Source organism: Cololabis saira, chromosome 21 (assembly GCF_033807715.1).
Source record: "Cololabis saira isolate AMF1-May2022 chromosome 21, fColSai1.1, whole genome shotgun sequence".
Lineage (NCBI taxonomy): Eukaryota > Metazoa > Chordata > Actinopteri > Beloniformes > Belonidae > Cololabis > Cololabis saira.
In genome coordinates, this window is record NC_084607.1 from 27382800 (window position 1) to 27522935 (window position 140136).

A 140136-nucleotide genomic window follows, 5' to 3' on the forward strand; every position below is an offset into this window, starting at 1 on the left:
CGGAACCATAATTCAGCCTTAACGCAACAACACCATGACAGCGGGCACGTTTTCGGGACAGAAACTATTATTGAGAACCTTGAAAGGCAGTTTTGCATGTTACCATGGTAACAGACTTTATATGATTTATAAATGATGATCAGTTCTCCTACACAAATGACAACATGACAGCTCAGTGACATAAGAAATACTGGATATGCTGCTTGAAGTTAAAGTTTTTAAATTAACTTTTTTTAAATTGTTCTGAATCATAATTTTACAGTAAGCCTGCAAATACACCCTCTTTGTGCAGTTGAACTTTTGTGTGTGTGCAATCAGTAAAACACACTTTGAACTGTCCTTTTTGTCAATTTTCAAGTTTTATTGTCTTATAACAATACATACTGAAATTATTGGACTGAATGCTCCGAACCTAGAAACAAATTCAAAATGGAACATATTACTATTGTAATAGGATAAACTATTTTGACATAATTGTAATTTCGATGGAGGCAGTAAGGACGCATTTATTTTACATTCTTTTACTACATTTGAGCTTTTTAGAGATTTTTATTGAATAAAAAAAATGTCTTCTTGGTCATCAGAGCTGGCTTTTACCAGATTTTTTGTAGAAATAGTAAGGGTCAGATTATTTTATTTCTAATGTGTCATCGTACATAAAATCATGGGACTGTAAGAAAACGCACGTTTTTTTAACAGGAGTCTTTTTCATTTTGGACTTTTATTTTAATCAACTATTTTTTTCACATTAATGTCCTGATAGTTCTAAAGAATGTAATACCTGCAAGTTATATCTATGCTCATGTAGGACTTAACAGTAGGCCTACCGTGATATTTCAAACTGAGAGGATATATTTATCTCTAGGTGCTAAAAAAAAAATAAAGTAGTACATTAATGAATGAGGACTAAAATGATGCAAGACCAGATTATTTTAACAGCAACTTTTAAAACAAGCTTGTACACAAAAGCATATAGAGCTGATCCATTCGCTTTCTTTGGTTCTTTGTTATTTCTCACTCTGCTCTCCACTAAGAATAATATTGTGTGTTTAAAGGCAACATTTCAGAAGTTCATTTTATATCTTCATATTAAAATGAACTTTGTGTGTTTGTCAGAGCTTCATTTTGTAGCTCTTCAAACACAGGTCAATGGAAAATTAAACATTATCCAACAATAACAGTGGGCAGCAGAAGCCGGTCGTGGCACCGCACAGCAGCTGGGACACAGAGCAGATACAATATGCAAACACAGTGACATCCAAACACGTTTCCACACTGCATGCAAAACATGTGACACATTTACTCCTGCTGGGGTAACAGATAAGCGTCAGTATCAATGACAACGGGCAAACAGCCAAAGTTGTATTTGTTCCCAAGAATCCGTCATCCTCCTCATTATCACCATATTTAAAACTCTACAGCTGCAAAAGCAGCTTTGCTTCATGTTGACAAACCCCATCTGTCTGCTTCTGACTGTCGTGTTTGTTTGGAAACTCCGGTTTGGACCGGTGCCTGTGCTGACAGACCTCAGGAGGAGCAGGGACCACTCCGTCCCTGGAAAGAGTGAACTGGACCAAAGGACACAGCTGAGTCAGAAATGCAAAGAAGCCAGAGCAATCAAAGCTCGATCCAAAGATAAATGCATGCTGAATTCTCCACGGTAGGCCTTTAAGATGAGCAATAATTATCATTATTACAATCAGATACAGAAGAGCAGAAGCTGTAATCATCTAATTAATATGCCAAGTTGAATAAAACACTCAGTAATGCTTATTAATCCTCACTGTACACGCTTATATTCATCACAACTGACTGATTTTGACTAAATTTAGCTTTTTTCCCTCCAGGGTTTGTTGCCATTTCATTGCCTCTTTCCTCTCTAAATAATTGTGCCAGCTAGCTGCCTGTCTCAGCTGCGTCTCAGCTCCACATCCTCCCTTTGTTCTGTCACATCCTGGCTCACTATCGCTTCAGAGAGGCTTTCTCTGTCTGCCAATTCACTTTTCAGGTTCCACTGAAAGACAAACACACTCAGACCCTCAGTAACCTTTCAGTTGGGGCTTCGCCGCTCTGTGCCCGCTTCTCATCTCACTCCTCCGACCTCGTCAGATGGCAGCAGACACTGGTGCTTAATGCAGAAGTTGTGATGCTCGGAGCAGAACGCTCAAACCAAGGCAGGTGTGATGAGGAGAGGCAGTAAACATGGTGTTGTAACATCCAGAGCAGTGACACACAGCTGACAGCCAGGTAACATCTGCTAAACACACGTTAGGACAGAGAGTTAATGAAGTTTTGCGTATTGACTGAACATCTGTCTCCCAGTTTGTGGTGAACGCCTCTTATCTCTAGTACTCAATTAAAAACTAACAACTATATGAAGATCAAAGGGTCATGATTGAAATTTCAGTGGCTCGATCAAAATTATTACAGATTCATCTTGCTGGAGTTTTTGAACATTAACAAAAAGAGAAATAACTGGTGTCAAAACACGATTAGATCATGGACTTATGCACTAACTAGCATCTTAAATGAGGGCAGCCACATTATTTTTTTAAAACACGTAAAGCACTGTGTGCTACATATATGTATGAAAAGTGCTTTATAAATAAAGTTTGATTGATTGATTGATTGATTGATTGATCTGCAACACTTATATACGGTGCAGGGCCTGCTTGTTGTCCCTTCCTCCCACAGTCCAAAAATATGCATGTTAGGTTTATTGACAATTCTAAATTGCCCGTAGGCGTGAGTGTGAGCGTGCACGGTTGTTGTATATATGTGGCCTTGTGATAAACTAGCAACCTGTCCAGGTGTCCCCCTGTCCTTTGCCTGTGATGAGTTGGTAAAGGCTCCAGCAGACCCCCGTGACCTGTACAGGATTAAGCGGGTGTAGAAAATGGATGGATGGATGGATGGATGGATGTAGCAATACCCCTTCTGGCCACGTGGGGGCTTATAGATCTAAATTGTTGACAAAAAACACTGACAGTTCAGTGTTAAGTGATTGATTGTGGAGGTCATGTGTTTCTGGTCTAGACTGGAGCTCTCATTTCTCTACAGTCTGTTTCGGGATCCTGTCTGGACAGCCAAACACGACGTGTAAAACCACCGAGAAGTACATTTTACAGTCAGTGTCCCACACAGGCTGGAACATGAACTGTTTCACAACGGCCAGAGTTTGGACTTGTGGACTTCATACTTGGCAGGAACACAAGAACTTGACGTGAATGACGTGAATTCTGTTCCTCGCAAGTGGGGCAGCAGTTAGTTTTTGAAAATGAGAGAGATATGAATATAAAACAGACACTCTGAACATTAATTGGACTCCAAATAAAATATGTTGACATTTATTCATTTATGTATTTAATGGGTTTATTAAGAGGGTTTTATGCTTCTGTATTCCTGCTGTGTTATAAATATAGTTTGTCGGAGATAGGATGAAAAAAGCTCTGTTTTCAAAACTAATGTTAACATTACACTAACTGCATTCTCACATGAAAACGTTTTAAATTAAAATATTGCTACACAAAAATGAAGCTAGAATTTTCTCTTGTACTAATTTGTCTTCCATCATTACTTCTGCTTGTTGATGCAAAATGTGGGAGATTTACTTGATCCCACTGTGCCACCAGTACATTACAATACAAGTACAGATACGTATGCATGTTGAGTAACTGCTTTTAACTTACTTGTATGTTGCCCCCATGTGGTCAAAGGGCAAGGCACGTTTATTTGTGTAGCACATTTCACATGCAAGAAGATTCAAAGTGCTTTACATAAATCATTAAACTAGTATTAATACATACTGTATAGTGCCTTTAAAGCTGTTTTTATGAAAATGATTTAACCCACTATGTTTTTGCTTTAATAAGTTATCTCGCATGTTAATGATTTTATGCTACCTTTTGGTCTACAGCATGCCTTGACTAAACATATTGGTATGTCATGTTTTTATGTTCATACCTTAAAGTGTTTTGATATTCCTTTAAATCAGTCTATGTCGACTTACACAACACAAATTGTACCAGTTGCCCAGAGCAATACTGAGCCAACTTATGCAATTTCTGTTTGGCAAAACTTCTAAGAGTAAGTGGCATTATTATATTTATGATTATATAATACCTTATGTAATACATGTCTTGTAAACAATTCATTATATAGACAAAAACAGCCCTTGGCATTTGATGATATTTGGCACATACGAAATATTTTAAAAGGTATATTTGTTTATTCAATAAAATATACATCTGATAAAGTGAAGGCTTTTAAAAGCATGGACAGAGTAAATTACCCAAAACAATACACAGGAATAATCACAAAATCAAACTATTAAAGAAAGCATCTTTTAAAATTACATATGAAGTCCGGTCAGGCCTTTTGTTTATACAGTATTTGGTTTGGATGATAGGTGGCAGAAAAGGAAAATAAAAAAAATATATATGGAAGGCTACATTTGTACAAAAACAAGTCCTATATCAGAAAATCAACAGAGAAATTCTACCAGCTCATTGGATATTAGTTGTGCTGTAAATTTTTGATAAATATTAGTATTCTTTCTATGTTGACATTGTCTAATCAAATATGCTTAATTAATGCAATCAAAACTATCAAAACAGCAGCATATTCATTTGAGATGTTGTTTCCCCATGCTGACGGTGGAGGGCGGTGGCACAACAAATGAAATACTATGCTTCTGTATGTCATTTTTTTCCCCTTTTTTGTCATTTATCTAAATAAAATTGTAATACAAATAAAACAAAATTCACCGTTGGCGATCGTTGTCGTGGTTGGCTTTACTGACAACATTCGTGTTTATCGTTGTCATTGCGGGTGAATGTTGCTGGCCCTTTAAGGGCGATGCACGCCGTCTGCTCTGAGCATGCGCAGTGGCGGCGAGCGACCTCGCTGTGACAACAACAACAACCACGACACCGGAGCTGCAGCAGGACGCGCACCTGAGATCCACACCTGGCCCAGAACCCGCTCCATTAGCTGCTGCCATTCCGACCGGAGCTGTATATGTCGATGCCGAGCCCATGAACCTGGCCAGTCAGAGCGGGGATGCCGGCGGAAGCCAGCTCCTCTTCGCCAACTTTAACCAGGACAACACGTAAGACAGGGCCGGGGAGAGGCCGGGGAGGGGCCCGGCGGAGGGCGAGGGGAGGCCGGGGAGACGCCCAGGAAAGGCCGCGGATCCGTGGGCCTGGAAGCTGCTGCCCGGGCTAAAGGACGTGAATCGGCCCGGGCAGCAGGTGTCAGGCCCGGGTAACGGGGTGACAGGTCTCCGTGTCAAACACCAGGGGGATGTTTGGTGTCGGGGACGAGACTATAGTCTGAAACTCTGTTAAACAGGGAACATTTTACACCATCACACCAGCCTAGCTCCGCAGTTAGCACGATCATGTGTGTCCAGAGGAACTTTATCCGCATTTACATCCGAGTTGGTCTCCGTGTAGTGGGAGGTTTGGGATTGAGATGTTTAACTTGTAGCCAGAAGTGGCTGAAATGAAAGTAATTAAGCATAACTGTAACCACAGAGTTGAATGGCTGACGTTTTCAGAGCTGGACGTTGCCATCACTCTCAAACCCGATCACTTTGCTTATTTATTTATTTATTTAACTTTATTTATTGAACTATTTTAAATAAGCCCACTAATACATTTTAACTAATAAAGAAGTGATCTGAACAAAAGGCCTGGTGTTATTGCAAAATCTCCATAGTTGTGTGACCACCGTCTCAGTCAGGGACCGAGCATTTATGGATCATATTTATAATATATTTGTATATATATATATATATATATATATATATATATATATATATATCATGTCATAGTTCAATGGCAAAAATATTGTGATGTCACTGCAGCTGTGTGTTGTGTTTCTGGTGTTTATCTAGGTCCTTGGCTGTTGGCACCAAATCAGGATACAAGTTTTTCTCCCTGTCCTCTGTGGACAAATTGGAGCAGATATATGAATGTAGTAAGTATTGTTTAAGCTCTGTTCTTGCTTTTTCATCCTACCTAGTGTTTGCCAGTTTGGAGACAGCTTGAAATAGTAGTGTTAATGACTACAAACCCACTTCAAAAAACACTCATTGTTGTGTAGTATTGTTGCTCAGCCATGTATTTGTTTGAGACAGGGTGCAATCACTTTACTATAAACATAGATAACACCCGTCCGCATATTTAGCCTCTTTTCTTTCTATAAAATGGATTTAAGCTTAGCTGATATTGCTAACAAGGTGTCACAGATGTTGGTTTCCAACAGAAAGCTGAAAAAAAAAATCTCATAGTTTCGGTTTCACTTTTATTTTACATCACATTGATCAAATAAGAAAATGTGAATGTGTAAACACTGTGAGGTGGTGTATAGATATGTATCTATGTGTATTTTGTGTGTGTGTGTGTGTCCCTGCAGCTGACACGGAGGATGTGTGTATAGTGGAGCGTCTGTTCTCCAGCAGCCTTGTGGCCATCGTGAGCCTGAAGGCCCCTAGGAAGCTCAAAGTCTGTCACTTCAAGAAGGGAACTGAAATCTGCAACTACTCATATTCAAACACCATATTGGCTGTCAAACTCAACAGACAGGTAGGAAGAGGAGGGTGAAGAGTTTCTGTCTGTCAGACCTCACCGAAATATATGAACCAACCAAAACAACAGGAATTGCTTCACAGATGAAGCAATTACTGTTGTTTTCTTTTTTGTACTAATGAAGGAGCCCGGCATAATGTTTGATCAGTTGTTTGGCAGGAGTGCTGATGTGGTGACATTTCTCTGCAGAGGCTGATAGTATGTCTGGAGGAATCGCTTTACATTCACAACATCAGAGACATGAAAGTGCTACACACTATCAGAGAGACTCCTCCCAACCCTTCAGGTGAGCTGGAAGAAGCACGTCTCTCTCTGCCACCTAGACAAAACAACAATGAAACGGAGAAGATCTATAAATAACTATTCAGAATAATGAGATGCCAGACTGCTGTTTGAGGTCTGTGACAAACAAGCAAAGAAGAAGTGTTGGAGGAAATATCAGAATCACATAGGTTACTGTTTTTTCCCCAAGTGTGTTTATCCTTATTTGGCTTTCAGTTTCACTTTTTTAACAAGCTCAGCAAAAACAGCCCCCAGTCTGCTCAGGTCTCTTTGTCTTTCTTCTTTAACAAGTCTGTCTTTCCACTCGTTTCTCTGTAGGATTGTGTGCCCTCTCCATCAGCAATGATAATTGTTACCTGGCATATCCAGGCAGTGCAACGATAGGAGAAGTCCAGGTGTTTGACACAGTCAACCTGGTAGGTGAACACAAACACAGTAACGCCTGCTTTCCTAACTTTATGTTAGACTTGTGATTGAATATTTTCACCAACTCCTGTTTGGTTTTTGTATTTCAGTGCTAATTCTTTATATAAAGACAAACATGTAGATACATTTGTATAGTTGTGACACGGTTTCTGTCAGTTTTTTGGTTCATTAACTGTTATTCTGAAGTGCTAAATCTCACAGGGGGGGTTTCTTTGTTTTCCAGCGGGCAGCAAATATGATTCCAGCCCATGACAGCCCATTAGCGGCTCTGGCTTTCGACGCAAGTGGCACCAAACTGGCCACAGCCTCAGAGAAGGTATCCCCCAAAGCAGTGGTCTGCGATTCGTGTAGTAGGTGAAGATTATCATGTTTGCTTCCTTGTTCAAGTGTTGTAACTTTGCGTCTGTATTGTGTCTTTCACTTCCCCCCCAGGGCACAGTGATCCGTGTCTTCTCCATCCCAGAGGGACAGAAGCTCTTTGAGTTTCGGCGAGGAGTCAAGAGGTAGAGGATTTGATGATCGACATGCTTGAGTTTTGCTTAAAGGGGACCTATTATGGCATCTAATACCTATTTTAAACAGGCCTTGAATGTCTTAAAAACAGGCTTTTGATTGTTTTTGCTAAATACATTAGAAATTCAGCCTCTAAACCATGTCTTTATCATCCCAGTGTCTAACCTCATTATCTATGAGGGATTCTGAGTGGGCAGGGAGGCTATGATAATGAGGCTCTGTGCTGATTGGCTGCCTGAATGACGCGATACACCGCTACCAAAAAATGGCAGAAGCTCCGGCCGGCGGAGTTAGTTGTGGGCGTGGTTTCACGCATCGGATATGTAAATCGCGCCCGTCGTTACGTAATGACGGGCGCAGAATCTGAACGGCTCGTAGATCCACATCACACTGCGGCTGTACAGACACTGCAGAATTTGGTTGCTTTCCTCCTTCTCTGAGTTGGCAGGCTGAGGGGAGACCACTTTATATATGTTAAAGCAATAGAAAACGTGTTTTTTCATAACAGGTCCCCTTTAAGCATGGTTGCATTCACCAGCCCATCTGTTAACGTGTGCTCCTCGTCTCAGGTGTGTGAACATTTGCTCGTTGGCGTTCAGTATGGAAGGCTTGTACCTTTCTGCCTCCAGCAACACAGAGACGGTCCACATTTTCAAACTAGAGACACAGAAGGATAAGTATGTGTAAGTACCACTGTACTGAAAACTGTTCCTCAACGTACACCGTTCGTCCCTCGCTCAGAACAAAAAGGCAAACCTCTCCTTGGTGTTTGCGTGTGTTCAGGCCAGCCGAAGAGCCCACCACATGGGGCGGCTACCTGGGGAAGGTCCTGATGGCGTCCACCACCTACCTGCCTTCCCAGGTCACAGAAATGTTCACCCAGGGCAGAGCCTTCGCCACTGTACGTCTGCCTTTCTGCGGACATAAGAACATCTGCGCCTTAGCTGTGTAAGCGCACACACACTACAAACACCGCTCACAAATGCTGAAATAAATGTTTAAGATCACATGCAGTAGTTTGGGCAACGGTTTGGTGGAAATTCCCACTACTGTTTCCAGTAAAGTGAACATGAGATGAACTGATCAAAAGGAAGGTATGAAGTTGGTGATGAACATTTTTAGCAGAATGAATGTCTTATCATGCATAACCAGTTTAATAGCAAGCTCTGATGAATTTAACTTTATATACAACTAGAATTTCCGTTTTGAACCTCCAGTAACTCATAATCACAGTAAGACCAGGAACCGCTCTTCTCTTCTAACTTGGAAAGACATCTTTTCCAGAGAACCACTCTGAAGCATTGCTGGAAAGTTAACTTCACGCTTTGAAGAGCTTATCTGAGACTCTGTTACGGTGCAATAACACATGCACAAATTTAACATTGATTGAAAAGGGAATGTGAGCTATTATCTAAAAAAGATGCACAAATTGACGGGCTGGCGATCGGAATTTGCTGTCTGTTCGTCTGATTGGCTGACCGATGGCGGCCAGTCGGAGTTTCTGACATCAGCTGATTCAGACTCGTATTTTTTAGCTCAGTACATGCATCAAATGCACAACCTTAAAAAGTAGTATTGGCAAACCAAACCTTAAGAAAATCAACATCAAAATCGGCTAAGAAATTTGAAATTGGTGAATATCTTTTGGAAAGGACCGGAGTGGCCTCGTGGTTGGGGCTTCGGGCTCATGATCCGAAGGTGGTGGCTTCAAACCCTGGCACTGGCGTCACTTTGTGCATCCTTGGGAAAGATGCTTTACTCTCGGCTTTCCTCACTTCACCCAGGTGTATGAATGGGTACCTAGCTTTGCTAGGGGAAGTATCCAGCGATAGACTAGCGTCCTATCCTGGGGGTGGTTACCACCTGTTCGTTTGTGCTACAGAAAACCGGCGCTAAACACCGGCTCTATGAGCCACAAGGCTCGAAAAAGATATACTCTTTTGGAGAGTTACTAAATGAAAACTTTTCCTGTGTCCTGACCACCAAACTCAACAGCACACGCTTGTGAAAGAACATCTGAACAAGTCTGATACACTTTGGAAACAAATAACTGAGACTACGAAAATAGACGCAGACTTTCACAAAGTCTCCAACTGATTGAACGTTGTGGCTCAAAGAGAACATTTAAAATGGGTACAGTTAAATAACATTTCATACTAGAAGCAAACATCAAACTGCTTGTTTAAAAGAGGACTCCCGAGCCGCTCGGTGGTGCAGTGGGTTAAGCAAGCGGCTCATATTCTGAGGCTACAGTCCTCCTGCAGCAGTCGCAGGTTTGAATCCCAGCCTGCACACCTTTTGCTGTATGTCATCCCCATTCTCTCTCTCTACCCACTTCCTGTCTGCTACTTCAATAAAGGGCCACTAGAGCCCAAAAAAATCTTTAAAAAAAGAGGACTCCTACAACATGATTAACAGTAAAAAAAAAAAAAAAACAAACATAGGATGGACTACTCAAGGAGCTGAACACAGGGTTCATACGTTTTGAAAAAACCTGGAAAAGTCATGGAATTTGAAAATGTAATTTTCAAGGCCGGGAAAAGTTTTGGAAACATAAGTTCACCACAAAAGTTTTGGAAAAGTCAGGACATTTTTTTTTCTCACTTTATGATAACATTTAGTTATAACAGCCTATAAGGTAGATTTAAAATTGATCAATAAATATTTCGTATCAAAGTCTTGCGCGTTCTCACGCGTGACGTGCCTAGCATCTTGCGCATCATGCAGATCGATTATTATTACAGTTATATTAGATTACTATAAAACATATACTACATATACTACAACATATTTGTGGTATATCAGTGTTAGTTTAAACAAATGTTTATTTTGTATAAAACCATTATTGTCATTAGATCTTCACTGTAGTGACTTTTTACATCGTTTTATTCCTATATTTCATTCATACATTGATGTTTTAGAGGTCATGGAAACTTGCTGCCAAGTCATGGGAAAGTCACGGAAATTTGTTGGTTAAAATGTGTATGAACCCTGTGAACGTTTTTTGCCTCGCAGTCCTTCTGACCGAAACAATGAAAGTGTGCAAAAGCTCATACTTGTTAAACAGTATTCTGTTGCAAAGTTGATAACCTTTCTGCTTTTGAAGGAAATTGTAATAAAAACAAAATCATGTCAAAATAGTAAAGGAAAAAAGTGACTTTTCGTAATTAAACAGAACTTTTGTTTGGGTGCGTTTGAACATGTAGAGCTGTGGTGTCTGCATTTGAAACGGAAAAGACCTGAGATTAAGTAAAATCAGGGAAACATGAAAGCCTCCGTCTGCTCTCAGAGCTGCATTTGCTGCTTATATCTAAAGCTGAGAGGTCATGAAAATTTGTCCTGAACTCAATCTTGATTTGCACATGACTTAAAAGATTCATGGATGTTCTTTTATTCATCTTAACCTCTGTAACCTCTTTGCACTTCCTTATATCAGACATGGCTAACAATACATGTGCAGTTGAAGCACTGACGGTGTCTGCTGGTGTCTGTGTGCGTAGCAGCTGCCAAGTTTTGCAATTAATAACCAAAAATAGATTATGAATAATGGTCTGCTGCCAGGGATTTTGTCTGATGTGTAATCCACAAAAAAAAAAAATGGGAAGTCTTCATATCTGCTGTCTTATATGGAGTTGTGACCAGTGTAAAAGCTTTGTCAGCTATAACTGAATTTCATCATTAAACTTACATAAGAATTTGCTCATCTTTATTTTTCCGTGTTTTAAATCAGGATTCAGAAGATTCCCAGGTTGTTGGTTGCAGCAGCCGATGGTTACTTGTATCTTTACAACTTGGATCCACAAGAGGGAGGAGAATGTACACTCATGAAGCAGCACAGGTGAAGCACAAACACCTTCCATGAAAGATACTGAAGCACTGATTTTTATCAGTATTTATTTATTTTTTAAGCTACTAATTTTGAAGTTTAACTGAGCACTTTTGTCACTAATCTCAGGTTAGACAGCAGCACTGAACCTCCCAATGAAATCCTTGAGCAGGGGACACATGATCGCCCCCTTGTGGCCCAAACATATAGTGCTGCTGTCAGTAAAGGTAGGTGCACATTTCCTAACATTTTAAAGGTTCTTAATTTCTTCACAGTTGGTAATTATCACATTATTCTACCTTCCAAACTGTCTTGGAACTGATATGGACAGTCGTGTCCTGTTGAGATAATAACATAAGAGCAAGAGATGGGATAGAGACTTCAGTCTGTTGAGAGGTTTTTATTTTATTTTTTTCTTTTGAAAATTCAGCTTCATTTAAATCTCGTTAAATATTAATTAATTGTTCATTTGTGATGGGAAATGTCACATACATGTTATGATGGACTGCATTTTTATCTTCAGCTGATGAGCTGTGAACTGTTAGACTGAAGTTTCACACTGGTGTCTGTGTGAAACTTTAAATTTAAACCACAAAAATGGAAAACAGTTAAACACTGCTTAGTTTACTCTTTGAGGTTTGCTCACACAGCAAGAAACAAATTGCTTACTTTTTTGGTATTTTTGAGAGCAAGGAAACACTCCTTAATCAGTGGCACTGTTTTGGAGCACCGTGATGACTGAACAGAGAGAAATGCAAATGTAACGGACGCTCACAGAGAGAGCCGCCAGTTAGTCAGGTTTATGAAGAGCAAAACCTTTGTTATTCTTTTCAGTTAAAGAGAATAGTATAAATATGTTTCTCAAATAGAAAAGCCAAGAGGTAAAAAACACTCCGTAAAGATTGTTTTCACATGATGATCTTAGCGGTATATGTTTGCGAGCAACATGAACGAGGACGCACAAATCAGAAATGAAAGTTTAGAGCTTTTAATGACAACAAAGCTTTATGTTTTGGATGATTGTATGTTTTAGACAGTTGGACGATAAGGTTTTCCGTCTGGGCACAACTCTCCTCCAAAAATCAATCAATACATGCTGACAATCAGATCAGGTCTTTTACCAAATCCGAGCCGGATGGTATAGATCAGGGCTCGGCAACCCGCGGCTCTAGAGCCCTAGTGGCTCCCTGGAGCTTTTTCAAAAATGAAATGTTTGACTTTTTTTCTTTTTTGCCTTTTTTTTCTTCTTTTTTGCTTTTTTCCTTTTTTTTTCTCTTTTTTTTCTTTTCTTTCTTTCTCGACATTTCGACTTTTTTTTCTCAACATTTCGACTTTTTTCTCAACATTTCGACTTTTTTCTCAACATTTCGACTTTTTTCTCGACATTTCCACTTTTTTCTCGAGATTGTACTTCAACATTAATCTCGACATTTCCACTTTTTTCACTACATTTCTACTTTTTTCTCAACATTTCGACTTTTTTCTCAACATTTCTACTTTTTTCTCGAGATTGTACTTGAACATTAATCTCGACATTTCGACTTTTTTTCTCGACATTTCGACTTTTTTTTTCTTCAACATTTCGACTTTTTTCCCAACATTTCGCCTTTTGCCATTTGCCTTCATTCTAAGGCTTATACAAGACTTTTTATTTTTTTGCGGCTCCAGACATCTTTGTTTTTGTTTTCTGTTTTTGGTCCAGTATGGCTCTTTCAACATTTTGGGTTGCCGACCCCTGGTATAGATGGTGGGATGTTGTGTTAATGTTGTGCAGAAGTCTTACAGTGCCGTTTATCACAGCATTTCACTTGTTTCCTAGGTTACTGCGAAGAACAGGGAGCCGTGGGCGGGGCGGGGCTTGACGAGGACCTCAGCGACCTGCGCCTGGACGAGGAGAACGAGCAGCCGCCGCTCATCCTTGAAACTGACTGACTCCATGGACGGCTGTACCCACCAATCAGAGGGCTCCTCCGCTGCTAGAAATATATGACACACGGGAGGTGTGTGTGGGGGGGGCAGGGACAGGATCAAAGATGGGGGAGGGGGTGGGTCTGCAAGAACCTGCCTGTCGGTCTATTTGTGCGTTTTCCTGTCCGCATACGCGTCTGTCTTTCCCCGCCCTCCTCCCTCTTCCCCTCCGTTTTGCCTGTGCTGGCCAAAACTGAAGCTTTGCATGTACATGTGCCAATCGCTTAAAACCATGTTCCAGTGTGAAAATGAGTCCCTTCGAGTGTGAGTGTGTTTCAAAACGACAAAAAAAACAACCATGTAGCCATGTGTCTTTTTAGGACACGGACACTGATGCAAGCACTGTGTAAACTGCAAGTGATTGTGCAAGTGCCTCTCTGCCCCAGTGGCGTGGTTTCTCCTCGCGAAGAGGTCGGAAAAAGTCTTTGGGAAGTAAAATCTGTTGTCAGCTGTTGGGTCTCCATCAGGCACGTGCACATACTCAGCCCTTTCCTGCGTCGCACACAGACTCACACTGACCGGGAAAGAGAGCGGCATCAGTCAAGTTTGTGCAGAAAAGACTTTTGAGGCAGAGGCGTCAGAATAAGTGTGTGTTTGTGTGCTTGTGCTCATACTTAAATTGTGTGCGTGTGTGTGTGTGCTGGGCATGTACATTAGCAAAACATCTAGTATTTAGGCTCCACCTGCCCCCCACTCACTTTTACCTCATCTAATCAGAGGCTCAGTGGACCTTCCCACCCGCTCCACCCTCCCCCTCCTCAGGCCTGCAGTCATTGGTTGATTTTTAACCTCTGATATTAATGATCATTTTTAAAATCTTCATGACTAAATATAACCAATGATGTGTCATGCGTTTGAAAACATGCATGGTGTTGTTGACGTGGTACTGTGCCCATACATCTAAAACATCTAAAACGCGCGGCTGGATGTTGCCGAGCTGAGGACGGCCGTTACAAACGTCTCCTCGCTCCCCCTCCTACTGTATTTCTACTCTGTACAATACTAGATGTGGCGAGACGTAGCCGGGCCCAGTTCTTAGGTTGTGGGATTTGGACCACGGAGCGAACAGCGGCTTGTAATTTGATGGATGTGGAGGTCAGGCTGAGCCCCGTCAACCGGTCCAGGACGCTGCATGATCTGCTATTAATCCTTCGGCGTCTGAGGCCCATGAAAAGGATTAGCCGTGGGATTTTGAAGCGTCAGGAATTTTCTAATGATTTTGTACAAAATGTGAAACAGTCATCTGAAACTAAAATGAAAATAAATTCTGTATGGATGTATGACGTTTGTGCTTTTTGCCCTGTTCCACTCATATAATTGATAGTATATTTAATAACAGTTAAATTCACATTTCAGCTGTTCAAGATCAGGAGTAGCGTGTGACGTATCGACACATTTCTTCACTTTGGCTTAATTATTCTTAAATAAAAAGACAATATGTGTCGATGCATAAAACATTAGAATGTAAATCAGCTATACTTTATTTTTCTTATCTAATCTAAGCCTGTACAGCTCTGACCTATTCCACAACAACGGTTATGAAGGAGGAGGTCATGAAGAGCATCAGACCTGGTATTCCTGTTCCGGGTTGGTGGACCATGTAGGCGTGGAGGATGTTCTCCCTGGAGTGACTGCATTTTAACAAAAGTATCTACATTTTCAGGAGCTTCAAAGTGTTTAGACTCGTTACTTCAAGACAAATGAACCAGATCAAAAGTCTGGAGTCATTGAGTTGATATTTAGCAGCTGTTTGACTGGAACTGTTAACATGAGGTCCAAGGAGGCTGTCATTAGGCTAAAAATACAACATAAATGTAAGATAAAGAAAGATAAATAATAAAAATTTTAGTTGTGGCCTAATATACAGTTTTGGTATGACCTGACGCCTCAACGAACGTAAATAAAGAGTTTACCATAACGTACAAAAACAGGAAACCAGAGCAGACTTCTCCAGAAAATGCCTAAAAAAAGTCCTTGAACAGATGAAACTATATTGAACTTTCATCAAAATGGAGGGAAGAGAAAAAGTACACATACAGACATGAAGGAAAACATGGGACATGTGCGCGGGCGTGCACGGCTGCCAGGGTCAACAGGCTCACGGGTGTTTATTGATTATGTGACGGTGGACAGACGTGTCCAGATGAATTCTGAGGTGTGGACGACCCTGGGCTCACATTCATCTAGTAAAAATGACAAGTATTTCGTTGTTGTTCAAATATTTCTGGACTTAACCGTCGAATGTTGGCAAAACTCCTGGCGATGTTGCATAATTCCTCCCACCTACAAGATAAAAGTCTGGGAATCTGGACGCCACGAGGAGCAGGTTTGGCAGCAGAGGAACTCCCTGCTCAGACGAGCTCTGGAGCAGGTCCTTTTCAGAGAAGAGGACGATATCCAGATTCATGTCAACATTAATTTAGGGAACAGAATCTCACTTTAAACCCTAAAAACTGGGGGTGGCCCGACTTTCTCAATCTTAATAACAAGAAAACAAAAGTCACGTATCTGCTGAGCAAGTCTGTTTTCACTCGGCTCAAACCACAGGGTGTCTATAGTTAACCAAAACTAAGACTAAAACTGAAACTGAATAAACACGTCAACTGATATAGAAATAAAAACTAAAAGATTTATATAAAACTAAATAGAAAAATTAAATTAACAATGCAAAACTAACTGAAACATAATAGAATTGTGGGTAGAATTAACGTTGTTTTTATTCTCTTCAGACAAACTGAAAAATAAGATTAAAAGTATAAACTGATAAAATAAAAATTCAGAACTGTTACAACTCTGCACACAGGTCCAACATCCCTCTGCTGACCCTCCATCCCATCCACAACTGATACAGTATAAATATAATAATAAATATATATATATATATATATATATATATATATATATATATATATATATATATATATATTTTATAATAGTATAAAAAGTAAATACAGACATATAATTTATGTTTAGTTGTGGAAAGGGGGTGGGATTAAATAAGTTTATACTTCCCCCTTCCACCTTTTCGAACATGTAACTGAAATATGTGTTTCGATGTTGTTTTTTTTTCTTTATGTGGTGGAATGCCCACCTGTATTTGTTTTCTTATCTTTTTTCTTGTTTTTTATACATGTTTGAAGTAAACAAAATGAACGAACGAACTGATACAGTATGATTTTAAATGTTCAAAATCAATTTTGCAGTTGGAATAAATACATTTCCATATGAAGCGTGACGGGGGGGTCTGGGACCAGCAGGAGCTGACGGTGTCGTCTTCAAGGTCCCAGCCTTTCACAGGTGAGGAAGGTCAGTCGCTGCTGTCGTCGCAGTTTCATCACAGCGTGACAGAGACCTGCACTCTGTACTTGATTTTGATGTTTGGTGATTCAGCAGACTAAAGAAATAACACAAGAAATAAAACCTTCTCAAAAAGTCAACACAGACGTTCTCTCCATCAAGAGATATTTTAGATCTCTATCTTTTCCTTCCCTGATGGCTGGGACGTATTCCCAGACGACAGTGTCAGGATTCATCAGGCTCAAACCGTTCAGCATCATTTTCACAGCAGCCACTGAAAAACACCACTAGAAATGCTCGGGATGTGTTGAAGAGGACTTTCACACAGTGCTCTGACTATCCCGTCATCAATAAAAAATGAATGCATCTCTGGGTGAAGGTGAATGTTACACTCAAATGAACAAAATGATGCCACAGCGGAAGTGTTGAGATTACCAACGGAGCATGTGGCTTCTTTTCTGGACCAAATGTCTTTATAATCTACAGCTTCATTCATTTAACAGTGTGATTAACTATTACTGGTCACATGACCTCGGGATTCAAGACCGGTCCACATTCAGCCTCAAAGACTTGGAGCTTTGAAACCAGTATTTTTATTTCTAGACATTTTTTGAAGAAGAAATACAAAAGATTGACCACCTAGACTAGTGAAACAGAGTTTCCAATTATTCTCCTCAGAATGACTGTCTTTTGTTTTCTAAATGTAATCCCTGCTTCATCTTTGATTATTGATGTTGTTTCTTACAACACTCGGTGCACTACACTCTCCCCTCCTACGGCCCAGCTTGGAGACGGGCGAGTCAACCTCCTCTCATAGTTTTAGTTTATTTCACATTTCCACATGAGCATCCACTGCCTGAGGAGATCAGTCTTTTGACAGTTTGTCCAATGGCCCCTGATGAGATGCTGATACACGGAGGGATTCATGGGATAAATCTGGGCCCCCGGCCAGGACTTATTAGGATGGGACCCAACCCAAACCCTGGTTTATCCAAAAATGGGCAAATGGATGGCTCAAGCAGAGAATCTGACATGAGCAGAGGTTGTACTCACACCCCCATCAGGTTGGCTTGGAAAGGTCCAGATGATGGAAGGGTCTGACTAAAGATAGAGCAGCTGCCTCCAGCTACGGTCCAGCTGGTCATCCAGCTGGTCATCCTCCATCACCTCTTCACCCAACGCTTGGCCAGTTATGATGGTCTCTTGCCTAAGTGTCAACTTCCTATTAACATTATAGACTTCAACCTGTCACGGAGTGGTTGGATGAGGACCCAAATGCAGGAGAGCAGGAGCCAGGAGTTGCAAAAAAAAACTGGGTTTATTAAGAAAAACAAGAACCAAAAACGCAGCAGAGCAGGATTAGCAAAAGACACGAGCGCAAAAACCAAGAACCTGACAGGACACATGGACGGAGAAAACAGTACGGAACCACAAGGAGCAAGGGAAAGACAAGACCAGATATACACAAGGGGGTAACGAGACACAGGTGTGAACAATCAGGGCAGATGGAAGACAGGCGGGGCAGAACAGAAAACACAAACTGGGAGAAATGTCACACACTGACACAACCTCGCAATGACTTTAAAGGTATTGTGACATGAAAAACACATTTTTCTTGATTTTTTGTGTTTTGTTGGGTGTCTTGACATCAATTACACCCAAAAAACAACAAACTTTTAACATTCAGTGTATTGTGTGCTTTCTGGGATTTTCCGCATAACTGTGCAAAAACGGCGCATCTGGTTTGGTGGCGGATCGTTACGTATAGGTCCGCTAAATCACCGCCCCCTCCACCCAGCTCCCTGCCTCCTCTCCTCTCCAGCGCACCATAAAGGCTGATTTATGTTTCCGCGTTACACCGACGCAGAGCCTACAGCGTAGGGTTACGCGGCGACGCGCACCGTATGCTGAACCCTATGGCGTAGGCTCTGCGTCGATTTAACGCGGAACCATAAATCAGGCTTAACACAGAGCTGTTTAGAGCCTCTTTTGTTCTCATCACCGGAGGACAACTGCTAAAAAGACCCGCGGCCAATGACTGGACTTAAGATAAGGGGACACTGCTGCTTGCATGCCTTTATTTTTATGATTGTTTGCGGTGGACTACTTCGCCGTGCTGCTTTTCCGTGCATGCTTTGCCTGTCGCTCCCGGCTTAACTCTCCGACGCGGGTTGGAGGAGGTTTGGAGGAGGAGCGGGGCAATGATTGACAGGAAAGGGGGAAAAGGAAGCGTTTTTCACGCGCAAAAAAACACCGTCATAAAAAGCCAGGAATGGAGTACTGGAGTGAAGTTTTTCTTGTTACACTCTTTTAGACACATTTGAGGGATGTTGGCCAAGACTTTTAATAGTGTTAAAAGCATGTTAAAAATGATGTCACAATACCTTTAAATAAAACAACCATTATTAATGCTTAAATGGGACCTATTATGAAAAACACGTTTTCTCTTGCTTTAACATATATAAAGTGGTCTCCCCTCCGCCTGCCAACTTAGAGAAGGAGGAGAGCAACCAAATTCTGCAGTGTCTGTACAGCCGCCCGGATGAGCCGTCCGGTTTGATGTGGATCTACGAGCCGTTCAGATTCTGCTCCCGTCGTGACGTCACGACAGGAGCAGAGGTTTGGCCTCCGATGCGTGAAACCGCGCCCACAACTAACTCCGCCGGCCGGAGCCGGCCATTTTTCCGTAGCGGTGTATCCCATCATTCAGGCAGCCAATCAGCACAGTGCCTCATTATCATAGCCCCGCCCACTCAGAATCCCGCATAGATAATGAGGTTAGAGAATGGGATGATAAAGACATGGCTCAGAGGCGGAATTTCTAATTTATTTAGCAAAAACAATCAAAAGCTTGTTTTTAAGACATTCAAGGCCTGTTTAAAATAAGTATTAAATGCCATAATAGGTCCCCTTTAAGCATGTTGTTTTATATAATTGTATGTGATTAGGTGCATAATGAGCATCTTCTCTCTCAACCTGGCGAGCATGAACCCCTCTCTATCTTCCAGCTTCAGGTATGTGCTCTCAGCATCTGTCCACACATTAACAGGAGCGTCTGCCACACCGTGTTCATCACACATGGTTCTGTTGCACCTCTGATTTCTCCACGGCTTCAAAAGGCCCCTCAGCCTCTTTGTCCTTCTCCAGCTCAACTTTTCACCTGGTCAAGTTCTCTAGCTGGAACTTTCTTTTCTGACTGCCGTTGCCGTGGAGACGTATTGGATTTCTGCCTCCTCCTCCTCTCCAACTTCTCCTCAGTTTCAGCAGGTCAACATCTCGGTCTGAACACGAACTGTTAAAGATCCAAATCGTGCGTGTGCCTTGGCTCCTGCGGCGTGCTCAGTTTCCAGCTCGTCCTCCTCCAGCTCCTCGATGCATCCCCGGGAGAGGAAAATAATAATCTAACGTTTGTATGAGCTCAAGCAACAGAAGTCTTATTCAGAACTGTGACATTAACTCAAACCGCTTTCCTCACGATTCCCCATTAACAACCTTTAATTCACATTTCTGTTCTTTTGTTCGGCGTCTGTAATCTTCATTTTGGCCACAGGCACTCAGGTCTCATTGACAAGCCTGTAATCCTCCTCCCTCTGATGATCTTACGCAACGTTCATCACATTTACAGCGTAGCAGTGAAAACTGAAGTTTCGATCTGCTTAAAGGTCAGGGGATTATCAAACTATCCTCAGTTCATCATGGACCAGCCCATGGCTGTTTTACAGCTGGAAATGTTGCTTTCCTGATGAGAGGAAAACCAGATTCAGGAGAAGTCGGTCCTGCCTGTGTGAAATTTTACATTTCATCCATGTTTAATAGGACGATTCACGCTGCTGTCCCAAGCCGTGCTGCAACCATGGCGACAAAAATGTCGACATTTGTCACCGTGGTTGGTGAATATTTCAAAATGCTGTCTAATAAGAGTCACTGAATTAGCTGTTTCAGAGTTGACTGTAATAAAAGTGTCTGAAGTTCCTCTCCTGCAGCCACAGTCCATGTTTGAGCTTGTGATGCGAGTCTGGAGATGAGGGTTTGTCCATCTTTGGGCGCGAGGTTCAAGCTGTTTCTTTTAAAATTTGTCCTTGACGAACACACACACATCAGGGGTGATGGTTCAGTTGGACTGTGGGAAATAACAGGAACACACACACATCTGTACATGTCTTTAGGTGCGTTATAAGAGGAATTCAGACAGTAAGATGTAACCTTACATATCTGCCGAGGTGGAGACTTGCAGCATTTGTTCAAAGCGTTGTGGTAGTAGTGAAAATTGTTGACTAAGTATGGACAAAAGCAACATTTCCCAAGACCCTGGTATATAAAAAGTGACAATTATGTTTATCAAAGATTTTTTTTCAATGGATTTTCTTTAATTTTTTTGTAAAATGTTACACAGAGATTCAGTAGCCATCACGTTCACTCTACCTAAAGCCGCCTTTACAAATACAGGACTGTCTCAGAAAATTTGAATATTGTGATAAAGTACTTTATTTTCTGTAATGCAAAAATGTCATACATTCTGGATTCATTACAAATCAACTGAAATATTGCAAGCCTTTTATTATTTTAATATTGCTGATCATGGCTTACAGCTTAAGAAAACTCAAATATCCCATCTAAAAAAATTGAAATATTCTGGGAATCTTAATCTTAAACTGTAAGCCATAATCAGCAATATTAAAATAATAAAAGGCTTGCAATATTTCAGTTGATTTGTAATGAATCCAGAATGTATGACATTTTTGTTTTTTTAATTGCATTACAGAAAATAAAGAACTTTATCACAATATTCTAATTTTCTGAGACAGTCCTGTATGTAGTCTTGGCATTTCCCGGCACTTTGTCTCCGTCTTTTATGTAAACGTATATCATGACAGATTGGACTCTGATTAATAACATGAAGTAAGTTTATTACTTTACCGACCACATCAACAAAAGCTGCAAAATGTAGAATCTTAGAAAAGTAGCAGAGCTTCTGCAATAGATGGTAATCATGCTTTGCTGACGTAAAGCCTGTAAATGTGCAGTTGAAAGAAACGCTTTAGTGTTTGAAGCGCGTTTGTTGGGGAAGCTGACGTGCGGCTGTTCAAAGCTGCTCGACTGGAGCAGCAGAGAAAGTAGGACAGTAGATGGTGGAATCTGGAAACAAAGATATCAACAGCCAGTAACGTCCAGCGCTCCAGTGAAGTAAAACAGGGTAGTATTGACTAACATACAGCAGTAGAGCACTGGTAGAGTAAACACACGGCTGCTGGTTCTGACCTGAACTCTCAGGTTCACAGAGCTGATCAAACAGAGGACAACTGTAATATCATCTTTGTAAAATGATCAGCATTTACAAAGGGAATTGGTTGAATTTAAAGGGCCCATATTATGCCTTTCCTGACATTCAAAGATCCTAAACTAGGAAGGGTTTATTTATACGGCTCTTTTCACAAGTTAAAAGCCACAAAGTGCTTCGCAGGCAGCACAAGCATAAAACAGAGGAAGCATAAAAACAAAGATAAATCACTGAGGCCAGGTTTACCGGTAATTGAAAGCCTGTCTACATAAGAGGGTCTTTAATACAGCCAAGGCAACGTAAAGAAGCAAACAACGCATTGTTCCACAGGCTAGAGCCGCTGCTCTAAAAGCACAGTCACTTCCAGCCTTAAAATGATGGCTTGGCACCTCCAGCAGCAGCAGCGTGGTGGATCAGATGACCTCCCTCTGCCAGAAGTGCTGCAGAGCTCTACAAGGTCAGGGATGCAGGCAGGAGCTCGACTGCGTAAAGCTCTGAAAGCGAGAAAAAAACATTTTTAAGTGGATTCTTAAATGTACAGGCAACCAGTGCAGAGATTAAATCAGGGGTTACGTGCCGTCGTGTGTGTGTTAGGACCCGTGCAGCAGCAGCCTGGACTGCTGGCAGACAGTTATGGTCCTTTTAGTTTAAACAGGTAAAAAGATGATTACAATAGGCTAAACAAGATGAAATAGAAGCATGAACAGTCAACTCCTGCTCAGATTTTGACAGTAATTTATGACGTTTGGTGATATTTCTAAGCTGAAAGAAGTAATACCTAATTAATTATATATAGGACTGTCTCAGAAAATTAGAATATTGTGATTTTCTGTAATGCTATTACAAAAACAAAAATGTCATACATTCTGGACTCATTACAAATAAACTGAAATATTGCAAGCCTTTTATTATTTTAATATTGCTGATCATGGCTGATCTAAAAAAAAATTGAATATTCTGGGAATCTTAATCTTAAACTGTAAACCGTAATCAGCAATATTAAAATAATAAAAGGCTTGCAATATTTCAGTTGATTTGTAATGAATCCAGAATGTATGACATTATACTTTTTTTAATTGCATTACAGAAAATAAAGAACTTTATCACAATATTCAAATTTTCTGAGACGTCCAGATACGTAACAGAGTCAACAATAAAGCCGGCGTTTCTGAGGTTTGGGTGGACAGACAAGCCTCATGCAGCAAGGTGCTGCTTTATGTCGGAGATGCAGCTTTCAGGGTCATCAGGTTTCGGTCTTCTCTTCATTTAGTTTCAAGTAGTGATCACACAGCCACTCTTTGATGCTGGTCAAACGCTTCATCTAAGATGACAACTCGTCAAATTCTATAGGTTTGAAAGAACAGTAAAGCTGAACATCATCAGCATAGAAGTGGTCAGAAATATCAGGATGCTGGCTAATTGTCAGACCCAGAGGGCAAATCTACAAAAGGAAAAGGACAGGATCCAGAAATGACCCCTGAGGTACTCCACATGGCAGGCTCCGGGTTCTGTAGATTCGGGCCCAGCACAGCTCAGCCGAGCCCGTGGTGCTTAACTCCCTTGGTGGGGTCAGGAATACGCCCCTGAGATTCAATTCACTCCTAACAGAGACATCCCCCTGATCGTCTCTGTTGCCGTGGCGCTGGGCTGGCAGTAACACGTCTGAATGGTTTAGGAACATAACTAGGAACAGCAGAGTGAGCGGGGAGCAGTGGAAACCACACAGGCTGCTAAACAGAGCACACACAGAGTTTCTGAGATGTTATCGAATCAGACTGGCTCTACTCTGTTGATTGATTAATAAGAGTAGGGATTTAAGTTGCATAATATTGGACGTTAAAGGAAAATCTTGTGCAATTAAAAAAACAAAAATGTCATACATTCTGGATTAATTACAAATCAACTGAAATATTGCAAGCCTTTTATTATTTTAATATTGCTGATTATGGATTACAGTTTAAGATTAAGATTCCCAGAATATTCAAATTTTTTGAGATAGGATATTTGAGTTTTCTTAAGCTGTAAGCCATGATCAGCAATATTAAAATAATAAAAGGCTTGCAATATTTCAGTTTATTTGTAATGAATCCAGAATGTATGACATTTTTGCATTACAGAAAATAAAAGGACTTTATCACAATATTTTAATTTTCTGAGACGGTCCTGTATACATTTTTCCAATTAAGGAAGGACATTCAGGGAATTAATGAGATTTTTCTCACAATTTCTTGTAGGAATAACAAAACAAAATCGGGCTCCGTTATTATTAGAAGCAAGGAAAATAATGAGAACGGTTGTAAAATGCAAGCGGAGACACAAGAATGAAACGGCTTCCTTTGTGATTAATGTCCAAAGATAAAAAGGGAAAAAGAAGAAAATCAGACCAGATGGACGTGTTAACGCCGGAGACTATGGTGGGCTTTTCTCAGCTTGAATCCACATCCCCCTGATCCTCTCTGGGTTTGCGTTTGAACTTTATGTTTCCAGTGAGCTGGAGCTCGCTCATATTCTCCTCAGAAGTGAAGGCCAAGACATCAAAGACGCACAGGCGGAGAGAGAGAGACGACTGTAACCAGGACGGTGCTGCAAAGTTACACTAGAGGAAGCAACAGCATCATCAACTGACTCACATCAGCCAGATGTTGCCTCAAGCAAACAAGGACATCAGTTTGTTTTCTGTGTGTCATGCTGCAGGTGTAGGGAGCAGCCAAACACAGGAGACCTGGACGTAGGAGTAATTAAACATCTTTAAACTTGTCATGCTTAGTTATAGAGCCTGAGGAGTTCTGTAATGTCATGATGTTGCACTGCGGTTAGCCTGAATCTCCAGGGAACTATGGGAGAAGAACGAAGAAAAAAACAGGATTTATAAAGATTGAAATGAAATCATACATAAAAAAGAGGCAAGAGAATACACCAATGGACTCTTTATCAATGCAGGATTGATTAAACTTAAAGATATTGAGTTACAGACTTTATTAGTTATGTTCAAGGCAAAAGGCAGAATATTGCCGGAAAATATACAACTTTTTTTTGTGTTTAGTTCAGAAAATAAGGACCATAGGAGGAAATTTGATTTTAAACATCCGTGTGCACGAACTACTTTAAATGTGTATTTCAGTATGTGGTGTAAAATTATGGAACTCCTTAACAATTGATTTAAAGGATTGTAAAAATATTCACCAGTTCAAGAAATTGTATAAAGACGACACAATCAGACAATATGAATTTAACGGGTAAAATATCTTTTGTTGTTTTTTTGTTTTTGGTGTTGTTGGTGAGTTATTGTGTATGTTTTCTTATTTTTTGTTTTTTTCATTATTTTTTTGGTATTATATAAGCAGTGACTGTTGAACAGACGGACAGACCATCTTCATATTTATTGTTTTATTTTTTTGAGAAAGGGGCTTGTAATATAAGGCTTTCTTCTTCTTGCCCCTTTTCGATCATGGAATGGAACATGTATGTGAACTATTTCCATGTTATGGAATAAATAAAAAAAATTGAAATGAAATGAAATGAAAATGAAATGAAATACCTGTTCTTCGAAACACACACTTGACCAGGAATATGATCCTGCAAGGGGTTGGTTTGTTTTTATCGTTTGTTTGATTCTTAAATCTTGCCAGCCCCCCGTTCATTCACGGTTGGAAGAAATGAAGAAAGAAATGAAAGTTTCTACAAGACAGAAATGAATCGTACATGATGACGATCCATCGTCGGTCAGGAGCGAACAGATGTGCTGCTCACGTGATCACCTTCAGTTGTGATCAGTGGCATGACGGGTGATGGAGAGGACAGAGGAGGAGGGGGAGGCTGAGAGTGTGAGAGAGAGGAGAGTAATTGCAGCTGATTTCCCTGTGAGCAGATCAGACGACTGCTGATGAGCTCTGTCAGCACTCTGAACAGCACAGGCAGCTGTTGGTTCTCCAGGATGACTTCAAAGTGTTTTGCTGTTCCCCGAGCAAACCATCACTACACCGCGGCGGCTACACGGCATGGCCGCTTCTCCACACGTAACCACTTCCAAGCAGCTCGTCTCAAAGGAGGGACGGCTCAGATCAGCAAATCCCACGTCCATGCTTACGTCTCCTCTCCCCCAAACCGCCCTCTCTCCTCCCCTCCTCTCACGACTGATGATTTATAATATTCTTTTTCATCCTTCCGCTCTCCAAAGCCCCCATCTCTATCCTTCTTGTCATTATTTAAAAGCTCTATTTTTTGCGTCCCTGCTGCTGCTGCTCTCGTCTCTCATCCCTGTGCCGTCGTAGGCTTTGTCAGAGATGGAGAGCAGTTTGAGGAGGAACTCCGGAGACACGTGTGAGGGATGATCATCATGCAGAGGAAGCCTGAGCACGTTTGTGAGCAGGAGGGAACACAAAGGTGTTGGATGGCAACGAGATGAAAGACTGTGAATACCGGTGGAACGAGAAGGCCGGTGATGTGGGAGGAGGGTGTACACTGAAGATTGTGGGCTAGTGTGGTTAGGCCTTTGCTTTCCTGATAAGCCCACTTCTCTTTTAGTCCGGGAAAGTTGCCACTCTATCTCTGTACATGTCTGGCAACACCTTTCTACGCCTCTATTTTCACTCCACCGTGCCTCTGCTGCAAGCAACTCATGCAATAACCCGTCTGAATAGAAACAGAAATCTTCATACACCTTAAAAATGTAAAACTTTGTGAATATATACTGGATATTTGAGGAATTAATCAATTTTTACTGTTACTATCATCTGATATACTCTTCAGGGTTCCTGTAATTTTGCTCACCTGTAAGGAAATGAGCCAAAGCAGAAGTAAAAGGGTGTAGCGTAGAGGTTGAGGTTAGTGTTGACGAGTTCCCAGCTGGAAGTTTGAACTTGAACGCCCTGAAGAAGTAAGAAGTAAGAAAAAAGTAAGAAAAAGAGTAAGAAAAAGTCTGGCGACAGGCTGCAGGGAAGTGTACTGTCTTTGCAATTGAATACTATATTTTGCCAAAACATCCAACACAGCATGCAAACACCTGCACAGTCTACAAGTATGTGCATCCCTGGATGTTTGATTTGATTTTGTTGTTTAATCTTTGTTTATCCACATAAATCAATCGAGACCCAGTTTTCGTTCACAGGGACGACCTGGCCAAGAGCACAAAACGGGTCAGCAGCAAATCGGTTAACGTTTACAACAAGCTGAATCATACTTTAATGTTCATAACTTGTCACTGTTTGGCTTAAGGTTTTTCTCCCACTAGGGGAGTCTTTTACCTGCCACTGTTTATGTTGTGTTTATGTAATAATTGCTCGGGGGTCATGTTCGGGGTCTATGGAATAGAGACAACCTTCTGTTGTAATATATAAATAAAATTGAATTGAATTGAATAACAGTTTGTGCAGCGACATACAGTGACAAATGTAAGTATTTAAAAGCTGGTGGAACAATCGCCAACCAACGTTTGCACCATGCTCTTAAAAGATGACAGTGGTAAAAGGAAACAGTTTTCATGTATGTTGCAAGTGATTCCAGTCACTTGGAGCAGAAAACTGAAGACTGAAGATTGACTAATCTACTTTCCATAATATATCCTATAATGTTCATTTCTGCAGTAGCATAGCTGTTTTTAAAAACTACCAACAAAAGCAAACTATATACATACTACATCCACACAGCCATCACTGGACAGATTTGCAGTACATACTGTGTACCTTTCCAAACATCGGCCGGGTCAGTGAGTGACATTGCTTTACGCAATGTTTAGCACATCCCTACAAGGAAGCAACACGTCCACTCATGAAAAGCAGACAGTACTAGGTGCGTGTCTAACTGTTGGGGTGTGTAGCAACTCATTGGAGGTTGGAAGTTGAGGGATTCCCAGTTGGATTTCCAAATCCAACTCTGAAATCAGAATTTCTGACTTCTGAAAACAAATGAAATGCTAATAGCTCAAGCTGGAGATGGAGGTCACCTTTAGGAAGTCGTCGATTCCAGTTATGAGTGGCGTCCTACTTTCCTCACAACCAAACCCAACTCGGAAAGTCAGAAAACCTCACTTGAGCTCGTAATTTGTTTTGGACCAGCAGATGTGTTGCTACTCTGTTTGGTATCTTTAAGATGTGGCACTGGTTAGCCTGAAAAGTGGAAAAGTTCCTGTGTACTAGGGTCATTTCCAGTTCAGCTTTATTACCGGAACTCCTTCATCCAGGTGTGACATCATTCCCACATCCAACTTCCGAGGTAAATGGAAAGTACCTTGAGCCGGGTTGATGCTCCCACGTGTAACGAGGATATTTTTGTTCTCTCAGACATTTGTTCAGGTACTTTCCCGTGAATATCACTGCTGCAGACGTCACTGTCACCACCTTCAGTATGTAGCCTTGATCTCAAATCAGTTCCTCACAAATGAAACAGATGTTGCTCTCATTTCCCAAAGTTTTTTTTTCCTTTGTTATTTTTATTTTATTTTGTTGAATTAGCGCAGACTCTGGAGCCCAAACATCCTCCAGTTCACTGTCTTTACTGAGAGGGAAATACCAGCTCAGTTTCTTCTCTTTCTTGTTTCTTACATCTTTACCTGTCTTTTTTGAGACTGGTTTGTCCAGCAGGAGCATTTTCACAACTCTCTCTCTCTCTCTCTCTCTCTCTCTCTCTCTCTCTATATATATATATATATATATATATATATATATATATATATATATATATATATATATATATATATATATATGTTACAGTTAATGTAGAAAAACGGCTATTTTGCAAAATAGCCGTTTTTCTACATTAACCATAACATATATATTAATTATATATAGTTATATATTATTAATATATAACTTTTTTAGGGGGGGGGGTAATACACATCTCTCAGAAATGAATATTTCAATTCCTTTTAGGGTTACCTCTGTGTGTACACATGTACACACACACACTCACACAGAATTGCATAGCAAAAAAAAAAGCACATGACTTTTTTGGAGGGTTAAGTACATTTGCTTGAGAGGGTCTTAAAAAAGTAGAGTCTTGAAAAAAATAAAGTAAATATCACAAGTATTGTTGTGAATTAGACAGATGTGGGTATTTTTATTACATGGAAAAGACAGATGATGACAAATTCATTTCTTCCATCTTGTGCCTTGTAGTCATAAAAGTCGGTCTGCATAGATGGGTAAAATAAGAATGAGCGTGTGCTCCAGCAGCCAATATGTCTGCACATGCACAAGTAAACCCAGACTTCTGGAGGTGTGTGATCGGCTTCGGCGCTTACGTGGATTTAGTTTGACCTGTAAACAGGCTGCAGAGAACGTCCATTGTTCCCTTTTGCTGATATTGTGCGGCTTACTCTTGAGCTCCAAAAGTGCCAAATCCCACCAACCAATAATCCCTGGTACCCCACTTTCTTTTAGTTTTCACAAACATTTTAGCTTCTCATAAAACACACATTTCTTATCAGAAACATTTCCCAAAGCACACCAGACAAGGGGAAGCACAAACAAGATTGTGGCGTTTGAGTGTTGTCCCTCAGTTCATATGTTCGTTTGCTGTTTTTCCCCTTGTTCTGCTTTCTGCCACCACACAAACGTCTGAGTTGGAGTAAAAAATGCTTGCATGTCTATTCCAAAGAGGTTTTGTTCTGTTTTTTTTATCTTAGGGTCCTTGAAAATGAAATCATTTTGTTTTATATTCCACAAGCCATCAAATGTTGAAATACAACTGTTGTCCTATATTTACATACTAACTAGACATTTGTTCTTGAGATCTCATTGTTTTTCTCTCTTGATCAGACTAAAGAGTTGAGTTTATTAACTCTTGCAGATAGTTTATAATAGTTCTTTTCAAAGTTTCAATGACCTGAACATATTTTGCCATGATAAAGCCTCAGAAATGTCTGCGATCTGAAAACTCAACCAACCTGATGTCAGAGAATACAGTGAGACTTTATTTTTGATTATGTTATGAATATTTTGTCCTCTTTAAAACAGATATGTAAACCAGAGTTGCCAGGGTAACAGGTGTAGGCGACATCAAAAAGCAACAAGCTGTACTGAGAGGAACAATTATTCACAAAAACCTACACAAATGAAGTCTGAATTGTTGGACACCATGTTGGAAAAGAAAGTGCCCAGAAAATGATGCATTCACATCCTACATGTTTATGTATTCACTTACCGGTATATTATGTGAATAGCTTAAAATCACAACCCCAGATCCAGAAATGGGGACTATAACGGCATATAATATCTGAAATCAGAAAGCAAACGATTGCAAATCATATGAAACTATGTTTAATTAAAAAAGGAGCATAGAAACCTTGTAGTCGTACCATTTTTTGATGGTAGCAACATGCCTCATTAAAGGTTGGAACATGGGTAAGAAAAAGCTGGGAAAGTTAGTGCAAATAAAATGAAACACCAGGAAGAACATCTGCAACTCATTGCGTTAATAGGTAACAGATCAGTTCTGTTACTGGGTATAAAAAGAGCGTCTTGGGAAAAGAAAACAAAAAAAACTTTAGCTATCTAATCATTAACGTGCATATCATCATCCAAACATTTAGGGAATCTGAGGAAATCTCTGTGAGCGTGGGACAAGCCCGGAAATAGATATAGGATGCTAAGGACAGGGATAATTCTGTAATGGGATTGAAGGGATGGCTTCAGGAACATTGCTGAATTATGCTAAGAAAACAGTTTACACAGCCATCCACAAATGCAGGTTAAACCTCTAGCGTGCAAAGCAGAATCCATGTGCAAACATAATGAAAAACACTGCCGTCTTCATGGGCAAAAGCTCATTTAAAATGGGCTCAGGCAAAGTGGAGACTGTTGTCCTTTTCTCCAACAAATCTAAATTTTAATTTCTTCTTGGAAACCTCGGGGCTAAAGAAGAGTGGGAATATTTGGCTTGTTATCAGTGCTTATTTCAAAAGTCTGCAGTTTTCATAATATTGGGATGCATTAGTGCCTTTGGAAGAAGCAACTTGCACATCTGATGTGGGGGTGGGGGATTGGAGGGTGGGGGTGGGTGGGTGCTCCCATCCAGAAAAGGCAATTTGCCAGCAGGACAATGCTGAATTGCATACTGCATCCACTGCAAAGACACATCTAGTTAAAAGTGGAATCTGGGTGATAAACCGACCTGCATAAAGTGCAGACGTTTGCCCAGTTTAAAACAATTTTAAAAGAAAAAAACAGCAAAGAATGCCCAAGGCTGTTTAGCATCTTGAATCCTGTATAATAAAAAATAAATAAAATACAAGAGATGCTCTTCTCCTCGAGATTACAGCAGCTGATCTCCTCAGTTTCCCCAGACGTCTGCGGATTGTTTTTATAAAAGGTTTGGATGCTACACAGTGGTAAACACTGCCCTGTCTCAACTTTTATGAAACCTGTTGTCATCAAGTTCAAAATGACCTATGTTTTTGTGAAGATGGTTAGGTTATCTTCAGTTCAAACACTTGAGATTTTCTCTTGCTCAGTTCTAAATAGAATAATGTTTATGAGTTTTACAAGCCTCTGTATCCTCTTTCTAAGTACGTTTCACAATGCACATTCTGAATGATTTATCAGAATCAGAATCAGAATCATGTTTATTTGGCCAAGTCAGGTTAAACAAGATAGGGAATTTGACTTGGTTATTTTCGCTCACTGTACAGTACGGTAATTAGACACATTTTTTGGGATTTGGGATTTTTAAAAATTCATCTTACATCCTCCTTTTAAGTACGTTTCACAGTGTACATTTATACGACGGAGTATTAGGCCAAACTAAGACAAAAGAAATTGGAAATTACGAGACTAAAGTCATAATAATATGAGAATAAAGTCGTAAAATTACGAGAATAAAGTCATAATATTACGAGAATAAAGTAATATTTTGATAAGCCGTAATATAAGTATATAAGTCGTAATATTACGAGAATAAAGTCGTAATATTAAATATATTATAGATATAACTTCACAAGATGCTCAATATTCCTCATTTTAACACAGGGAGAAGATGCTCTTCCTGTTAGAGTTCTCATAAATTATATTCTCATAATATTACGACTTTATTCTCATAATATTACTTAATTCTCATAAATTACGACTTTATTCTCGTAATGTTACAACTTTATTCTCGTAATGTTACGACTTTATTCTCACAATGTTACGACTTTATTCTCGTAATAGTAGGACTTTATTCTCATAATATTACAACTTTATTCTCGCAACATTATGACTTTATTCTCGTAATTTTACAACTTTATTCTCATTATATTATGACTTTATTCTCGTAATTTCCATTTTTTTTGTCTTAGTTTGGCCCTAATACTCTGTCATACATTTTGAATGATTGATTTTTTTAACCCTTGTGCTGTCTTCGGGTCAAGGGAGGGTGGGAAGGAAGGAAGGAAGGAAGGAAGGAAGGAAGGAAGGAAGGAAGGAAGGAAGGAAGGAAGGAAGGAAGGAAGGAAGGAAGGAAGGAAGGAAGGAAGGAGGAAAGGGAGTAAGGAAGGGAGAAAAAATGGAAGGGAGGAAAGAAGGAAGTAAGGAAGAAAGGAGAAAAGAAGGAAGGAAGTAGGAAAGGGAGTAAGGAGGGGAGAAAAGATGGAAGGGATGAAAGAAGGGAGAAAAGATGGAAGGAAGGAAAGAAGGAAGTAAGGAAGAAAGGAGAAAAGAAGGAAAGCAGTAGGAAAGGGAGTAAGGAAGGGAGAAAAGATGGAAGGAAGGAAAGAAGGAAGTAAGGAAGAAAGGAGAAAAGAAGGATGGAAGTAGGAAAGGGAGAAACAGAAGGGAGAAAAGATGGAAGGGAGGGAGAAAGAAAGGAAAGAAGGGAGAAAAGGAAAGAAGGGAGGGAGGAAGGAATGGAGAAAAGGAAAGAAAGAAGGGAGGGAAGAAGGAAAGAAGGAAAGAAGGAAGGAAAAGCAAAGAATGTAATAAAGGAATGAATGACGAAAGGGAGGTAGGAAGAAAAAGGAGTAAAGGAGGGTAAAAACGGAGGAAAAGAGGAAAGGAAGAAGGAAGGAGAGAGCATGGCAGGAGGAAAGAAGGATAGAAGAATTGGGTCATTTTGACCCAATTCAACAAGGGTTAATTCGGTATTTCAACCACACAGGCAACAATGCATGAAAACCATTTCTGAGTCCATCGCGGGCGCGCGCACGCTCTCGGGGGCGAGCCCGCAGCGTGAGAGCGTGACGTCAGACGGCTACGTGCTTCAGCCTGCCTGAAAATGTTCTCCCGTGTTGTCGGATTTCCAGGGAGGACCGCAGCACTTTGCGGGGAAATAATGCCTTTTCATCCGTGACCGACACACAAAGCGAGCCGCATGTTTTTTTAACCGAACTCTCCACAGTCCAATTCGGCTGGAAAAGCTGTGATTTTTGGGGCGACTTCAACGGGAAGTTTGCGCGATCCTTTCCCCCCCGAAGTGATGTCGAATCCCGGGAGTCGGAGGACCGGGTCCAGTATCAAAATCCGGCTGACAGGTAACAAAAAAAACACAAGAAACACCGATAAAACCCGCGTCCAGTGCATGTTTTATGAGAAGCTAGACTCCGTTTTGCCTGTAACCCCCTATCATAATCTGCTGGTGTTAATCCAGCAGCACGGCTGGTTCTTGGAGGGGCTGTTTGCCCAAACATCCGGTTTTTGTGTGGCCAGCAGAGGTGCTAGCTGCTAGCCGGCGTGCTAACCCCAACCCCCGTGAGGACAGGCTCAAATGAGTGTTTTAATGACCGTGAAGGTGGGGAACCCTCCGCCGGGGCGAGGTCCCCCGCCAGCAGGGCACCGGGCGGCCGCGGAGCCGCGTTCCCCGCCTGCAGAGGCTGATCTCCGGCCAGCAGCGCCGCAGTTGACCGCTAATGCCTGATTTATGGTTCCGCGTTAAAGCGACGGCGTAGGGTACGCGGCGACGCGTAACGTACGGCTGCGTTGGTGTAACGCGGAACCATAAATCAGCCTTAGTGAACCTGGCTAGCTGCGCCCATACGGGGGGTGTCGTGTCTACAACACCACGTCCTCCTGATGGAGATGAATGTTGACCTGTGGGTCTCTGTGAGGGGCATTTATGTGTGAATGTGACCAGAGGTGTCACAAGTATTCACATGTATTACTCAGGTAGAAGTATAGATACTAGAGTTTAAAAATACTCCTATAGAAGTTGAAGTATCAACTCAAGTTTTTTACTCAAGTAAAAGTATAAAAGTACTGGTTTCCAAACTACTTAAAGTATAAAAGTAAAAGTAATGTAAGGGGGAAAAAAAGCCATTAAGTACAAAAGCCATTGAAAATGAATGCATCTTAGAACCATATATGTGTACTATTGAGCATTTACATGTGTTTCAGAGAGCAGGAGATATGATGACTAGTTGCCTATAAGTATTGTAATGGTGCAAAAAGTCAAACTTCAGAGGCATGTTATCATTTATCCTAACCTTTATTGGAATGTACATCCAAGTTTAGTTGCAGGAATCTGAGGATGTAAGAACAAAACTGGACAAGAACATCTGAAACAACCACAACCAAATTCACTCTATCCGGATAGTTTTTATTAAAGGCCGAAATGAAATAGAGTAACAAGGCTGTTTTTAAAATGTAAGGAGTAAAAGGTACAGATAATTGCGTGAAAATGTAAGGAGTAAAAGTAAAAAGTCGTCTGAAAAATAATTACTCCAGTGAAGTATAGATAACCAAAATTTCTACTTAAGTAAGGTAACGAAGTATTTGTAGTTTGTTACTTGATACCTCTGAATGTGACTCCATCACCAGTCTGGTGTTCGGCTGCAGCAGGATCCTTCAAACTTCAATGAACTGCACAGATTATGTTCAAAATCAACAATAACATGCTGCCAGACTGTATCCAAAACATGTTTAATTTAAGACAAAGCCATTACAACCTTAGAGGGGAGAGAAGATACAGGAAATCAACAATCAGAACCAAGAGATCATGAGATGCTACAGTGGCAGCGGTGGATGGAATAAGTTGGAGAGGGATTTGAAATTATGTAGAACCTTAACCTTATTTTAAAAAAACATTGAAAAGAAGGATGATTTCTCTATATCAAATTAATGAGCGGTGATGCTTGCTATGTTGATTTGGGTTTTCATTTAATTGGTGATTTGATTTGATTATTTAAGGATGAAGGAAACATGTAGACTGCACCTTTTTATTTTTTTATTTCTTGAGGAATCTTTGTTATCCCCATGGAGGCAATTTGTTTTACTGGCAGTCTTATCTCTTACTTCTTGCTTCTATTTCATTACTTTAAATAATCTTTCTGAGGTTAGGTAATAAATAAGCTTTGCTTCAGCCTACACCTTTTTCGGTCTAGATGTTATTTGTATATTGGAAACTTTTTTGTAATGTTTTCTTTGAACAGTGTATTCATTTCCTTGTTGTCATTTTTATTCTTTTTTTTGTGATGTCATGACCGAAATAAAGTAAACTAAACTAAACTTATTACCGCTCACAAGTTGAACCCCTCTTTCGGTTTCACCTAGATATTTGTTTATTTTTCTGGGTCACAATCTCCTCGTAGGGCATGTATTAGTCCCTCCTTCGTCTCACACACAAACACACGGGTGGGACAATGGTTGTTACTGTAACTAATGTAACAGGCATCTGGGGGTCTCTATTCAAATGGTAATTGAAATGCGGGGGCTGATCCAGCACACACACTTTACTTGCTTTCTAGCAGACTGGATATTTCTTAATGTGGATTATATGGAGTAGTGCTGGAGAAAATGACAAAAATTTGATTGTAATGGGTCGTGGTAAAGCAGATGAGCCGTCCCAGACGGTGGTGAGATGAAGTGGTGTCTGGAAATGCCTGCCACATTATTTCATGCTACATGATATTCATTTATCTTTCTACGTTTCTCCTTGTGCTGAGCTGGATTATAGGAAAAAAGTAGAGCAGGAATACAATTGGGGAAAAAAAAAAACACTCACAAACTCAGCTCACATATTTATATATTCCACAGTTTACACATTGACTACTGGTTTGGCTGTTTAGGCCAACAAAGGAAGGGCAAATACCTGCCTTTGGTTTTAAAACTGATTACAAGCGTTACACTTGGGAACAGAAGACAATTCTAGTGGACGATTTTCATGGAATGAATAACTGAATAATTTTTCTGTTTTATTTTCTTCATTTATAATAGTTTAAGCATTGTATTGGTTTAATCTTTCATAGCTAAGATGAGAATAATAGTTATTTAAGCTATATCCACTTTTAATATATTTTCACTTTTAAAAGTTAAACTTATCACCTACACTACATTGAAAGATTTTACCATCTGAAATGGAAAATGATTGGTCTGCTACTGACCCCATTTCAGTTTGTAAAAACAACTGTTGAATTCTAATGTGAATAAACAAAACTCTAAATATTCAGAAACAATGATGTATTTGCATCATTTTACTTTATTTGTGAATTGTTCTGATATGTCATTCGTATCCTTCCCTTATTTGCAAAGCTTTAATCATGTGACCATCACTGGCAGACAACATAACAATAACTTAACGTAACAATATTGAAAACGACAACGTGTAGACGAAGCATTAAACCTACTTTGTCGTCCTTGGTACCAGCTGTTATCCAGCCACTGTCTGTGTTTAATAAAACTTCGAGTGCCTGCATGTGCAGGAAGAAAGCAATTATGAGAGCAATCTGCATCAAAGCTTATTTCCAGCTGAGGTTTTGGCCTTTTTTTGGCATGTGTACATCCCCAGTCAGCATGGAAGAGTGTATAATAAGCTTTCGGTGGTGTAATGTGGATATTTATTGACACAGAACTGAAATAATACTCTGGATATGGATTGGTTTTAATTTGAAATGGCATTTTGGAATGAATAACTATTGTGGAAACGAGAGTAAAGATTGAACTTCTGTTTCCCTCTTGTGCAAAGATTTCACATGAATGATAAAAAAAATAACTTTGAGCCTTAACTGCTTATGTCTTACCAAACTTGACTGTTTGAGTTGGATGCTGAATCTGTACATTTTAGATCTGAGGTCTCTGGATCCATCCTCAGTCTTGTTCTCAAGTGTTCTTAGGCAAGACACGGAAGCTCACATTACCCCCACTGAACCGGCCACCGAGAGTTCATGGACCCAGTGCTGAGCCCAGATAAATGCTGGGGGTCTCGTAATCAAAACCCTCCAACCTGCACCACATTAATGTGCAGAACATGATGATCTGTTGTGCCAAACCCCCTAAAAAAGAAAAAGCCACAAGAAGTTGCTAATAACTGTTTTGTTACAAACATAACAAAGAGCCTCCTGACATTAATAGATGCTTATAGGAATGAATTTGTCAAATATTAGATGTCAAGCACCTTGAAACAGTTGCTGGCAATGATTCTTAACTCAAGTGTGATTAAACCGTAGCAGTGGAAGTGGCAAAAAAGATGTCACGGAGGCCAGTCAAACTGAAGGCTGGAAAAATGGAGGAAAATATAGACCATTTATCGATATCAAGTACATCAGTGTTCCTCAGGTTCAGTCCTCGAGGGCTACTGTCCTTCACGTTTTAGATATTTCTTTCTCCTACACAGCTGGTTCAAACAGATCACCACCAGCTTGTCATAAAGGACTTTTTCAGGTCAAATAATACTCTGGTCATTTAAATCCGGTGTGTTGATGCAGAGAAACATTCTAGACATGCAGCGCTGTGACCCCAAAGACACTGAAGTACACAAAGTGTGAACTTGGAAGTTTATACTTTGTGAGTTTCACTTGCAAGAACAAACGTGAGAGGGTGAGAGGGTAGAGTTTGACCTGCTGGAACAAATGCACATGATCTAGGGGGGCTTTCACCAGCTGTGTTTCATGGCCTTTTACAGGGCTTTGGCTGGTGGTATGTGTCCATTATCTGGAATGGCCTCACAACAAAAGTTTTAAGGCACTTGGACACGACTGAGAAAAGTCCCTGGTTTGGGTTAGGTACTTTCAGTGCAGCAAAAAATACCGGTGGGTGTGAGTTGAATTAAGGCTGAGTTATGGTTGAACTTGTGCATCAAAACGATGCCGTGTCTACGGCATGTGGTACGCGTCGACGCGTACCACACGCCGTCACTGACGCCTTCACTGAGGTGCACCTCCCAAAAATTGTAACTACGCGTCGAGGCGACGCAGACCACACGCTGACGGAGAGGGCTGTGATTGGTTTGCTTGGTAGCAACGCATTTCCGGTTTCCGGTTTGAAGTCGTGAACTTTCAGCGCTCTTTTCTTCGTGTATGTGTGATTTTATTTTTTTATTTTTTTTTTTTTTTGTTTTTTTTTGGGGTTTTTTTTTTTGCACAATAGTTGTCCTTATCTCTTTGACTGTGACCGGAAAAAGTCAGATAAACCATTCAGGAAAAGATCGCAAATTAGCGGTCACGGGGGGTACTGCACCGCGGCGAAATGGAGTGACGGAGAAGTCCGAAGGGTTCACAACGGCGTCGCGGTGACGGCGTGTGCACGCCGTCGTTTTGACGCAGAACCATAACTCAAGCTTTAGTGCTGATTTGGGTTTGATGTAGCCAGGAGATGACATGCAGACCTCGGTGGTCCCTTAAAGTTTAGGTCTCCTCTTTTCTTTCACAACTATCATCATGTATGCAAACACACCGAAGACAAAAGCAGCAACCACTGCAACTCTGTCCTCTGTCCTCTTTCTTTAATGTCCCTTAGTCATCCTTTTTTATTTATTGGCAAACAGCTACAGTGGTGCATTACCATCACCAGGCGGGTTTTAGTTTGTTAGATGAGCAGAACCTGCGAGGGTCACCACCGTAAGACGGAAAAGGAGGGCACCCCTATTACACTTCTAACCTCCTCCCAGACCCTGCACACTCCATTGGCCCAAACATCTCTGAAATAACCTTTGTCTCAATAATTTGCATGAAAACACATTAAAACTCAATTCCGTTAAACAACAAGAGAAGTATTTCTGAAGAATGGGTGGCATAATGATTAACCCCTTTTTTGTTATTCATATTGTTCAGCCCTTTTTGGAAAGTGTGCGAGTGTGTGCAACCTTTGCTGATTATTTCGGCTTAGATGTAAACCGAGGTTATAAACTGCGGGTGCCCCGCCTCCACAGGTATGATTGGAATTCTAATTGGGTGAGGAATGTGCACGGAGCCAATGTGAGCGCTGTCCTGTCAGGCTGGCCAGCTCTGTTTAGTCTGTCAGACGGCGATTGTTTGGCCTACATCAGAAAGGCCTGTGTGTGTGGTGAGGATACAGGCAAGTGTGACTCTGGAGCACATTTCACAGACACAGTTGTGTTTGTGTAGACGTTTTTCTGCTGTACAAAAAAGGTTATTGTTATGTCTTCCTGTATCTGTTGTTATTAGTATTACTGTCGTTCTTTTAAACATCTGTGATAAGCTGCATTGTAGCTTAAAAGAGATCTTTGTGTAAGAAAAGTTGAATCGGCCCTAAAATCAACTGGTTTTGTAGTTGATTATCGCTGACAGCTGACCACTCAGATATACAAGATTATGTACGGGACAAATTGAAACACAAGAAATGCGGCCCTGAAAATTACTAGAGATTTTATTGGAGGGTTGCATGTGAAAATGCAAATGTCAGCAACATTCTCTGCAGATTTCCTGTGCAGATTTTGTAGCCAGGTCCTTAGTAAGAAGTCCACAAGAGTAATCAAGTGGGGCATTTGCTATATGCTGTAGTCAAAACAAAGCAATTTCAACAACCAACTTTTTGCTTAATGCCCTTTCTCCTGCATTTCTGCTTAGGGGACACTGCATAAGATTTCCAGCTGTGGGAACATCTATCCAGCTGTTCATATTTTTCCATCTGCGTTGGATCCGTGCATGTAACATACTTACAGATTAGCAAACCAAATCAACCTGTGGATAAGAAGAAAAGTTTATATATTGTTAATGGAGAAAATCCCTCCCGTAATAGTTTTATAGTATAGTTTTATCACGATGTGTGATGGGCAAGGTAATGGCAGCCTTGGCTGACAGATATCGCTTTAGTCATTGCCCTATAGTGATATAAAGGTGACTTCTGTGTGTGCAGCAAACAGGGTGAAGTTGACAGTCACTCAGAATACACACCGAGATGTAGATCAGAAATGTGGAAAAATGGAGAACTGGGCAAAGTTTAGGGTGTGTGTGAATCTGTCGCCTTCAGTGCAAACAGAAAGTAGAGCTCTTCACTTTCAGAACTCTCCTCTGTCATCAGGTGTTCAAGGTTGACAGAAGCTTGATTTTCATTGGTGGGGGTCCAGGGGAAAACCTAGACTGCTGGAGTTGTAACAGCTCTGACCTCCTCTCCCCTTTCAGCCGTTAACTACATCGCGGTACTGGACACCAGTAGGATCCATTGACTTGGTGAACTAAGAGTGTTTTCTCACTGGCAGTGTTTAGGTTGCCCTAAGGAACTCTGGGCATGAGCGCAGGTCAGTGGGTCAGGTGAACACAGCTGCACCAAGACTGTTTTGATGATCTGGTCTTGGTACGGATGAGCAACAGAAAGTCATGCTAGCAGCCTCAGACAAACAGCTTCAATTTATTTACAAACTGTGTAGATTGTAAAGCTTTATTGGAAACGTGACACTCTGCCAAACCTGATATTGACCAGCGACAGGACTGACAGTTGTCATGTAACTTCTCGTGTAGTGTTTGGACTGGAGTTAAAACACTTGTGAACACAAACTGAACTAACTGAAAAATGATACTGTTTGCTGAACACCAATAAATAAAAGTTGAGGAAGATGTCACAGAAGAAGAAAAACCAACTGAAATGACAAAATCAGCACTGTCTAGTTGAGATGGTTGCTGCCTCTGTTTCCTGTTTGCAGTGCAGCGGTGGTGATGAATTAGAAAAGTCTACTCGTACTCAAATGTGACAGCAAGATGGCTGAGCAGTGTCATTTCCTGTCTTCAGTAATGTAACGAGTGAGTGTATATGTCCGAGTGATCCGTCACAGAACCAACGCTGATTTTTAGACATTAGTTTCCAATAGAGCCAGTGGTGCGTCTCACACTGAGAAGATGAGCGATAGAAGCTCACTGGTGGTCCTGACAGTCCATTGTTGGCTTAGGGTAAGATAAATGAAATAGGGGATGGATCCAGGATGATGTGGCAAGAACTAGGGGCGGTGATAAAGCATCTGTTGATTCAGTGGAATGTGATGTAATGAGAAAATTATTGATGCATCTTGATGCAACTATGTTTTTTCCTCACTCGATACAACTGTCTTCCTCTCCCTTTTGTGGAAACTTGGTACTTTAAAAGCAAAGTTTTGTGATGACCCATAATTATTATTTTATATATATCTTTTCTTAATGAAACAATTGGAAGAAATGTGTCATGGTAGCTGGGGCGTTACATTTGCCGACATGTGCATTGTAACAAACTGACAGGAAAAGAAAAATGTGCCTGCAGCAGTACACTGGTAGTAAATGCAGACGTCAGCACATTCTAAGTTACTGAAATAACCTTAAAAGAAAAAAAACAACTTCTAACCAACATCCTGCTGTTGCATACAATGAACAATATCATCCTTCAGACACAACAGAAGTATTGCGAAAGCAAAATGGATCGTTTCATATCCGTGACTTTGGTTTTGGGGATCACCGTGTCACTAGAATTTGACTGTGTTTTCAATTAATAAACAAAAAATCAATTATTGGGAGGGATGGTAAATTGCTTCAGAATTGCCAACAGCTGCATCTTCACGCGCCTAAGCGTTGATATAATCCCCTACACCTCGAGAAAAAACACTTGCTGCTCTCCAGGAAACATCAGTAGGTTGGCATCCTGTGTGTGTGTTCGTGTGTGTAATTGCAGTTATATCTTCATTATAATTTTCAGCTGTATTGTATTTTTTTTTTTTTTTTTTTTAATATCATTCAGCGCTAATATCATCATTGACCTAGAATGCCTTGTGAATATAAAGTGTTGTCGGGCTCTGCATACCTGAAAATGTCTAATGATTTAAATAGTTAAACAATTTCACATGTTTCTCAGCAGCGTATTTAGTAAGAGAGAGTAATTGACTATATTAGGTCTCAGATGTCTTATTGGTCTGGGTGCCTTTTGAACAGTCTCCAGTACTTGTGTATTTGTGATATTTTGGATTGTGAACAGTCAGGAATGAATTCAGGGACGTGGTCATCCCAAGACAAAATGCTGCAAATAATTAGGTCAGGAAGGAGAAAAGAGGTGTTTTTGTTGATATATGAATGGAGGTTATTGTGCGAACCCGCCAACTGCTTGAATGCGTCAATGGTTCAGCAGGATAATGTTAATTTTCTCATGAAAGCCACACGTGCTGTGCAGATTTTGGTGCCAGCCAGATTGAACACTAGATTAACTAAGGATAAAACCAGGTTGCGTCAGGACAGCAGGTGACTCGGGGTTCTCTAAAACAGAGGCCCGTCCAGCGGGATGTTGGTTTTCATAGTTTCTGGTTTTGGAAAAATAATTTGATCAAACTCTGTGGAAGAGTCTGGCATATATTCAGTGGAGCTGATCGAGGAGAAAAAAAATCTGGAGAGCTCGTATCTTCTGATTCTGGGAAGAGATTTGAAGATTAGGGTTGAGGATGGTACAGTCAGGACGGTAACAGGAAGAGTTCCTCTCTGAATCAGGAGACAGAGGTCTGACACACAATTCTTCTGTAACTGCATTTCTTTCATCATGTCTGAATGAAAGATGAGGTTTCAATGTGGAATGTGTGACTCAAAAAGAGGAGGAATGGAAGAGGCTGATGGGGAAGAGGGAAGGACATCCTGCAGCCATTCTCCGTGGGTTAATCACAGGAAATAGCGCCAGCTTTGCTAGACATGTACGCTACAACAGTGACCACTTCCTAAACCATTAAATACCTGATTAATTTCTGTAGATGACTACAATAAAAGCAAGACTTCAAAAGACATTATAGTTGATGGCCTCACTATCAGGAGTCTTATCCATGTGTTACTGCCAGTAAGCACTTATCTTTGTTCACTTCCCATAACTTTTGTTAAAGGTTGCTGTTTTACTATTATTGTCATGATTAAATAACCTGCTGGTTGCTTTCTTAATTACTCTAGTTATTGTTTAAGGACCAGAAATCTTCCATTAACTGATTCAAAAGTCTGAATGCTTTTAGAAATGCCTTCACACAAGAAACACTTATTTGATCTGCACCATAACCTTGTGGTCCCCCCATGGGACCACATTATTTTTATTTAGTCTAAACTGAGGTCGGAGGAGTGGTTTCACACCTGTTTAAACAAAACCAGACTTAAAAGTCTGAATCTCTGGCTGAGGCGAGGTCGTTGTGAATACCCCAGAAGATTAGCAGAACTAATGAACGCTTGTTTGTACTAGTGCACTAAAACAACACGTACTTTGACAAAATTCTAAAAATCTATTCTTATTTCTCATAGAGGGATGTGGTTTTCTCATGTCAAATTGTTTGAAAGTTATCCATCAATCCATCCATGTCTTTCTTTGTTTGAGTTGTGAGGACAGCGGCCTAAGTAGAGACACCCAGACCTCCTCTCGCTCTTCCAGCAGGACACCCATTTGAGTCCAAGAATGGCTCGGCTCACGAACGTAACAACGTCTGTGTGCTGAATTAGGGGGGACAAAAGTTAATCAGCACGCTATGACGACACCTTGATGCATCCAATAGCAGATAATCTGATGAAGCACAAAGATGGAGACCGTGAAGCACTGCCTTCTGAGCTCTACAATATGAGTTTAAGACATTTTGTGACATAAAGAGGAAAGCTCTGGTGTGGAAATGCATCTCCAACAACTTGGGCTTTAAATATGTGTTTTTAAAAAGCCATATAAAACATGATTATTGTCCTTTTCGAAGGGATGATCTGCACCAGTAACTCCAAATTGTGTACTGTTTTGTGCTTGTGGTGTTCTCCCCAGAAAGCTGTTGAACTTTCCAGACTGGTGTACAGTTGCAGTCTTTGAACAAGCCCTAAACTCTCCCAGCTCCTGTTTCTGTCCGTCCCACAGCCTCATTTTCTTTGCAGCAGTTCATCTTCTCGTCGCCATCAATACTTCTGAAGCCAGATCATTTTTTTCTGTCAATTGCAAAGGCGCAGGGTGCATCTATGTGTGCAACTTCAAAAACTAGATAATATCTGTTAACCACTTCCTGTAAAAAAATGTTGGTCAGTCGCTTAGCAACTGATGCCCTACATGGATGTATTTTATGGTGGTGCAGCCATATCACCTGTGCTGGGAAACCAACCTCAACCAGCTCATGCCACGTCCCGTCTGAAAGGTCTATAAGGAAGAGGACGGCAATCTTGTGGAGGAAACTCCTTTCAGCTGCTCGTATTTGCTGTCTTGTTCCTGTGGTTATTATGACCTGCCGTTGGTGAGCATAGGTTAGGGCAGGAACGTAGGGCCAGCAGTAGGAGAGGCTCGTCTTATCTCAACCTTCTCTTCGCCATAACAAACCAGTTCAGAGTCCGCTCTGCTACGGCGAGCGTTGTTCTTCAGAAATGTTCCTTTTGAAGAGAACGAGTGCTGCTCAGTCATAACATTTCTTAACAGTCATTTTGACATAACTTATGACAAAGCAATAACACTTATTCACCAGTTATGGGGTGTAGATATTAAAGTTAAGTTATGTCTGAGCAGTTTTCAGGTGCATTATATGTCACTAACACAAATATGCAGCTTCTTGCCTTCCTTTTCATTTTTAAAAATTAGCTATGGTTCAGTTGTTGATATTGTTGTTTTTTTTTAACGGTATTGTATCTGAGTTCACCTGTGAAGACGATGCCAGTCATACACAGCCATCACAAAATACACACAGCTGCAATTTCAGTCTGAACTTTGACCCTGCACCCTCAAAGACGATATCGGCACGGCGCCTCCCTGACTGTGGGCGTCCTATGTGAATGTGTGTAGTGATCCTAACACTAGTATATAGTTTACTGCTCACTCTGTCTGCATTTTTCTAAGTTGTTCTGCTTATTAGCATCCTCTGGCATTCATATATTATCCCGACCAGCATGAGATGTTTTAATATTTCTGCGTAGCAGAATTCATTGTAGCAGCCTACACACTGATATTAGCCACATATTTCTGCGCGTGTGTTTGGGTGGGGGGCGTTGTTCTTTATTTTTTGTCATTTATTTATTCATATCTGTTTTGTCTTTTGCAGTATTATGTGCCAAGAACCTCGCAAAGAAAGACTTCTTCCGTAAGTTATTGTGAACTACTTTTTCTCCATGTAGTAATCTGTTGTAACAGAAAAGCTTAGATGTTGTGTTTGAAGCAACATTTCAAACTCATTTTAAAAATTGTGTGTCCGCAGGCCTACCTGATCCATTTGCTAAGGTTGTGGTGGACGGGTCGGGCCAATGCCACTCCACAGACACAGTCAAGAGCACACTGGACCCCAAATGGAATCAGCACTATGACCTGTGAGTTTTCCCCAACTGTTATTCCTGTGTGGTGCCACAATGACATTATAGATATAAAAATGCTCTTTTCCATGTGCTGTTATGGCAGGGTTTTAAGGAATGCTCAGTTTATCATGCTTGGGACATGAAAATGAATGACTTACTAGAAAAGTTTGGTGTTCTTAACAATATCTGTAATAATACCAGGGTTTTGAAAACCCTGAAATACTATTAATGTGAGGATGGACCCTAGAAAGGAAAACACTCTTGAAACACCATCTTTGTGTCTTTCTCTAGATAAGTCAGGCCTGTTTCACTACACTACTTTCAGAGTTGGCAGATTGCTTATCTGTTCATATTAAACAGCTCACTGTTTTTATATTCAAGAGTTTTGAAGAGTTTATCTGATTGATCTGTGACAGAGGTCAAACTCGACACGACAACGCGATCTGACAGTGACTCAGTCGTTCCACTTGTCTCTTAAACCATATTTCTTTAACAATTTCTCTCTGGAAATGAGGCTCGTGCAAAACTCAAGTTGGCTGAAATTGGTCAGAGGGAACGTACGATCAGTACGGGTCAGTACGATTTAGATACACGAAGAGAAAGTCAAATTATTGCCTTAGTCCGACTGATATCAAAGTTTTAAAAGCCACCTTAATCGGGCTGTAGTGGAACCAAACTAAAGTTCTTGAAATCGAGGTATTATAGCCAGATAATGCGGTTCTAAATAGAGGTATTTCGGCATACGCAAACTACAGTAAGCCAATCTATTGACCGGGCTGGGACGGCCCCTTACGGAAGTGGGAACACAGTAGCAGCAGAAGAAGATGAAGACATTGCGTGCATCTTACGTGCAGCACGACCAGGGTTCGTATGTACAAAATGTACAGAGTTGCTGCATTGTTGGCATCCATATATTTGCGTGTTGTTGTCCTCCTTCTACGTCTGCTTCAGAGCTTCTGCATTTGTTTACTAGTTCTAACTAAACGTGAACGGGTGTGTAGAGTCAAACACACCTCACTCAATAATTCAATTCTCTTCCCGCCCATGTTTACTCGGATTTCTCAGAAACCCAAGTTAAATCCTTACCTCGATTATTGCCAATAGCTCAATTTAGATGCTGATGTAACCGTACTGACTGTCATTAGCTCCGTGCTTTGTGGATTCACACTCTGGGACTCCCTCCATCACGGTGTCCTCACCTGGTTTGTTGCTCTCTTACTGGGTGGTAGCTCGAAATACTGATTCCATGGTCATCTTCAGATATTTGGTTTGTTTAAGATCCATCAGCTCCCAGATGCAACGGTCTTTGACGAGTCTTTGACGAGTCTTTGAGATGTTCACACATAAAGATGCAGAATTTTGACTTCCTGCTGCCTGTTGATTTGTGGTCTGCTGGCCCTGTAACTAGCCTGAAACCATGTAGTCGGAATGCGTCCTAAAACTTGACTTTAAAAAAAAAACAATGTCATATACCCACGTCTAATTTAAACCTTACTACAGGCTTGTATTTGTGCTGTAGAAGCTACTGATCTTTCTCCTCTGTTTTTGGTACATTTCTGTGGTAGCGTCACAGCCTTGCATATACACTACAGCATTTTAAGTCATTTTTGGGGGGGTTGTGTTTATGAAGACTTGAGATAATGCTGTGTTTTTAAGGGAAGTTAAAAAAAAAAAAGAATATGATTGTATTGGGGATATTCTGTTTTCATGTGGACATAGCCTGATATGGTTCTCCTTGGCTTCACATGTGTTACAAAAGCTTGAACAGAAAGATAGGGTGAAAACGATGTCATTCTTTCAGCTACATTGGAAAAACAGACTCCATCACCATCAGTATATGGAACCACAAGAAGATCCATAAACGACAGGGAGCAGGTTTTCTGGGCTGCATACGACTGCTTTCCAATGCCATCAGCAGGCTAAAAGACACAGGATGTAAGTTTGATTTGATTTTTATTTTTTAAGTCTAATATGCCTTCAATTGCGGGATTTTTCCAGTCAAAAATCTACATTTATATTGTTGTTCCTTTGCTCCTCCAGACCAGCGCCTAGATCTATGTAAGCTTAACCCCTCGGACAGTGATGCAGTGAGGGGGCAGATCGTAGGTAAGGCTGGACACCACTCACGCGCCGTCTCTTCATTTGCACCCTCACTGCACACTGTCATCTCTGATTTCTATTAAATTAATTTCTAGTGAGCCTACAGACGCGAGACCGCATTGGCAGCGGCGGCCCGGTAGTGGACTGTCGAGGACTGTTGGAAAACGATGGGTCAGTCCGACATCAGAAAATATGACACTCGGTTACCGAGATCAATATTGAGTCCATGTTATTTTGGATCTCCAACTTGATAATGAAAATAGTTCTTGTGATCTGTTCTTCACGTGCGACAGGCCTGTTTTTGAGGGCTGTTTTAGTGAAGAACCGCTGCCGTACTCTGACCCCACGGGTGCTGCGGGGGGCGGGAACTGCCGGCTGGACTCACCGGGTCAGGAAAACCGTCTTCAGACTCAGCGGATCAGAGGGCAGGACTCCAGAAGTCACGGCCACACCCCCCAAAACAGACCTCACGGGAGTCAACCCCCAGACCTGCCGGAGGGTTACGGTTAGTCGAGAAGTCCAAGTTTAACCAGCCTCCACCCCATATGTAGCGCTCATAAGCTCACGTTTCTTGTTTGGTTCCTAAAACAGAGCAGCGAACAACAGTACAAGGCCAAGTGTACTTCCTCCACACACAGACAGGCGTCAGCACCTGGCACGACCCCCGGATACCACGGTACGATTACACGTCACGCACCCAAGTCCAGGCATAAAGGAGTCTACAGAGAAACTGGGTTGTCTCAGCAGAACAAATTACCCATTTACAGCACCCGCTGGCACACTCGCCCGTTACTCCAAATATGTTGATCTAACACTCTTAAACACCAGTCAGATTCTGTTTTTAGACAAAGGTAATTAATTAGTCGTGCTGTCAAGGGATTATAATTATTTATGACTTTTAATTGTGTGATTTTGTGCAGTTAATTTTTAAACTCATTATGTTCATGAAAATATAGTTAATATAAATGTACAAACATTTTACCAGTCAGGTCTTTCCCTCTTTAGTAGCTGGTGTTTGGGAAGTTGTAGCTGAGGAAAGTCTCCACACAGAGGTGCTTAAATTATTTATAATCAGCCTTCAGACATCCTTTTGGGCCCAGATTTTAAGTGTTAGTCTGCAGTTTGGTCAGGTTGACACAACGTATTGTCCAAGTACAAGCAGCTATGAGGTTAGATACACCACAGTTAGGAGCTACAGGTTTTGGGGATTTTACAATACTTAACATCACAATGTAACTGGATAACTGAACCAATGCTGTTGCTTTTTATCTTTATATTTTTTCTCTCTTGGGAACCCTCCTCTGTAGTTCAGGGGATGACTTGAGCCTCACCCACACATAGCGGGACATGCGGATTTGTTCGCCAGCTGAAACCCAGTACAAGCCGCAGAACTGACAGGCTACCAAAGAACTAAAAATGTCCAGATTGCAACACCAATAAATGGTGAAATCCCAGATTTTCAGCTCAGCTGAAAATCCCATCCGAGTCTGAGTTGTTTTCTTTTTCCTTTTTTTATTTTTTTTAGCAGGTTGTGATCAATAATGCAAAAGCACTTCACATAACTCATAACAGCGTCTTAAAACAACAAGAACTGACAAAAAAACAAGCCAGCAAACGTGTGGCTAAGAAGTATCCACAAACCCTTACACAACAGTTATAGCAAAGAACAGTCAAATAAGACGTAGAGCCACCCAACATAAGATGCTTTGGTACACCGTAGCCTGCACTGCTGAACGATTACCGACACAGAAAACCCTGGTTTTATTAGAAAACTCTGACATTAGTCTGAGTGGAGTGCAATAACGGGCAAAAGCAAAATTACAACGGACAACTTTAATGCTCATCAAAACAAGAAACCCCGGTATGGCACACAGCAAGCCAACAGTACTCAGTAGTCCAGCAGAATAATTTAAAGTTCATCAGTCTTTAATCCTGTTTGTTCACGCAGCTCTCACCAGCGCATAAAAGCCAGTCCAAAGTTTATTCTTCTCCGGTTCTTTACTCAGATGCTTTTTGTCCTGTTTTCTTGCCAAAGAGTAAGAACCAGTCCTGGATTTCCTCTGACCTTGTTTTCCCTGCTTTCTTCGGCCTCTCTGTCAGACTGAAAGCACAGTGACTGATGAACTGGGTTGTAGATGTTGTGACACGTCTTCTCATTGTGACAGATTTACTGTCGGAGGGATTCTCAAACCATAATTTTAAGGTGGAAAGGTTCTGCAGGGTTGCTTTAACTTTGACAGCACGAGTAGTTGCATGTTAACTCTTAAAAGATTAACTGAAAAATGTATGAAAGCCAGTCTCTCACTTCCCCGGTGACATGGGTGATCAGAGAACTACCCGCTGACGTGTTTGTCCCTCTGGTGCAGGGACCTGGCCAGCGTGAGCTGCGAGGAGCTCGGCCCACTACCGGTGGGCTGGGAGGTCCGCAGCACCGTGTCGGGCCGCATCTACTTTGTGGACCACAACAACCGGACCACGCAGTTCACAGACCCCCGTCTCCACACCATCATCAGGTGGGCCCTCTTGAAGTACTAAGTTAATCTCCACCTGAGTGGATATCGGCATCTACTAAACAAGTAGCTCCAAGAATGAGACGATTTCTGATGTTCACTGACTACCTTTACATGCAGTTAAAATTCGGGTTATTGCTAATATTCCGGTTACTGAAACATTCGGAATATTCCGTTTACATGGTAATTAATCATTCGGGATATCTCGATCAAACCAGCGACGCACGGAGAACGTCATGACGCAATTCCCGTCATTTCCGCTTCTTCTTCCTGTATCCAAATTCAAAACAAATGCTGCTTCACGCTACTTTTGGTAAATCTTCTATCCCGGTACTTTCTACCGTCTACAAATGCCAAAATGTTCATATACTTTTTAAATTTATAAAATGATTAGTTTCCTCCTCACTCCAAAAGTGTGGCGATGTCTTGCGTTTGTCCGTGTTTAAAAGTACGTCCTGGACTCAAAAGACGAAGATTCCTTGCAAACAGAGCATGCGCAGAAAACAAATTCATGTTCCATTTGGTGTTTACATGACCGGATATTCCGGTTTTAAAAGGAGTAACCCAGGGCTCATATTCGGGTTTTTAAAAACCGGAATATGAGCAAATTCGGGTTATTCAAAGGGTTTATTGGTGTTTACATGGCCGTGCAAATTCGGGTTATTGCCAATATTCAGGTTTTAAAAGGGTTATTGATGCATGTAAACGCAGTCACTGCTCCTCCGACATCCCTCCATTTTTGTCACATCCTCTCTGTGCTTCTTCTCCTCCAGCCATCAGTCCCAAGTGAAGGAATCCTCCCAGGCCCCGCAGATGGATGTGGGGGTGGAGGAGGGAGGTGGTGGAGGAGTGAGCAGCGGAGGAGGTGAAGGAGAGGTGGCGGCGCGCTACGAGAGAGACCTGGTGCACAAGTTGAAGCTCCTCCGCCACGAGCTGTCGCTGCAGCAGCCCCAGGCGGGCCACTGTCGCATCGAGGTGTCCCGGGAGGAGATCTTTGAGGTAAGAGCTGCAGGTGATCTGTATTTATACGGCTGCTCAACAGTTCAGCTCGGAGCCAACACGTTGTTTCTTATGTATTCGTGTTTCTACGTGTGTTTTATAGGAGTCGTATCGACAGATCATGAAAATGAGGCCCAAAGATCTAAAGAAACGGCTGATGGTGAAGTTCAGGGGAGAGGAAGGGTTGGACTACGGAGGAGTGGCCAGGTAACGTGTCCGGGTAGATGTGCATCTGTAGCTTTTCCCTAGTCGATGGTGCAGACTGGTGTTTACTTAAAGCTGCTTTCGCTCTGTCAGCTTTTTATTTTTGCCACAATAATAATAATGAAGAAAAAAGGAAATGACTTTTCCTGCTAATTCTGGCTTGTGCTTCTGCTATTTAAGAGCTTTAAGTAAACATGTGTCTTGGACTACAGGAAGAGGAAAATATTTTTCAAATGGATTTTAAAAAGCTTGCAGTTGTGATTTATAATTTCTAGTTGTAAACTGTATCTGAATACCTGAGTGGCTTCTGAAGTTTTGTCAACAATGTTGTGGTTGTTTTTAGGGAATGGCTGTACCTCCTTTGTCATGAAATGTTGAACCCCTACTACGGCTTGTTCCAGTACTCGACAGATAACATCTATACGCTACAGATCAACCCCGACTCTTCCATCAACCCCGTGAGTTCACACAAATAAGCCTATTCCTTCTGGCCGAGCAGAACCGTCTGACTTTGTGTCTGTTTCCGTCTAAGGACCACCTGTCGTACTTCCACTTTGTTGGACGTGTGATGGGCCTTGCGGTCTTCCACGGTCACTACATCAACGGGAGCTTCACGCTGCCCTTCTACAAGCAGCTGCTCGGCAAACCCATCCAGCTCAACGACCTGGAGACCACTGACCCCGAGTTGCACAAGAGCCTCGTCTGGATACTGTGAGTGGACGCACGCCGCGCATAAGTCAGGGGTTTTCAGTAGAACCCACCCTCACACTGCGAGGGCTCCCATCCGTCTTACTTACTTCAACGTTCTGTGTTTTAGAGAGAATGACATCACTTCAGTCCTCGATCACACGTTCTGTGTGGAGCACAACGCCTTCGGAAAGTTCTCACAACATGAACTCAAACCGAACGGCCGAAATATTTCCGTCACAGAAGACAACAAGAAGGAATACGTGAGGTAACAGACACGAGTCTTCCGTTGTTTTGGAGTAAACTAGATGGAGTTTAAACATTTCTGACACGTTTGCTGGATTGGTTTTAGTATGTCTACTGTGTGTTTCAGACTCTATGTGAACTGGAGGTTCATGCGTGGAATTGAAGCCCAGTTTCTGGCCCTGCAGAAAGGATTCAGTGAGCTGATCCCACAGCACCTCCTCAAACCCTTCGACCACAAAGAGCTTGAGGTAGGCGTCTTCGCCTCTGAGAAGAAATCCATGTTTACAACCAGCGAGCGACGCTAATCAACCTTTCCTTCTATCTGTCCAGTTAATAATTGGTGGACTTGGGAAGATAGACCTCGCAGACTGGAAAACCAACACCCGCCTGAAGCATTGCACAAGTGAAAGCAACGTGGTGCGGTGGTTCTGGCAGGCCGTGGAGGCCTTCAGTGAGGAGAGGAGAGGACGCCTCCTGCAGTTCGTCACTGGTTCCACCCGGGTCCCCCTACAAGGGTTCAAGGCGCTGCAGGGTGGGTCAGGCACCGGTTCAGACCACACACACCACCAACATCTGTTTCACTTATTCATTTAGAACCTTAATAGCACACGAGCCACAGAAAACTGCATTAAACCTCCAGAGGAAGTGTAACAGCATCCAAGCAGAAGATTGAATTAACACTCTAAAATTAATTTACAGTCATGTGAAAAACAGAGAGCACCTTCTTTCCCTTCCACACTTCTGTTCAGGATATTAGAATAATATGGACTTAAAGTACTAATGCATATTTTTAGCCATTTAATTTTTAATCTCCGGTAACTCAGGTGCAACTATCCATTCAGCATAACTTCAAAAAGGTAATATGTAATTATGCCAAACTGAAAAAGGCTGATATTTAAAGAAAAAAGAGAAGATACTGCCAAATGCTGAACTCAGTGAACTCATTCAAGTGTCTTCAAGTCTTTTGTGATTGATTGGCTGAATTCCTGTGGGATTGAACACAACTTGGAGACCACGACTTTATGAGGAAATTCTGCTGTATCTTATGTTGTGTACTCTCACAGTTCTCCTAACGTAGTTATTATGAGACCTAGACTGTGTCATTTATTTACCACAACCACAAAATAAGTACATCTCATAATTCACTAGATAATACAACCACTGCTTTATCTATTTTGCCACTTACTGAACAGAGTCCAGTCACATAATGAGGCACCACCCTATTATAACCCGTATTATGACCATTACAATCCTGCATCGACATAAATTCTCTTCCTGCAGAACGCATTAACGGTTTGTTCAGATGGCTGCTGTGTTTTTCTCCAGGAGCCAAATTAAAAAAGAAAATTGCTGAAATGGGGAAACAAAAGTATAAATATCCTTAAATCTAGCTGTGTGTGCAGGAATGGAGGATGATGTGTTTTAAAACAAATCTGCATCAGTATAGTTTACTATTGTGTTTGGTGAAATGGTCCTGTTTAAGTTCTGGATCCTTAAAGGTTCAACTCACCATCATATCAGTTTGAAAACTCAGAGAAGATGTAGAGGAAAATCAGGATTTCTGCCTCATAGCTCCTTACACACCGAACCCTGTTAACAATACTAGGGCACTTATATTCTGTGCTCCTAATTGTATACAGTGCCTTGCGAAAGTATTTGGCCCCCTTGAACTTTGTGACCTTTTGCCACATTTCAGGCTTCAAACATAAAGATATAAAACTGTAATTTTTTGTGAAGAATCAACAACAAGTGGGACACAATCACGAAGTGGAACGAAATGTATTGGATATTTCAAAACTTTTTTAACAAATAAAAAACTGAAAATTTGGGCGTGCAAAATTATTTAGCCCCTTTACTTTCAGTGCAGCAAACTCTGTCCAGTGAGTTCAGTGAGGCAGGGAATTACTCCAAATTTACTTCTGAAAAAGCAGTTATGCAATGCTGCAAGTAATCCTGGACACAGATGTTGAGACTGTGATGAAGATGCATGTGGCACCTTTGCGTTTTACAAATCCACACATCTTTGCAACAATCCAACCTTTGTCTTCTGGGATTAGTTAGAAAAGTTCCAGACATCTTAATGGCTCTAACTAAATGTCATTATCGTCTTTATTAATTTGCAGGAGTAAACAAGTGCTGATTCTAGTTACACTTTCTCCTGGATGACGCCAGAATAATCTGACACATCTGTGAATTAGGGTTTTCACCTGTATTTCACAAAAAAAAAACTTTGCAGTTCTCAGTTAAACTGTTTATTAAACTTTGAGTTTTGAAAAGAGTTATTTTTTTGTTTTTACAGCTTGAAAGTACTCAGTGTCCCACATTAGAGCAGTGATAACTAGAATGTATGTGTGTAAGGCTCTACAGGTTCTGCAGGACCAAGACTCTTCACCATCCACTTGATAGACGCCAACACAGACAACCTGCCCAAGGCTCACACATGGTAAGACCTCATCAGATGCACCTTCTTCTTGTGGCTCCACTTTTTTAAATGTAAGGTGACTAAAAATGTGTTTTTTGCCTCCAGTTTTAACAGAATAGACATCCCTCCATATGAGTCTTATGAGAAACTTTATGAGAAACTGCTGACGGCTGTGGAGGAAACCTGCGGCTTCGCCGTGGAGTGACGAGCGCCCCGCCAAATCAAGACACAGTCACATTGCTTGCACTTGCACACGACTATTTTTTTCATTTTACATGAATGAACATACACAAAAAAAAACAACAGCCAAGCCTCACGACCACCCGTACAGTATCTCGTTAACTGTGCACCACCAAACTGTTGGGGGGCTTGAAAGGAGGAAGCACAGCAAGAAGACTGGAGAAGGAAAAAAAAAGTATTTTAAAAGTTTTCAACTGTTTTGGAGAAGCATTTTTAATCTTTTCAGTTTTAACAAGCTATGATGTCATTCTTCAGAATGTCTAACCACAGCAAACTTGACTCCACTCGAGTCTCTGGACAGGATCAGCCAATCCCTGACGAGCTGGTCCACACGGAGACTTTGGAAACCAGATTCGTGAAGAACAAGAGCGGAGAACAGCCGTCTTTCTCTCTCTGACAAGCTGACCGATTGACGAGAATCCATGCTTCATGTTTAACCACTGTCATGCGTGTCTGTGTGCATGTGAGAGTCTGAGAAATTTGTATGCGAGTATGTATTTGTGTGAGTGTGCGGCGTCAGGCATGGCACTCAGTTACGCTGTAAAAATGATCAAATGAGCCTGATCCTCTGTCTGGTAACTTTGTCTCTTACGTTTGTATCTGCGACCACTCTGATTCACTCTGATATTTTATTATTTATTACTCAGCGATTACTGACCAAGCTGCTAAATGCTCTCCAGTGAGCTCTCACTAATCTCTTAATCGTCCCTCTACCAGAGTTGAAGGGTCAATTCTCATTCAATTCAAGTAATCCACAAAGTGGGTTTTATTGACTTTTGTTACATTTTTTTAACATTCATATTTCTGTGCAGAAATACTCTTTGTCATTGTATGAGAATTATTGGTATTTTGATGTTTCTAAAATACCAGGTTACATTTGTTGAAGTAAAAGGGAAAGTACTTTCCCCAGCCCTGTTCAGAAAACCTTACTCAACTGATGTTATGAAGATGTCGGAGGATGTGTCCTTCATATTTTTCTCTTATTACAACAAAATGAGCCTCAACCGTATAAAGAAATTACTTTAAGGTTGCATTACCCATCTTTGGTTTTTTTTTTATGTTCATTTTAGTCTGACAGTTTTTGGGGGAGTTTTTTTTTCTTCCCCACGCCTAAATTTTAGGAAAAGGAGTCATCATCCTTAAGACAACCATGAATGAGTCTCTCCAGTTATTAAAGCTCTGTACAAGAGAATGAAAAACATAATTGTTGAACAAGCAACATGAAAAGATTTGGATCTGCCGTAGATTGAGGACTGTTAAGCAGTATTATTTCAATCTGCATTTTCTAGGGTCTGACTTCACTGTGTAATGAATGCAAAAGTATTGTAACTTACAATGTACTAAACATTTATGAAAAAATATGTAAATAAGATTATATTAAAAGAAAATTAAATTGCAAATACAAAATCTGTCTTGTGTTATGATTCTGTTTAAATCTTTTAATTAACAGATAATAGATTTTTCTGATGTCATTAATGAAGGTTTGTCAGGTAAGTCACACTACTAAATGAGTCTGGTAAATCAATGCTTTAAAACATCCAGGCATAGTGGAAATACAAATTAAACATTTCCAATGCAATTTCATGGAAAATATCAGCTCATTTTGAATCTGATGGCAGTATGTGGTTTAAGCATCGTCTTGCTGAGGTATGCAAAGCCTTCCCTGAATGACATGTCCAGCTGGAAGCATATGTGGCTTTAGTCCTCAATGTACTTGTCAGCATTGAAGGTGCCTTTCCAGATGTGTTAGCTGCTCACACAATAGTCACTAACGTAACCCCATACTGTCACAGCTTTTAAACTAAGTGCTGATAACAAGCTGGATGGTCCCTCTCCTCTAGTCAGCAGGACATAGTTTCCAAATAGAATTTCACATTTTGATCAATGTGGCTGCAGAACAATTTCCCATTTATCCTCAGATCATTTTAAATGAGCTTTGGCCCAGAGATGGTGGTGTTTTTCTTTGCGTGATCCAGCTCTAAGCTGCATTTGTCGATTGCAGAGTGAGCTGTAGTCACAGATGGTGATCTCTGGAAGTGTTCCTGAGCCAATGCAATAGTTTCCTGTAGAAAATGCTGTGCTGCCTGATCACGAGCATCCAGTTTTCACCTTTAGCCTTGTTCCTTGCTCAAGACATTACTCCTGATTTTCTGAATCCTATGATATTATCTCATGTACATGGTGAGATATTGAAAGTCTTAATTTTATATTGAACATTTTTCTGAAATTGTTCGACACTTTTTGTTACTCACCCGTGCCCTAATTAGTTGTAAAATGCTCTTCCTGTTTTCCATTTCTGCAAAGTAATTTTCTTGCATTTTTTGTGCTATTCCAGCTATTTTTTTTTTAAGCGTTAAATTAAAAATGAACAAAACATTTATATAGCAAAATGTCAAGTTTCAGCAATGAATATGTTGTTTTGGTTCTCCTCAAAACAAAATAGGTTTATGAGATTTGGAAGTATTTTCATTGTGTTTGGAATTGAGGTTTTAACATAGCAACATAGTTTTGCAACACATACCAGTGGGGAGAACAAGTATTTGATACACTGCCGATTTTGCAGGTTTTCCCACTTGAAAAGCATGTAGAAGTCTGTAATTTTTATCATAGGTACTCAACTGTGAGTGATGGAATCTTAAAAAAAAAAAAAAAAAAAAAAAAAATCACATTGTATGATTTTTAAGTAATTAATTTGCATTTTATTGCATGACATAAGTATTTGATACATCAGAAAAACAGAACTTAATATTTGGTACAGAAACCTTTGTTTGTAATTACAGAGATCACACGTTTCCTGTAGTTCTTGACCAGGTTTGCACACACTGCAGCAGGGATTTTGGCCCACTCCTCCATACAGATCTTCTCCAGATCCTTCAGGTTTCGGGGCTGTCGCTGGTCAATACGGACTTTCAGCTCCCTCCAAAGATCTTCTATTGGGTTCAGGTCTGGAGACTGGCTAGGCCACTCCAGGACCTTGAAATGCTTCTTACGGAGCCACTCCTTAGTTGCCCTGGCTGTGTGTTTCGGGTCGTTGTCATGCTGGAAGACCCAGCCACGACCCATCTTCAATGCTCTTACTGAGGGAAGGAGGTTGTTGGCCAAGATCTCGCGATACATGGCCCCATCCATCCTCCCCTCAATACGGTGCAGTCGTCCTGTCCCCTTTGCAGAAAAGCATCCCCAAAGAATGATGTTTCCACCTCCATGCTTCACGGTTGGGATGGTGTTCTTGGGGTTGTACTCATCCTTCTTCTTCCTCCAAACACGGCGAATGGAGTTTAGACCAAAAAGCTCTATTTTAGTCTCATCAGACCACATGACCTTCTCCCATTCCTCCTCTGGATCATCCAGATGGTCATTGGCAAACTTCAGACGGGCCTTGACATGCACTGGCTTGAGCAGGGGGACCTTGCGTGCGCTGCAGGATTTTAATCCATGACGGCGTAGTGTGTTACTAATGGTTTTCTTTGAGACTGTGGTCCCAGCTCTCTTCAGGTCATTGATGATCCCTCACCTTCCTCATGATCATTGATGCCCCACAAGGTGAGATTTTGCATGGAGCCCCAGACCGAGGGAGATTGACCGTCATCTTGAACTTCTTCCATTTTCTAATAATTGTGCCAACAGTTGTTGCCTTCTCACCAAGCTGCTTGCCTATTGTCCTGTAGCCCATCCCAGCCTTGTGCAGGTCTACAATTTTATCCCTGATGTCCTTACACAGCTCTCTGGTCTTGGCCATTGTGGAGAGGTGGGAGTTTGTTTGATTGAGTGTGTGGACAGGTGTCTTTTATACAGGTAACGAGTTCAAACAGGTGCAGTTAATACAGGTAATGAGTGGAGAACAGGAGGGCTTCTTAAAGAAGAACTAACAGGTCTGTGAGAGCCGGAAGTCTTACTGGTTGACAGGTGATCAGATACTTATGTCATGCAATAAAATGCTAATTAATTACTTAAAAATCATACAATGTGATTTTCTGGATTTTTTTTTAGATTCTGTCACTCACAGTTGAAGATGATACAAATTACAGACTTCTACATGCTTTGCAAGTGGGAAAACCTGCAAAATCGGCAGTGTATCAAATACTTGATCTCCCCACTGTATTTGGAAGTATTTCCATTGTGTTTGGAATTGAGGTTTTGACATACCAACATAGTTTTGCAACACATACAACATGTGTGTGTGTGTTTGTTTTCTTCTTGTTTTTGCATGAGGTAGACATTACTCCTGATTTTCTGAATTCTATGATGATATTATCTTATGTACATGGTGAGATATTGAAACTCTTAATAATTTTATATCGAGGAACATTTTTCTGAAATTGTTCCCCACTTTCTTTGTTATTCACCCCTGCCCTAATTAGTTGTTAAATGCTCTTCCTGTTGTGTTCCATTTCTGCAGAGTAATTTTCTTGCATTTTTTGTGCCATTCCAGCTTTTTTTTTAAGTGTTAAATTAAAAATGAACAAAAATGTCAAGTTTCAGCAATAAATATGTTGTTTTGGTTCTCTTCAAAACAAAATATAGGTTTATGATATTTGGAAGTATTTTCATTGTGTTTGGAATTTAGGTTTTAACATAGCAACAGAGTTTTGAAACACACGTGTGTGTTTTTTTTTTTTTTTTCTTCTTCTTTTTGCATGAGGTAAGCGCGGCACCTCCTTTCCGGCCGTGATGACGCGGGGACCCCCAGAACTACATTTCGACCCTCAGAACTACATTTCCCTAGAGACAGCGGGCGTCGTTACGTCACTCAAGACGTCATACGTCACGCAGCGCCGCCTGTTCTTGTTTTGGCAGTTTGTTTCGATGTGCACGGATTGTCATTTTCAAGAAGGTGGACTTGTAAGGATTTACTGGTTATCCCCGACGAAACGGTGCCATTGAACCTTTCTATCGTTGCGCTTTAACGCCTAGACTGGGCTCGGTGTGTGGCGGGTTTGGGGCAGTGTTATTGGTAGAAACCCTGACACTAGTCAGCTAACTAGTTGTCGTGCGGCTATAGCTAGCAGCCTGGTTAATGGGCATTAGCCCAGTTTAGTGCAGTTCTGCTCAGTTCAGCGGGTTTTCCCTGTTTCAGGGCGGAAATGATTGATTACTGCCGTGGCATGTTTGTTTATAGGCGCCACCATTTTAAACTTTGTGTGAACATGTTGGTGTTAAATCTCATGTGAAGGTTGATCAGTAAGTACTCGCAGCTCCGGCAGCAACATGGGCATCTTAGTGCTGCTTAATCCCATGAGGTTGGCGTTTATTTACACTCACTTTGAAGGGCTGTGGTGTGAGCATCACGGTGCTGGCTGGGGAAGTGTTTCAGGGGGAGACAATTGACCAACATGTGAACTTTCAGATGAGCTGGCAGTGTTGTCTCCACTTCTGTTTGTGCCCATCTACTCCCATGTGGGAGTCTCTCTACTCTTTATGCTCTTTGTTAAACCCTCTTCTTAACTTTTGAGCTATTTATGAGCCGTTTACGTCTTTTAATCGTCATGTGCCATCAGGTTGTTTCTGATTAGAGGGTGGAGTCAAACTGTAATGACGACAATTGAGTTTAAAAATGAAACCATTTGTAAATTCTTGGGGAATACCAACCATCTTGTTTATGTATACCTGCTTATGTCATTTTATGAGGACAGTCAAGTTCCCACAACGTATTTAAAGTATACAGGTGTGTTTTAAGGTTGGGTAATGGGTAACTATTACACTATTTCAAATGAAAATAAGTTGTGTTTTGTTGTTTTTGTGCTATTTCAGCTTTTTTTTTAAGTGTTAAATTAAAAATGAACAAAACAGCAACAGCAAAATGTCAAGTTTCAACAATAAATATGTTGTTTTGGTTCTCTTCAAAACAAAATATAGGTTTATCATATTTGGAAGTATTTCCATTGCCTGCTTACATCATTTTATGAGGACAGTCATGTTCCAACAACGTTTTTAAAGTATACAGATGTGTGTTAAGGTTGGGTAATGGGTAACTATTTCAAATGAAAATAAGTTGTTTTGTTGTCATCTGAAGGGATAAGAATTCCAATCTTTGCCTGTGGTTGTGTTTGGTGTAGATGCTACTGACCAGGCAGTGATTCTCTGTGTGGGCGGATTCAGGGAGGTGTAGTTTCACTATGGCTGATGGGAGCAACGATGACGACGTCATTCACCTTGGAAGCTTCAATGTCCACCGCAGCCAAGGTGGGAAACGCCGTACCCACACTCATATCCAATGTCCGTAACTCATGTATGTAATCAGTCTATAGCAGTGGTGCGCCACCAGTCCAGCTTAGGGACCCACTGTCACTCCTTAATGACAATCCAAACTGAGAGAAATGGTCAAGGTCTTGTGTTAGTAGATAGTTTAGTATCTACCTCAGATTTGAAGGTGTGAAAAGTGCTTTCATGCACAAACATGAAACAAAATGCAACAAATGAGAAGTAGAGAAGACTGTACTTCTCAGAAGACTCCAAAAAAATGTAGGTTTGTCTGACAGTTTTACATTTTATCTGAGGCAAAGGCCCACTAAAAAGGGGTCCACGGGCCACTTTTGGGTCCCAACCCACTAGTTGAGAATCACTGATCTGAGATTAAACCTGAGATTATTCACTCGCAGCAGCCAAATTCCAGGAGGCGACTTTTACTGGCATGAGATCTTAGACCTTGCATTAACATGCATCCTGAGAAAAGTAATAGACTCAGAGCGTGTTTGCACCTGTTATTAAATTCATACCCAAATGCTTCACAAGTGACTAGATCTGAACTTCCCACTTGCTTTGCAACAATGTACTCTTCATTTTTGCCTTGAAACACCAAATGGTTATTTTTAATTGCCAAAGGCAGCAACTGTAAAATAACTAGTAGTACATACAGAAGAAAAAACTAGAAATTACAAGATGAAAAGATGCCATAAACATTTTTTAAATGGAATTTTATTCTAATTATTTCTTCCAATTATTCAACAAACATGTACAGTGCAAAAACGATTGTGTACAATGATCTGATCTTGTAGAGAGAAAATCCTTTTCGGGACCTCTTACAATATTTTTAAGTATAAACCTTTCGTCCAACAATTAAAAAAACACAAGAGTCGGTTGTTCGGCTGGTCTTCGTCCAAAGTACTGTGAAGGTCTTTATTGCAAATATACAAGTAAAGTTTCCACAGGAGAGCAAAAGTTGATCCGGACCAAAAAAGTGCTCTGAGACTCTGCTCTCGCACCCTGTTTTTATATCATACAAAGCTCAATACCATCCCAACAGCATTATATGTTTTCCCCCTATCTGTGCCTTTCCCACTTGATTTACGCTGCTCGCCAGGCTTCGTCCTTGACTTCAAAAGCCTCCATGTCTTACTTCAACGCATGTATCCATCACTTCCCACCCTTATCTGCGTGGCCCACAGCTTGCTGGTCCTAATTGCTTTTACTGTACTTTCTCACTCCAACTCACCCCAGCTATCCTCATTATAACTATCTAACAGGTATGACTTCATTGTTACAATACACTTTCACTGTGCCCATATGCTTTATCAGGCCTCTTACAAGGTCTCTCCGCTCCCACCTGCACTGGGGCCTCTTCCATACAATCCCAGTGCTCATATACTCCAGTTGTGTCTTCCACAGCCCCATGCCCAATTACATATCTTATGTTTACTTAGTTCAAATGATTACATAAAGACATCAAATCTTCTACAATCTCTCGTATACATGAACAAGAAATATAATGACACAGAGCTTTAATGCAGTCCTTTATGTGGAAAATCAAATGAGCATAACAGTTTCCTGATATCGTCTCCGGGGTGCTCTCATGTTCAGATTATTAGCAAAATGTGGACACAAGTATCCCAGACCACCATCAGAGGCATGGTTGGGGACTGGATCTGAATCTTCTGACTGAATTCCCTGGGACGAATGTTACTGCAGGTCTGAACGTAAGATCCACCGTGGTGCCACGGTCAGAGTGATCACACACGAGGTGTCACTTCTGCTTTGAGAACAGCATGGAAAATATGTGAATCCTCTTGTTTTACAAAATTGTGAAGTTAAACAGTTTTTTTTTTTATAGGTTGTTGGCAACTTGTTTTATAATCAATGTAACATTTTCACTTAAAAAATGTGAGAACCTCTTCATCCCTTACCTGTACTCAAATGATAAATACATGTCTTAAATGTCAGTGTGTTTCTAAAGCTCTTTATTTGTAGCGTAATGTCACATTACTAACCCACGTCCATGTAACTTCACTTGTGCAGGGTCTCGTTCTGGTCCGAGGGAGCTCATCACCATTTCGGATGATTCAGACGAGGAGCCTGTAGCTCTGGTACCTGACAGTCCGGTTTTAGTCCCGGATGATGCAGATGATGACGACATCAGCATACTGGAGGTTATTGATAAATACTGTTTCCTAAAGCTGGGCATACACTGTGCGATATTTTAAATCGTTTGTGTCAGCCCCATCTCACACTGCACGACTAGATCGCGGAGTTCAAAAGTTCACAGCCCACGATTTATGGTCTCACACTTCACACTCTCTTCAGAGAAGAGAAGTGTTCAGAACAGCACACAGAGCGCACACTAAAGGCTGATTTATGGTTCCGCGTTACACCAACGCAGAGCCTACGGCGCAGGGTACGCGGCGACACGCACCGTATGTGGAAATGCGGTCTTTTTTTTCTGCTATTAAAACATGATTTGTAATGTGAATTTGCAACACTTTAAACTACAAATAATAGTTTTTGACGTGACATCAGAGATTGCGCATGCTCTCTGCGAAAGGATGAGTCCAATCGGGTCGCAGCTGCTTCAACTGTGCGATTCCTTCACGAGGAGCGACCAGGATTTCAAACACGCTTGATTTTCTTGCGACCTCACGATTTGTGATCGGGAGCTCGTCGTGAGGTGTTAATCTCTCGTCGTTACCCCACGTATACTGCACGAGGCATGACCAACGATTGGGTCGAAATCGGGCCCGACCCAAAAAATAGTTGCACGACTGGAAAATCGGCTCAAAACGAGCCGATAATCGCACAGTGTATGCCCGGCTTAAGACTGAGGCTTGTTTAAATTGTCTTTCTTCCTTAGTAGACAAAAATGTCAAATGGTTGGTCCAATTGGCAAGTTTTTAGTTAGTATTTAAAACAGAGGCTGCGTTTTTTTCTTTTTGGTCATACATTGAATTCTCTGAGATTTGTCTTATCTCCTGTGTTTTCCTACAGCCACCAACTCCTGCACGCAGGAATGTGATTCGCAAGGCAGCTGTATGGGGGGTCCCCTCGCACAACCCAGTTCAAGTTGTTCGAAGTAGCTCCGCAGTGCCGGCAGGGGACCCCGACTCTGCTCCCTCTACCTCCAGAGATGCCAACCGACCAGCCCTGCACACGCAGACTGCAGCACAGCCCGGGTCAGCTGGACACGTATCGCCACAACCGGGCCCATCGTCACACACGCAGTCGCAGCCAAAGCATCACACGCACTCGCAGGGTGGTGCATCGGGACTTACAAGCGTGGATCTCCATGCGGTTCCTTCTGCCTACACTCCATCTACCTCCACAAATGTCAAGGCTAATGCCTCCTCAGCGGCGACAGCTGTGCTTCTCCAGCCTCAGCCCAGCACATCTGGACTGTCAGAACCTCAGCCCAGCACGTCTGGACTGTCACAGCAACAAACTTGCTCTTTAGCACATTTGTCAAGTCAGCGGCAGGCCGGTGTCTCAACCAGTGCCGCTCAGTATACGGGTGCGGCTGCGACTGCTTCATGCTCTTCCGCAAGGACTCAAGAAAAGCCTGCTGAAAACAGACTAACACCAGACGGTACTCAGGCCAGTACTTCATCTGCACATCCTCGCTCTCACACACAGACACAGCCCCAGCCCGGTACGTCGACGCAGCTGCCGGCCGGGGCGACCACGTACGTGCAGCCTCACCTCATCCAGATGCAGGCGCTGAAGGTAGTTGCTCTTCCACACCGGCCGATCATCCAGGCCTCCGTTCTAAGAACGCAGTCCCAGCCGCATCGTCGAACAGAAAACCCACCGCAGCCCGCGTTGCACAATCAGATGCAGGGCAATCTCATTCAGATCGAGCCCCAGCCGCTGGCGCAGGCCCCTGCACAGCCTGCACTCCAGCCCGCTCAACTCCCTCAGATCATACCAGTGGTCCCCCCTGCGGTTCTAATCGCTGCAGCCCCAGAAAGGTTGGGTCGTCCAGAGGCGGGTCATCGGATTATCCTCGGGAGTCAGGCACCTGGGGAGGCCGTCCCCCATCCTCCACCACAAACAGGTAACTCCTAGGGCTGGGGATCGATTCAAATGTCAAGAATCGATTCGATTCCGATTCTTAAGATTCAGAATCGATTATCAAGATTTGATTCGATCCGATTCAATTCCGATATTGATTTGGGTTAGTGTTATTAAAACAGTTTTTTGAGCTGTTGCATGAATTATATGACTGTAGTTATGCAAAATATTACTACTAGTATTATATTGAGATTAAACAGCAAGTATTGGCAGAATGCTGATAGAACTGCTTTCAGAAACATCTTGGGTCAGAATTACCAAACAGATCCAGGGAGGAAACAGAGACGGATGAAATCGCTTTTATTTTTTCCCACATTCCGTTTTTATTTGTTCCATTTTCGGTCTATTTTGGTTTTTAATTTTTGAGCATTTGGTTTTTAGCATTTTTTGCAAATGTAACCCCAAGTCAGTATATAAAGTAATGAAATATAGACAATTTATGCAATTATAACTCAACACTTTAATATTTTCATACCTTTAAACATATTTAAAGGCAAAAACATGGCACCAGTTATTCTCGTGTCCAACAAAACATTCCTTTTTTGGGGATAAACAAAAAAAGAACCAAAAGTTGTAATGTAATGATGGAAAAAAAAAATACATAAATAAATAAAATTTAAAAAAAAATCGATTTTGAGACATATGAATCGATTTTTAGGAATTACTATGAGAATCGATTTAGAATTGGGAAATCGATTTTTTTCAACACAGGCCTAGTAACTCCAGCGTGGCTCCCCCAGCCTCAGTTTAAGAGCGACAGATATAAACTGGAACCCCTTCCCTCCTCCAGCACCCACAGCGTCAGTTCCCATCAACGGAGTAGAGGCCCGTCTCCTTATAGCCCCAAACGCAGAACGAGCTAATGCAGCCCCTGCACCTGAAGACATTCCTCAAATTGAGGATGCGAGACCTGGACCCTCTGCACCGCACGGGAGACCAGAGCAGCGGCCCTTTGTTAGAGCGCTCATCAATGGTGTCGTGAGTGTCACACAATCTGGACGTGTCTCTGTCTCTGTGGCCCAGTTACAACCAAGTTAAGTCCTTATATCTCTTGTTTTCCCCTCAACAGTTGGATCTACTCCCAGATGTCCACGAGGCCTATGTAGCAGAACTGATCCTATCGAATAATGTGAAAGACTTGAATGTGTGAGGACCATATGACTTTTTTGTTCTCCAATACTTAGTTTAGGGCTCCAGTAAGTGCATAAGGGGAATTATTTGACTGTGATACGTCAATATTTCATGTACATTTGAAGGTTAACTGCATTAAGCTGTAGCTTCCAGCTTCTGACCTAAAGCATGACCATTCAGGCTCTTCATCGTGCAGCCCGCTATGCTTTGTTTCTAGACTCTGTAACATGCTCTTGGAGAATCCGGAGTATCCGAGGAGGGAGACGGCAGCTGCAGCAGCTCCTACCAGCATCCTACTGGAGTCAGGAGACGCCCAGGTGGAGGTGAGTGGTCTGTTTTTTTAGTCTGTGTGACGCTGTAGGATTTAAATTAAAGCAACTTGATGCAGCAACGCCTCTGACCACAGAGGCCAGATAGCTCTCCCTCACGATCCTCTTCTGATGAGTGGAGACAGTCCGGTGCGTATTGTAAGACCACTTTGTCCCATTAAAGGTGCACTTCTTTGTGTTTTAAAGGCCAGAGGTTCACACACGCCTTTAATAATAATAATAATAATTCATTTTATTTAGCGGCGCCTTTCATGTCACCCAAGGTCACCTTACAGAATAAAAACAAAACAATAAAATACAGGAAATACAATAGAAATTATAATACATACACACATACACAATACATACAATAGACAACCGAGGAGCAACAGTACAGATAACAGAACAGTATGGTGGGAAGTAGTGTGTGGTGACCGGTCAAAGTGAATGGGCAAGTTTATCTTTAACGATAATTACAATGGAGTTCCACTATTTTATTTGAAATGAATGTATATACATGTTCACCTCATCAGTTATTAAAACTTGACACGATGCACCTGATGATATTCAATATTCAATATGAGAATCAGTGAAGCAGCAGTTAACAACAGTGAATCACCATGACATTTATAATGACGTGCATGAGCTGAAAACGTCCTTTCACTACAAGTTTAGTCTCATTGAATAGTCAGATTTATTCCCTAAAGGGTTTTATTGCGCAGTAATGTCGTAGCTGGAAAGCCACACAGAACTTCAACAGTCATCACTTCATATCATGCCAATAAAAATGCTGCATTATGTTACACAGAGAGGAAGTGGATGGGAGCAGTTTAAAATATGATATCATTAGACAGATAGAAGAGCTCTAACTGCAGAGTAAACATTTAAGCAGCATATATTTCATTTATTTGGCTGAAATTTTGTATTAACAGTTTTTGTATTGCAGCACAGTTATTGATTATTGTAGGTGAAATTTGGACAGCGCTCTTACTCCTCTGAGCAGGTGATCATACGTCAAACTGAGCCTGCACTGCCGTCTGTCAAGAGTTCAGTCTTTCCATGTTGAAAGCTTTTTAAATGTAATTTATGGAGTCAGTTTGATGCCCAATCTTTCAAATCCTGTAACCAAGAAACCGAGAGTGCAATCATCTTTCTGGGTCACACTTTCCTTTTCTCTCCATCATTTCTAAAATCATCATCTTTGTCAGCTGAACATTTTCATTTTGTGGTTACAATCTCAACCTCAATCTGCTGCGGGGTTGTGGGACATAACGTCGTCTAGTAGCGCCTTGCGTCAACATCAGAGCGCCAAAAGCGTGTTTGTCATGGAGAACCATTGTCTCTCTCTTCTTTATCATGTCTGATAAAGTTGATGTTGATGCCATAAACAACTTACCTCTGTTGACGTAAGGTGCCGAGTCGTTCAGTAGCCTTTGAGCTCCTAGATCTCGGTTATGTCCCGCCTCCCCCCTGCAGATTGACGCAACGCTGATTTGACACTCTCACTCAAAAAGAAAAAAGATGATTGCACTCTCGGGTAGAGCTCACAGATTAGATTAGATTTAGATTTTTGATTTTTCTGGTTTTGATTTGCAAAACATTGGGTGTTGAATTACACCATAAGTTTTGATCTAATTAGACTGCCGCTACAAAATGTTAAGTTAAAAATCCCAGAGAGGTGATTCAGACCTGACTCCACAACTCTTTCAGTTTGCTTCTTGTTAATGGAAAAGAAAAAAATTGCATGTCTGACGGGGCTTTCCCACTGAAACACTATGGATGCTTGTAAATGTCTATAAACCTCATCTTATCTATTTAAGTTTTGCATAAGACAAACTGATGCTGATTATATTTTCCAGTCAACAAGACAGCTGGGGGTTCACTTTAGACCCACATATGTGTCAGGGGGGGTTAACATGGCCTACAGGATACAAAACAACACCATATATTCAGGTTTTGTAGCTTAAAAAAACTTGTTTATGAGGGGGAATAGTAGTAGTAGACGTAACTCCAGTTCTGTGAGTGTGTACGTCCAAAGAGAGCGTGTTTAAAAATACTTGCCTGCAAATTTCAGTTAGTTTTAGTGTTGTCTATTTTGCGGGACCGGTGTTACGGTGTAAACCGTCCTTCTCTGAACAACCACACTTGGTTCCTACGCTCTGCGTGACATCATTACAACACATTGACAGAAAACTATAACAACTGCAATGAAAAGCTGCTGCTATTCATTTCATGCTGTTGAGAATTCTGCAATAAGGTTAAGCCAAAATGTATTTAAATTTTCATTCAACTTTTGAACCTAGTAGGTAAACTACCTCCTTTTGAAGTGAAATTGATTTATTTTTTGTCATTGCACTATTTTGCACTTTTTGTTTTAGTTTACATTTTCATGTTTCTACATTTTGCGGCACCAGTGCTGATAAGCTTTGTTTTGATCCAATGATGTCCATGTTGGAGAGAATGGACAATACATTTTTTTACTTAATTTACTTTCCTTTTTTTACTTTACTTTTTTTTACTTTACTTTTTTACTGAATTCATTGCCAAAATGTATCTGATCGGGAAAAAGTATCTGAAATGTATCGGGAGCCAAAAAAAGTGATCGGATCAGGAAAAATCGGAATCGGCAGATACTCAAACTCAAGTGATCGGGATCGGGAGCTAAAAAATCCTGATCGTGACAACCCTAGTTAGTATGTCTAAAACAAAACAAAAAATATGATAAATATATGATTTAAGTTTCACTGACATTCACTGGAACTCATATTTAGCTTGAAAAGTAAGCATCTCGTTGGGTGGAGGCCCCTGGATCCACGGGACGAATCGCACGCTGTCTCTCCCCTTCTTTTTCTGTTGTTCCCAATGAGGAGACGTGTTGGGTCACACGATGCTCACAGGAAAAGCTCTGCAGCTACCAGGTCCAACTGAGAGAACTGAGAGTTGTTGTCAACAGATGACAGGGTTGTAGCTCCGTAATAGATGCATCGTGTGATGAATGTCTTGCTGAGATAAGCAAGTTCTTTTCCTGGAGAGAAAAAGTCAGCTGCAGCAGAATTTGCTCCAAAATGTGTGTGTGTGAGTGTGTCAGTCATTGTTTATGTACCTTCGTGAAGGATTCGCTGACAGTGAACTGCGTGGTACCGCTCCTCTTTAGCGCTGAGGATCCGACGTCCACGAGCTCTGTGTAGAAATTAAATCAATTCACTTAGATTTTAACACAATGTTCCTGCTTGTTCGGGAAAAGAGGTTTAAAAATGTTCCACACTTGAATCTCAGTAATCTCCATTGTAGCAGTGCGAGTGCGTGTAAAACAGTCCCACCAGAGCAAAAAGCAGTTATGCAAGAGGTGTGTGTAAATTAATAACGGAGAAATGTCAATGATTGCGTAAGTCCGTCAGCCGGGCTCAGAAAACAATACTTTCATAATGTTACTATTTTTGGTTCGCTGTGGTGAAACTCTGCTGGCAAACGTGGCGAGGAGTGAGCGGCGGATCAGTCCCATCAAACATTATCATTATCCCGTAAGGAGGAGGAACGTGGTTTTAATGAGAGATGGATTTGTGCTTCCAGGTGACTGAGGATTTGTTTGACTACGGCAACCTGGGCATGGTGGGGTCTGAGGTGGTGATGCAGGCCGCGGACCTGCTCATGGCAGATTTCCGGATGCTCAGCTGTCAGGACATCAAATGGGCCCTAAACGCCCTGAAGGGACACTATGCAATCACACGCAAGGTACCAGCGGTCCTACAGCGCAGCGAGCTCAACCTGTGTCTCACAAATGCAATCCATGCTCCCTCTTTCATCTGCCTTTTTACATCTGCTTTCCTTTCTCTCTGTCTCTGCCTCTTTTTCTCTCTTCACTTTTCCAGGCCTTATGCGAAGCTCTGAAGAAGTGGCAGGAATCGGGCGATCCGTCAGGAAAGAGGCGGCGGAGCCGGATCTCCTCTGAGCGCTGCTACATTGACTTTCATTTCGAACACGGTGAGCAAACATTTCCATACTTAGACAGCCTCTCCGTGTGTTGCAGTCTGCTTCTCCAAACGTCCTTAACGTTCCTGTCGTTACTGGTGCAGATTCAGTAAATGAGCTGCAGCTCCTTCATTGATGTATCAGTGTTTGGAGTTACAGAAGAGTTGTGCTTGGAAGCGGCTCTTTGTAAGGTCTGTAAAGCAGTTTCTCTTGATTCGTGAACGCTGTTCTTACCACCAGGTTCGGTGAAATTAGATAGAAGGATGTTCTTCTTGGAGAACGACCGGCGTTACTGCAGGACGTACAGCAACCTGGAGGCTTCTGTGCAGAAGGAGCTCACTTTCTACCAGCAGAAGGCCAAGGAGTGGGCAGAGGTACACACCCACACACACACACACACACACACACACACACACACACACACACACACACACACACACAACCTCGTTGACTCCTCTCATTTATGATGTTCGATACACTCAAGCTTCTTTCCCTCTCTGTTTTCGTGGGAATATTTCCTGCGTGACTTGGATGAATTGTTTGTGTAGCGAATAGAAAACCCGACATGCCAGGGTTGTTGAACAACCAGAGGTGTCAAAAGTATTCACATTCATTACTCAGGTAGAAGTATAGATACTAGAGTTTAAAAATACTCCTGTAGAAGTTGAAGTATCAACTCAAGTTTTTTACTCAAGTAAAAGTATAAAAGTACTGGTTTCAAAACTACTTAAAGTATAAAAGTAAAAGTAATGTAAGGGGAAAAAAACCATTAAGGACAAAAGCCATTGAAAATGAATGCATCTTAGTATAATGCAAATATATTAAAGAACCATATATGTGTACTATTGAGCATTAACATGTGTTTCAGAGAGCAGCAGATATGATGACTAGTTGCCTATAAGTATTGTAATGGTGCAAAAAGTCAAACTTCATGTTCATGTTATCATTTATCCTAACCTTTATTGGAATGTATATCCAAGTTTAGTTGCAGGAATCTGAGGGAACGGATGTAAGAACAAAACTGGACAAGAACATCTGAAACAACCACAACCAAATTCACTCTATCCGGATGGAGCAATTTAACTGAATAGTTTTTTTTAAATGCCGAAATGAAATAGAGTAACGAGGCTGTTTTTAAAATGTAAGGAGTAAAAAGTACAGATAATTGCGTGAAAATGTAAGGAGTAAAAGTAAAAAGTCGTCTGAAAAATAATTACTCTAGTGAAGTATAGATAACCAAAATTTCTACTTAAGTAAGGTAACGAAGTATTTGTACTTTGTTACTTGACACCTCTGTGAACAACCAAAACTGAATTTTTACCACCTGTCTCCTCTTCTCCAGCATGAAGACTTCCTCCTCGCTCTGCAGGTGAATGAAGATGAATATAAAAAGGTAGGACTTTCTCTGCTTCCTTTGGCTAAACTCTCTCTGGTTCTTCTGCGCTGCGTTTCTCCCCGGTAACGAGGTTACCACCCTGTATATTTCAGACACTGTATTCACCTGGTTTGCTTCCAAGCTTAGCTGTCGCCAACATCTGAGCCCTGCGGACTCACCAGAGTCTGTAACAGTCACACGAGGGTTTAGATCTATGTAGCATCTACAAGAGCAGCAGGAAAGGTTTCTTAGTCTCCCAGAGCTCAGCATTCCTAGCTGCTTTGTATATTTACAATATAAACTGCAGAAACAGCTACTGGGAACAGTTTTCTTGGGTGAGTGTTGTTTATTTTAATGATCAGAGTGCTCGGGAGCGGTTCACAGGCGCTCACGGATGTTGTGGTGACAATTGAGGAGTCAGTGCAGCGTTTGTGAAGCTTTGAGCTGCACGAATGAATCCTCGGTGTTCCCTCACTGCTTTGTGTTGTTTTTTAGTTGTTTTTTTTAACCCTAAAATTGTGCAACGGTAACATCATACCTTACATTCACTTGTCTTAAATCCAAATGAATCAAGTTTTGGTGCAGAGATCAATATCAAAAACATAAAGCTTAACGCGCACGTGTGTTTCTTTGTCCAGGACGGCCAGCTGATCGAGTGCGGCTGTTGCTACGGAGAGTTTGCCTTCGAGAAGATGACCCAGTGCTCGGACGGTCACCTGTTCTGTAAAGAGTGCCTGGTCAAATACGCTCAGGAGGCCGTGTTCGGCTCAGGAAAGGTACCTACAAACACGCTTCCATCAGCATGTGACGGCTAATGTCGCCCGGCAACCGGAGAGGACTTACTATTATAGAAACAGATCTTTGTTAGCATGACATTTCTCTATGAATTAGATTTTTATATAGACATTGTTATGATCTGCCAACTCGTCTGTGGCTGCAGGCGGAGGTTGTAAACGAGCGTCTGCAGCGGTGGTAACTTGTGCTCTTGTGTTTGCAGTCGGAGCTGAGCTGCATGGAGGGGGGCTGCCCGTGCTCCTACCCCATGTGTGAGCTGGAGAAGGTCCTGCCTGAGAACATCCTGTGTAAATATAACGAGCGGCAGGCGGAGGAGGCAGTCGCTGCCACCTGCGCCGATGAACTCGTGAGGTGAGTCTGTGACTACGTTTTCATAGTCAAAATTCAGGTTAAGGTCAATATTCCGGTTACTGAAACATTCAGATTATTCCGTTTACATGTGTGAGCAAACAGGGTTATCCCTGTTTACATGGTAATTAATCATTTGGGAAATCTCCATCAAACCAGCGACGCACGGAGAACATGATGACGTTATTCCCGTCATTTCCGCTTCTTCTTCCCGGATCCAAATTCAAAACAACAACAATAACAGCAGCACGGCGGATAATCAACAGCCCAGTACAAGTCGTTTTGTTTCTCGGCCCTGTAGTTCGCCTTTTTCAGCGTCTTCCAGCAGAGCTTGATCTGGTCTGGAGTTCTTACAAATGCTGCTTCGCGCAACTTTTCGCTCATCTTCTTGTAAATCTCGCTATCCCGGTACTTTCTACCGTCTACAAATGCCAAAATGTTCATATCTTTCATTACATTTATGAAGTGATTAGTCTCCTCCTGGTCTTGCGTCTCGCCGTGTTTATAAGTATGTCCTGGATTCAAAAGACCAAGATTCCTTGCGAAAAGAACATGTGCAGAAAACAAATTAATGTTCCTTTTGATGGGGATATCCCGTTAGGCCTATACATGACCGAATATTCGGGTTAGAAGAGGAGTAACCCAGGGGTCATATTCAGGTTTTTAAAAACCGGAATATGAGCAAATTCCAGTTATTCAGAGGGGTTACATGGACGTGCAAAACCGGGTTATTGCTAATATTCCGGTGAGTCTGTAGTCTGTGTGTTGGTGTGCAGGTGTCTGGCCGCGTACGCCTCAGATAGATCTCTCTGTGTGGCTCATTGAAGTTTCCCCGTCTGCTATAAACACTTGTAGCTTCATCTGACGCTCTCTCATCCTCGGCTCTTCCTCTCTTATCTTTGCAGGTGTCCGTTTTGCAACTTCCCAGCCTTGCTGGACAAAGGCATGTCTTTGTTTAGCTGTCCCAACCCCCGCTGCCGCAAGGTCAGTTCTGCTGCATGTATTTATTTAGTACTTATTTGGGTTTTTGTATCCGTGGGCCTCCTCCCTTTGTCTGGGGAATGCAGGGGGAGGAGGAGGAGGCGCTTGTTGTCCACCAGAGCTGTCAGACTGATTCCAGTCTAAAAGCTCCTTTATTTTGGCAGGAACGCTCAAACACGTACAAACACAAATTACAGCGTTTTCCCGCTCCAACCACATAAACACAACCCTGGTGTTTTCTCTTGATGAGGCCTTGAATGTCTGACATTCACTCCTGTTGCTACGGCTGCTGTCTGTGGACGATGACACACACACACACACACACACACACACACACTTATCTCTTCAACGGGGCGAGGGACGTGGTTGCGTCTGCACCCCTTCATGACAAATGAGTGTCTTCTATGAAATGTTGTCTATATTTTCAGAAGCTCATGAGAACACGTCTGTGTTTTAGATTGTAAATTAATTTGATCTCTTTCAGACAGAGAAAAGATCCCACAAATTTTGCACTAAGGGCCTGTCCCAATCCATGGTCTCAATACTCCCCCTACCCCTAGTTTTCATCCCTACCCCTAAATTTTGCGCCTTCCTGTGAGGGTAGTGGTGTACCAATTCCTCTTTTCACCTAGGGATAGTGGAGAAAAGTAGTGTAGTGGCTATGAATCTGTCCCTACGTTTGTAGGGTTTTCCGATGCTGACCTAGGGACAAAATAATTTTCCAGAATGCTTTTCGTCGTCATTTGTGGACTGAATCAAAAAAACAAAAAAACATGGCGGACATTTCTTATTTTTTAGTGAATAAAATCAATATTTTGAGTTAGTTTCTGCATAAAAATGCGTTTTGATTACATTTCTAGTGAGAAATATATATTTTACTTTCATAATATTCACTCAGTGAATGTACATAATCACTTTTTTACCCGTTTTTGCAACCTCGCCGGAATAAAGGCTGATTTATGGTCCCGCGTTACACCAACGCAGAGCCTACGGTGTAGGTTACGCGGCGACGTACGCCGTACGCCGTACCCTACGCTGTAGGCTCTGCGCCGATTTAACGCGGACCCATAAATCAGCTCTGGAGCCGGCAGGCAGAAAGGCGTAGCTACAACTGTTAGATTTCATCTATTAAACCAACATTTATCTTCCTAAATGATTTATTTCAGCCAGCGGTAATTCTCCACAGAGCTGCAGGTTTCTCCCCCGGGACGACGGCGCAGGGCGATCACCTCTGTACTCCGGCTGCTGCTCCTCCGAGCTGGCGTCTCTTATCATCGCCGAAAACATCAGATCAAACTTCTTAACAGGCATTATTTGGATAAACTGAGCCCAGGTTGGAGATCTTAACGGTTACTTTACGCCTGAAAAAATATTAAAACTTAATAAAGTGCCATATTAACAGCGCTACAGCTGAAATTAAAACAGCTTTTGGCTCTCAGCTTCCTGATTAGGAGTAGAGATGAAAACGAGGGGTAGTGGGAGTATTGGGACAGGCCCCTGGGAAGATTTCAAGTGCCCTAAAATCTGTCCCTTCTTTTTTAGGGGGAGTGAAGAAAAGAAGGGCGAGTGAAAGAAAGTAGGGGGTGTATTGGAATTGGGCATAAAGGTGGTGTACCTAAATGTTTATCTAAAGTGGCGGTAGGGACTTTCATACGGGACAGCTGCTCGTCAGGACGTGCATCAGTCTGGCGACCCTTCGGGCAGTTCTGCCGGGTTTCATCCGAGGAAACAGTTTCTGTTTCAGCCTTCCTTGAGTCAGGGGCCAGAGAGCAGCTCATGTATCGATACGTTTGGTTCCAGATCTATCAGGACTGGAGGGGCTGCTGATCTAAACTGCTGTTTAGATGTAGTTTGCATGCAGATGTCGGGTGACTGGACCAGCTGCTCCAGAAGGAAGGAGAGGCACAAATGAAATGCCTGAATGAAATCTCCTGTCGGTGACATGTAGCGCGTGAACATGAGTCCCGAGTGCTGGTGTGAACCTGCAGGTGGAGCCAGAGGCCGTGGCCGCGCCGCAGTCTCCTCGCTCAGCTGCATAACCCAACAAGCTCCCACACGCCCCAGAGACTCCGGCTTAGACACGCTCCCGAATTCTTCAGGTCTGATTCATTTCTGAGAGACAAACCAACAACTGCTATCGGACACCACTCCGCCTCAGCTCAGCACTTTAAAGTGAAGCTGAGTTCAGAGCTACGAGAGCAAGAGCAGAAACTCTCTCGTGACAAGAGTGTTTGGTCTGTATGTGTCAAAATCCGGATTCGGTGTGAGTGTAAACTCCCGAACACTCCTGCAGGTCGTTGGACGTTAATGAGAGATGAGGGATGCAGAAACTTTAATAACGACTGTTGTGTCTAAGGGAGTTTTTGCCTCATTGCTCCGCGGCCGCTCGTCCCAGCAGGGAGGGGCTTCATTATGTAACTAACACAGTTCCTTGAGCCCACCCGCCTTCCCGCACGGAGCGCCGCCATTGGCCGGCCTCGCTAACCGCTCCCGTCCGACTGGTTTCTTACTGGTTGGACTCACTTCCACCTCGATTTCAAATGCACTTCAGATCAGGGTTGACCCACATTCTCCCTCTCTGGTTCTCGCTCTCTCTGCTCCGTCTGGCCCTTACACAGTCTCACTCGCTCACACCCACACATCTGTATGCAGACAAGCAGATGTAAATGATTTCCACATGTGGCTGCAAGGACACTTTGGTGATTTTTCGGAGCTACTAAACCTGAAGACGGTGTCGCCTCAGATCTGCATCACACAAATGCCAAGCATGCATCTCATATCTGCGTGTCTTTAAGTTACGTCTCCACTCCTCCTCCTCCCCACGCCTTGACACGGACTCAGATTTGATTTCAGCAACAGCCACTTCCCTGTAAACGACACCCCCGCCCGGCCTTATAAGGGCCGCTGCAGGATGGATGTCCCGCTGGAGAACACGCAGAGTTAAAGAGATCAAAAAAAGCTGAGGAAAGACATGAATGAAAACGGGGGACGGACAATCTTAAGTGGGAGGAGATGAAGGAGGGCAGATGAAAGCAGAAGAGTGAGCGCTGAATGGAAATGGGAGACACGGCAGAAGACGGTGGGAGAGAGATGGATGTCTGGGAGGAGAGAGAGGCCGCGGGCCGAGCACACAGCTGCCTTTGTTCACCAGAAAGTTGTTTGTGTATCTCTGTGACTTCTGTCGCGCTGACAGATTTGTTTATGCCCGAGGTTTTACTGCACAAGAGCGATATTCCCAAACATCACCCTCCGGTTTCACCACAATGTTTTATGATAAAACACCCGTAGGCGGGGAAGCCACGCCCCACTCAAGGTCTGACTTCAAACGTCACCGGCTGTATTTTTAGCTGCGCTATAAGAACTCAGGTGTCTTCCTGCTTTTCAACATCTTGTCAAACAGGCCACCGACAACAGCGCACACCGCTCCCTCTCTCAGGTCTGATTTCCTTTCCTGGTTTCCGAGCAGCCGCTAGGGGGCGATCCGTCATCACTCTCTCCGCTCCAACTCTGCCCTCCTCTCTGCCTTTGTGTGAGCCGGGTTTTCCCCTCCAGATTTGAGCACACTGGCTCCTCTCTTTCTCCCAAACTCCGTGCCTGGATGCTCGTCGTGTATCCTGAAGCGTGAAACATCCTCGAGTATTTCTGGACACCTTTTCATATCGGTTTTGTTCCTGCTCTCTGAGCCTTGAGAGGCCGTTCAGTCTAAACGGCTCCAAAACCCAACAAAAACTCTGGCATCTTCCACCCGCTGGCTGACCTTGCACACACACCGCTGTCTCAGCCAGCATTGTGAAAGCGGAGCTACATAAACAATAGCACGCATGTGTACAGTGATTTAAGGACGTGTGAAGAGGTCAGAGGATGTAGAGCGTCACACTAGAGCTTCCTCTGCAGGTATGGAGCAGACGGAGCCGCATCAGCTGTCTTGTGCCGCGCTCGTAAATATTAAATGAGTGATTAAAATATTTATGGTGACACCACTTAGCTAAAGGTTAACAAGGAGGAAGAGGGAGCCCCCCCTTTAGCTGCGTGAGTGTGCAGAGATCCCGTCTGCCGAGGACGTCCTTCATCCGTAAGCCGGCGAGACGGAGGAGGTCAGAGCATGAAGCTGTTGTTTCTAGGCAACCGAGCAGTCGGCACTGCAGTCACATTTGCAGCAGGAGCCGCACCTTTCTGTGCCCGCGCAAGTCCGAGTCCCTGCAGTGGCAACAGCAGCCGCATTCAGAGCAGACGCTGGGGGGGGGTAGTTCTGACCGCAGCTCGGTGTTACCGGAGAGAGGGATGGATGGATGGATGATGATGAAGTGACGTTCTCCTGAAGCTTTCTTGATTCACTGCTGTCTCCGAGCACATCCTTCTCTCTGACCTGTCCTTCCGTCTCCGTCTCTTTGTGCAGGAGAGCTGCAGGAAGTGCCACGTGCAGTGGAAGCAGCATGTGGGGAAGACCTGCCAGCAGGTCCTGGAGAGGGATGAGATCCGGATGAGGGTGCTCTTGTAAGTGGCTCACCGTCCTGTTATCACAGTTCTCCTTTATTCCTGCACTTCAATGATATTTTATGAAGCATTTCAGCGGTTTTCTTTTTCCAGCATTTTTTGATGAATAAAGGTATTATTTTTTCCCGCCCTCACCTTTTTCCTCAGGGGTGTTTTCACTTGTTACCATGGTGAACGGTTTGTCTTTATTGTTATTAGGAGTCTGTGACTCCGGTTATATCTGGGTTTGTTTGTGCACGTTTGACCTCCGACCAGACACACTGGTCATTTCCACCTCACGCCCCCTCTCCCCGTTGAGGATGCCTGTGTGTCAGTTTCCCGGACCACGCTGCAGGAGGTAGGAAGGCCAGCTGCTTCCTGCGGCCCAGAGGGTCCACAGGCAGAACTTCCTGGTTGGGTTTTTTGTCCATCTTACTTCCCAGTGTTGAATGAAACGGGAAGTGGCCTGGTAAATGGATCGAGGCGCTGATTATTAAAGCATTACACATCTGAAGGAATCATTGTAACACTCCCGATGTACGAGATTTGTCCACAAATTAAGAGGCACAAGTAGTTAACTGTCAGCGCTGTTTGACTTCCATCTTTGTAAGAGGACATTTATTATTAACAAACAACTGACAAGCTAAATGCAGATATATTTACAGCAGCAGCTTAAAAGGCAGCTGAAGGAAATCATCACAGAACATGAGAAGAGCCCACCCCTCATCCAAACCTCCTCAGACCCCCAGCAGCATCCACGTTTCAAGCATCCATACACATACAGGACTGTCTCAGAAAATTAGAATATTGTGATTTTCTGTAATGCAATTACAAAAACAAAAATGTCATACATTCTGGATTCATTACAAATCAACTGAAATATTGCAAGCCTTTTATTATTTTAATATTGCTGATCATGGCTTACAGCTGAAGAAAACTCAAATATCCTATCTCAAAAAATTAGAATATTCTGAATCTTAATCTTAAGGCTTGCAATATTTCAGTTGATTTGTAATGAATCCAGAATGTATGACATTTTGTTTTTTTAATTGCATTACAAATTATAAAGAACTTTATCACAATATTCTAATTTTCTCAGACAGTCCTGTAGTTATAGACCATCTTTAGACCATGAATTGAGACACAAACTAAACCAAATAACCCTTAAACCATGCTGAAACCATTTAACCCACCGTGAGAGCTCACACCACCCGATAGACCACCTGGCTTTTTCAGTTCAGTCGTAGTTCAGCTGGAACTGATCCCTCTTTTATCCACAATCTCCTCAGTACCGATGGAGATGCTGAAGTAACGTAGTCGTCAGTCGGGGGGTCTCACGGTCGCTCCTCATTAAACACTCCACTCTTCTGTGTTGTGGGTAAACTCTCAGTATTTGCTTTGAGAATAGCAGCTTCGGCTGTCGCGCTGCATTCAGTAACCAGCAACCAGTATCTAGACATCAGAGGAAGTTCTCACAGATTAGAATGATTAGTTGAATTGTTAACTGTGTAGCTGCTGCTAGGATTTTGCTGTGAGCAGCAAAAGAGTAAAAGTCTGAGCTGTCTGAGCTGCAGTGAATGCAGCTCCGTATGAAGGTTTGGATGGATGAAGCAGCTAAAAGCTTCATGGAGATGAAGATGGATGATTGTAGTCTGGTCCGGGACCCGAGCAGAACGCTCTTCTAAAAAGAGTTTAGAGTCCTATTAGCCAAATGAATCAAGAACTGGTGGTTTTTTGTTGTTGTTTTGTTGTTTTTAATGATGCGTTTCTTTTAATTAACAGTAGAAGAAAAAATGCACCATTTTCAAGAACAGTTTGCAGCAAACGGATATAAATATGCATCATAAATAAGTCAAATAATAAATGTAAACAAATGTCTTTTTTGTTCGGTCCAGTCTGTCAGTATTTATTGGTAATTGCAATGTTAATCAGCTTTTTTTTTATTCTAATTGGACGCTAACGTATCAGAAGTTGTACCTGGGTTCAGTTTAAACTTCAGAATCGACCATAAACTGATCACAAGATCAAACATGATGAGTGCTGCTCTGTTTTAATGTCGTCACACATCTTCATCTTCTGCTGCTTCATGTCCAACTGACTTCCCTCTGCTCCTGCTGCAGCGAGGAGCGCATGACGGCAGCCCGGGTACGGAAGTGTGTCAAGTGCGGGACGGGTCTAGTGAAGTCGGAGGGCTGCAACCGGATGTCGTGCCGCTGCGGCGGCTTCATGTGCTACCTCTGCCGAGAGCCCATCACCGGCTACAACCACTTCTGCCAGCACGCGCGCTCCCCCGGCGCTCCCTGCCGCCACTGCCGCAAGTGCTCGCTGTGGACCGACCCCACGGTGCGTTCAGGCCGGACCGCCGGACTGCCAGAGTGTCAGCGGCACGGTCCATGCATGTTTGTCTTTTTCTTTTTGTGTGTTCTCCGGTGCGCCAGGACGCCGGCGAGTCCTCTGCTGTCTTACAGTCGTGGACAAGGCCTCCTACAACCCCCACCCCTGTGACTCCATCACTGCCCACGGTGACCTGGCTGCAGAATCACTGGCAGCCAAGGCATCAATTAGTCCCCAAGCTGTTAATGAGCTGGGCCCGGTCCAGGCGCTGCAGCAGCCAAGCAGGGGGGGCAGGCTGGTGGGAAAACCGGATAAATGAAGGGACGATGCAGGAACCGTTCCCTGATGCAGGAACCGTTCCCTGATGCAGGAACCATTCCTGTGATGCAGGAATCATTCCCTGATGCAGGAATCGTTCCCTGATGCAGGAATCATTCCCTGATGCAGGAATCCTTCCCTGATGCAGGAATCGTTCCCTGATGCAGGAATCGTTCCCTGATGCAGGAATCATTCCTGTGATGCAGGAATCATTCCTGTGATGCAGGAATCGTTCCCTGATGCAGGAATCGTTCCCTGATGCAGGAATCATTCCTGTGATGCAGGAATCATTCCTGTGATGCAGGAATCATTCCCTGATGCAGGAATCATTCCTGTGATGCAGGAATCATTCCTGTGATGCAGGAATCGTTCCCTGATGCAGGAATCATTCCTGTGATGCAGGAATCATTCCTGTGATGCAGGAATCATTCCTGTGATGCAGGAATCGTTCCCTGATGCAGGAATCGTTCCTGTGATGCAGGAATCGTTCCCTGATGCAGGAATCGTTCCCTGATGCAGGAATCATTCCTGTGATGCAGGAATCGTTCCTGTGATGCAGGAATCGTTCCCTGATGCAGGAATCATTCCTGTGATGCAGGAATCGTTCCCTGATGCAGGAATCATTCCTGTGATGCAGGAATCATTCCTGTGATGCAGGAATCATTCCCTGATGCAGGAATCATTCCTGTGATGCAGGAATCATTCCTGTGATGCAGGAATCGTTCCCTGATGCAGGAATCGTTCCCTGATGCAGGAATCGTTCCCTGATGCAGGAATCGTTCCCTGATGCAGGAATCGTTCCCTGATGCAGGAATCGTTCCCTGATGCAGGAATCGTTCCCTGATGCAGGAATCGTTCCCTGTGATGCAGGAGTCGTTCCCTGATGCAGGAATCGTTCCCTGATGCAGGAATCGTTCCCTGATGCAGGAATCGTTCCCTGATGCAGGAATCGTTCCCTGATGCAGGAATCGTTCCCTGATGCAGGAATCGTTCCCTGATGCAGGAATCGTTCCCTGATGCAGGAATCGTTCCCGTGATGCAGGAATCGTTCCCGTGATGCAGGAATCGTTCCCGTGATGCAGGAATCGTTCCTGTGATGCAGGAATCGTTCCCTGATGCAGGAATCGTTCCCTGATGCAGGAATCGTTCCTGTGATGCAGGAATCGTTCCTGTGATGCAGGAATCGTTCCTGAGATGCAGGAATCGTTCCTGTGATGCAGGAATCGTTCCTGAGATGCAGGAATCGTTCCTGAGATGCAGGAATCGTTCCTGAGATGCAGGAATCGTTCCTGTGATGCAGGAATCGTTCCTGTGATGCAGGAATCGTTCCCTGATGCAGGAATCGTTCCTGTGATGCAGGAATCGTTCCTGTGATGCAGGAATCGTTCCTGAGATGCAGGAATCGTTCCTGTGATGCAGGAATCGTTCCTGAGATGCAGGAATCGTTCCTGAGATGCAGGAATCGTTCCTGAGATGCAGGAATCGTTCCTGAGATGCAGGAATCGTTCCTGAGATGCAGGAATCGTTCCTGTGATGCAGGAATCGTTCCTGTGATGCAGGAATCGTTCCTGAGATGCAGGAATCGTTCCTGTGATGCAGGAATCGTTCCCTGATGCAGGAATCGTTCCCTGATGCAGGAATCGTTCCCTGATGCAGGAATCGTTCCCTGATGCAGCTGTCTCTTCACTACTTTTGTGCTGCCCGTACCAACGTGTGTGTTTGTGTTTCTGCAGCAAGATGACGAGCGGCTCATCCAGGAGATCCAGAAGGAGGGAGAAGCCGAGCTCAGCAAGAAGAGCTCAGGTCAGTCGGAAAACGGTTAGTCCTTCACCTCCGTCTGCGTCTGAACCTGGCAGAGGCGGCGCTGCGGCGCTCTTCCTCCGTGTGTTAGTTCAGGCGGGCTGGCAGCGGGGGGGTGGGAGTGGGGGTGGGGGGGGTTTCCTGTCTCTCTCCTGTGTTTGTGGGAAGCAGGGATGACGGGAGTAAGAGTTTCTTCTTCTTCTCTCCCCAGATACGGCAGGGAAGAGGGTGGGCCCGCCCCCGGAGGCCATCACAGACACCAAGCGTCACCGCGTGGGTCCGCCGCCGGAGAACCCCCCCAACCTGAACCCCCCCGCCCCCCTGCACCCCCAAGCGGTACAAGCCCCTCTGTTCGTCCCGCCGCGGCCCCGCTTCCCCCCGGCGCCGCAGCAGGGCCGCATCTACCGGCAGATCATCATCCCCCAGATCCCCCCGGCGCCCTACGTGCCCCCGCTGCAGCACCTGCCCCCCCTGAACAATAACAACAACCAGCACGACCACAACCCGCCCTTCAACCCCCACCACCACAACCTGGACCTGCCCATGCACTACGGCCCCCCCCCACACTACTACCGACGCTACTAGCAGCGCCGGCCGGCCGGATCGGCCCGTCTGTTCATGGTTGATTTCTGTTCCCTCATCGTTCTGATGCCTTTTGCATCCAGTCCTGTTTAAAGAGACTTCAGTAAAAACACGGATGAAACTCCTAAAAAAAATAAACCTTTTTTCACCTTTATCTTTTTGAATACTGAAGTTGGACTGACAGACAATTGAGGATCTTGACAGTTTATTTCCGGTTTATACAGATATTTTTAGTAAATAAATATATATAAAAAATAAAAACTTGTTAGCATTCCCTGCTGTAACTTTGGTCCAATTTGTGTGAGACGACGGCTTTTTAATAAAGTTTTCTGTTAACGTGGCCTCGGTGTTCCTCGCCAGAGGGAGGTCCTTCTCCCTGAACGCCTCTCGGCTCCCGGAGGGGGAATAAAAAAATAAAGGGCTGACTCGTGACCCCCGAACCCCCCGGGGGGCCGTGCCCCGGTCACGTGACGGGGGAGACCCCCCCCGCCAACCACGGCCCTGGCCGGCCGGCCTTTGTGATGTTTCTGGGAGAGGGGACTTCTTTGTTCGGCCAAGCGTGCTGCGGGTGTGACAAATCACTTAGCTGCACGCGGCCTGCAGCGTCTGCGTCCAAACGCCGAGAGAAAAGCGCGGCCAGCGGAGGCTTTAGCCTCGGGGTCCTAATGGTTTTAGTCATGGGGACACGGGAAGGGAGGTTTGTTTGTGTGTGGAGACCAGAATTAGATTTAATTCTGTGTAAAAGCACGATGAACCGTCTCTGTTGTGACTAAAGCAGAAACCTGGAGAAGGTTACAGTTGTGCCGTGGCCTCCTGGTTTACGCAGCATCCTCAAACCCCGACCTGCACGACCTCGGCCGGCGCTGTGGCCGCCGCCGTGAGCGCTGGAAACAATCCCTCCTTTAATTCTCATGAAATCTACTTCCCCGTTGTGTTTTTAGCCTCCCAGAGACGCCCGCGGGGCCCAGCAGACGAGCGTACGGGCCGTGGATTACAATTCACTGGAATTAAAGAGAATTATCGGCTAATGGCTCATTTTAATTCAAAACAACAAAAGGCTGGCTTAACAGACATGATTAGGCAGAATAAAGGAGAATTTCAGGGATGCGTGCCGTCACTCTGAGCCGCCCGCTGCCATGAAGAGTGACAGACGGGCGGGACGGGTTCATCCTTCCTGAGAACATTTCCATTATTTAGAGGAAGCTTGTTGAAAACTCTGTTTTACTGCGTTTTACAATCCTCTGACGACAGCAGGCAGCATGTTGTTGTACTCAGGAAGCTCTTTTATCTTCTTATCGTGCCTCTGAACTCCACCTCAGAACCTCTTTAGTTCTAGCAGAACATGTTGGTAGTTACTGGATCGGTTCCCATTAAACACACCAGTGTTACAGAATAATGACTCGTAACCAGGTTTTCTGCATCAGGACTTAAAGGTTGGGGGCACGTGTTCAGAAACAAACCTGTTCTGATCCGCTCTCCAGGTCCAGATGAATCCACCAGAACAGAACTGATAGGCTACAAATGTTAAGCTTGCTGAAGTCGCACATTTCTCCATTACGTGTTTCCAAAATGTGTCTTTAAACAAGTCTGAGCGTCTTATTATGGCCTTTTTTTGTGTAAAAATATTTAACAAAAACATCTGGTTGTTGTTGGTCTAAAAAAACAGCTCACACAAATTGAATTATATAACTTTGCCATTATTTATTGAACTGAAATGAAGCCTAAAACGAAAAAAAAACAATGTGGGCAACACTAAGCACCCCTTAGTTCTTCCACAAGATTTAAGAGAGTAAGTTCAGGTCCGGCTAGCAGCTACGTCTGCTTTTATAGAAATACCTGCTGGTGATCAATTCATCACAGGCTCACGAACTGTGAGTCTATAAAAGCAGAAGTCCCAAAATATCAAAAGCCTCTTGAAAGATGAGCCCAATATTCCACAAATCTGGTCAAAATTATCTTATTTTGAGCAAAATATCTTTGCTAGCAGGGTAAGACATATCTTCTTGACTAGAAATCTTAAAAATAAGAAAACAGTGTACTATTCTTAAAACAATACTTTTTTTTCTCCAAACTTTCTTAAAAAGGAGGTTTTGCAGTGGAACAGTTTGCTGGTCTGGAGCATTCAGGTGTGTGTTAAAACAATGCCAGTAGGGAAAGACACAAGCACTGGTCTTAAAGATGCTCCTCGGTCAGGAAGGGGTGATGAAAGCATTTCCAAAGGACGTACAGTGAGAAAGACTCTCCACAACGGTTCTAGAAGGTCACCAGTCTTCCCAGGAGTGGATGTCGAGGCAAATTCTGAGGTTTTTTAGCCTCACTGGCCTGCGTCGTGTTCGACAAAAACCAAACACACCATTTCAGCAGAAACACTTTCCTCAGTCAAGCACGGTAGTGGAAAGGTGATGATGTCCATCTTTATGGCACAGAACTGTAAACTCCTCGTTATATCAGTCTTTTAAAGGAAATGTGACTCCATCTAGAGTTACAACTTAGTCAGAAACGGGTCGTTGCAACAGAACAATCTGAGGAGACCAAGTCAACTACATCAGAGAAGCAGAAAGGAATGGTAGTTTTGGACCGACCAGGTCAAAGTTCAGACCTCAGTCTGGGTCGAGGCCCCATTTGTGGAGGCTATCGTCCTCGTGGGGGCAGTGCAGGTTTGAGTCCCGGCCTGTCACCTCATACTGCAATGCCCACCCCCCCTACCTGTTTCCTGTCTACCTACTTTCTCAATAAAGGCCACTAGAGCCACAAAAACCTTTAAAAAAAAAGACCTCACCCGGGGTCAAGTGCTGGGCCTCCAACTCAAGGACGCTGGACATAAATGAAACCTAAGTGTAAAGACTTCCTCCCAGAATTCCTCCACAGTGACGTCAGAGACAGAGTTACGGTTCAAGTCATTGTTCCTGAGGGTGGATCTAATAATGGGGGGGTCCCTGGTATCTCCCACATGATTCAGTTCTCCTTTTTGGCTTAATTAGGGCCTGAGCACTGACAGTGTGAAGGCCCTATTGTATCTGTAGGAGTTTTTGTTTTTGTTTTTCTCGTTCTCGTTTCTCTTCCGACGAAAGGAGGGCCTTTTTGCCCCCCTAAATTTGCCCCAAAAGTCATGTCTCAACTTAAAGAAAAGTCTCTTGGCGCCATGGCCGAAACCGAACAGGAAGTCTGCTATTTTGAATTAATCGTGTAATTTTGGCGCAATTTATGCAATTTTTTCGGCCCTTAATGCGGCCCGAACCGTAACGTGCACCCAGGTGTGTTATACATCAAAATGTGCGTCTCCATCGTACGACGATGCGCATTACTTTTCTCAGTCAAAAGCGTTACCGTGGCGACGATAGACGCCAAAAAGCGCGCCCCCCCTTCATCTGATTGGTCCGTATTTGATAGTTCCTACTTTCTGCCATAACTTTTGAATGGTTTGACATAAAGAGTCGTGGGTGGTGTCATCGGACTCGGTTTTGAGTCCTTGACCTTTATTGGTGAAAATTGCACGCGCAAGGACCCGTTCATCACTTTAATTTTCTGTTTATTTTTAGTATTTTTTTATGTTTTTGCACAAAAGTGATCATCAGTCCTCACTGCTTTGCTGTATCATCATGTTTTATTTCTGGGGGGGTTGCAAAAATTGAACTGATGACTTAAATGTTGTCTTTGAAGCAAAAAGCAAGAACAATGTCCTGACCTGCACTCACACAGCTCAGTCAGTGGGTAAAGTTCAGCAGATTCATCCCGGCTCTGACCCGGAGAGCAGACACTCCGCCCTGATGTCCTGATGACTCTGATGAAGCCGGTCTGAGCTGCACTTCACTCCGCACACCTGGAAACCTGCACCAGACGTGACCCACATATCTGAGACACCTGAGATGGACACGTCCCCTTCTGCTGCAGCTTCCTGTTATTGTGGATTTGTGTTCCCGTGAGAGCGAGCCGCCGGTTTACTGTGACGATGCTCATGAATACACAAGTACAGATGCGTGTGAGTGCTGAACCCCCCGCCCCCCCGGCCGTCTTTGCTCCCCTGATGCTTTTAGCCGCCTCACGTCCGCTGCTATTGTTTGTGTGTATTTCTAAAGAGTGTGTGTTTTTATAATAAGCGTGTGCTCCTGCAGCTGCATCGCCTCAGATCTGTTCCAGCTGCTCAGACATATTTACATACTTACATCTTCTGCTAGTCCCCGTCTCATCTCAGGGACGTTGTTTCAGTAGAAACACTTGGAATGAATGTAAACAACTAACAATCACTTAGCATGAGCTGAGTGGGCTGAGGTGGGCGTGTTCTAGGCTTGGCACCCGTCCCTTGAAATACGGAATTGATACGTAATTGGGAATTAAAAGTTGTGTTCCGTATTGAACCAATACGGACATATATTATCCTCTTATTTATTGATCTGATAATATACAGGTGAAGGTCGGAAAATTTGAATATACTTATATTTGAATAAAACTTAATTCGTAGTAAATTCAACTAAAGGTGAAACAAATATATTATTTCCTACTACATTCAAAGTGAGATATTTCAAGCCTTTATTTGTTATAATTTTGGTGATTATGGCTCACAGTTTATGAAAACCCTAAATAAAAAATCTCTATATTATGAAATCAATAAACTTCAATTCAATCATCAAAATTATAACAAATAAAGGTTTAACACATCTTGCTTTGCATGTAATGAGACTAGATAATGTATTAATTTCCCCTTTTAAATTGAATTATTGAAATAAATTAACTTTTACACCATATTCTAATTTTCCGACCTTCACCTGTAGGTTATATTCTACATCTGGGCTGATGTGGACATACATAGGCTATTTCAGTTGCTAGCATGGTTGTCTGTCTGTTCAGTCATGCAAGTTCAATGCTATTAAGGCACTTTAAATCAAAGCATTTTGGTTTTTTTATATAAAATAAATACATTTCTATGCAGTTTAGAAGTTTTGGGGATGTCCCTTTTTTTGGCGCTTGCGCTGCTGAAACGGGGTGTCCCTTATTTCTATTTCTGAAAGGTGGCAACCCTAGCGTGTTCCAGCTGGTATCCAAGCCCTACTGGTTTCGTCCGTATGCAACATGGTACCACTCAGTAGGAGGAAACAGAGGCTTTAAAAGCACTCGTCAGAAAACTCATAGTTGACATCAGGGAGAGTTGTCCAGTTCTTCTTGTACAGTCTCATCTGAAATGCAGCAAAAGGCCCAGCGAGCTCTGATTGGCTAAATAGACGATGCACATTATGCAAACGGTTCTGGGGTGATATTCACAAGGTTCATAACAAAAGTAGGAGCTAACATTCCTGCAGGGTCCTCTGTGGAAACAATAACTCCCTCCAGTGTGCACTTGGAGATGTTTTCATGCATGAAGCTGCATGACGGCTGAAAAGAGGAAAGAATGACACAGCTGCAGCCTGACGCCTCCTTTACTCTTGTCTCTATGTATTGAAGCTACAGGACTTTACACATTCATGATTTCCAACGTGACTCTCCTCCTTCCAGGGTTTTTCGGAGCAAGATACGCATCATTTGATTAGAAAAATGTTGAACTTGTGCAGTGGATTTCTGAGAGGATGTTTGTGCTGGAAGCTTTGGAAAAACTAATACCAGGCTTTTATTTTGGTAAAACAGGCTGAAAAGTTGTAATTGTACATGCTACATGTGAATACTGTAAACATCACTGCTCCTCCCTACAGGGTGGTGCTGCACATTGAACAGTTAGTACCGGTAAATAACTTTCTTACACGGAAATTCAAATTCAATGCAAATTTATGTTGCATAATATTTGTATTTTCTCCCCAGATGTCCATAAAAACATCACTCCCCACATTTTCTCCTGCACATTTCAGAGCACCACATAATAGTTTTTCACGTTAAAATATCAGTTCAATTTATTTGAATTAATGTTTGATGACTTTTAGGAAGCAGACGGGACAGAATATCAGGAAAAACTGGATTCTATCAGCAAAAACCAGCCAAATAACTGACATTTGTATTTTGGAGTCAGATTCATTTGGTTATTATACTTTATTTAATGGCACTCTTCCATTTAATTTAGTACCAACCTTACACTAAATAATCTGGGAGGACAGATCATAGTATGAATGCATGCATATTAAAGCCCCCCCCCTCTGTGTTTGAGATGTAATGAAGACCCCCCTCCAAAATCATCCTCAGTGGAAATCATTTCTGATTCAGACCCGCCTGCCTCTTGCAGCTGGCGTTTCCATGGCAACGACCAAGGCTGGCTGCAGCGGCGGAGCCACTAGAAAACACGGTGGCCATTTCACCATCAAGCCCCCCCCCCCCCCATCGCTTGTTCATTTGTTCCCCAAAGCGATGCATGCAGCCTTTACCCACAAACCACTGCAGCCATTCCTGGGATCTGGGTCATATTTTCAGTGATTCATCCTTTCTGAGCAGGAGGGGAGGGTGGAGGAGAGGAGGAGGGATAGATGGAGGGGTAGATGGAGGGAGGGGGGGGCAGCAGATCAGATGGGGGGCTCCTCTGGGATCTGCAGCTCTGGGGAGGGAGGTGGGGGGGCTTGATCATCCTGAATGGCTCGCCTGCTCCGCGCTACAATAAACGTTTGGACACAAAGGCGCTATTCAGGAGACAGGAAAAAGTGTGCGCGTCTCTACATAAATGTGTGGAAGTGGGACACGCGCACGGAGCTGCGGCGGTCAGAGCTGGCGGGAGGCCAGACCAAGCTCTGGTTACATGATGAGAACAGCCCATGATTTACAGAAACCAGCAGAGACGAGCCACACTGCCACTAAGGGAGCTGATGATGTAAGATAAAGATGGACCATTTTAATTAATCAAAACACTGTAAAAATGTGCTGAAAAGACAATATTGTCACGTGCCAGCATCTTAACGCCCCCAATCTATCATCCAGTCATTCCTTAGCAACAGTAACCAGGCAGCAGGACTGAGTCTGGGTTGTGGCTTCGTTTCCTCCTGAATCCGTTACCTTGTTTCCATAAAGCCATCAAGCATGCAGGAGTCAGCAGTCCAGCAGATGTTGGATCCAACCGTCCTCTAAACTTTGAAGCTGCTGCTGCGGTTTTAGGTGTGATGGGACCAAATTTCCCTTTTAAAAAAAAGTTAATTGATAGGTTCAAGAAGTTAATACCAGGCTTGGAGAGAAACCCACAGGGAAGAAAAGAGGAGCCCACAGTCGCAGCATTGCAAACCCAGTTTTATTCATCGTTGGATTTCAGGTGAACCAATGGCACAAGAGAGATTAATCCACGATATCAAAAAGAATAATACTTGTACAAAATAATACAAAAGGAAGTTCCAGTTTTACAAAGCAAAAGTGTGGACCCTTTCATTTCATTTTCCTACTGCCTGAAAACTCAAGAGTAAAAGGCACAGTCATTACCACGCCGAGCCTTCCACGTCTGAGGAGAAACCGCTCCTTCACTTGAGATGCTGAACCTTCGTTACAGATAAACCTCCAGAGAGAAACAAGAGGACCCGCTACAATCATCCATGACTTGATGGTTTACAGTGATTGGTTATCGGTGCTGATTTCAACGTCTGGGCCGAGCGGAGGGATAATTGTTACTGGGAAAGAGACGGAAACATTTCTGCTCATGTTACAGGAAGCAGGCTGACGAAGGGCAGTCGAGAGGCTACAAGCAGCTACACGACTACAGGAACGAGTATTTAGTGGATTCTGTCATGACAACATGGAGAGATGGAGCACATTTTTGTAGCGAGTCTGTCAGGAGTAGGACAGAAGTGGCAGGAACACAAACATCCAGACCACGTGTGAGATGAAGTCGTAAGTAGCACCAGGTTTCAGTTTTTAATCAGTTTGATGAGATGTTAGTCCAGTATCAAAGCTTCGGTCTGTAAAGGCTCAGGTGTGTGTTTGTTTGGTCGAGGGAATTTAAAATAGAAAGAAAACAGAAAAAAAAAAGAAGCAGCTTCCAAAATGTCAATCACATCACCGTCGCTATGGCAACCTACTGTACACCCACCCATGATAATGTCTGTGCCTTGGACGTAGAAAAAGAAATTAATCCATCTGTGCAAGTGATTTACTTTCTAAACGATACACGAGTGCAGTTGAGAGACGTGGCTGCACTTTTGTTTAATTTTAGTCGTTTACGCTGTTCCCGTGGCAACAGCTTCAACTTGCAGAGGGCGGGGAGAACGAGTGTCGACTTCCTACATCCTCACCAATAAGAACACGGCTAAGAGGGGAAACACGGGAGATACGGCTAATATCTGGCTGTTTTTACACTTGAGATGAGAGGTGGGTTTAGTCCCGACAGTTACATAATCTTCTATATCTTCATCAGAACCGCTAGTTATATTACAGTCGTCACGGGCAACCAGCCCTGCTCACGAGGCCAGAGCTCGGCCTGGCAGAGGCAGAGACGGTGTCTACGAGACCCAACCGCACAGAAACCAGACCAGCTAGCAGGAAGAGCTGACTAGATCCTGACCCGGGGGGGGGGGGGGGGGGGGGGTCTGATTCAGGGGATTAGATCAGATAGAAACAGCAGATCTTCTACCAGACCAGCTCAGACACCATAAATACTGCCACCGCGTGCTGCTCACACACACATACACCATTGGAAACATACACGGACGTGGAAACATCTTTTTTTGGGGGGAGGGGGTGTAAATGTGGCTCTGCTCTGGGAGGGGGGGCAGCCCACCCGTAAGGCGAGGACGGAGCGAGTGGCGAGTCGAGCAGCAAACCAGGTTGAAGCAGGAAAGTGCACAGCCCTGTGGTAACTATGGCAACAGATAAAGATCAGGACTGCAGGCAGAGCTGAGAACTGAAGGGAGGACAAAAGGGAAGGGGCTTTAATATAAAGGTGGGGGGGGGGGCAGGTAGATCAGAGAGGCAGTGAGGGAGTGCGCCCCCACTGCCGTGGTTCCCCCGTTTCCCTCAGTACTCCCAGAGCGTGGCGGCCTCCAGGTCGTCGGCGTTGGCCTTCAGCACGCCGGCGTGGTCTCCGCGCAGGTACTTGCCGTCGGCGCCGTGGCGAATGGCCAGCTTGTTGTAGTCGCAGAACTCGAACAGGAAGTCGACGGGGGTGTCGCTGCTGCTGATCACCGACTGCTCGTTTCCAACCATCCAGTACTTTCCTGTGGAGTCTGAGACACGACAGAAAGGAGGCTTTAATCTTTAGTTTGCTTTGTTTTAGCTGGATTTGGATGAGTTAGTGGCTTCTCCGTCTCCAGATCCACCTCGTGTTCTGGCCGATGGGGCCGTGAAGCATAGGCCTGTGTTGAAAAGATTTCCCAATTCTAAATCGATTCTCATATTAATTCCTAAAAATCGATGTATATGTCTAAAGATCAATTTTTTTTCTTTTATTTATTTATGTTTTTTTTTTTTCATCACTACATTACAACTTTTGGTTATTTTTTTGTTTATCCCCAAAAAAGGAATGTTTTGTTGGACACAAGAATAACTGGTGCCATGTTTTTGCCTTTAAATATGTTTAAAGGTATGAAAACATTAAAGTGTTAGGTTATAATTGCATAAATTGTCTATATTTCATTACTTTATATACTGTCTTGGGGTTACATTTGCAAAAAATGCTAAAAACCAAATTGTCAAAAATTTAAAACCAAAATAGACCGAAAATGGAACAAATAAAAATGGGATGTGGGAAAAAATAAAACCGATTTCATCCGTCTGTTTCCTCCCTGGATCTGTTTGGTCATTCTGACCCACATGATGTTTCTGTTTCAGTTCTATCAGCATTCTGGGATGTGATTGGTCCTTACAGCATCATTAGCTGCAATACTTGCTGTTGAATCTCAATATAATACTAGTATTAATATGTTGCATAACTACAGTCATATAATTCATGCAACAGCTCAAAAAACAGTTTTAATAACACTAACCCAAATCAATATCGGAATCAAATCAAATCTTGATAATCGATTCTGAATCTTAAGAATCGGAATCGAATCTTGACATTTGAATCGATCCCCAGCCCTAGTGAAGCGGCTTCAGCGCGTTTCCAGTGAGACTGCAGCCCCCCCGACCCCCCCACTCACCCTGCAGGCTGTACGCTCCATCCCTGAACTCCAGGGTGAAGTAGTCGTAGGAGGAGCGGTTGGAGTCCAGCGTCCCGGTCACCTTCCTGCAGCCGATGAAGCCGTGCTCCCCTCGCAGCACGATGATGGGCCGGTTGATCAGCTTCATGATGAACTCCTCAGACTCTCCTGCAAACACACACACGTGCTCAGCTGAAACATTTGAGATGGTTCCAGTCCGAACGTGGCGCTTTGAAACACCAGCACTTCTATGTGAAACGTCTGCAACTAAAATCTTTCCAGCCTCATTAAAAATAAAAGCAGAATGATGCGTGTTATTTCAGAAGTAAGTGCCAGCCAGAGCTGCGTGTCCGCCACATCAGAAACTGCAGAATAAAGCAAGCAGCTTCAGCTTTGATCCTCTAATACAAACCCAAGGAACGATCTATAATTGGAGCCTTTACTGATCTGCAAGCTCAACTGACGCCCACGTTTCTGCTGCACTGACGACAGTCAGCTAAATCTTAGAGGCACCTCGAGACCCTTTGCCAAGATTACACCCCTCCCCACCACGAGTCCTGCAGACGGATGGTTCCCCGACATCTTCCATGTGGAAACATGGCCATCCATATCAGCTGGATCAGACTCAGATTAAGGAACAGTTCAGTGGAGGACTGTTTGGAAAGGGAATGATGAAAAACGCTCCTCCAACATTTATTCAGGTGTCTAAATTGACAACCAATTCAATTATTTGCTTCAAGTTTACCATTTTATCAGAGACGAGAGCAGAATTACCCAACTAAAACAGATAACCCATATCTTCTGCATCAGCGGCACAAACCTCCACTCCAGCTTGAAAAGAGACGAGGGGGTGGAGCCAAACACCACCCACTCAAACTGTCTGCTCTGAAAACACATGGTTGAAGGGTTTAAAACCTTCTCTGTGGTATTTAATAAACCTCAAGAACCGGTGTTAACGTTTAATAGGGAGGTTGTAAGTTGGATTCACAACCAGCAGCTGCAGAAGCTCAGATTTCCGTTTCAAGGAGGTGAATAAAGCTCAGGTCAAGTTTGCCTTAATCCACATTAAAACCAGAGACCAACAATCAAAACTACCGTACTTTTATCTGAGTTATGTACAACCTCTTGTTGGTAATGCAACTCTGAAGTCAGTAAACTGTTCAGAACAGAGAATAAAATACCTTGGCAACACATCATTGCCTTTGCAGATGTTTTTTGTTCTTCCTCAGTCAACATCTTCAGTAAGGGAAAACCTTTTCTTAATATTCAAAGTTCTCGCATGTTTCCAATCCAAATGATTTTAAAAATAAATAAATTTGGCAACATGAATCAGAGCAACTGCTATGAAACTAAAGCGCAAGACTCAGCTGTTGTGAAACCGCTCCTCAGAAATACTGAGGCTTTTGAAGTGACGAACATCCAGCCATGACGGTTGCTTTTATGGCTCTGAAAGTTAAAGAGTGGCTGCTAAAGGCGAAAGTCAGTGGTGTTGGTGTTTTGTCAGTGCAGCTGCAGCAACACGGCGCTCACCTGCCGAGTCCATGGTGGCCGCGAGCTGGCCGTTTTTCTTGGCTGCCACGTATTTCCCGTTAGCGGCCCGGAGAGTCAGCCTCTTCCCACGCCACTCGATGTCAAAGTAGCAGTTAGCCGACCTGCAGACAGTTGAATATCTGGTGTAATCACAATCAGATGCAGCAGTCCCGTTGCCGCGGCCGTAACTCTTGCTTAATTAGACGTGCAGGCCCCGAGTGGAGGGGTCAACGGCGAGCTGACGCTGCTTCCCCGAGTCCTCTCACTTATCTTATCTCAACCAAATACTTAACATTTTAACGTTTCCCCCAAAACCGTTGCTTCAAACCACAACTGGATGTGTGAAAGATGAGATTTCAGGAGTCGCATCTCAAGAATGTGATGAAGGAATGCGGTGAGCGTCCTGCAGGGCGCTCTGCAGCGTGACCCTTCATTATCCAGGACCGTCTTATCTTACATAAAGAGCCTGGTCTGTCCTGAGCTGACTCCACCAGCATCTGACCAGCTCCACTCTCAATTAGATTTAGTTTTCTTTGAACGTCTGCAGCTTCAGAGTTCCACACTCATGCAGAGACACTTTTAAAAACACAGTTTAATGCATGCAAGGACCCATCTGTGTACTCTGGGACGGCAGGAGAGTCACAGGATAGTCAGAGGTCAGGGGTCGACCGTCAGCGCTCTGGTTGGACAGAGCTGCTGCACATGAAAGACAAACACCACTACAGGTTAAAGTTGACTCATCCCCCAAAACACGCTGCTGCCACGACACGAGGCCACTTAATCTCTCCATCCTGTTCACACACACACACACACACACACACGCTCTCAAATTACCCAGACTAAAATGCTGCGACCTCCTGGTTTACACGTAGCCGGGTATTTACAAAAACGGATATTTCCCCCTCTACGTTTTGAGAAATACCATCATTTACACGAACCCACATAAATACACTGTTAAGGTGCTATGAGCAGCCAAACCTACAGGGGGCAGTGTAACGAGAAGATAGTCATGCTAGCCAATCAGAATCCTGGAAAAAAACCTCAACAAATGACACGTGTAACTTCCAGTTACTTCCAAGATGAACGAGAGTCTTTCGTTTGGAGTGACAGAGAAGTGGAGTTACTTTTAAGTGTGATTTTAGAATATAAAAACAGGTAAAATACAAGAAAATATTGACGGTGGCCAAACAAATTGTAAACACAGGTCGCACACATGACGCTGCCCTGCAAAAACTCAAAATCTTACCAGGAATATTTGTCTTATTTCTAGTTAAAATATCTAATTTTTAGTCAAAAAAATCTCATTACACTTAAAAACAAAAAAAAAGTCATCACCAGATAAATAACTTGTAATTTGACCTGTTTTTCATCCGTTTCTTTTTTTTATATTTTATTTTTATTTAGTTTTTCAACAAAAACAAAACATAAGACAGACAGGGTCATCACAGGTGTATAGAAATGCATATTGTAGAAACAAGATTGAATGGGTCCGGGTTGCATTTTTATCAAAATATATTGGGTCCTTAGTATCCATGTGTGCCGATTGGGGTGCTAGAGGATTTTAAATCCTTTACTCCGTTTCTTGTAGATCCTAAGCGTTCCGTAGGAAGATGGAAGATGTCTCCCATTCTTACATAACTCAAAAGTCCATTCTTTTTGTGCAGAGGGGAAATACAAAAACAATGGCATATTTCTTCTACCAAACACATACAGAAAATCATTTTAGGTTCAAATAGGACTTCCATTTTCCCAGTATTTTTCACCTTTCTTGGTAGCATGTCTCAAAGAAAAAAAGTCAATCGTTCCATATTGTAGATGTCATTAACTATTTCAATCCATTCAAGGATTGTAGGAGATTCTTTACTCAGCCATTTCCTGGTTATTGCTTTTTTAATAGCTACTAACAGTATTTGTAAGAAGGTATCTGTCCTGTTTATTCAGTCCAGTCGGTACAATTTTCACCTGTTTCAAGTAAATTTTCACTTTTTTCCAGTGATGAGTCTTGTTTTAAGTGTAATGAGATTTGTTTGACTAAAAATGAAACATTTTAACTAGAGATAAGACAAATATTCTCGTTAAGATTTTGAGTTTTTGCAGTGTGGTGACGTTCTGAAGCCTAAATCTCTGTTTTCCTCCGTTTACAAGCAAACGTGAAGATGGAGTCTTTGCAAATCTCCACTTTGGCCGGAGTTTTCAGAAATTATCGTTTTTGGTGACGCATGAAAACACCCCTGTTTTTGCTCCGTGTAAACGTGGCCTGAGTTGTGAGGAGCCAGACTGGTGTGGTAGTCGGGGTGTTACTGGGGGAAACGTACTTGGTGGAGGCGGTGCACTGCAGGCCGCCGTTGGCAGTGAGGGTCCAGTACTTCCCCGCAGCGGTCCGGAACGCACACTTCCTGTTCTCGCGGCAGATCTCCACCTGGAAGACTTCTTGGTCTCCTTCCTCGTCTTGATTGGCCGACAGGTCCATGCCTGGGAGGAGAGAGGGGGTTGAGAAGGGGATTAGCAGAAGCTGCTGAGGTTTCCTGAGTGTGGGGGCGGGCTGAAGGTAGAGCCGGCACCGCCCACATCCTGTGGTCAGGATCAGAGGCCTTGCTGAGCAACATCACACGGCTCAGATTAGAGGAAGATCTCACACAGCTGCACACCACCACATCTGTCGGCGTGCAGACAGACCCGGCACGCTACAAAGCCCTGGTCGTCACGGCAGACGCACGCCCTCCCCCCCACTCACGCACAGACGTGGAGGCTCAAACCGTTACTGGACGACTAATCACTACCTGGTATGAATGTGCTGCTTTATTAATCTGCAGATGTTCAGACAACTCTGAATTTGGACTTGATCATTATTCTGCATTAAAACAGCACACAAGATGTCATGGCAACCACCAAGTAGTTTTACAGACAAAAATGTAAACCAGCTGGCAAACTGCCAACCATCAGAGACGGGTTTCACTTTCTCTGTTAAACCGTCTTAAATATGAATTTGCTGTTTCAAGTGATGCAAACCTTTTAAACCCTTCGGGCTCCTGATTTAAGAAAATTAGAAGATGTGAGCTGGAATCCTGTCGTCCAAACATCTGGTTGAAAAGGTTATAAAAAAATATATATGTTCGTCACTCAACCAACATTAACCAACCACAGAATTAATATTTTAGAAAAGTTACTTAGTCCTAGACGTTGATTTTTAATGCATCTTACAGCCGACAGACGGCAGTAGGAAGCTAAATACATCGTCGGCTGCCAGCAATATTTATTAAAATAAATAAATGTGCAAAGATCAGCTCTGAGAAAAGGACCATTAGATGTCTCAACACTCAAGTTGTCGGTGTGAAAAATCATGGGGTTGCAGACGTCTGCACAGTTTCTCGGTTGCAGAGTCACAACGACGAATAATATTTGGTAGCTGCAGGTCCAGAGACAATATCTCCTCAATAATATAAAAGGTCCAGCCGTTGTTTATTTAAAACACACGCTTATGCGTGAGAATCCATCCATGTGCACAGAAGACCAGGACCCATTAAAAACCACAACCTCAAACTGGCCTTTAAAAAGGGCAACAAAGTGGTGGACAAAAGAAGAAGGAGCCAACCGCTGCATAAACAAATATACTCTCTCCATACGGCACAATGTGTGCTATTGTATATGATGAGGTCACGGCGTGGCTGGACGTGTAGCCGGAGGGCCTGCAGACAGACGAGGCTGTCTGAGCAGCGTACATGTGCACAGACCATTCACCGAATTAAAGGGTTGTTGGATGGAGAAAAGGGACAAAGACTGTTGACAAAGAATGACTATATGCATTAATCCACACCCTTTTAAAATAAATAAAATGGAGTGCTTAACATGTTTAAACGACAGCAGAGGTGCAGAAACCCATCTGACACCAGACTTTATGCTCTCCCTGCAGTAAAGAGATTCACACTGAATATTTGAGCCCAGCGGTACTCAGCATCAGCAAACCTGATAAAAGCAGTTGAACTGATTCACTACTTGTATCATCTGGCAGTATTCAGCATCACTGGAGGCTCCAGAGAACATTAGAAACTGCTGTGGGTTTCATGTTGAGTATTCTGCTCACACAACACAAGCCGGTCCCGTTTGACTCCGACTGGATCCAGGAATCAGCAAAGCTGGGTCGGACTGTGCTCACAAAATAACTGACATCAAAAAAAGAAGAGTTTTGTTCTGGCATGTCGAACCAGAAACCAAGTTCCTACAGAAACATGTGCCTGGATGCACAGGCAACACAAACGGATGATTGCAGGGGGAAAATATGACCGACCACAATGGGAAACACATGTTGGAGTCGTCATGCACCGAAAAAAGAGAAGATAAAATCCAAGTTTATGTGCAGGTTTGGGAAATAAGAAATGCATTGAAGAGGATGACAAATGGAAGGAGGCAGAGCCACGCTCGGTCCATGAACTCCTGTAATGCTCACCGCTTCCGGCTGAGCCGACACAGACGCTACCGTAGCCCAGGAGAGCCCTCTCATTACCCCGGAGGTGTGGACACTAACACTTGGACTGCATCGGCCCCCGAGGACTCCAGCAGCTGGATTACCCACGGATCTGTTACAACCTTGTACTGCAACCAGACTGATGGCCAAATCTGTGCCATTTTACTATTTAACCCCTAGAAAAAGGGTTATAAAAGGAACCAACAACACAACACTAACTTAGTGACTCCTTAAAGGGGACAGAGACTTTAGTCCTCTTCCTGGTCTCAGGGAAGCTCATGTAGATGAAGTGGATGATTTACCACAGGACTCATACAGATGTGAGCAGTCGGCTAATAAGATTCATTAATATCGTTTTTTCAACTTTAAAAAAAGTCTGAGTTCAAATGCGTTAAAACTAGGCCTGTGTTGAGAAGAAGAAAAAAAAAAAAAAAAAAAAAAAAAAAAAAAAAATCGGTTTTCCGATTCTAAATCGATTCTCATATTAATTCCTAAAAATCGATTCATATGTCTAAAGATCGATTTTTATTATTTATTTATTTTTTCCCCCATCATTATATTACAACTTTTGTTTTTTTTTTTGTTTATGCCCAAAAAAGGAATGTTTTGTTGGACACGAGAATAACTGATGCCATGTTTTTGCCTTTAAATATGTTTAAAGGTATGAAAACATTAAAGTTTTCAGTTATAATTGCATAAATTGTCTATATGTAATTACTTTATATACTGTCTTGGTTTTTGCATTTGCATAAAATGCTAAAAACCAGCAGTTCTATCAGCATTCTGGGAGGTGATTGGTCCTTACTTTAGCAGTATTAGCTGCCAATACTTGCTGTTGAATCCCAATATAATACTAATAGTATATGTTGCATAACTACAGTCATATAATTCATGCAACAGCTCAAAAAACAGTTTTAACAACACTAACCCAAATCAATATCGGAATCGGATCGAATCAAATCTTGATAATCGATCCTGAATCCTAAGAATCGGAATCAAATCGATTCTTGACATTTGAATCAATCCCCAGTCCTAGTTAAAACAGCTTAACCAAGATTAAAACCCAAGTGCAGCATTGAGACGTGTCCTGCTTGATGCAGGACGTGGTCTTCCATCTGAAGGAGGTTTCACTTCAGCCGCAACATTAAAACACAATAAGAGGAAGGATCACCTCCGTCTCACTGCTTCAGACGGGCTGCGAGGGACTTGCATGTGCCATGCACCCATGCATGCACGGCAGCTGCAGCAGCTCGGAACAAAGAAGCTCAGATTTCCAAACAAAAGTGAGAGCGACTCTCAGTCTGGAAGAAAACGCCACGATGCCGTTGCTCTGCCCAGCCGACAGTTGCTAGCTGCTACGGAGCTCATGAGTCATGTGGGGCGTCAAACAGCACAAGGACTGTTTTTTTTTTCTACAAGTCTTGTGATTTTTCCCCCCTCGACAGCATCTCCTCGGGCTGCTGTTTGTCAAGCTTGATCCTGGACCGTGAAGACGCAGCAGTTAGTCAGGCTGAAGCTGGAAAACATCTGGAAACTCAAAAAAGGAAGATTTGAGAAAGTCTGAGCTTCAAAAAAGGTGCTGACAGGTAGATTGTTACTAATTAACTTGTGCAGCTCAGAACCACTTCAAGTTGTTTTATACCTGTTCCATACGGTGGCCGAGACCCGCCATTGCTGAAAATAAAAGTAACACTGCAAACAGAAACAAACGCCACTGCAAATAAAATAAACACTTAGCAAATAAAAGAAACGCTGCAAACAAAAAGAAATTCCGCTGCAAATAAAATAAAAAAACGACGGAAATAAAAAAGACACAACGGAAGGGAATTACCGGGGAATATTTTTGCAGATGCACCGGTGTTGCACATTAAAAATTACACGTAGCGACATTGAACACTAATCTTTTCACTTATTTTCTCGTTCATTGTTCTTCATATTCCTCGCTCTTCTTATTTATTCCTTTTCACTTACGTCCTCTTCGTCTTCTTCTCCTATCACGTAAAAACACCGGTGCATCAGCAAAAATAGTCCCCGGTAATTCACTTCCGTTGTGGCTTTTTTATTTGCGTCTTTTTTTTTTTATTTGCAGCGGCGTTTCTTTATATTTGCAGCGTTTCTTTAATTTTCAGCAATGGCGGGTCTCGGCCACCGTAGTTCCACTCTTAACTACGGCGCAGGTGAGCAGACGGGCACTTAAAAAGGGTTAATAAGCAGCAAGCAGGACATCTGACATTCAGATTCTCAGCAGGAGGAAATCCAGCATGAATTTCACTGTATGAAAATAAACCAGGGGAACATTCACCGTACGTCACTGTGCCAACTGCGTCAGAACCGATGAGGGATAAAAGACAAATATTAGCGAGAACAGAGAAGGAAAAACAAGACTGACAGTGAAGAACTGCCATCCCTGACCCAGAGAGGTGGAGGCTACAGGCGAGCATCCCTGGGAGGGAAATCATACACACACTTCTCCCTCAGTAAACTACAGCAAAGGCCACGACCACATGTGTAGAATCCTGCAAAAACAACACCCCCCTCCATGTTTGTGTCCTCCCCGCCCAGCGCGCTCAGCCTGATGGCGGCAGGCAGAGTCATCCTGGGCTACCGTGAGCCAGCACCAGAAGCTCCTGTGAGCACGTGGTCACATCAAGCACAATCCTGTTTGTTGTGTGGTCTATTGTCCGACGGGCCGGGCTGAGGGGGCGACCAGCTGGGGCCCGGCCGGGCAGCCAGACCAGCAGCTCATTCTGATGAACAAAGATCCACAGGCCGGTCAGCCTACGAGCTCGGGCCGGTGCAGGCTGGACCCACAGAGACGGACTGTGTCTCCGAGCTGGAGACACACCCGGATGACACACTGGAGCATAACCTATAATAAAGAGGAGGAGAGAGGTTCCATGTCGGGAATCTGGCAGCTACCAGACCAGAGTGTGACGTTGCATAAAACGTACAGATATAAACAGTCGTAAAGGCACACATGGTCCTCTTTTATTGAGCGTACGGCGTTGCAGACGGAGGACACAAATCACCCTTCACCCAGCAGGGACTATCACGCAGACAAGGTCAGAGATTGCGCGCCTCATGCCTCATTTCCTGTCGGCGGGGGGTGAAGGATGCTGGAAGGGTGTCAGGGTTGACTCACGGCCAGTCACAACACGGAGCTGCAGCTCCAGTCTGCCGCCTTTAAACACAAATACGCTGCGTGCTTGAGTCTAGACACACACGGATGCTCCGTCAAGGGTTTGAACCCAACAAATGTGCAGCGATGTTGAGCCCGAGCATCAACGTCTTAATGGATTACAGTCCATCAGCTGATGTATGAACTGTCAACGGAGCAGAGGGAATTATCTCATGTCCGGAAACGTTTGAGCGTTTCTTTGAAATATAAGATCACTCTCAGACGTTTCTTTGAAGGTTTACTCGTGTCTTATCAAACTCCAACAGGCCCCAGTATTTTAATGCCACATCCAGCAAGTGAAACACGTCAGGCTGGATGTAGCCAGAAACCCACCCCCACTTCAGCACAGAGGTAGAGATTCATTTAAAGAAAAGCTGCCATGCTCTTTGAAGAAGAAGAAACATGGAGGGTATTTTGAGCTCTAAAGATGGTAGCTGCTTTGGTGCCACAGAAGTGGTACAAAAGCACCTTTTTCAGCCACGTTGCTGAACTGGTTCACAGCAGCCAGATTTAGGTGGTGGCGGTAGCTCCAACCTCTGCTGCAGAGTGCGCCTCTTTGAATCAGTGTTGCAGCTTTGTGCTAGCCACTTCTGAGATGCAGCAAGTCCAGCCTGACCTGAAATTCATAGAAAATACAACCAGCAAGGCTGAGGCCACGTTTACACGTAGCCAGGTATTTACAAAAACGGATATTTTCCCCTCTCCGTTTTCAAAAATATCCTCGTTTACACGGACTCGCATGAAAACGCTGGTAACGTCATGCTAGCCAATCAGAATCCTGGAAAAAACAACAAATGACACGTAACTTCCAGTTAAGGCTGATTTATGGTTCCGCGTTACACCAACGCAGAGCCTACGGCGTAGGGTACGCGGCGACGCAAACCGTACGGTGCGCATCTCCGCGTACCCTACGCCGTAGGCTCTGCGTCGATTTAACGCGGGACCATAATTCAGGCTTTACTTCCAAGACGGAACGAGAGTCAGAGAATTTAAAAACAGGTAAAATAAAAGAAAATATTGACGGTGGCCAAACAAATTGTAAACACAGGTCGCACTCATGACGCTGCTGGTGACGTTTCTGTCGCATAATGTGACGTAAATCTCCGTTTTCCTCCGTTTTCTCTGTTTAGACGCAAACGTGAAAACTGAGTTTTTGAAAATCTCCACTTTGGCCGGAGTTTTCAGAAATGATCGTTTTTGGGGGCTTTGACCTCCGTTTTCGTGTAAACGAACGGCCAAAACGCATGAAAACGCCTCCGTTTTTGCCCCGTGTAAACGGGGCCTGAATAAACCTCCTTTGCTCTGGGACAGTGATGTCACTGTGCTCTGCAAAAACCTGAACTGCTGAATTAATTACATTTTCAGGCCCTGAATAGGATGAGAGGGTTGTACAGAAACTGATTTTCTCTTCTCCAGCAAGCATCCTTCTCAGAAGCGACTAACAGTCCAGGAGGGCCGGATCACGCCAGAGACGGACGGGATGTGATTGGCTCTCACCCGCCCAGCTGATGAACCAGCACTCGGGTCTCCACTCACGCCTGCGCTGCAGCATGAGGCCACAACGGGCCACTGAACCGCAGGCTAACGCTCCGATAATTGTGGGCCGGCCCAGCGGAGGGTCGTTAAACCGTCTCCCGGGGAGTTTGTGACCAGAGAGGACAGAAGCCGTTATGAGCCGGATACAGACGACAGCACAATCTGTTACACGGCAGTTATGAACGCTGCACGTCCACACTGGAGCAGGGCACAAACAGATGCTTTACTTCCTAAATGTTAAATGAGACCATCCTTCTGCAAAAGACAGAATAAAGTTAACATGAATGCTTTTAATATATTTAAAGTCTCCCATTTGCTCATTAGCTTAGCTGCATTCCCGTGACAGGCTACATTTCCAAAAGAAAAACAAACAAATAAATCATTAAAAATTGGTCTTCAGCCACGTAGCTTCAACATAGTTGATTTAAACCAGAAACCTTAAAAAAAAAAAGGCAGCTGAGCCTTAATGAGGAACTGACTGAATAATCAAAAAAAATGCAAGTCAACTCTTCCCACAACAGGAAAACTCCTAAAACTACACAAGAGTTGGAATTCAGTGAAACTACAGTCAGAGGTGTCAAAAGTATTCACATTCATTACTCAGGTAGAAGTATAGATACTAGAGTTAGTTAGTTAGTGATTTATTCCGAACATGCAAATGATATATAACGTAAATATGAACAAGTAAAACAGAAATAATAATACAAAATGGCCGATCAAGACAATTTTACAAAACAAAACAAAGAAACAGCACAGTAATTTCACTTGCATGTCCAAAAAGGGGTGGGAAGAAGTATAACTTATTTAATCCCGCCCCTTCTCCATAAAATATTAACAATATTTATTTATGTCCTTCTTATAAGGAGGACTGCTGAGAGTTTAAAAATACTCCTGTAGAAGTTGAAATATCAACTCAAGTTTTTTACTCAAGTAAAAGTATAAAAGTACTGGTTTCAAAACTACTTAAAGTATAAAAGTAAAAGTAATGTAAGGGGGAAAAAAAGCCATTGAAAATGAATGCATGTTAGTATAATGCAAATATATTAAAGAACCATATATGTGTACTATTGAGCATTAACGTGTGTTTCAGAGAGCAGGAGATATGATGACTAGTTGCCTATAAGTATTGTAATGGTGCAAAAAGTCAAACTTCAGAGGCATGTTATCATTTATCCTAACCTTTATTGGAATGTACATCCAAGTTTAGTTGCAGGAATCTGAGGGAACGGATGTAAGAACAAAACTGGACAAGAACATCTGAAACAACCACAACCAAATTCACTCTATCCGGATGGAGCAATTTAACTGGATAGTTTGTTTTGTAAAGGCCGAAATGAAATAGAGTAACGAGGCTGTTTTTAAAATGTAAGGAGTAAAAAGTACAGATAATTGCGTGAAAATGTAAGGAGTAAAAGTAAAAAGTAATCTGAAAAATAATTACTCCAGTGAATAGATAACCACAATTTCTACTTAAGTAAGGTAACGAAGTATTTGTACTTTGTTACTTGACACCTCTGACTACAGTTTGAAATCATTTTAGGGAACGACTGTGGTGGGAAGTGGGAGCGTTGACTCCAACATCTGGAAGGATGTCTCAACCGAGTTGAGCTGATAAACAACAATTAGGAGCAAATGCCAAAAAGCTGCAGTGGTGACTGGACAGAAGCAGCTTTGGACTGACCTACTTGAGCAAGACAAAACCACTCCGGCTGCCAATGAAAGCAGCAAACTCCCTCCACCATCTTGGCTCAGGTCAGACGCCCCGGGGCAGGACTGAGCAGCTGCCTAATCGCAGCACATCTGGAGCCGCTCTAATTCCACTCAGCAGTTAATCCTCATCACAAAGATCCAGTTGTTGCTGAGTAAATGGGCTCTTGGACGCTTCAAGCCTCCTGCTTGTTTGGTGCAGAACTAATTGACAGCCGTCACCTTTTAATAGCATTTCAAAATGGGAATTATGGCGGCCGTTACCTAGATTTACCTCCGACAGTCAGGGAAATATGACACGGGGGAGCAAAGATAAAAATCCCAGTGAGATTAGTTTCCAGCAGGACTGACTGTAAGGCGATGATCTCTGCGGTGTTTCCAACTCTGTCAGCCAGATTCTGCTTGTTTGAGCTGCAGGATCGTTCTCGTGCAAACAAACAATAACTTCAGCCTCATGCCGGCAAACAAGAGCCCAGAAACGCCACGTTTGCTGTTTCTAAAACCCCCTAATCCACAATAACCTGCAGAGGAAGATCTGCTCATCCAACACCTCAAACATTGATGGGAGCAGGAAACATGTCCTACCACACAACATCCAACCTGAAGATATGGAGGAACAAACTGACGGAAATAAAAGCAGAAATAGATTTTGTTTTTCCTTTTCCTTATTTATGCATTCCTTGTTTTTACATTCCCTCGTCTCCTCTTTACAGGAAGGACACTGCTCCTTCCTGTTTATTGACTAATAGAGGAGCTGCACCAAGAGGGGCAGCCGTCCCTCATTTGCATAACGAGGCAGAAATGCATGAGGTAAAAAGAGGAAACGAGGGAATGAAAGGAATACACGATATATAAGAAAAACGAGATGGATATATATATATATATATATATATATATGCATTTATTTTTAATTATGTCAGCTTTGATCCTCTATATCCTCAAAACTGAAGAAGCTGCAAAAGACTCAGTACGTTTACATGCACTAACAGAAAGTTGAATTGTTGCGTTAATCCGACCGATAAAGTTTTAAAAGCCGTGTATAGACTAGCCGGGCTGTAGTTGAACCGAACTGAAGCTCTTGAGATCGAGCTTTTAGGACCAGATAATTCGGTCCTAATTCGAGTTATTCCAGCATGTAAACACAACCCACGCTTAGCCGAGCTACTGACGACACAGCGAAAGCCAGAACACAATCAACACAGGAGAAGAAGACGAACAACAAAGAAGGAACCGGAAGAACGCCAACGCTAAGTGTGGCGCCACCTAGCATCACGGAGTCCAACGCACCTCACTCAATCGTCTGTCTTCTCACGCACGTTTACTTGGATTTCTCTGAAACTCCAGTTTAATCCTTAGCTAGATTGTTTCCTTTAGCTTGATTTAGATGTGCATGTAACCGTAGTGAGCGATGGAGATGAGAAAGAACAGCGAGCCAGCAGCTCGTCTTCTCTTCAGGTAAGTGGAGCACCAGCGCAGGTAAGGAAAGTTATCCAAGGAAATTTATCCAAAATATCTATTGTTTCATTAAGCAGCTAAACATCTGCTGTCGGTTTAGAGAACTGGATGCTAAGGAATTCATCAAGCCGTTTTTCAGAACACGCAGGTTAGACTTCCTGCCAGCCCTCAGCTGCCAGAATCCAAGCATCAAAACTAATGCATACCACTGAATACTGGGGAGGAGAGGACAAACAAAACACCATGGAAACAAAAGACATACAACTTAACAAAAACCTGAACAAGCCCGTCCATGTTTGAGGATGGATCTGCATCAAACACCAAGTCCATGTTGGCGCTTATAAAAACTCACTATGAATAGAAGATGAGCTACACCCTCAAGTAGAAAAATACAATTTAAAAAAAAGACACTAATCTGATTTTTCGGGATTGCATTGTAATCATTTGAGTATGACGTCTTTAAGTGCAATTCATAGGCATGGATTCAACATGATGGGGGGGGTGTCTGGTCTCATGTAGAGACCTTTTGTTTCAACTTCCTTCCATTTTGTGTCCGAGACTCAAAAAAACAGACGCTGTGGGAAACAAAGGCTGATAAATATCTTTGTGGCAAGAAAATGAAGCAGCAAACACGGCCAGGATGCGATCGACACTCCAACAGGAAAATAAAGTATTTCTGGAGGGAAGAAAAACACACGGTTCCTGATGTGCTGCTCGGATCAGACACCAAACATCTCGATTAAAGGGCCATCAGCTACACATTCCTGTCACTCATCACGCTCGACGCCACCACTTCTCCCCTTTCAGCCGCTTCCCTCGTCTCCACAACCCCAGTGACGAGTTCAGCGCTGACTCAAAGTGATATCTGCTCCCTCCGACTGCAGACTCGCAGAAGCCAGGGAGGAGGAGTGGGGGAGGAGAAGAGAAGACGGCACAGGGGCATAATGGAGCAGATGTCGAAAAAAAGGGAAGAAAAAAAAAGAAAAAAGGGGAGCCACAAACGCAAAGATGGAAAAGTTAGGAGGGGTGGAGGAAGGAAGGAAAAAGGTGGAGGAACCAGCTTGTGTCTCTGCCCAGATGAACAGCTGAAGCCCGGAGAGAAGAAGAAGACATATTTCTCAACAGAGGAATGTGGCCACATGGTTCTGCAGTTATCAGCAGATTTGGGGTCTCGCCGGGGCTGGGGAAGAACTACGATTCTGTGAATCGTGTTCTTCGTGCAGGCCGAGGCCAGTTCTGGCCTCCAGCCGGGTGCCAGCTCAGCAGTCCGGCCTGGGCGGCCTGGTGCTGGTGTCCCGGTGTTCTGCCAATCCTCGCTCCCTGCCGAGGAATGCTACTTTGTGGTTCTGCGCATGCGCACAGTGGATTTTCAAAGTTTGATTGGCACATCCATGATTTCTTGCACGATGTAAAATTGATAATATGGGATGTTAAGTATTTGATCCTTCAAAATACACTACCCATGGCATTAATTGCATTAGACTTTGTGAACATTATACGATAAAAAGGAAAGAAAAACCCAATTCTATCTTTATTTGATATTCATTGGCCTGTATTTAACCAGGCAGGTCATTCTTATTTACAATGACGGCCTGGCAAGTGACAAGGACCACTTGGGGGGACAAGGACTTGGGCTATAGGGAGTAAAACATTAAATTGTAGCTCTACAAAAAAAAAGGTAGAAAACCAATTAGGTAGCATTTTTTGACAAAGCAGCAGAAATTGGCAGAACACCAGCTCCAGAAACTCACTCTCACTCCAACACCAGAGTGTCAGTGCTGGTTGGGGAGGATAAATCTGCAAGACACTACAATGCAACGCTGCACCCTGGGGACCACATCCTCATCATCATCCTCATCAGGCTGCAGCATCACATTCCATCACTTTAACCCTCCTCTGACTCACACATGCACGCACATGCACCAACAACCACCCACCTTGCCGGGTGGAGACGTTCCTCTCGTTGGCCGCGGTCAGCACCACCTGCGGGCGGCTCTGCTCCATCACGAACAGCTCGTCCTTGCCCACCCTCACGCTCTTGCCGGACTTCATGGTGCCGGAGGGCCCGGACGGGGCCAGGTACCGGCCCCCGCAGTCCCTGAACGCCACCTTGCCGGAGCGGAACTCCAGCGTGAAGCCCGTGTCGGCGGCGGTGTCTTGGCTGAGCGCGCCGCCGCTGCGCAGGAAGCGGTGGTCGGCCGTCTGCAGGTGGTAGCGCTGCTGGCGGAACAGCAGCGTGATGGTAGCGTGCACGCCCCACGGCACGTCCCGGTCGATGGACACCTCGTCCGCCTCGCCGCTCAGGTGCGCGTAGCGCTTGCGCGTCACGCTGAACAGGTTGACCTGCGGGTGCATGGCGATGTGCACGCTCCACTTCTCCGCCGCGGACACCACCTGGGAGCAAGGGCGTAGGTTTGCATAGGCACGGTAGGGACAGAACACTACCAACCAACACTACCAACTGCGCATGCAGCGTCATGTGACGTCACATCCGCAGCCCAGCGCGGGAAATTCGGGACCGAATTGCAGCACATTTTGCAGCACACAGCCTGTTCAAGGCAACGGAGAGATACGCTAGAGGGCTCATTCTTTTTGGTTTGGAACGCTTCATCTGACATTATTACTAGAAAACTTAAAATGTATACGCATTTTTTTCATAAATCCTGCCTCAAGCTCCTTTAAGTTATGTTCAAATATTGCAATTTAAATTGCTAATAAAATCCTGGAATATTCTGGAAGTTTTCAAAATGTTTCTTTAGTAGTTTTTGAAAACAAAGGTTTGAATCAAACTGTGTATCAGGTGAACCAATACACATGAAAGTTAGTATAAGTCAATACAGATTTATCCCTCGTGCCGTCTTTGGGTCAAGGGAGGGTGAAGGGAGAAAAGGAGGAATGAAGGAAGTAGGAAAGGGAGTAAGGAAGGGATGAAAGATGGAAGGAAGGAAAGAAGGAAGTAAGGAAGAAAGGAGAAAAGAAGGAAGTAGGAAAGGGAGTAAGGAAGGGAGAAAAGATGGAAGGAAAGAAGGAAGTAAGGAAGAAAGGAGAAAAGAGGGAAGGAAGTAGGAAAGGGAGGAAAGAAGGGAGAAAAGATGTAAGGAAGGAAAGAAGGAAGTAAGGAAGAAACGAGAAAAGAAGGAAGGAAGTAGGAAAGGGAGGAAGGGAGAAAGGAAGTAGGAAAGGGAGGAAGGGAGAAAGGAAGGAGGAAAGGGAGAAAGGGGAAAAGGAAGGAAGGGAGAAAAGATGGAAGGAAGGAAGGAAAGAAGGAAGTAAGGAAGTAGGAAAGGGAGCTAGGAAGGGAGAAAAGGAAGGAAAGAACGGTGGAAGGAGAAAAAGGAAGGGAGAAAAGGAAAGAATGGAGAAAAGGACAGAAAGAAGGGAGGAATGTAGAACATAAGGGAAGAAGGAAGGAAAAGCCAAGAAGGTAATAAAGGAACGAATGACGAAAGGGAGGTATAAAAATGAGTAAATGAGGAAAATAGGAAAGGGAGAAGGAAGGATGCATGGCAGGCATTTTGACCCAAAGACATGCACCAGGGTTAACATCCCGTCCCCAGCACTAGTGTCCCTGGTCCTGCCCTTCCATCCTCCCTCCAGACCAAACCCCACCTGGGAGAAGCAGGTGATGCGGTCCTCGGTGCCGCCCAGGTAGCGCTGCTGCTGCTCGGACTGCAGCGACCAGCGGCCGTCGTCGTGGGCGGAGATGATGAAGCGGCATTCGGGCCCGGGCTCCTCGCTGTCCCCGCTCACGTTCCCGTCCTTGTCCGCGGCCAGGTACCGGCCCAGGTGGGACCGCAGCACGAACACGTCCCCGCGGGGCTCGTCCCCGCCCTGCTCCAGCGTCCAGATCTGCTTCTTCTTCAGGCTGGCGGCGCACGCGTTGATCTTGAAGCCGAACGTCTCCGCCGTCAGATACTTGTTCCCGCAGTTGATGAGGCCGAACTGGATCTGCAGCATGTCGCTGGTTCCGTTGGCGGCTCCGTTGGCGCTCATGGTTGTGGGGGTTTCGGGAGCCGGGTCGGGACTGGGCTGGTGCACGGCTGGGATGCTGTGAAGCCTGGCTGCTTCTCTTTGTCTGGGAGGTGTGTGTGAGTGATGTGGAGCGCGCTCCGGCAGTAGTCCGCTTGTCTCCGCAGCGCGCCCCCGCCGACACAGCTGCAGCCTTTATAACGGTCAGTGACGTAGCAGCCAGGCCACGCCCCCCGGCCTGGCCTCGCTGTGTTGATTCTGAGGGTTTTAGTTGGTCTAGTCTAGTCTAGCGACTCAAGGTGAAAGACAGATATTATGGAGGAGATCATCTCCATTTTTTGTGCTTGAGATCATTTATTTGGGTGTTTGATGACAAAGAATTTCACTTGGTCTCAAAACACGTGAGTCAGGGAGCCATTTAAAGGAGCTTGAGGCAGGATTTATGAAAAAAATTTGTATACGTTTTAAGTTTTCTAGTAATAATGTCAGATGAAGCGTTCCAAACCAAAAAGAATGAGCCCTCTAGCACAGTGGTCCTCAACCTTTTTTCAGTGATGTGCCCCCTGTGAAATATTTTTCCAGCCAAGTACCCCCTAACCAGCGCAAAGCACTTTTGGTTGTAAAAAAAAGACCTAAAACAGAGCACTGTGCCATCAGTAACAGATTTATTAAACATAAAAATATTGCTGCTACGCTTCAACCACGACTCCATCGTTGGTCCAAGTGATTGACAGGTGAAGCCAGGTGATTGACAGGTTAGGTGGAACCATCCTGGTGTGGGGGATAGGGTTTTAGGATAATAAGTTGAATAGCCTACTCCTGAAGATAAAATTCGTCTTATGAATTTAGACTTATATTTTCCTCAATTATTTATGAAATATTTATTTTTAAAGGATTTTTGCATGGATCCTACTTTTTAAATATACGTACATTTTAAAATCTCCTGTACCCCCTATAGTGCCTTCACGTACCCCCAGGGGTACGCGTACCCCCATTTGAGAACCACTGCTCTAGTGTATCTCTCCGTTGCCTTGAACAGGCTGTGTGCTGCAAAATGCGCTGCAATTCCGGACCGGAATTTCCCGTGCTGGGCTGCGGATGTGACGTCAAATGACGCTGCATGCGCGTTCTCGGCGGCGCACGAGTAAACATTGGATACGCGTTTGATTCATGGAGGCAGCTTCAACTTGAATTGGGACTGAAAACAGATCCTACTGACCAGGTAAGATAACATTGTAAGTCATATTTAGAGCTTGATTTGAACGGCGCTCCCGTGCCAGCTTTACTGTTGGCTGCAGGATCGTTGTGGCGCTAATGAGTCTCATTTCTCATTCTTGCCTCATGCTCCTTTAATGCAGTCGTAAACTGATTGGATTAGGATTTTGTTAAGGTGAAATGGGAAGTGTGTGTTTTATTTGAGAGCAGAAGTGGTTGTAATAAACTGATTAGTTTTGTTTAATTTTTTTTTTTTTTACTTTTTATTTTTTACTTTTTCACAAATAACAGAACCTTTCCCCCTACACACACAATCAAAAAGTGCATATTAGGTCGACATTAATACAGACAGCAAGATTACTTATTAAGACAATTCCCCTTCTTTTACTACAACCCATTTCCATCAGTATCCAAATACAACACAACATCTCCCCATCTTTGATCAAAAGTGTCCATTTTCATTTGTAGCCTTGCGGTCATCTGTTCCATGATGTAAACCTGCTTCAGTCTCTGCTTCCACTGTGTTACTGTCGGTGATTTACTGTCCTTCCAATTCACAGTAATCATTTTCTTGGCAATCAGTAACAAAATCCGCAGTATATATCTCTGTTCTGCGTTATACGTTTCCTTTGCTACAGCTCCCAACAAGTACACCATAGGATCCCGAGGAACATTTACCTGGACAATATTTTTCATTTCTGCTTCGACATTTTTCCAAAACACTTGAATTATTGGACAATCCCAAAAGATATGTGCATAATCCCCAATTCCTCCACAATTCCTCCAACACATTACAATCAAAGGTGTCTTGACAAACAAAGAAATATTCAGGGGAGTGTTAAAATATCTCATTTTTAATTATTTTGTTTCATTTTTGATAAGATGGATTTTGTATTGACAAAAGGACATTTGAATACAGATAAATATTTTGCACTATAGCAAATACAATTATACTTGTGAAGCTGCAGTTAACAGAAGCACTCGTCGCCTGTTTCATTCTTTCTGCTGTTTGTACAGGAATCTTCTGTGTACAGACTCTCAGCCTGAGACCTGTTACATTGACATCATTTATTTGGGTGTTTGAAGTCAAAGAATTTCACTTGGTCTCAAAACACGTGAGTCAGGGAGCCATTTAAAGGGGACCTATTATGGCATCTAATATCTATTTTAAACAGGCCTTGAATGTCTTAAAAACAAGCTTTTGATTGTTTTTGATAAATAAATTAGAAATTCAGCCTCTGAGCCATGTCTTTATCTTCCCCGTTTCTAACCTTCCCTATGCAGGATTCTGAGTGGGCGAGGAGGCGTGAATGAGCATACACCGCTAAGAAAAAATGACGGAAGCTCCGGCCGCCGAGTTAGTTGTGGGCGTGGTTTCACACATCGCTCCTGTCGTGACAGAATCTGAACGGCTCGTAGAAGCCACAACACACTGGACGGCTCATCCGGGCGGCTGTACACACACTGCAGAATTTGGTTGCTTTCCTCCTTCTCTGAGTTGGCAGGCTGAGGGGAGACCACTTTATATATGTTAAAGCAAGAAAAAACGTGTTTTTCATAATAGGTACCCTTTAAATATTTTCAGAGAGCTTTCACATCACAGACCCAGGTCAAATTTGGGGTATCATATAGGAAGCTGCTATTCTGCAATACTGTTAACTCTGATTTTAAAAGATGGGCATCCTCCAGAGGAGGGTGGAGGACTCCGCCCCATCATAGAGCTGCTGTAAAGACGAGGCTGAAAAGAGTGCTTTTTAAGGTATTTTGGCCAAAACTATGTCAGCGACCATCTGTTAAGACCTGTGACATTGTTTCAGCTTTTGATTTAAACAAAGAAAATCCTAATATGTGTCTTTAAAAAGACAGAAAAGTAAGTAAGTAAAGTTTATATAGCACCTTTCACAGATATCACATATCACAGATACCTGGTGGTAGTTCTGCTGAAGGTTTCTTCCTGTTGATGGAAGTCCCCACTGTCACCTTTTCATAGTTTCTATGAACTGCCATTGTATGAATTTTGAATATGAATTCAGTCGGCGTGAGCTGGATTATAACTGACTCACAATGAACTGGACTGATGAGGGAAGGAGAAGTCGTGACCACACATCAGCACTGCGGTTGGATGAGGCGTTGTAGTTGTGGTGTTGAAGTCGAGTTTGGTTGATTTTGTGTCAGGACCACGCTGCAGTATCACCTGTCTATATATAGAACAACGTTATAAACCTCAAACAGTTTCTGACAACTCAGATGCTTGGAGCTGCTTGGTGCCCCGGTGGAGCAGATTTTCCTTCATTCTCCGTCTCAGTTTATTCAAAAGAAACTGTTCCACATCAGAAAAATCAAGCAAATAATTAGTTCTGTCACTTTTGCTCATTGTCGAAGTAACCATAGCAACAGATGACCCTAAACTTTCAACATGGTGATGCCTTTCTGAAATGCAACGCGGGATGAAACATCATGACATAACTCCTCATGCTCCACTAGACTACATATCATTTGGCAGTATTTCACTTCTGCTTAAAGTGTCTTTAGATGTGTTGGAATTATACAAATAAGGCAAACTCAAATTCTATCATTTGGTGGAAAAATGGTTCTAAACACTTACAAACCATCAGCGTCCATCATGAATATCTTTATACCAAGATACATTTATTTAGATGCAACCATTACATCTGATACCCTAAAAAACCTTTCCCATTTTTGATTATCATTGGAATGATGTGTGGTACCAAAACAAGTAGTCACGTGACCCAAAGGTCACCACCCACTGGCTTATCACTCGCCCACTCTCCCCCATGTAAAAAACTCACACCAATCAATTTGTTTATCCGCAAAATAATATCACTCTCGCTCTGCCACTCGGGTCAGCTGGACCCAGCATTCAAATCATGAGGGTGTGTGTGTGTGTGTGTGTGTGTGTGCGTGTGTGTGCGTGTGTGTGTGTGTGTGTGTGTGTGTGTGTGTGTGTGTGTGTGTGTGTGTGTGTGTGTGTGTGTGTGTGTGTGTGTGTGTGTGTGTGTGTGTGTGTGTGTGTGTGTCCACTCACAAAGCTCTATTCATGATGAGAGCACGCACATCAGAGGGCAGGAAGGGCTCAACTCCATAAACAAAGAAGCCAAACAGATCACGCTGGCATCTCCTCATTTCATGTGCACGAACACGCTCTCCAACACACACACACATGCGTCTGCGGTGTGTGTGTGTGTGTGTGTGCGGTGTGTGTGGGGCCACATCAGCACCAGCTGCACACTCTCTACATCAGAACACACATAAAGGTCACGGCAGAAGGAGTTCACGGCCCAGCGAGTCCACATGAGCTATGTTATGGTCTCCAGCATGGACGATGCTCACTTGTCTGCGAGTCTCTGGCCGGCAGAACGGGACACAGCGCCGAGTTGCTTTTGTTTACTCCACAAAGCGAATACTGTAAGGCTGGTTACGCAGCGAGGAAACTTGGACGACACATCACTTTACGTCCAGCAGACATCAACCCTGCAGCTCCATGACTGATAATTAATCACTCTGCCGTTTAATGAGTTCTGGACTCCATTTTTATACAAAAAGTTTCTTATAACAACTACAGGACTGTCTCCGAAAATTAGAATATTGTGATTTTCTGTAATGCAATTACAAAAACAAAAATGCCATACATTCTGGATTCATTACAAATCAACTGAAATATTGCAAGCCTTTTATTATTTTAATATTGCTGATCATGGCTTACAGCCTAAGAAAATTAGAATATTCTGGGAATCTTAATCTTAAAATGTAAGCTATAATCAGCAATATTAAAATAATAAAAGGCTTGCAATATTTCAGTTGATTTGTAATGAATCCAGAATGTATGACATTTTTGTTTTTTTAATTGCATTACAGAAAATAAAGAACTTTATCACGATATTCAAATGTTCTGAGACAGTCCTGTATTTGTGCTGTTTGGGGTAAAGAGTGGAGGGAAACGCTGGAGGCACGGTCGTTTATGGCCTCTCGGTGCGTCTTTACCTCTGGAAACCGCTGGGATCCCAAATGTGAAGTAATCTGACCTGAAAATGTATTGTAATCTAATCTCTCACCGTTTCTTTCTCCTGCACTTCAGATACATTCAGCCTTCAGACAAACATCTTCAAGAAAATTAGATCTCAGTGCAATCTGACCTGCAGAGTCCCGGTCTAATAAAATCACCAGACTTGGGATGTGTTCCTGCTGGACGGTGTTGAGCATCAGATTCATTTCCAACAGCCCTGTTGCAAAACATGGAAACAAAATATGTTTGTAAAGATCTCTGAGGTGTCCATGTGTCTTAACCTTTGAGTTCAAGTTTCAACATCGTTGATTTCTTTATTGATTCATTTACGGACCTTTTAGAGGACGTTTCTCGGGTCCAGTTTGATGCTCCCTTCAGGTCCAGTCAGTGATATCCACACACACGAGTCTAACAACAATAAAGTATTGCAGGATTGGAGACCATCTTGATATCTCCTATCAAGGATTTTTACTTTGCAAATACATTGAAATAAAATACTTCAGTACAGTCTCCCATTATTTCCTGCAGTCAGAGATTTCAGAGGAATTTCATGAGAGTTGACATTTACGTATGTAAGGTGAGAGCATCACAAGGAAACTATACACATCAGCATTTAAATGTGACGTACTAAGGATACATTTGTCAAAACTGATATATGGATTATTCAAACCATGTAATACTGGGAGATCTTATCAGGCGGTGTCAGTCTCCCTTTTTCCTGCCATTTCCAACCACAGGTGTTTTTCAAACCCTGTCTGAACTACAGGCGCTACCTTTGTCAAGCCTTGTCAGCTCCTAATTTGGTGAAGGAGCTCGATAGCTAGCTATGCTACTCCTAAAAACCTCCTCTGAACCCCAACATGCACCTCCCTCCAAGTGTAACTGTTTGCTGGGTTTGTGCAAGCTGCAGCAGAGGTGATCGCTCTACGTGGTAGTGTTGCATTTCCATTTCCATAGGCCTACTTCCTGACAAAATGTCTTAATGCCATGACATCTGGAGACCTTTTATATGTTTTTTAAGACATGATACTAATGTTGGTAACTTACTTCAGCAGGAGGAGGCTCAGAGTGAGTAGAATATCCATGTGGGGTGATATAATGGCCTGAAAATGTTCTTGAAATACATCAATGTCATAATTGATCTCAGTATTTGTATGCATGTCTGTATTCACACGGGCATGCGTATACTGTATATCACATCCAGGGTTCTATTGCTATCAGCTGTACTCATTTAATGGATATCTATGTTTAAGTGTTTCTTAATCAATACTATATCTATTAATGTTTTTCCCTCTTTTGCTCTATTTTTTTTTTATTTTTCATTATTGTTATTCTAACCCATTTTTCTTATTCTTTCTAGGGGACGAGTGGATGGGAGGGAGAACGGGGAGAAAAAGTTTGCTTTGTTGCCTGTAACAGTGACTGATGTTTGACTTGTTGGAAACTGCAAACAAAAATCTAATAAATACATTTTTAAAAAAAAAATGTCTATATGCCTTTCGAGCCGTAAAAGTAAAAGTTACTGTTGCTCAACATGTTATGGTTATGGTTTATGGACAAGAGGTACACCAAACAAAAAAAGGGATAGAAGATGTAAGAGGCCACACTGCCCTGTTTTTTGGTGGAGTAACTGCAGAGCGACATAATGTGAAACGGGTATTAATGCCAACTACGACGTATGTCTTCTGTGTAGGACATGTGTGTATATGGTTCACCGATAAATCAAGATTAACCATCTGTGTGGCAACTGTAAGATAATTGGATAAAAAAAGTAAATTACAACAAAAGAACCGGATGTTACAAAAAGGCTGGTAAAAGGCTCTTTCAAAGGTCGGCCTAATAATCAACATTTCTCGACGGCGGCCTCTGCAAACTGAAAGGGACCGGATTGATGTGGAGACACAGGGAAGCCCAGAGTTTACTGAGCCGGTATGTGATATGTGAGTTTCACTGGTCTCTCGTCACCTCTGCATTCCTGTCTGTGCTGCAAACGTAACCGTTGGAGAAGCTCACGAAGGCGTGTTGTCCTACAGGAAGCTCAGTCCACATGACCTTTAGACAGCAACTGTTTGACCCAAATGTGGCTGTCGCCCAAGCTACTGTCCTGAGATGGTCAGGAGACCTCTGTGGGACAACTGCTGATGTTCAGGGGAGGGACTTCGTTCAAAATGATTCACACTGGTATCAATAAGCTTTTAAAAAGTCCAGCCTGAATTAGCTAAGAGGATTCAGATGAGGAATCGATTCAGGCTCGTTTTGTGATTAGCAGCCAGTCAAGACTAAACACGACCCGGCCCACTACAGGGGCAGAGCAGAGCTGCTCTCTAGAACCAGCAAGAGGACATACATGAAAATAAAGATTTTAAAAAAAACAGTCACAAAGGTGGGGGGAAACCAAGTGCTTCAACCTTCTCCAAAAAGTGAGTTTAAATCCTTCAGTTCCAAGTATTTTATTGAGTTCCCTGAAAGGTCCAAATGCCATGACGCCTTCACTCAGATCCAGATGCAAATAAAAATTAACAACATGTTTCAAATCACAATTATTGGAATCCGAAGAAAATTTGGAAAATAAAAAAACAATTTACCACATCATTCTCCATCCATCTCTTCCTCCATTGTTGCAACCAGTACTGGAGTTGAGGGGGGATGAGGGGGGATGCATCCCCCCTGAAATAAAAACGGTCCAAATCATCCCCCCTGTAAAACTGCCATCCCTCCTTTCCATCCCTTATGTCATTTCATCAATGAATGTGGTTTTACTGCTATTTCAACATTTAGAGTCATCACCAGAAAAATAACACCAGAAAAATAACTTATTTGACAATTTTCAACTGTTTCAAGTAAATTTTCACTTGAAATAAGTAGAAAAATCTGCCAGTGGGATTTATCTTCTTATTACAAGCAAAAGAAAATAGTGTTCCACTGGCAGATTTTTCTACTTATTTCAAGTGAAAATCTACTTGAAACAGGTGAAAATTGTTGTTTTTTCCAGTGATGAGTCTTGTTTTAAGTGTAATGAGATTTTTTTCACTAAAATTAGACATTTTAACTAGAAATAAGACAAATATTCTTGTTAAGATTTTGAGTTTTTGCAGTGATCCATTTTACTTATCCTGTGAAGGACAGAGTCATATTGATAAGTTCAGAAATCTGTTTTTTATTGTTGTGTTTTGATGTATTTGATGTAAGCCCAGTGGATATTTAAAGCTTACAGAAGGCTGCATTTAACTGCTGCTATGTCATTCCTGCAGTATTTCTGCAGGTGTTTTGGTCACTGCTATTATTTGTAATATATTATATTATTTGTAATCAGCACAAATTATCTGTCCCCATATGATAAAATCCACCATCCCCCCTGATTTTTTTATACAACTCGAGTACTGGTTGCAACTAAAAGTATTTAAAAGGGTGAGACACTTTGTCACACGTACACTGTCTCATTGTGCATCCCCTGGCAGGTATCATGTGATCATATTTACATGATGACATTGTTGTTGTGTGATTACAACGCGCTCCGACACACACAAACAAACATAAGCCTCTGCAGAGAGCAGGCCACAGGAGACACACACGCTCAGCCGCTGGAGGAGGGGAGGGGCCGGGGGGGACGCTATCTTTGTTCACAGGCTGAGCTTTGAGGATGGTTGCCATGGGGACCAGCCTTGAATCAGTTCGCTGATAAAGAGCAGGCAGCGTGCCCAAGTGTGCACACGCACACACTGACACACTGACACACTTGCAGCTTCCAATACCTGCAGACAGCACAGCAATGCAGCAACGCTTCAGAAGACGCAGCGCTGAGCAAGCATCCGTAACGCACGTCTCTGGGCTGATGGGAAGAAATCTAGTTTTTTAATGAAGCTATTATCCCCAGGCTTTGCTTTTGGCTGCACCAGCCTTTGGGTGGAGAAGCTGGTGCAGCTTCTAGTCATCACCTACCAACTTGATTTATATTTTGTGGGAAAGTGAGAATGGGAGGAAACGGGGAGAATAAGAGAGAAAGAATGAACGGTGTGAGTTGAGCTGCAGAGTGATGGAGAGGGCTGAGGGGGATCGGTCTCTCCTCTGACCTATATTCCCTCTGTCTCCCATGACCTCAGCACGCAGAAACCATGGGATGGTGATTATTCTGCCCATGCTGCCACCAGATCCCTGGTGTCCAGGCTGTATATCAGGTCAGCTATTAGACCGGAGCAGAGATGCAGGAACGAGCCACCAGGCAGCTCTGCTGGTCCAGACAACATTAATTAAAACTCTGCTGAGTGGCATTAACCTGTACTTTACTGTGAGCCTTCACCAGCAGGCTGACCTGCAGCAGGTAAAGTCTGGAAATGCATCTCTGGAAATGGCTTCGTGAAAACGACGACGTCGACCATCTGGGTCACGATCCGTCCTAGTTTTGCTGCAGTCACGCAGTCATGTGACGCTGCGAAACAGAGGGATGCAAAACACATCTGAGCTCCTCAGTCCTAAACCTCTAATTACTCACTCTGTACCGTGTCCTGCCAGGCTGACAGCGTTGGTGTTTTTCCGTGATTGCAGCTGCACGTTTTGTCTGTTGCAGGATTCCTCACAATGACACGTGTACCGATGACACGTCTCTGTGTACTTCGTTAACAAGGGCTGCAAAGTGGCTGGAAATTTCCTGGAAAATGTTTTGAAAATGTCCTGATTTGGAATCAAACTGTGAACATGGAAAAGTTCCTTAGAATAAGTTTAGAAAACAAGCTTTACAATACAGTACATGAATGCAGTAACACACACAGATAAAATGCTGTGGTTGACAGTTAATATAAAGACTTTATGACTGCAGGAAAACAGATCCATAGAGTGAGTGTAGGTCAATAGGTGAGCACTCCTCTCTGGCTGAAGAGGTGAAATTTAACTTGTGTTCTTATAAGATACAAAAAAAAACAGTCAGAGAAGAAACAGCATCATAGCAGTGAGCTAGTTAGCACCATGGTACAGTAGCAGCTAGCAGGGTACTACATAATCAGCCTTTTTTGATACAATAAATCAAACATTTTTCCTCCCCTGATATAATCAAAACTTTCTGAGCTGGTTTTGGTTTTTAAAAAGTTTTGGCTTGACTAATTTTAGTAAATAAAGCCAGCGTGGCTGAAGCTACCAACATCAATGATTCTGCTCTCGTGCAGATTTCTTGAAATTGTCAATCACATTATTTTCTTAAGAAATACAACTTTATTTACACTGATTCTGTTTTAATCAACATTGTGATTTTAAAGATGTAATAAGATTTATGTTCCTTGTTACAGGCTAATCAGTATTTTAGCAACATTGTAGCTCATAAACGACCTGTGAGCAGTCAGGTGAGCAGGAACATGTGAGGGTGTCTGGACCAGAATCTGATGATTTGCAAATCTCATGAAACCATATTTTATTTGCAACAGAAGATAGAAAACACATCAAATGATGAAGGTGTGACTTTTCACCATTTCATGAAGAAATATTAGCTCATTCAATCAATTTGATCCCAGTAACACATCTCAAAACGTTGGATCACAGTATGTATTACAAAAAAAGAAAAAATTGACATAGAGCTCAGATATTTTGGGGAGTTTGAATACCACATGAAGAACTCAGACTCTTAGTTGTGCTTTCTCAGCCCTCCTTAAAAAGATTGTTGGGGATCGTTGTATTGCATTTTTGTGAAAAGTTTTGAATTTCGAAATATTCCCGGAAATTTGCTAAATCAAGTCCTTACTCACCTTTTTGTCACATCTCAAGCTTTTTGTCCGGACTTGCTTGGCAGAAAATGTGAGTTTGATGACACACTGGGAAAAGAGGAGGCTGCTGGTATTTAACACATTAACACATTGTATTACACCAAATTCCAAAAAGGATATTTTCTGAGTTGTGGTAGAATTCACTAAAGATGAACTAATAATGGTTTAGAGCTCAGAGTAGTCAAAGTTCTAAATAAAAACGCCCCAACAAGACCTCCTGCCTTTTAAATAAAGAGATCAGAGTTTCGACTGTAAGTGTTTAGATTGAAGCTTAAAACAACTCACGCACAGAGACGTCAAAACTAACTTCTTATATGGACTTTATTTCAGGCTTTTCCAACGCTGCTTTTGGCCTAAAACCTCTTTACATGCTTACATTTAAAGATTGCAGCGTAACCCAAACGCACTATTACTTGTTTTTCATGCTGAAAAAGCAAATGCTAAATTCAAATTTTTAAGCTTAACCCCAAAGAAAGAACAATCATCTCTACAGATGCTGAATTTGTTAACCAAAAGCGTCTCCCAAGCTCTGAAACAGGAATCCCGAAATAGTACTGAGGCGCATGAAGTCAATCCATCGTTACTCAGACAAATAAAACCACACTTACAATCCATAGAATAATGTCTTTTTATTTTTTATACACCTTGTTAAAATAAATGCGGTAAACTTATGGTCTCTGTTTGAGGTAGGGGTTGTGTGTGCTGATGTCACAGAGGAATGTGTGTGTGTTTGCTGGTGTGGGTTTGTGCACACAGCTGCAGCCCAACCAAGGGCCTCCTCTCCACCAACAAAGAGCTGGAGCCACCGGGGAGGGAGCACCCCCCCTTCTTCACACAGACTCAGGTCAGGGGTCAACGTGTGTGTGTTTGTGTCCGTGTGTGCATACTTTGAGGTTGCCGCCAACTTCACGTCGACAGTAAAACAGATTCAGCATCAGCTTCATGGCTTGTGCTTTTACCTGACGTGATATAAAGTGTGTGTGAGAGAGACCGTGACGGCAATAACGACGTAAGCAGACAGAAAGATGTGGGATGGTTGAGAGAAGCAGCACAGGAAGCCACGATCGGGACACTGCTGGGGATGTGCTTGTGCGTCCCTGTATCCACACATACCTGTGTCTATAAGTGTACATGTTGATATGTACGACAGCATTATGCATTCATTCATCAGTTCATTTCAAACCCATAACCAGAGCTGGGTAGAGTAGCCAAAAATTGTACTCAAGTAAAAGTACTGTTACTTCAGAATAATATGACTCAAGTAGAAGTAAAAAGTAGTCATCCAAATAATTACTTGAGTAAAAGTAAAAAAGTACTTGGTGAAAAAACAGACAAAACAGACAAAAGTACAAAATAATCATCTTCAGGCAAATTAAATCAATAAAAAAATAAAATAAATCAAAATTAATAAAAAAAATAAAAAATTGCTTAAATTAAAATAATCTTAAAGTAAATTCAAGTACTTTAATAAATAATAAAATAAATAAAATACTAACAGAATAAACAAATAAATTAAGCATAAGTAGCACAAAATTTGTGTGTGTTTGAGTCTGTGTATACGTGACAAAACATGCAAAAACATTTTCCCAAAGAATCACCCAGTGATGTCATGAGATTACCTGTACGTGGAGGGGATAAAAGAAAAGTAACGAGCTCAACGTAGCCTAATGTAGCGGAGTAAGAGTACAGTTTCTTCTTCACAAATCTACTCAGGTAAAAGTAAAAACCATAGTGATTCAAAACTACTCCTAAAAGTACTAAATTTCCCAAAACTTACTCAAGTAAATGTAACGGAGTAAATGTAACTCATTACTACCCACCTCTGCCCATAACCCATAACCTAGAGGCTTATTTTCCTCTTTAGGTCAGAACTGGCCTGTGCAAGGCCTTCTATGCATGTGCATGTGTCTGCTTTTGCTGTTTGTGGGCATTGATTGGCGCCTCCAGCGCGGCTACGGGGGAATTTGATCAGGATGCCGCTAAAAATACCTCTTCCTGCCTCTCAGTGAGAGCATGTAACATCACATCCTGTCCTCACAAATGAACAGTGTTGTGTCTAAATGTCTCTACGCCTTAAAAAAAGAAACACAGCCGTAAAAAGCCCTGAAAAAAGTTCCTGTACACAATCTGAGAAGAACCAGAATCTGATGACTTGCAAAAGCATATTTTATTTGCAACAGAAGATAGAAAACACATCAAACACATCAAATGATGAAGGTGTGACTTCACCATTTCATGAAATGGTGAAAATAAATAGAAGAAATATTAGCTCATTCAATCAATTTGATCCCAGTAACACATCTCAAAACGTTGGATCACAGGCAACAAAAGGACTGGAAAAGTACCTATTACAAAAAAAGACACACATTGAGAAACATATTGACATTTATTAGGTTAACTGGCACCACGTTAGTGAAGAGACTAGATATGAAAAGAGCATCGTAGAACGGTAGGGTCTCAGAGTTAAAGAAGGACAGAAGTTCATTAATAATAGAAAACTGCTTCTAAAATTGTACATCATGTCATCGTTACATAAGAAAACTGTGTGCATAGGGAAAGGCATACAATAAATATTGAAAGCCAGGGATATTCAGCACTGCATTAAAGCACTCACCCCACTCATCCCAAATGATTTCATTGCACTGGATGAGAGTTTGTGCACTATAGAAAAAGATGTTGTTGTGGATGGCAGCATGTGTTGTCCTGAAGCCTGTAAATGATGGACGGGTGTGCAAGGCACCACCTCTCGCCCACAGGGGACGACTGAGCTCAGGGGTTTCTGGATTTTACTGTGATGTCATTTTCTCTGCACGGTGGAGTTTGAACCCACTTTTGTTAGGCAGTAATAAACTGTGACCACTGACGGTGGGTTTCTGGCGTTCGTGCACTGACTTCCGTTATGAAATAGTGTCTGTTTTAGGTGCGGTGGTGCCTGAAGGCACCGTAGACTACAGTCAGTGGTGGTTTCCAGCCTTGTTTGATGTGTGCAAAGACATCAAGATGACCTCTGTGAGCCGCTGGTCAGCCAGTCTCTCTCAGCTGGGGAGGAGTTTTTAAAGACTGATTCATATGATGCCAGAGCAGCTTTCAGTTCCCCGTTCGTTTAAAAACATTCCAGTTTTGGAAAGCAAAGCTGGTAAAACTTGGCAGAAATGTTTTGACAGCAGACAGCTTTCAGTTCTGTCCCTTTCTGCTGACTGGCAGAGCTCTCTATGTTAAGAAATGAGTCTAAGTTGACTAAAAATAATGATCCTTTCATTTCTGAATTATCAGAACCAAGTAATGATGACTTGGAGGAAACTGTTCCCATCTCGTAGCTGTCTGAACCTTCCCGTCCTCCTGCTCCAGGCGGGACTCTGAGGTGGTTCCAGCTCATTCCTGGATCCAGACCCGTATTCACAAGCTGCCCAGATTCTTCAGGCTAAGATATCAAGGTTTTGGCAGGTTGGGCGGGATGTTCCAGCTATTAGCATCCAAACTCAGCTCTTATATCTATTTAATGTCTTTATTGTTCTGTTGTGTGGTGACTTTTTAATCGTAGCTGATCTATTGCTGATTTAGTGACTGCTGAGAATAGGTTTCCTTGTTCAGCAGGCTCGTCTTGTTTTAGATGTGCTGGAGAAAGAAACTTTGTCCTGACTTGACTTTTACTCTTCTGGTTTTTAAATTACTAAAACTGATATAGAAAAAAGGTTCAGTGATGGCTGAAGGTTTTTTTATTCAGCTGAATATAAAGTCTGGGGTGCATACGTTGATAAAGTTCAGTATACACAACCGTGTATGTAGATCAGACATGAAAAAACAAGTGTTATTCATTAAACTTTCGCTCTTTCCCAAAGTTTGCTTGCACTGAGCTCCTCGATCGTTTGCGCTCCCCAAGTGATAAGTGAAGCCTGCATGACTCACTGATCCCTGATTATCAGTTAACCAGGGGAGAATTGTGTTAGATGATACTACAGCAGTTTATCAGTTCCTGATACAGCTAATAAGGAGCCTATTTAAGATAACGGAGCTGTGTGTCAGTGGATAGGTGGATTGTCTTTCAACCGGAGGGTCTGCGATTCGATCTCTAACTGTCCAAAGGCTGTGATCATACAACCACATACTGAAAAACGGAAAGCTGATTTTATTCACAATAGAACATGGAGTTAAGTTTATTTTATTTATTGTTGGTTTAAACCAATTCTGATTCAATTCAAATTAAGAATGTTATTGTTTGGTGCAACTTTTCTGTTTCAAACGTTTTGAATTTTAATTTTGAATTTGATGGCAAAGACATGTCAAGAAAGTTGGAATGAGAGGATATTGACCACAACAGTCCATCAACATCTGGAACCTGGAGAGATGACACTTTGTTCTCGGATTGGGGATTTCTGGAAGTGTCCACGCAGTGATTTCCATGACAGCGTCGTGCCTGTTTTTAATTCAGGGCTGCCTGGGGATCAGAGGAATAACATGCACACAAAAATATGTCCCAACCTTTCAGAGACATGTCACTGCTACCAAGTTCAACATGAGCCAGCATTTTTCATGAATTGGTAAAATAAGCTCATTTTCAACATATAACATATAATTTATATAATAAATGTACTTTATTTGTATTAAGAGTTTACCCCTTATTAACTATATATACTTCATTTTCAATAATAGTGTTACAGTGATTGTATTCTGTGTAGCAACTACTGTCTTTATTTTTAAAAACCATGATCATATCTGTGTTTTTTACATGAAAGATTGATTCCTTGTTTGGATTTACATTTCTCTCTTGACTGAAATGTTCATCTCTCTTGATCTGCAGCACAAATGCTGAATTACCAGAATATACTGCTTGCATGTAATTCCTCCACCTCTTCTCTCTTGTGGCCTAAAGGAGCTCTGTTGCTCCACCCACTGGCGGCAGACGCGTACTACACCTTCCAGATCCTCCACTGCACTTCTGCATCGGTTTCATGGTAACACACCCTCAGATCTGCAGTGTGGGCTGCAGGACTGCTGGACCCACACAAACACAGAGAGTACATTTTGCTGAACTGGCAGGTGTCGCCGGTTATTGCCACGATTGGCCCGCGGTATTCCCTGGGTACCCCCCACCTCCTCCCTCTTCCTCCCTCCTCCGTGCCATCACTCAGCCTCTCTCCATCTCTGCCTCTGTCTCGCCTCAGCTTTTCATCTCTCTCTGTTGACGGCCAGTGAGGAGGTTTAGATGCTAATGATACGCCCGCTCGCAACAAAGGGTAGGAGGCCCCTTTAGAGAGCCTCTTTGGACAAACACACACACACACACACACACACACACACACACACACACACACACACACACACACACACACACACACACACACACACACACACACACCAGCTGTTGTTGGCCTCTCGTTACATGGGCTCCCTAAAAGACTGGACTGCTCTGGGCCTGCACGCAGATGTACATGCTGCAAAAACTCATATATAAAACATGCACACATCTGGTGCAGTGTCTCAATAATCATCCAATAATCATGATCCTGCAGCAGGAGCTCAAAATATTTGAGTAACTTGATGGAATCTCAAGTGAAAAGTCATTGATCCAGCAGATTGTAGTGTATAAAAAATAGTGTTTTATTCATTTCTTTCAGTCTCGGTGTGAATAATTGATGAGAGGAACTGATGGTGGAAGGCAGTATGTGTGTGTTGACGAACACAAACCATCTGCCGACACACACACACACACACTGCTCTAGCACACGTTGCGGGGGATCATTAACATCTGGGGCTAATGACCATCTTAAACACACACGGAGCCCACGCCCATGTGGGCCGCACCATGGGGAGCGCCGTTTCTACGGCCAGATATTAGAGCGGACCAGCCTCTAGTTTGTCATTGTCCCATTAAAATGCACCGCATAATACACACACAGCGAGATTGGCCTTTAAAGACTTGAGCTATCAAGAAGAAAAGGGAGAACTAATACTGAAATATAAACAGCATCCAAAAATGTCCTGTATTCTCGTAAAGAAAGAGGGGGAAATGGACGAGACGGAACGTCATCAAGGTCTCTCGCTTAATAACACTTTCACCCAGACGTTGCCTTGTTTTAGTTTTAAGCACATCTTGTCGGCATATTTAATCACTGAAAGATATTCCTCTCTTGCTTCATTTTATCTTCATTATGTAACAATATATTTAGTCTTTGTCTGTAGTGTTTTACTCTGTGTTGTGAGTGCACAAGGTTAATCTGCAGTTTTCATGTCTGTGGACGGGGTGAAGGACCCCCGCACGTCTGTAGCTGCTTTTACAGCAGAGATTATGACTCTGTGTACCTGAGAGTCCATAAACATCTTACCACAACCCTGGCTCCGTCGTGTTTGACACATGATGTCGTATGTCTTGGATAGTGAGCTGTTTCTTTCCTCCTCTGGCCCGCCCAAACTCAAAACTGTGGCCCTTTAATCAAAGTCCTTCCCATCTGTCTGCCTCCATTTACTGCTAATAAAGACCACAAACTCTTAGTAGTCTTTAGGTGGGGTACATTGTATTGTTTCAAAGTCGTGTTCAATTATTGAACCAGAGGTGTCGTCCTGTTTTTTTTAACCAGCTAATAATCAGAGATAAATAACATTAAAAGCTGCAATTCACATCAAGACTTAAGGGACGTAAGACCGTTGGGGGAAAGGTGTAATCATCCTCGTTCAAATCTGAACAAAAACAAAGGATAGGATAAGATATACGTATGTTACTTAGGACTTAAAGGTGGGGTGAATATCACATCTGGAGATACCTGAACATGAGATCAACTGGAGATGGAGAGCTCTCTCCTCCCTCGTCCTCCTACAGGGCTCCCCGAGAAAACTCTTCATCCTGAACTCTACGAAGAGCCCAGACCCCTCGCCCTTCTCTGTTTTTTGAGGACTGTGCGTGAGAGTTTAGGGGGATATTTCCAGCGTACTTGTGGATGGTGAGGATTAAAACCTTCCTGAGCTAAATCCTGTAGAATGACTTACTCTACCTTTGAGACACTTAAAAAGCCCAGACAACATGATTGTTGGTGAAGGGGAAAAGTGAGCAGACTCGTGCTAAATGTTTTCAGTCTTAATTTCAGGTTAAAATTTTTACTCCGCAGACACGAGACGGAAATTTATCATCACGTCAAACTTTTAGAAAAAAGTTTTGGATTTGCATGATTGTTTGAGGATAAGGGCTAGTGTGGTGTAAAAACACCTACACCACACGGGCATTTTCTGTGACTTTTGTTTTATTTTTTAAACTTTGTGAAAAAGCACCAGACTTTTCTGTTGAGTCCCCGGCATTATATAAATGTCCCTGTTTTGTATGTTTGTATGAGTCATCAAACACAGTTTGGTGCAAACTATCACACTGGTATATTTGCAATAATGTGAGCAATATTTAAACATTCTCTGTTTCGAAGTTTTGCTGTTTTGTTCATACTGTACCTCAGTTGTCATGGTAACGAACCCTAACAATAAATATCTGTGACATAAATTGGTCAGGTATGAAACTGCTAAAGCCACACTGAAAACAGTAACACTTTATGCATGAGTGGTGCCTGGAAAGGAGTAACAGAGATGGGTAGTTTCCCTTCCTGAAGTTTTCTTTTTAATAATTCATGCAACTAAAAGCATAATTCCCCAATCAAGGGCGGGCCTTTCTGTTTTCCCGCTGAACAAATCAATACCTGGATAAAACACCCTATGATGGCTGCAGGGTGTTATTTTCTAAGGTAAAGTTGGAAGGTGAATGATAGCTGAAACCTGGCCCCGCCCACTCCCAGCCAGAGTGGGGTCTCCTCTCACACACACACACACACACACACACACACACACACACACACACACACACACACACACACACACACACACACACACACACACACACACACACACACGGTCGTGCCCATGAGCTACAGAAATCGTGCAGGTTTGATTAACACAGACATGAAGAGCAGACGGACGTGAGGGAAAGTGTGCAGCTTAAACACGGCGTCTCCGATCCCTTACGTAACAGCTCGGTAGTACGTTCCAGGTTATCAGCTTACAATCAGATCAGCCAAGAAAGGTGTAACTCCTCCTCTCTCAATTCCCCCCATCTCTCCTTCCATTCCCTTTTCTCCTTCCACTTCTCCTCCTTTTTGCTTACCATCATATAAGCCTTTTGTAAGAGGAGTGTCTACAAGAAAAAGGACACGTGGAAAGGAGGGAAAGATGGATGAAAGGGGGGTAGAGACAGAAACGGAGGGAAGGCTGAGAGAAGGATTTACAATAGCTCCTTAAAAGGAAATCCAGCAGGCGATTACCTGCAGCCCTCAGCCAATGGCTAGTCATCTACCTGGAAAAGCCTAATCTCCCTCCTCTACCTTTCACTGAGGCCATATGCGGGCACTCATGGACACCGAGGAAAACAGGCTTTAAACATTTTCATATCGGGGGTGTGTGTGGAGGAGCAGAGGAGCTGCAGTTGCAGTTGTACTGGGTGCCTTCCCTGCAGTCACACCTGATGCTGGGCCTCCTGCTCATGCAGGATCCGGCTGTACAGCCGTCCACGCAGAAGCTGCTCTGGGTCTGGGTGTGGTGGTGATGCATTGACAACGGCAGGCCCACACTGACTACGTTTATATGCACTCAAAATTCGGGTTATTGCTAATATTCCGGTTACTGAAACATTCGGAATATTCCGTTTACATGCGTGAGCAAACAGGGTTATGTTTACATGGTAATTAATCATTCAGGATATCTGGATCAAACCAGCGACGCACGGAGAACGTGATGACGCAATTACCGTCATTTCCGCTTCTTCTTCTTGTATCCAAATTCAAAACAAATGCTGCTTCGCGCAACTTTTCGCTCACCTTCTTGTAAATCTCGCTATCCCGGTACTTTCTACCGTCCACAAATGCAGAAATGTTCATATCCTTCATTACATTTATGAAGTGATTAGTCTCCTCTTCACCCCAAAAGTGTGGCGTGGTCTTGCGTTTCTGTTTATAAGAACTTCCTGGACTTAAAAGACCAGGATTCCTTGGGAAAAGAGCATGCACAGAAAACAAATTCATGTTCCGTTTGATCGGGATATCTCGTTTGGCGTTTACATGACCGAATATTCGGGTTTTAAAAGGAGTAACCCAGGGGTTATATTCGGGTTTTTAAAAACCGGAATATGAGCAAATTATTCAAAGGGGTTATTGATGTTTACATGGCCGTGCAAATTCCGGTTATTGCCAATATTCAGGTTTTAAAAGGGTTATTGACTGCATGTAAACGCAGTCACTGCTGAGGGGACCCCTGTATGCAGCTGAAGAGCAAACCTCCATTCACTTCCTCTCTACTTGTAACCCGTCCTAATAACACATACCTTGACTCAGACCTCGGAGCGTCTTCTGCTTCGACCGCGTGACGAGGAGTGAGTACACAGTGAGAGGAGAAAGGATGCCAACTAGGCCACATTTGTAACCAAACGTAACTAAGCAAAGGGAGAATAGGAAGTTAGGGAGTCATGGGGGGGCGGGGCTGTTTGATTTACCCATGTCTTGCTAACGCGCACAGATGGTGCACTTGCATTGCCAGAGAAACACACCAAAGTCTTGGAGATGAGGAGAAAGTAAATGAATGAACTGAGCAGGAGCGTTTCATAGGAAACGAGGGGCTTGAATCTCAGTCTGAATGCATGTACGGGAGGGGCGGCGGAGGGGGGGTTTCACCCGTGCAATAAGGGCGATAAAGGAGATCAAAGCTGGAGATAGGAAATGTGAGATCATAGATCCATTTCTTTCCTCTCATGCTCCCTGCCTGAGTGTAAAAGCATGTCGGGGTGGACATGAGGGTGTGGGAATGGACCGTGGGTCTGAGTCAGAGCCGATGCAGCTCGGAGGTCTCGCCACAGTTGACAACAGACAAAATTAGATTGTGTTTATGAATTTCCTGCTCCACGATGCTGCACAGCACATTCCTCAGATAATAAGTGACACTGGCTTTCTTCTTCCTTTTTTCTCTTGTTTTTGGCTTTCTCCCAAAAGTCCGCCTGACTTTCACCTCTTTTTTTTTTCCATTTTGCAGCATTAATCAGATTTGATTAACGCAGAATTTGGTTATTCCTGGAAATATACTTACCATGTAAGCACAAACTGGACGAAGCACTAAAAAAGTATCAGTGTCAAGGCTACACATTGAAATCAAATACAGCATTTCAGTGGAAAAGTGTGGTGACACCTGGTAAACTGCACCCTGATATGAAAATTCTCCACTCAGGAAAATGTAAATGGCTCAAAAGCAGAAACTTTCCTTGTCCATTTTGGAAAAACCCAAATTGTATGCTGATGACAGCTTTATAGTCTCAGCAGCCTGTTGCCCAAACTTCCTGCCATCACTCTGACTAATACACTGACTTGTCATGTAATCATAAAAGGAGAGATGGTCTGTCGGTGCCAATGTTGTGTTGTGCTGCAGTCTGCGTCTACCTATCGAATGTTAACCTTATATGGTGCACGACTGTGGAAAAAAAGAGGAAGTCTCTTAATGTGCGCCGCGAGGACGGTCTCTGTGCTCTCAGTTGATGCTGTGTAGCTGCAGGAGGCACTGCAGAGCAGCGTCAGCTGAGGCCCGCACGCGGCTGCAGCTTCAGGAAGTGGTGAGTGTGTGGGGATTTTCATTTCTACATTAACAAAAATGTGCAAAAGTGTCCCGTGCAGATCTGTTCTTTAGAAATAAACAGGAATATGACATTGGTGAAGAGGAAGTAGAGGCTTTCACACCAGTGGCCTTTAATTGAAACACTCTGGAAAGAAAACTGAAACACTTTGCGCCTCAGTGACTCAAAATCATCACACACACACACACACACACACACACACACACACTCACAAACACACACACACACACACACACACACACACACACACACACACACACACACACACACACACTCACAAACACACACACACACACACACACACTCACACACACACTCACAAACACACACACACACACACACACACACACACACACACACACACACTCACAAACACACACACACACACACACACACACACACACACACACACACACACACACACACACACACATACAAGTACAAGCTTGTTCTTCTTCTAACAGGGAAGGAAGTCGGACCGTACTCCTCCTGTGCAGTTTCCAGTTACTGAAACATGACTGAATGAGAAGTGAAATCTATCAAGCTGTGAATTCCCCTCCGATCACACGATACACGAATATGACAACTGACACTCACACTAGAAATAACTGCAACCTGGACACAATATCACACACCCCTCCATGGTCTACGTGTGTGTGTGTTGGGGGGGCGGCTGATTTCCTTGAGATGGCATCCCATGTGACCATTGTTGCATTCCTCAGATTGTTGCCATGTGACAAACTTAAAGATCTCCTTTTATGGACGTCAGCGTTAACAGGAGGGCGTGGCCTCCCCGATACACACCCAGGTCAACAAACACAATCAACCCTGACACAAATCAAAACTGTGAAGCTTGTAGACTGCAGTATGTTACACACAAACAACCCCCCTGGGGGGGGTGAAAGAGGTCGAAATGGGCTTTTGAAATCAGACCCGCAGTGCCTTCAGCCTCCTTGAGTCACAGCTTCTCTGCTGGCAGACTCATGACTCACAGCGCTGCAAACTTCAGTTTAACGTTCAGATGATGCAGATGGACACAGAGATGAGGTCCCTGCAGTGCTGACACATGGGATGTTGCTGTATGTTCAAGCAGGCAGATTAGGGGTCGTGTACACACATATTTCCACCTAAGAAGTTCCCTGGTCATCTGTTTCTGCTGTTGGTGGGTGATCATAATCACGGCGAGTCAGTACACGTAGCTGTAAGTCAGGAACAACCTCAGGTGCAACTACGGCCTTCTCTTCAGCTTGACTTTCACCTCTGTATGTATCTACGCTGCTGATTTGGACTCATAAACAGAGATCCCTGTCAATGTCCGACGAATGACATCACGCCGGCCTCGTCCCCGGCCTTCACAACCATGTACTGCTGCCGCCCCGGCGCCAGGTGGACTTTGCTCAGCCCTCCAACGCTGCCCTAAGCTGAAAGATCTCTGCCCGGGGGCGATTAAGAGCTTTCCGACGCACATTTCAAGCTTATTTAAAGCAGGTGCTGCAAATGAACGACTGTTCCTGAGGCGGGGGTCCCACAGGATGCTAAGTCAGGGCCAATAGAAGTGGAGATAAATGCAGGAGAGCGATCCGGGAGAGGGTATTTATTGAGAATCGTAAAGATTGAAAGAGGACAGGAGATAACAGGGTCATAAACGATGAGGTGATATGTTTCTCACTGAAAAGAAAACATGGAGAAGGGGTTGAAGAAAAGGTGTGGCAGCTTCTTCGTGAATCCTCAGGCTGCAGATTGTGCTGCCGGTGTATCTCTGAGAGCCGGCTTTCCACTTCCTCCTTTACCCCACTTCCTGCCGCTGCAGCAAGCCTATTCCCTTATATGGCAGCGGCTCGCAGCCAATCAGGACGGAGAAAGCAACTCATTCAAACAGCCGGAGTGACTGAAGGGTGGGAACTGCAAACAGAAATGAACTGCGGCGCTCCGCTCTGAACAATACACCCCACCGGCATTAATGCACATGAACCTGCCTGCAGGATTCAAACAAACAAACAACAGAGGTGTGACAATACAACAAAGCACGGCAAACGCTTGCAAACTTTACTCAGCAGTTCAGGGGGTATCGGGTGCACTCTGCAGCGCTGCACAGAAGTGGTTGTTTACTGGCACACAGAGAGGCAGGGCTTGTTTATTATGCAGACAAGACAGATTTTTAAAGCTGAAAGTGAAATGAAATGCCAAAAGTTCATCTCACCAGGCCCCATTTTAAGTCATTTATCAGCACAATGATGCCTGGCCAGCATTTACCGGAATGAGATTAGGACGCACACAGGAAGTAGATGACAAAATAGATATGAAAAGCTATGAGAAGAATGGAGAAATGGGGAAATAAAAGAAAGCAGAGGGTAATGAGAGGCTGTAACGTTATGTAAGGAATGTGGGAGCGGGGAGGGCTGCCAAGGACTACAGAGTAAAGAGCACAGGCGTGTGTAGGTGGCTGACCTCTCACTGAGCTGCGTTTGAGGGGGCAGCGATGCAATAAGGAAGATCAGGAAGTTAGCGAGTGACCACAGCCAGTCAGAGACTCAGGATTTCCAAACGAGCCAACCAGAGGGCCTTGGGCATGTGAAATGAGCCAATGGGAGAGGAGAAGTGCTCCGGCCAGACGAGGCAGATGGTGGAGGAAAGATAAGCCTCCCTGTGTCCACCACTGTGCAGGGGATGTGTGCGCCTGATCAAGACATCGAATTAGACAGAGATTACTCCCACTTTGCACAGTCCAAAAACATGTGAAACTGTACTTAAAACCTGTATCATGTGTCCACTCCTGACTTCTTAATAGATCTGATTATCCTACACTGAACGCATCAGGAGTACAGGATGTGTAGCTACAGATCTATACATGCCGGTTTGAGTCGAATCAAGAGTTTTCTCCTTTCATGGTTTGGAAGCTGCCTTGTCAGCAGTCTTTGACACCTGAGTAAAACCTCACACCCTTAAAAGGCACCTCGGCCTCCACTTTGGGCCAATAAGATGCAGGGACAACACAAGGAAGTGAGGAGGGTGCACAGGAAGAGCAAGAAAAAAGAGGCAGAAAGGACAGAGGAGCCTTGTGTGTGAAAACAGAGAAGAGAGCTACATTCAAAGATGCTGCGAAGCCTCGGGCGCTGCATGTGGTTGATACAACAACTGGAAACTGGGTTATACACTTCAAGCTTTTAATCTGATTGAGCCATAATAATCATATGATTTTCAAGGGGAAGGGTGACACTACTCATGTTTTCCATCGGTCCGTGACCACGCGATGCAAATTAAATCATAATTGTTTTCCACTTCTAAAACTCGGGAGATAAAAAACAGACCAACACATGTTGTGACCAAAAATCCAAGAGAGGAAGCTCCGAGCCGGGAAGTCCAACAAAACGAGCCAGTTCCCTCACACACAATCGTGCATTGTGACGTGAACTACCTGCCACAAAGCTGCAGAGAAACTCCTGACCACCAAACAGACAGAACAGACAGTTACAAGGATCTTCAGTTGTTGATGGTGTGCAAGGGTTCGTGGGTGACGTCAGGCAGCAGCGATGAAAGGCTCGGGCCAGTCAATGTGTGTGTCTGTTTAAGAAAAGAAGGGGGCTGAAGGGAGGGATCCATTGGGGCTGTAAATGGGAAGTTAATCCAATCCAGGCAGGAACCGGCCAGCTGGCAGCCACGACACACACACAGCTGGTGACTGGGCCGTGCCTTCCAGTCAGACCGTCACCACGGTGACCCGCGGATCAATGACGCCGCAGACGACCAATCCGTCGGCTGCACCACCGGACAGGAGGGTGAGACGGTGTGGGGGAGGGAGGGAGAGGCATGAAAGGGTGGGTGAGCGGAGAACAGGGCTTCCCTCGCTGGAACTATGACCAGGCACAGATGGCAAACAACTGGTCAGGCGGGCGAAGACGGGAGAGAAAGAGAGGTTGTGAGAGGACAGGATGGGAACGCTCGGTCAGCAAGATGGCGGCGAGGACGACCACGTGTCCGTGACATGAGCAAAACCCCCGTTACAAGCCTCAGTTAACATTTGATATGTAGCACTGCTTCTCCGGTCTGGACCACGAGCCAAGGATGCAAACCGCAGGAAGTCACCGTTTCCTAAAGGAACCTCGCTGTTATCGTCCCAAAGGTCCTGCGTGCATCATTTTGTTTTCCCTCCTCAACCTTTCACACCGTTTCATCACAAATCTCCCTGAAGCCAGAAGAAAGTGCATCTAAGTGACTCAGTGAATCAGAATCAGAAAAAGGTTTATTATCGCCAAGTTTGTTAAACACACACAAGGAATTTGTTGTGGTGATTGGTGCAATACAATACAAGAGCAAATATATAATGAAAAGAGAGAAAATGTGCAACATGAGGTTTGCAACGTCAAGCATTTTCCCCTCACTTTCACTTCTTCTCTCCTTCTATCTTTACTTCACCCAGATCTTTTTATGGTTCCCTCCCATCTGGATCTCACGGCCTCCCACCTCTCGTCCACAGCGCCTGCTAACTTATATCAGGGATAATTTCCACTAATGCAGTTTGTATTGAGCTCCACTGCCGGTAAGATGTGTTAATGGGTTCTTGTGAGAGCGGGTGTGCGTCGTAAAAGAAATGGTGCTGGCAGTCCACCTCACACGGCCAGTTTCTCCCACCGGGATCTGGCCTTTCATGGGTTTGTCTGGCCCCTCCCCCGCACACCGACCCCTGCATACAAATCAAAACCCCTCAATGCCGAATCCTCCAAATTCCCGATGATAAGTGCGACGGCAGACACCACAAACGTGGACGGCGAGCAGGCGAGGGGCTTGTGGGAGCGAGCTAGAGGACGGTGACCTTCTCAGGCTGAGACACACTTGTGGCGGCTTCTGCTGCTTTGAGGAACAGGAAGGTATTCTGGTGCGGCTGCAGCAACCCGGGGAGTGGCAGGGCTGCCGAGCAGGCCGTCGCCGCTGCGCTGCGGCTCCGGGATAACTGGTTAGTTAACTTAATTCAAGAGAAAGGGAGGAAAGAAAAGCCAGAGCAGGCGACGTCACGGCCGCCTCGGCGGCTTCAGTTCACTAACATGGAGACGACGCTCACGAATGTGCTCAAAGACACACACACAAACGTGTTTCGGTGCTACATAAAGCCCGAGTTTCTTTCGAAGGTCTTTGACCGCTGAATTACACACGTGTATATAAACACTCGGGCGGCGGCGATGACTGGGTTACTTATTGACTTATCACATGGCCTTGGTGATGCCTGACTTACAGCAGGCCCAAAGGCCGAATGAAGGCTCCTGCAGTCGTCATCACAGCTGGACAGCTGACTGCTGCCATCAGCGTCACTTGTGCTCAAAAATGTCTGTCTTTGGGATTAAAAACAAAAAGAAAAGTCAACTCTGGTCATGATAAGTGGGGTGGTGTTTGTTGGTTCCCACTGACCACTGAAATGGTCATGATTAGAGCTGCTGGTAGGTTGATTTGTTGTCGTTCACTGTGAAACCAGACCAGGAACTATTCGAATCATGGAATAAAACATGTTATTGGACAGGTGACTCACAAAGTATTTATTTTCTTATCAACATTAACTGTTTTTACAGCGCTGCCTTCACATCAGAAGGTCCTGCACACAAGGACGTCACACTTGAAGGTCCATTCATGGACCTTTCCCTTCAGAAGCAATTAAAATCGCTTAACACACAAGGAAATCAACATTTCATGTTGCCCTTTTGCACAAAGTAAAATAAGAGTTCAGAGTGCAAAGTATTCTAGCTATCGATGCTCTTTCACTTAAAAGTGTGTGATTAGGTTACTGACCATCATCTTGGATTAATAGACTTGGCTGTTTTTAAAATTTTCACAGCTAAATCACGGCCAGTTTTAGTAGCTGCAGCATCTGACTTTAAATGACAAGTTTAGCCTGCGCTTGTAAGTCTCATTAAAGTGTCACACGGTTTGACAAGTGGTCTATTTGGACAACCACTAATCATAATAACGGTCATTATACACAAGACGTCAAGTGACCGTGTACAAATCCCTGTCCGAGCGAAGACTCTGGAGATGAATGTATTCAGTGGCTTTAAAGCAGCCGGGCCTTGGCAGCAGAGCCTGCGATCTAGAGAGGCTCGCATTCAGCTGGCACTCGGAGTCGCAGGGACCGACACACGCGCAGTGTTGTGATACTCGAGGAGGACTCTTTCCAGGACAGTATTTCAAGCACTCTGCAAATGTAGATTCCCACTGAAGTTTGTTGACAACACTACTTAACCTCTCACTTGCAGCACACACATGCAGATACAGGGGCGCGCCTATCAAGAGCCGGCAACTGACTCGACAGGAGCAACGGGAACGAGCCCTCGACCGTCCGCCACCTGAGACCTCAGAGCAGGCAGAGCCGGAACCGTGACGCATTTATTCATCTACATGCAAACATACAAGACCGACCGCATGAATTAGAAAATCCTGGGACACACCCTCGAGGCAGGATTAAATATTCCCCAGCCAATCCCTGTTTATGTCACTACAGCACGAGCGGGGGGAGACAATCCTCTCAGCTGGTTTCTGTTCAGACCTCTTAGCTGTGACACCTGGACCCACCTTCTTTTTTTAATGCATTTATATTACATCCCTTTATCACTGAAATGCCACATTAACAAATGCAAATGAGCACGTGTTTTGGGCGGACACAGCTCGGTTCTAGATGTGATTTAAAGCCTGTAAATCAGTAAGTGAAACCAGCGGACCTTTGCCCGCCGCTAACACCCTTACTTGCAAGTGCACAAGGATTAGTATGGGAGAGCCGGAGCCCTGACTCAACATGAATGATTTGCCAGATCCAGCTCTGATTGTTCTGTTTCATGACATGTTTTTTTCACCACCAAGTGATCACTTTGGTGGATAATCTGTGGCCATTTTCAGCCATAAATGGCCTTAAAACGGCCTTTAGCACCCGGATGTACTTATTAACAATCAGCTATTTGCAGAAAGAGAAAGTTCAGACAGTTTTGTACCATAAAGCATAATTGTGTATAATTGTGTGTAAATGTGGGCATGTCAGC

General features: G+C 43.1%; 4 protein-coding genes across 8 annotated transcripts; 3 read left to right on the plus strand and 1 right to left on the minus strand.

Moving 5' to 3' along the window:
• The first annotated feature begins 4896 nt into the window (after nt 1-4896).
• On the plus strand, nt 4897-14882 carry wipi2 (WD repeat domain, phosphoinositide interacting 2). The gene is made up of 12 exons (XM_061711896.1): nt 4897-5110; nt 5900-5982; nt 6421-6590; nt 6783-6879; nt 7194-7291; nt 7525-7617; nt 7734-7804; nt 8384-8497; nt 8598-8762; nt 11545-11652; nt 11770-11867; nt 13460-14882. The coding sequence occupies exons 1-12, from the start codon at nt 5037-5039 to the stop codon at nt 13570-13572; spliced, it is 1284 nt and encodes a 427-aa protein (XP_061567880.1). The 5' UTR covers nt 4897-5036; the 3' UTR covers nt 13573-14882.
• Nucleotides 14883-33352: 18470 nt separating this feature from the next.
• Nucleotides 33353-56351, plus strand: smurf1 (SMAD specific E3 ubiquitin protein ligase 1). 2 transcript variants are annotated; one of them, XM_061710884.1, is made up of 18 exons: nt 33353-33623; nt 45290-45328; nt 45443-45551; nt 47338-47471; nt 47577-47642; nt 47732-47807; nt 47930-48141; nt 48228-48312; nt 50003-50149; nt 50920-51145; nt 51249-51352; nt 51693-51807; nt 51882-52060; nt 52167-52304; nt 52410-52530; nt 52613-52814; nt 54641-54725; nt 54810-56351. In XM_061710884.1, exons 1-18 carry the CDS (start codon nt 33569-33571, stop codon nt 54907-54909), a joined length of 2193 nt encoding a protein of 730 aa, XP_061566868.1. In that variant the 5' UTR covers nt 33353-33568; the 3' UTR covers nt 54910-56351. The 2 variants fall into 2 exon arrangements, with proteins under 2 accessions (XP_061566868.1, XP_061566869.1); XM_061710885.1 differs by having other exon boundaries at nt 54650-54725.
• Nucleotides 56352-59719: 3368 nt separating this feature from the next.
• On the plus strand, nt 59720-83967 carry rnf216 (ring finger protein 216). Of its 4 annotated transcripts, none has more exons than XM_061712039.1 (18): nt 59720-59818; nt 61001-61127; nt 63177-63307; nt 64140-65202; nt 66010-66197; nt 66289-66365; nt 66568-66673; nt 70229-70390; nt 70528-70639; nt 70868-71001; nt 71970-72020; nt 72641-72778; nt 73000-73148; nt 74051-74129; nt 78523-78620; nt 80720-80942; nt 82985-83069; nt 83263-83967. In XM_061712039.1, exons 2-18 carry the CDS (start codon nt 61061-61063, stop codon nt 83634-83636), a joined length of 3237 nt encoding a protein of 1078 aa, XP_061568023.1. In that variant the 5' UTR covers nt 59720-59818; nt 61001-61060; the 3' UTR covers nt 83637-83967. The 4 variants fall into 4 exon arrangements, with proteins under 4 accessions (XP_061568023.1, XP_061568022.1, XP_061568021.1 ...); XM_061712038.1 differs by having other exon boundaries at nt 59720-59786; XM_061712037.1 differs by lacking the exon at nt 59720-59818 and adding an exon at nt 59859-60609.
• A 6793-nt stretch (nt 83968-90760) lies between these two features.
• fscn1a (fascin actin-bundling protein 1a) lies at nt 90761-111665 on the minus strand. The gene is made up of 6 exons (XM_061711654.1): nt 111136-111665; nt 109464-109920; nt 97504-97660; nt 95189-95310; nt 93659-93826; nt 90761-92743 (listed from the first exon to the last, which is right to left on the minus strand). Exons 1-6 carry the CDS (start codon nt 111517-111519, stop codon nt 92535-92537), a joined length of 1497 nt encoding a protein of 498 aa, XP_061567638.1. The 5' UTR covers nt 111520-111665; the 3' UTR covers nt 90761-92534.
• Between the last annotated feature and the right edge of the window lie 28471 nt (nt 111666-140136).

What these genes read in the sequence shown, in the direction of transcription:
- fscn1a (XM_061711654.1), bottom strand. Translation starts at nt 111,519, where the DNA reads ATGAGCGCCAACGGAGCCGCCAACGGAACCAGCGACATGCTGCAGATC. An exon ending in GCATCACCTGCTTCTCCCAG is followed by an intron (nt 109,921 to 111,135) that starts GTGGGGTTTGGT and finishes CCTTGCTCCCAG; the next exon opens with GTGGTGTCCGCGGCGGAGAA. An exon ending in GGCCACCATGGACTCGGCAG is followed by an intron (nt 93,827 to 95,188) that starts GTGAGCGCCGTG and finishes GTGTGTTTGCAG; the next exon opens with GAGAGTCTGAGGAGTTCATC.
- rnf216 (XM_061712039.1), top strand. Translation starts at nt 61,061, where the DNA reads ATGGCTGATGGGAGCAACGATGACGACGTCATTCACCTTGGAAGCTTC. An exon ending in AATGTGAAAGACTTGAATGT is followed by an intron (nt 66,366 to 66,567) that starts GTGAGGACCATA and finishes CTTTGTTTCTAG; the next exon opens with ACTCTGTAACATGCTCTTGG. An exon ending in TGCGCCGATGAACTCGTGAG is followed by an intron (nt 73,149 to 74,050) that starts GTGAGTCTGTGA and finishes TTATCTTTGCAG; the next exon opens with GTGTCCGTTTTGCAACTTCC.
- wipi2 (XM_061711896.1), top strand. Translation starts at nt 5,037, where the DNA reads ATGAACCTGGCCAGTCAGAGCGGGGATGCCGGCGGAAGCCAGCTCCTC. An exon ending in GACTCCTCCCAACCCTTCAG is followed by an intron (nt 6,880 to 7,193) that starts GTGAGCTGGAAG and finishes GTTTCTCTGTAG; the next exon opens with GATTGTGTGCCCTCTCCATC. An exon ending in TTTCGGCGAGGAGTCAAGAG is followed by an intron (nt 7,805 to 8,383) that starts GTAGAGGATTTG and finishes TCCTCGTCTCAG; the next exon opens with GTGTGTGAACATTTGCTCGT.
- smurf1 (XM_061710884.1), top strand. Translation starts at nt 33,569, where the DNA reads ATGTCGAATCCCGGGAGTCGGAGGACCGGGTCCAGTATCAAAATCCGG. An exon ending in TGGAATCAGCACTATGACCT is followed by an intron (nt 45,552 to 47,337) that starts GTGAGTTTTCCC and finishes TCATTCTTTCAG; the next exon opens with CTACATTGGAAAAACAGACT. An exon ending in CCCGGGAGGAGATCTTTGAG is followed by an intron (nt 51,146 to 51,248) that starts GTAAGAGCTGCA and finishes TGTGTTTTATAG; the next exon opens with GAGTCGTATCGACAGATCAT.